At 43.5% G+C, this 144,179-nt stretch overlaps 4 protein-coding genes across 12 annotated transcripts in view; 2 read left to right on the top strand and 2 right to left on the bottom strand.

Moving 5' to 3' along the window:
• Window positions 1-29,238, top strand: part of LOC130267269 (piRNA biogenesis protein EXD1-like) — a 199,274-nt gene extending 170,036 nt beyond the window's left edge. For all 5 annotated transcript variants that reach the window (XM_056516730.1, XM_056516728.1, XM_056516727.1 and 2 more), the window contains 3 exons: window positions 3,498-3,641; window positions 25,765-25,956; window positions 28,505-29,238. In XM_056516730.1, coding sequence (XP_056372705.1) covers window positions 3,498-3,641; window positions 25,765-25,956; window positions 28,505-28,630 — 462 coding nt within the window. In that variant the 3' untranslated portion in view covers window positions 28,631-29,238. The remainder of the gene's footprint in view (window positions 1-3,497; window positions 3,642-25,764; window positions 25,957-28,504) is intronic.
• A 19,040-nt stretch (window positions 29,239-48,278) lies between these two features.
• On the bottom strand, window positions 48,279-74,111 carry IK (IK cytokine). Its single transcript, XM_056516714.1, has 20 exons — window positions 74,022-74,111; window positions 70,625-70,688; window positions 69,478-69,570; window positions 69,315-69,374; window positions 68,740-68,907; window positions 67,871-67,985; window positions 67,664-67,734; window positions 66,543-66,589; window positions 66,290-66,453; window positions 64,991-65,099; window positions 64,273-64,312; window positions 63,895-64,150; window positions 63,004-63,022; window positions 60,589-60,664; window positions 59,913-59,993; window positions 58,973-59,030; window positions 57,559-57,647; window positions 52,001-52,109; window positions 51,048-51,082; window positions 48,279-48,691 (listed from the first exon to the last, which is right to left on the bottom strand). The coding sequence occupies exons 1-20, from the start codon at window positions 74,035-74,037 to the stop codon at window positions 48,664-48,666; spliced, it is 1,698 nt and encodes a 565-aa protein (XP_056372689.1). The 5' UTR covers window positions 74,038-74,111; the 3' UTR covers window positions 48,279-48,663.
• Window positions 74,112-74,211: 100 nt separating this feature from the next.
• Window positions 74,212-83,006, top strand: NDUFA2 (NADH:ubiquinone oxidoreductase subunit A2). Its single transcript, XM_056516726.1, has 3 exons — window positions 74,212-74,370; window positions 79,128-79,234; window positions 82,721-83,006. The coding sequence occupies exons 1-3, from the start codon at window positions 74,267-74,269 to the stop codon at window positions 82,810-82,812; spliced, it is 303 nt and encodes a 100-aa protein (XP_056372701.1). The 5' UTR covers window positions 74,212-74,266; the 3' UTR covers window positions 82,813-83,006.
• TMCO6 (transmembrane and coiled-coil domains 6) lies at window positions 82,938-137,728 on the bottom strand. Of its 5 annotated transcripts, XR_008843120.1 has the most exons (15): window positions 137,483-137,728; window positions 137,092-137,245; window positions 130,454-130,582; window positions 127,391-127,497; window positions 119,928-120,111; window positions 116,053-116,157; window positions 110,865-110,950; window positions 103,484-103,600; window positions 101,980-102,091; window positions 98,157-98,337; window positions 96,807-96,901; window positions 92,481-92,648; window positions 90,841-91,016; window positions 84,936-85,046; window positions 83,050-83,076 (listed from the first exon to the last, which is right to left on the bottom strand). XR_008843120.1 is itself a non-coding variant. In XM_056516715.1 (14 exons), exons 2-14 carry the CDS (start codon window positions 137,164-137,166, stop codon window positions 83,038-83,040), a joined length of 1,509 nt encoding a protein of 502 aa, XP_056372690.1. In that variant the 5' UTR covers window positions 137,167-137,245; window positions 137,483-137,706; the 3' UTR covers window positions 82,938-83,037. The 5 variants fall into 5 exon arrangements, 4 of the variants coding, with proteins under 4 accessions (XP_056372690.1, XP_056372691.1, XP_056372692.1 ...); XM_056516715.1 differs by lacking the exon at window positions 90,841-91,016 and having other exon boundaries at window positions 82,938-83,076; window positions 137,483-137,706; XM_056516716.1 differs by lacking the exons at window positions 90,841-91,016; window positions 137,483-137,728 and adding an exon at window positions 128,776-128,891 and having other exon boundaries at window positions 82,938-83,076; window positions 130,454-130,553; window positions 137,092-137,241.
• Window positions 137,729-144,179: the final 6,451 nt, after the last annotated feature.

Here is a 144,179-nt window from a genome sequence, read left to right as displayed (position 1 = left end):
ATTGCAGCCCCCCCCCCTTGTAGACAGCGCCCCCCTCTTGTCCCCCTTGTAGACAGCGTCTCGTCTCCCCCCCGTGTCCCCCTTTTAGAGAACAGTGCTCTCTTGTCCCCCTTACAGACAGCAGCCCCCCCCCCCCACTTTGTAGACAGCGCTCCCCCTGTGCCCCCCTTGTAGACAACAGGCAGCGCTCGTGGTGTGTGGAGCAGGGTCCTGACTCAAGCCCGCGCCATACAGGGCAGCCCTCAGCTGATTCCTGTAGCTTGGGGCCGCTGCTAATTGCCCGGCATGTGGCGATCGCCGCAGCCGGTTATTAACCCTTTAGATCACCGCTGTCAAAGTTGACAGCGGCATCTAAATGGACCTTTTAACCATCCCTAGTGGTCTTGTGGGTGGAACCCCCCCCCTCCCCAATATCATCCACTATGGAGGTAGTTGGAGGGCTCACCTCTCCTTCCATGGCTGCCGTGGATCTGTATTTGATTGAGCCTGCCTGAAGCAGGCTCAATCAAATTAGCGTACATTAATGGAGTTCAATAGAACTGCTTTGATCTGTATGAGGAGTCTATCGATTCCTTCTAAAAGTCCTCTAAGGGACTAATAAAGTGAAGGAAAAAAAAAAGTTTAAATAGACACACATTTGCCCTCATTTACTAATGTCAACCCGACTTTTTTTCTCGGGTTGTGCGACTAAATTTGTGTCGCATAGCACATGCGACAAAAATTTGGCTGCACAACCGGACAAAAGATATCATTACTCCGAGTGTTTTTTAAACCCGTCAAAATGGGCGTGGTTATCACAAAAAGGGGCGTGTTCCTGACAAAAAAGAAAAAACACTCGGAGTATGATGAAAAACTCACAGGAAAACCTGTGAATTTTTCTTAACTAAAACCCGACAGCTCTGAGCTGTCGGGAGATTACTGAAAACCGAGTGAATGCTACCCCCATCATGGAACAGGGTCTGTTCCATGTTGGGGGTAGTAGTACAGGGGCTAAGGGGTTGATCGCATCGGGTCTCACTTTTGAGACCCGATCAAAAGTTATTAAGCAGGGGAGCGGGCCGCATGGTCCGCTCCCCAGTGATGTACGATATATAGAATCACTGGGGGTTTTGTATATGTCCCCACAGCTTCTATATATCTTGCCCCCTGCTGCGCTATATGTCTTGTCCCCCGCATAGCGCTATCATATGCCCCCCGCAACGCATGTGTACACATATATATGCCCCCCGCATAGCGCTATTATACCCCCCCGCAGCGCATGTGTACATATATATATATACCCCCCGCATAGCGCTATTATATACCCCCCGCAGCGCATGTAGATATATATTAAATATGACCCGCACAGCGCATCTATATACATATGCCTCTGAAGCGCTATTAATGACTAATGCAGTGGTCTCCAACTTGCTTACCTCCAGATGTTTCAAAACTACAACTCCCAGCATGCGAAGTGGGGACCAGACATATAGCGTTATCTGGTCCCCACTTCTCTACAATACATAATCCTCAGCAAATACCAGAGCTGCCCCATCGCCTCCCCCATCCGCGGTGTTATAACCTGTGCGCTGTCACTGACGAGAGACGTCCCCAACGCACGTTGTGACGTCACCGTCAGTGTGCACAGTGACAGCGCACAGCAACAGTGCCGAAGCCAGAATGATTGCAGACCCCGGGCCCCGGCAACAGGTTATAACACCGGGGATGGGGGAGGCAATGGGGCAGCTCTGGTGTTTGCTGAGGATTATGTATTGTAGAGAAGTGGGGACCAGATAACGCTATATGTCTGGTCCCCACTTCGCTTCTATATACATATGCCTCTGAAGCGCAGTGGTCTCCAACCTGCAGACCTCCAGCTGTTGCAAAACTACAACTCCCAGAATGCCCGGACAGCCAACGGCTGTCCGGGCATGCTGGGAGTTGTAGTTTTGAAACATCTGGAGGTCCGCAAGTTGGAGACCACTGCATTAGTCATATGTATATAGATGCGCTGTGCAGGGCATATATAATATATATATACACATTCACTGCGGTGGGTATATGATAGCGCTGTGTGGGGGGCATAGATACAAAATACCTTGCGACACTATTTCCAACCCGTGCGACACTATTTTTTTTCCCCGTGCAACACATTAGTAAATCAGGGAAAAAAATACACAGAGTAAATCAAGAAACACTCAGAGATAAACCCGGCACTCTTAGTAAATGAGGGCCATTAACTTATTAAAAGTTCACCGCCTCCTCCCCTCCCCCCCCCCCCCATTCCTATTTTCCTTACAAAAAACATGTTAACGTAATAAAAATAAACATATTTGGTATGGACGCGTGCACATTATAAATGTTGAATGGTCAATGTCGTTAACGTAAAAAGAATACCAAATCACAGTCAGAAAATGGCCATTAAAAAAAAGAAGAAAAAAGTTCTAAATTCTAAAAGTAAAACATGACGGAAACTAAAAAATGTGATAGTGCTGTAATCAGGGTGACCATAAGTATCAAAATACCATGTAAGTCAGACCACAAAGTGAATGTTTCTTTTTTTGGGGATATATTAGAATATAGGGACTCCACCTCACAAGTCACGAGGAAAAGGTCCTTTTTACGTCACGTATGGTCTCTATTAGATGACTGGAGTCCCTAATAAATGATGGCAAATAGCCTGACCATGGGCTGTAAGAAAAAGTCAATGAATTCACAGGCCTTTTCACAAAGACTCCTGATTCCCGACATTATCGGGCGCCCTGGCGGATCAGTAAGTCGCTTATGGACGTTTGGGAGCATATAGAAAGTGGCAGCGCGGGGATCCCTCACTTGTATGAAATAGTGTTCCTTTTTCGAAATCGTCCCCGCTTCTCAGGCTCCATCCAAAAGGTGCAATAATTTCCATTGAAACTGTTGTCGGGTCCATGGGTAATCTTTGATAGTATTGGCTATTGCTGAGCTGCCGCTCCGCTTCCCTTGTATACTGATCCACAGGCCAGAGGACAAGGTTCCCTCCTTTATCAGCTTCCTTAATCAGGAAATCTTTGTTCCTTTGTAGACTCTGCAAGGCTCGTTGTTCCTCCCTGTAGATCTGTAGATGGAAAAATAGGAGTTATGGCTATTATAGGGCGAGGAGGAAAAGAGAGAGTGCAAAAACTAAGTAAAGAAACTAATAAAGACCATTTTGTACGGACTATTTTGGTTAAAATTATTTTGTGGAACAGGACAAGTGGATCGTCATGTGGAACAAGTAGATTTTGCTCCATTTTAGTCCAATGGAGAAGTACTTATTTATTTAATTATTTATTTTTTATTCAACAAAGCTTTATTGCAAAACACAACATACACATGTGAACTGCCAAAGAAATATTAGATGGGAACTGGAACTGCGGTTTTCTATTAACTTACAATGCAGCTGCCCTAAGTGTCATCTACTGTATTGTAACACATTTAGTTTTTACAATGAAACTTAACAAATTGTACACTGCTCTTTATTTACCTTTTATGTCCTTTAGGTCGCTGATGTCTATTTATTCTCAATGGAAACGGGTGGCTTTCTTCCCAGCCGCACAAGTACAGTACGGGAGTGTTTAACTCGATATCTGAACCTGTCATCTTCACAAGTTTCATTCCTAACGTTCGTGGAAACATTTAACAAGGTTTGTGATCCTGGACAGAAGCAAAACCTGTCATGTTAATATCTGAGCGGCACAGTTAGACCTCTCCCATACACGTTAGCTTGCTTATATACCCCTAACAAGTCCCAGGTGTCATGGCTTGTCCATATGTTAGAAACCTGAAGATCAGCTTCTATCTTCGCTGAATTGCACGCTGGAGGCAGGCCCATCGGCTGAATTTGAAGATTCATAGTCACAAAAAAAAAAAAAAGGAACATTTTTAGCATGCTGGGATAAGGCCACTCTGTCTTCCCATGCCTCAGTGCACAAATTAACAGGCGTCTACCGACAACCAGGTATACTTTTTGCCGCTTTTTTTTCTTCTTTGTGTGTGAATAGGCCTTAAAATGGCTGTGCTGTAATAGTTACCACATGTCGCCATACCTGAACCTTAAAGGAGATGTCCGGTACGGACCATTCCTATTCCATCCTGCCCGGGCTGTGGAGCTCCACAACAGCTGATCGGTCGACTGGGCTGTCTGCTTCCTACTTCCTTTAGCCCGACACATCGCTTCAGTTCCCTCACCAGCCGCAGTGTCCCGCCTCGGCCGGTGATAGGCTGACGTCCCGGGCTAAAGTAAGTAGGAAGCAGACAGCCCTGTCGACCGATCAGCTGTTGGGGAGCTCCGGGGGAACGTAGGAAGGTAAGTGAAAGTTTGTTTTCTCTTTTCTTGCAGCCCAGGCAGGATGGATTAGGAATAGTTTGTACCGGACATCTCCTTTAACAACACTTTATAACTACTTGAATACATTACTAACAGTGTTATACAGGGATTTATAGGTGTTAAGCACTGTTAAATGTGTTTAGGGGCTTATTTCATTGCCGTTTCAAACTGAGCCAAACCGGACTCGAGATTTCCAAAAAGTTTGGTGAGTCCGGCGAACCGAACTTTTCAGAGGTTTGCTCAATTCTACTCATAAACATTCTGTTTTGTCCTCTACACTCCAGATTATAGTGCTGAGGGAACAATTAAAAGACCTTCTTAATAAAAAAAAAACTGGCCAAAGAGGCTTTTGTACTTCCGCTAGAAAATCTATGCCCACGGAAAGAAAGGTGGCAAATTATTGTCGCCAATCATTAAAAAGGAACTTGAGAGATCATCACCCTTTCCAGAGGGCAAGTTTCTCACTCAAAGCAAATTGTCACGATACCCCGTCCCCTGTATTGCCCTGTCATCAGCCACAGAGCAAACATAGCTCCAGGCTGCTGATGTACGGGGGTGCTGCAGGAGAGATTGCGGGGGTCACCAGCGGCCGGACCCTCGTGATCAGACATCTTATCCCCTATCCTTTGGATAGGGAATAAGATGTCTAGGGGTGGAGTACCTCTTTAAGGATTTCTACTCTGCACTTAACCATCTCCCACCCCCCTCTTAGGACAACCCTAGAACAGATCTGATTAAATCTTTTCTAGACGCTCTGCAGCTACCCCAACTCTTACCTGACAATGCTGCTTTCTTGCCTGACTCTGTACATTTCAGGAAGTTAAAGATATAGGTTTAGTGATTCCTCAATTTTCCTTGTCCTGCAACTCTTTGCTATGGTCTCCCGCTTCAGTCTTTGGAATCCCATATTGTGTTCCTTCCAAAATAAGGGAAGGATCCTTTTTCATTATCCAATTATGGACCCATCTCTCTGTTGAATATTGATTTAAAGGTATAGGCCAATCTATGGGCCATGTGACCGAGTGCCTTCCTCCACAGACTCATCCACCTGGATCAGGGTTTGTGAAGGGGAAAGAGGGAAGACACAACACTATCAGTCTTGCATGCCGTTCACTCTTCCCACCCCTTGGACCTACCTTTTCTCTTGCAGGTGCAGAAAAAACATTTGATTTGTGGCATGGGACCTTATGTCTCTCACGTTGCAATTTTATCCCCATACTCTATTTCCCTTTCCTGATCAAGAACGGCACTCAACAAGGATGCCCCCTTTCACCCACACTCTTCATATTCGTAATAGACGCACATTCATGAAATCTTTATGCAATTTTGCTTCCTTTACAATTTTAAAATCAACTACAGTGACCCCCCCCCCCCCCCCCCCCGACCTACGATGGCCCCGACATATGATGAAATCGACATACGATGGCCTCTCAGAGGCCATCGCATGTCGATGTCAGCATCGACATACGATGCTTTTTTATGTCGGGGCCATCGCATTAAGTGCTATCCGGCAGCGCCAAATGCTTAAGCTGCTGCCGGATAGCAGCTTAATGTTCCCCGTGTGGTGCGGTAAGTATTACTTACCCCTCCATGATGCTCTTCCGGTGTCTTCTCGGCCCTCTCCGATGACGTCAATACGCTGCTGCGCACGTCATCCAATAGGAATGGCGTACGCAGCGGCGTAATGACGTCGCTACGCAGGCCCAGTAAGGCCTTGTGGAAGACAGAAGAGGACCGGAGAAGACAGCGGAGAGCCCAGCGGAGGCCGGGGTCACCATCGGGAGCGGCGGGGACACCATCTCGAGCGGCGGGGACAGGTGAGTACAGCTTCCTGTACTTTACATTGCACGAATCCCTCAACATACAATGGATTGGACAAACGATGGCTCGTTTGGAACGAATTACTATCGTATGTTGAGGGACCACTGTACTCAAAATCAGAAATCTTTTAAATATCTCTCTTCTACACTTACAAGTGGCTACACTTAAACAAGACCCACCCTTTTCATGGCCCACTACCTCCATAAAGTACATGGGCATACACAAACCTTTCTCCCTCAATCAGCTATAAACCCCTGTTGTCCAGGGTTAACCACTTGCTTTCCTCGTATAACATTCAGTTCATGTGCTGGATGGGCTGTAAGAATCTCTTACAATCCTATGTTATGCCCATAGTCGTCTTTGTCATGACTGTGTCTCCTATAGATATACCCTTCACTGAACTGAGGAGACTAGAGATGAGCGAACTTTTCAAAAATTCGATTCGGCCGGTTTGCCGAATTTTCCCAAAAAGTTTGTTTCGCGGCGAATCGATATTAAAAAAGGCTATTTCTAGCCTACATACAGCCTCTATAGGGGTATAGAACACTTTGCTGTGTCCTAAAACGCATATGGAGTGTGCTGGGTAGTGAAATAATACTGTTATTCAGAATAGCATGCAGATTACCGGTATCGCTCTTAGAATCACTGCCGCACAGCAGCACAATGACAGAGCCTGGTCGTGGCATCAGTGTCAGGAGACCATAAAGTGACTGAATGACATAGCGTGGAGGTGTTGGCAGCATGAGGACACCGTATAGTGGATGAATGGCACAGCGTGGAGGTGTTGGCAGCATGAGGACACCGTATAGTGGATGAATGGCACAGCGTGGAGGTGTTGGCAGCATGAGGACACCATATAGTGGCAGAATGGCACAGTGTGGAGGTGTTGGGAGCATGAGGACACCATATGCTGGCTGAATGGGACAGCGTGGAGGTGTTGGGAACAAGAGGAGACCATTTAGTGGCTGAATGGCACAGCGTGGAGTTGGCTGATGCACTAGTACACTACAACACCAGGGCTTCACAATCCCCCCAAAAAAACAGTATATGAAATTTTTGACAAAGATTTCTCATAGGTAGCACCCGCTATCCAAAAATTAGAAATGTCCAGACCCAGGCCCCACCTCTGCGGCATCAGGAACCCATATATTGCCTGAAGGACACAGCCTGGAGTTGGCTGATTAACCAGTACACACCCGGGCTTCACAATCCCCTCCAAAAAACAACAACATTTTAGAAACTTTTTAAAGAAATACCTTTGTGTAAGAACAAGCGCATATCCAACAGTTCACAAGACTCTATAATGCAGGACGGTGGACCACCCAAAGACATTCTTCTCAAAAATAATAAACCACACAATGTTTGAAATCTTTTTTACAAAAACTATTTCAATAAGTGTGTAAGTGCATCTGTCTCCAAAAGATCAGATCACCAAAGGACTTTTTTCACCCAAAATTATGAAGCAAAGTTAAAGGTCTACTCCGGTGAAAACCTTTTTTCTTTTAAATAAATTGGTGGCAGAAAGTTAAATATATTTGTAAATTACTTCTATTAAAAAATCTTAATCCTTCCTGTACTTATTAGCTGCTGAATACTACAGAGGAAATTCTTTTCTTTTTGGAATTCTCTCTGATAACATCACAAGCACAGTTCTCTCTCTGCTGACGTTATTATAATAATGCTTTATTTATTGTTGTTCATAGTGGGATTTGAACCCAAGTCCCCAGCACTGCAAGGCAGCAGTGCTAACCACTGAGCCACCATGCTGCCCTTAGCATACATCTGCTATGCATCTGCTATGCATGGTTGCTAAAAATGGACAGAGATGTCAGCAGAGAGCACTGTGCTCGTGATGTCATCAGTGTTCCAAAAAGAAAGGAATTTCCTCTGTAGCATTCAGCAGCTAATAAGTACTGGAAGGATTAAGATTTTGTTAATAGAAGTAATTTAAAAATATGTTTAACTTTCTGCCACCAGTTGATTTAAAAGAAAAAGGTTTTCACCGGAGTACCCCTTTAATCCCTGTCCGTATTTTATTTTATTTTTTTTAATACTCATTAAAAAATAACATGCAACAAGCAATCCGTTGTGTAACGATTAGCATTCTGGAAAATTCAACTTTATTACCGATAAAATTATCAGTAAATTTAAAAAAAAAACAACCCAAGAGTGTTTAATTACCCCATACATTACACCAGGAGCAGTCAGGAGTAGGCCTCAGCAGTACCCAAGTGGCTTTAATAACCCCCTACCTTTGCGAGATCGAGCAATTCCAGGTGTGTTATGCCCTCAGATTTCCGGGGCCGCAGCCGTGCTCCACTGAATGGATTAGTGTGTCTCTATCTTTCAAGGACAGGTGCGTGTTGCACGCTGAAACCAGTTCGTGATAGGGATCTGGGATTGCAATTATTTAACCTTAAAATGGGGAATTAACAGTAAGTGAGGGTCATAAACTGGCGTTTATTAAGTCCCTGCCCTTTGTACACACCGCCCGTCGCTATAAGCGATTGGATTAGTTAGTGAGTTGGTTAGGGAGGTCCTCGGATCGGCCCAGGCGGGGTAGGAGAAGGTCCTGGCAGAACGCCGAGAATTTAACGATCATTGTTGAAATTTGCATTAAGCATGTATTTAGCTACTGCTAAACATCCAAAAATGTAAGTCCCAAGGCCAGAGGCACCAGGGAGGCAAGTAGTTCCTGAAAGACACAGAATGAGTCTGGAGCATGCATTTGCAGTACCCAAGAGGGTTTCATAACCCCTTACATTTCAAGATCAATGTTGACATTTGCATTAAGCATGTATTTAGCTACTGCTAAATTTAAAAAAATTATAGGCCCAAGGCCAGAAGCATCAGTTTTCCCCATATTAGGAGCATAGTTGTCCCCCAGATTATGAAGCATAGATGTCACCCAGATTAGGCAGCATACATGTCCCCCAGATTAGGAGCATATTTGTCCCCCCAGATAAGGAGCATAGTTGTCCCCCAGATTAGGCAGCATAGTTGTCCCCCAGATTAGGAGCATACTTGTCCCCCAGATTAGGCAGCAAAGATGTCCCCCAGAATAGGCAGCATAGATGTCCCCCAGATTAGGCAGCATAGATGTCCCCCAGATTAGGCAGCATAGATGTCCCCCAGAGTAGGCAGCATAGATGTCCCCCAGAGTAGGCAGCATAGATGTCCCCCAGATTAGGCAGCATAGATGTCCCCCAGATTAGGAGCATACTTGTCCCCCAGATTAGGCAGCATAGATGTCCCCCAGATTAGGAGCATACTTGTCCCCCAGATTAGGCAGCATAGATGTCCACCAGATGTCCAACCACAATAGAGAAAATTTTGTTGTAGGAGCATGGTCAATCTACTCAGACCCATCTGTCATTGGTGGCTGGAAATCCTGGCTGATCCATCCCTGATTCATCTTGACAAACGTCAGTCTCTCCACATTTTTAGTGGACAGACGAGTTCGCCTTGGGGTGACTATGGCGCCGGTCGCACTAAACACCCGCTCTGATGGCACACTACTGGCCGGGCAGGACAGCTTTTCCAGGGCAAACTCCGCTAGTTGCGGCCATAAATCGAGTATGGCTGCCCAGAAGTCCAGCGGATCTGCCACGGTTGTTGGCATGGTCATATCGTGGTAAGCTACCACCTGCTGGTTCAGGTCCTGCTCCATGTCCACCTGCTGCTGATGAGTAGCTTCACTATGCGGCTGAAGGAAGCTACTAATCAGCGACTGTAGACTCAGGCTGCTGCTGATTGAGCCGGTACTGCTCCTGCCACCCCTCCCCAGCAGCCGTGGCAGTGGAAGGTGAGCGCAGAGGGCCCCCCGAGTCAGACCTGCGAGTGGATGGACCATGTGGCCGGCATCGGCCAACCGACTACGTAGAAGCTCCCTGAAGTAGGTCAGTTTGTCCTCCCTCTCAGTGGGTGTAAAAAAGGCCCCCATTCTGGGCCGGTAGCGAGGGTCTAATAAGGTGGAGATCCAGAAGTCATCGCGCTGATGAATTTTGACAATTCGGGGGTCACTACGCAAGCAACTCAGCATGCATCGTGCCATTTGTGACAGTGACTTGCTGGGACTACCTGCCTCCATCTCCACTGCATACTGCCACGGTGTGTCTGGGTCCTCTGTCTCGCCTCCCTCGTAATAACCCTCCAGCTCCTCTGGCTGCTCCTCCTCTCCTGTCAAATGACCAGAAACACCGGCCATCTCATCCACCGTAAACTGTGCTCCGCTCTGCCCCTCATCATCCTCCTCCAGTTCATCCCCACAGGACTCATGTAGCCTTCTGATGTAGGCGCAACATCTCCATTGCCGTGACCAGCCATGTTTTCAATAATTTTTTGGAGTAAATGTAGGAGTGGAATAACGTCGTTCATGGCGTAATTCGAGAGACTAACAAAAAATGTGGCTTCCTCAAAGGGCCTCAGCAAACAGCAGGTGTCACGTATGAGCTGCCACTCGTTCACATTGAAGTTACACAGGGGAATACTCCTATCTGCTTGTATCATCAAAAAATCCGTGATGGCTTTTCTTTGTTCGTATAGTCTGTTCAACATATGGAGGGTGAAATTCCAACATGTGGCAACATCACAAATGAGACTATGTTGTGGGATACCGTTCTGACGCTGCAGCTCAAGCAAAGCTTGCCATTGTCAGGACGTCTTGCAAATGGGGTGAAGACTTGATGAACTTCTTGACAACCAGATTCAACACGTGTGCCATGCAGGGCGAATGGTTCACACTTCCTTGTCGCAGCGCGGCCACAATGTTCTTGTCACGATTCGGCTTACGGGTTGTGGATCCGCTGTGTCAGCGAGGGATTGGCGTGGACCGTGCTAGTGGACCGGTTCTAAGAGGCTACTGGTTTTCACCAGAGCCCGCCGCAAAGCGGGATGGTCTTGCTGCGGCAGTAGCAACCAGGTCGTATCCACTAGCAACGGCTCAACCTCGCTGACTGCTGAGAAGGCGTGGGACAGAAGGACTAGGCAGAGGTAAGGTCAGACGTAGCAGAAGGTCGGGGGCAGGCGGCAAGGTTCGTAGTCAGGATGGGTAGCAGAAGTTCAGGTACACAGGCTTTGGACACACTAAACGCTTTCACTGGCACAAGGCAACAAGATCCGGCAAGGGAGTGCATGGGAGGAGATCAGATATAGCCAGGGAACAGGTGGAAGCCAATTAAGCTAATTGGGCCAGGCACCAATCATTGGTGCACTGGCCCTTTAAGTCTCAGAGAGCTGGCGCGCGCGCCCTAGAGAGCGGAGCCGCGCGCGCCAGCACATGACAGCAGGGGACCGGGACGGGTAAGTGACCTGGGATGCGATTCGCGAGCGGGCGCGTCCCGCTGTGCGAATCGCATCCCCGACGGCCATGACAGTGCAGCGCTCCCGGTCAGCGGGACTGACCGGGGAGCTGCAGGGAGAAAGACGCCGTGAGCGCTCCGGGGAGGAGCGGGGACCCGGAGCGCTAGGCGTAACAGTACCCCCCCCCCTTAGGTCTCCCCTTTTTTTTGTCCGGTGACTGCCTCCCCTGGGATGAGGACACCGGGAAAGAATGGAGGGTTTCCTCAACGGCAGGCAGTACAGCAGGAGTTGGAATGGGGAGGGAGGGCAGAGGGTGAAGCTTGGCACGGGGCAGGGAGACACAAGGACGGGAGCCATGAGGAGGCACAGAGGCTTGCCTGACGGGACTGGGAGGGGGGGATAGGCACTTCCTGTGGCAGGCAGAGTAGAGTGAGTCCCAGTTCCTGATCTCCCCGGTAGTCCAATCAAGGGTGGGAGAATGAAGCCGGAGCCATGGCAGACCGAGGAGGACCTCAGAGGTACAATTGGGGAGAACGAAGAGCTCAATCCTTTCGTGGTGGGGTCCAATAGACATCAGGAGGGGTTCTGTGCGGTAACGCACGGTGCAATCCAATCTGACTCCGTTGACTGCGGAGATGTAGAGCGGCTTGACGAGACGGGTCACCGGGATGCTGAATTTATTCACAAAGGACTCCAAAATAAAATTCCCGGAGGCACCAGAGTCCAAGCAGGCCACGGCTGAAAGGGAGGAGTTGGCTGAAGGAGTAATCCGCACGGGCACCGTGAGACGTGAAGAAGCAGACTTAGAACCAAGAGACGCCACACCCACGTGAGCTGGGTGCGTGCGTGCGTTTCCCAGGCGTGGAGGACGGATAGGGCAATCCACCAAGAAATGCTCGGTACTGGCACAGTACAGACAGAGATTTTCTTCTCTACGGCGATTCCTCTCTTCCTGGGTCAGGCGAGACCGATCCACTTGCATGGCCTCCTCGGCGGGAGGCCCAGGCGTAGACTGCAAAGGATGCTGTGGGAGAGGTGCCCAGAGATCTAAGTCTTTTTCCTGGCGGAGCTCTTGGGGTCGCTCAGAAAAACGCATGTCAATGCGGGTAGCCAAATGGATGAGTTCTTGGAGGTTGGCAGGAATCTCTCGTGCGGCCAGCACATCCTTGATGCGACTGGATAGGCCTTTTTTAAAGGTCGCGCAGAGAGCCTCGTTATTCCATGATAACTCGGAAGCAAGAGTACGAAATTGGATGGCGTACTCGCCCACTGAAGAATTACCCTGGACCAGGTTCAGCAGGGCAGTCTCGGCAGAAGTAGCTCGGGCTGGCTCCTCGAAGACACTCCGGACTTCAGCGAAGAAGGACTGGACTGTGGCTGTGGCAGGATCATTGCGGTCCCAGAGCGGTGTGGCCCAAGACAAGGCCTTTCCTGAAAGAAGGCTTACTACGAACGCCACCTTAGACCGTTCTGTAGGAAACAAGTCCGACAACATCTCCATATGCAGGGAACACTGAGACAAAAATCCACGGCAGAGTTTAGAGTCCCCATCAAATTTGTCCGGCAGGGACAAGCGGAGGTTGGGAGCGGCCACTCGCTGCGGAGGAGGTGCAGGAGCTGGCGGAGGAGATGGTTGCTGCTGTAGCAGAGGCAGAAGTTGCTGTAACATGGCGGTCAACTGCGACAGCTGCTGTCCTTGTTGGGCAATCTGCTGCGATTGCTGAGCGACCACCGTGGGAAGATCAGCGAGACTTGGCAGCGGCACCTCAGCGGGATCCATGGCCGGATCTACTGTCACGATTCGGCTTACGGGTTGTGGATCCGCTGTGTCAGCGAGGGATTGGCGTGGACCGTGCTAGTGGACCGGTTCTAAGAGGCTACTGGTTTTCACCAGAGCCCGCCGCAAAGCGGGATGGTCTTGCTGCGGCAGTAGCAACCAGGTCGTATCCACTAGCAACGGCTCAACCTCGCTGACTGCTGAGAAGGCGTGGGACAGAAGGACTAGGCAGAGGCAAGGTCAGACGTAGCAGAAGGTCGGGGGCAGGCGGCAAGGTTCGTAGTCAGGATGGATAGCAGAAGTTCAGGTACACAGGCTTTGGACACACTAAACGCTTTCACTGGCACAAGGCAACAAGATCCGGCAAGGGAGTGCATGGGAGGAGATCAGATATAGCCAGGGAACAGGTGGAAGCCAATTAAGCTAATTGGGCCAGGCACCAATCATTGGTGCACTGGCCCTTTAAGTCTCAGAGAGCTGGCGCGCGCGCGCCCTAGAGAGCGGAGCCGCGCGCGCCAGCACATGACAGCAGGGGACCGGGACGGGTAAGTGACCTGGGATGCGATTCGCGAGCGGGCGCGTCCCGCTGTGCGAATCGCATCCCCGACGGCCATGACAGTGCAGCGCTCCCGGTCAGCGGGACTGACCGGGGAGCTGCAGGGAGAAAGACGCCATGAGCGCTCCGGGGAGGAGCGGGGACCCGGAGCGCTAGGCGTAACAGTTCTTCCCATTGTAGGTCACCATGGTTCCCATTTCCAGATTTCGTGGAGTAAGCCATACTCGGATTTCTTCCCTAATGAACTTTAGCAGTTCCTCCCCTGTGTGACTCCGTTCGCCAAGGCAAACCATGTGAAGGACGGCTTGACACCGCTGTGCCCTACACACATGGTACGATGAAGGGCCACCGAGATTTGGATGTGCAGTGGAGGCCGAGGACACGGGGGAGGAGGAGGCGCACACTGTAAAAGGACCAACTGCCTGGTAGCGAGAGCGTGGAGGAGGAAGCGGTGTGACCTTTCCAAGTTGCTGTTGTGGCTGTGCAGGAACAACATTTACCCAGTGGGCTGTAAAAGACATGTATTGTCCCTGGCCGTAGTTACAGCTCCACACGTCGGCGCTGCCGTGCACTTTTGAACACACCGACAGGCTCAAGGACTGGCCCACCTTCTCTTGTACAAACTTATGCAGGGCTGGTACTGCCTTCTTCTCAAAGAAATTACGGCTTGGGACACCCCACCTCGGCTCGGCACAAGCCATCAATTCCCTGAAAGCTGCAGAGTCCACCAGTTGGAAAGGGAGGGACTGCAACACCAGCAACTTGGACAGGAGCACATTCAACTTCTGCGCCGTTGGATGAGTGGGCGCATACTGTTGTCTCTTGGACATGGCTTCGCTGATCGATTGTTGGCAGAATGGCTGACTACGAGCGGAAGAAGCAGGAGCGCAAGAAGGAGGGTTTGACACAATGCTCCCTTTGGCTGAGGTGGGGGAGCCTTGGCTGGATGACGGAGGGAGCGTATGGCCACTGGGTGATGCGGCAGGCTGGACCACTACATCGGAGCCACGGTTATCCCAGGCCGCTTTATCGTGGCGAATCATGTGTTGACGCAGGGCCGTGGTGCCGAGATTTGGACCCTGGCCACGCTTCACTTTCTGCCGACAGATTTTGCATGTGACTACGCTAAGGTCCTCCGGATTCTTTATGAAGAACAACCCCACCGCAGAGTAGCTGATTTTCCCACCCGCAGTCCGCACTATTTAACTGCTTTTGGCGCCGTCTCCAGGAACCCCTGTTCCACTACCTCCCTGAATGGTAGCTTGCCGCGAAGCAGGTGGTCTACCCTTAGGACCCTGAACAATTGAAACACCGCCTCCTACGTCACTCTCCGCATCACTACTTGGCTGCCTTGCGGAGCAAGCGACGCATGTCTCCTCACATTCTTGGCTGCCCATTAGCTGCTGACGGTCCTCTATTGGATCGTCCTCAGTAAATAGTGGAGCTGAACCCAAAGAATGAGATACTTCTTTGGGAGAGGGAACAGCATAGGACAAAGGCAATGGGACTACGGGGACTGCTCCCGGGCCATGCCAACTGAGGGTTGTGTCTGAGGAACCCACCGACTCTTGACTGGGGTTGTGAGATGTCGCTTGTGATGATGGGGATAAGTGTGCAAACCAATTGACGAGGAAAGATGGGTCGACGACACGACCGCTGGGTGTTAACGGGAGCTCAGGCCTATTGCTGTGACTCCTGCTGCCACTCGCCCCAAGTCTGCTGCCAACTCGGCCTGACGTATGTAGGCCTCTGCCCCTTCTCTGTGCACGTCCTGGCACTGTGCGTTTATGAGGGTATAGAACAGCAGCAGGCGATTACTTACGCTGTCCTTTCAAAGTATATAGGCCCTAGACAGAATAACAGTTACTAAATAGTACACTCCTTGGTTCTATGTATGCCCTTTGCAATGATGAGCGCACTGTTAAGTGTATTTATACGCAGAAAAAAAACTTTTTTTTTGTTGTATACACCAGCCGGTGTATACTAATGTGTGGAATAGCACTGAATTTAGCACAGAGACAGAAATACAGGTACTAAATAGTACACTACTTGGTTGTATGTATGCCCTTTGCAATGATGAGCGCACTGTTAAGCATATTTGTACGCAGGAAAAACTTTTTTCTTTCATACACCGGCAGGTGTATAACATGTGGTATAACACTGAATTTAGCACAGAGACAGAAAAAAAGGTAGTATATGGCACGCTATTTGCTTGTATGTAGGCCCTTTGCAATGATAAGGCCACTGTTAAGCGTATTTGTACGCAGGAAAAACTTTTTTTTTCTTTAATACACCGGCAGGTGCATAACATGTGGTATAACACTGAATTTAGCACAGAGACAGAGTAACAGGTGAAGAATGGTAAAAAGGCACTAAAGTCCACACTAATATGACTTATTTCTGAACAGCAGCAGGACCCAACAGTGCAGCACCATCAAAAAAAAATCCAGGGATTAAACCAGAAATTGCACTCTGTCACACAATTCTGAGCAGCAGAAGATTTGTGGAGCAAATAAAAATAAACTCAATTGGGCTGAAAAATGAGGAGATGAGATGCTTCAGAAAGTTCAGGCAGCTTGGAGATCTGTATGAGGCAGCTGACAGCTATCTGCCCCTCTCTGCTGCAATGCTCAATAACATGAATAGGAGGTTTAGCTATAAATGATCCTTCTCAGTGTAACAGCACAGCACTCTGCACTCCTGTCTTTCCCTAATGCTGATGTGACTAGCAGTTGCAGTGTAACGCTGTGGTATGAGCTATTCACACACACAGTCCCGTCCTCTCCATCTGAGTGCATAGATGAAATGAAGAGAGGCAAGATGGCCGCTGATTATATAGGGGCTGTGACATCACAGGGGTAAGTGAACACTGATAGGCTGCATCTCACATGTGATTCAGGGTCAGCCCGCCTACCTTCATTTCCGCCGCTGTTTCCCGCCCTCCCATAATCCCCTGCCCCTTTTACTCACATGTGGATCCGCCATCTTAGGTCTCCAATAGCCTGGAACGCTGTAAAATGGAATTTAATGAAGCGATTCGCACGATAGAATCGCGGCGATATTTGTATTTGTTGCGAATCGAATTTTTCATGAAATTCGTAATGAATTCGGGTTGGTCAACTTCGATTCGCTCATCTCTAGTGGAGACAATTCCAAACTTTTCTTTGTAATCATAAAAAATAAAATAGACTCCATTATAAAATTCTCATCCAGAGAAACCCCTAAGGCAAACTAGGCCTTCCCAACGTGGAGACATACTATAGGGCAATACACACTTAAAGGGGTACTCCGGTGAAAACCGTTTTTCTTTTAAATCAACTGGTGGCAGAAAGTTAAACATATTTGTAAATTACTTCTATTAAAAAATCTTAATCCTTCCTGTGCTTATTAGCTGCTGAATACTACAGAGGAAATTCTTTTCTTTTTGGAATGCTCTCTGATGACATCACGAGCACAGTTCTCTCTGCTGACATTATTATAATAATAGTAACGCTTTATTTATTGTTGTCCATAGTGGGATTTGAACCCAAGTCCCCAGCACTGCAAGGCAGCAGTGCTAACCACTGAGCCACCATGCTGCCCTTAGCATACATCTGCTATGCATGGTTGCTAAAATGGACAGAGATGTCAGCAGAGAGCACTGTGCTCGTGATGTCATCAGTGTTCCAAAAAGAAAGAAATTTCCTCTGTTCTGTAGCATTCAGCAGCTAATAAGTACTGGAAGGATTAAGATTTTTTTAATAGAAGTAATTTACAAATATGTTTAACTTTCTGCCACCAGTTGATTTAAAAGAAAAAAGGTTTTCACCGGAGTACCCCTTTAATGCTGAGTTGACCTGGTGATAACGAGACCTTCTTCATGACCAACCCATGGAGAGTTCCACTCTAGGCACAGACTGTTTATGCACTCTGTGGCTCCCATCACCTAACCCCTACCCTCTCTCTAGATTAGAGGTAAATTGTCTTTATACCGTATGCCTAATCCACATGCTCTTTCCCTTCTATTACCGGTCTCCCTTTTGCTGTATACACTCCATCCCTCTTTGAAGACACTGCCTGGCATCTTTCTTAAAACACATACTTTGTTATCTCTTTCCCAGATGACTTACTCCTTATGATTCACATCTCCAGTCTCTGCTGACACCTTACCACTTAATTTTTCTCCAGATATGTGTGCCTAGGGGCACTTGCTCGGCTCTCTTGGCTAAATTCCCCCTGCACAAACACCAAATTATGTGTCTCCTGCTATTCTACACTAATCATGAAACTTTCACCCCTCCCACCTACAGTCATGGCTGTAAATGTTGGCACCCCTGCAATTTTTCAAGAAAATTGAATTATTTCTCACAGAAATGGATTGCAGTAACACATGTTTTGCTATACACATGTTTATTCCCTTTATGTGTATTGGAACTAAACCAAAAGGGAGGAAAAAAAGCAAATTGGCCATAATGTCACACCAAACTCCAAAAATTGGCTGGACAAAATAATTGGCACCCTTAACTTAATATTTGGCTGCACGCCCTTTGGAATAACTGAAATCCGTCACTTCCTATAACCATCAATAAGCTTCTTACACCTCTCAGCCGGAATGTTGGACCACTATTCCTTAGCAAACTGCTCCAGGTCTCTCTTATTGGAAGGGCGCCTTTTCCCAACAGCAATTTTAAGATCTCTCCACTGGTGATCAATGGGATTTAGATCTGGACACATTGCCGGCCACTTCAGAACTCTCCAGCGCTTTGTTGCCATCCATTTCTGGGTGCTTTTTGACGTATGTTTGGGGTCATTGTCCTGCTGGAAGACCCAAGATCTCGGACGCAAACACAGCTTTCTGACACTGGACTGTACAGTGCGACCCAAAATCCGTTGGTAATCCTCAGATTTCATTATGCCTTGCACACATTCAAGGCCAGAGGCAGCAAAACAATCCCAAAACATCATTGAACCGCCACCATTTTTTACTGTAGGTACTGTGTTCTTTTCTTTGTAGGTCTCATTCCGTTTTCAGTAAACAGTGGAATGATGCGCTTTACCAAAAAGCTCTATCTTGGTCTCATCTGTCCACAAGACATTTTCCCAGAAGGATTTTGGCTTACTCAAGTTCATTTTGCGCATATGTAGTCTTGCTTTTTTTATATGTCTGTGTCAGCAGTGGGGTCCTCCCGGGTCTCCTGCCATAGCGTTTAATTTCATTTAAATGTCGAAGGATAGTTCGCGCTGACACTGATGCTCCCTGAGCCTGCAGGACAGCTTGCTTATTTTTGGAACTTGTTTGGGGCTGCTTATCCACCATCCGGACTATCCGGCATTGACACCTTTTCATCAATTTTTCTCTTCCGTCCACGCCCAGGGAGATTCGCTACCGGGCCATGGGTTGCAAACTTCTTAATAACGTTGCACACTGTGGGCAAAGTCAAATCTAGATCTCTGGAGATGGACTTGTAACCTTGAGATTGTTATTTTTCCATAATTTTGGTTCTCAAGTCCTCAGACAATTCTCTTTTCCGATTTCTGTTGTCCATGCTTAGTGTGGCACACACACACACAATGCAAATATGAAGTGAACTTCTCTCCTTTGTATCTGCTTTCAGGTCTGATTTTTATATTGTGCACACCTTTTACTTGCCCCAGGTGAGTTTAAAGGAGCATCACATGCTTGAAACAATCTTATTTTCTCGGTCGCTCTTCATTGGGGGACACCTAACTGATGGGATATATGCTCTTGCCACTAGGAGGAGCTGACACTAGGAGAAAAAGTCAGCTCCTCCCTGGCAGGATATATCTGCCCACCTGCAGTGAAGTAATCAGTTTTAGCTAGTGTCAGCTAGGAGGCAGACACAGGTCTGGGTGCTCCCCAGACTTGGTCTTTTTATTATTTTCTAGTAAGGGCTGTTTAGTTAGATTCTTTACTCCCTTTTGTTTCTTTTTTATTTCAGGTGGGGGTCCAGGAGCATGGCGCTACCTGTTCCCCCAAATGCGGCTAAGGGGCACGGGACATAGAAGTATGCACCGTTAACCCCTTCCCGCCAACGGCCAGTGCCTGGAGGTTGTACCCTGGGTCCGAGTCCCCCACTGCCCCAGCTCGCCCTGCTATCTTAGCCTGGTATGATGCAGCGTGGCCTAAAGCTGGTTGAAGACGCCTGGGGTGAGTAAAAGAAGGTGTCTGCAGGTGAGTATGTTGGGTGAGGGGGTCACCCTAACCCCCCTCAAGGGTGACGGACAACCACCTAAAAAGGGCCTCTGTCCTTTATTGGAGTTCTTATGTGTGGGGGCTGTGTTTTATGCATACTGGGACTCACTGCATTCTTCACTGAACTGCGCGCTGGGTGAGGGGATCATTGCGGCACATGGCTCCGCCCTTCTCCCCTGTGCCAGCGCGCGTTCCGGGGGTTAAAATTGTGTCTCATGGCCACCTTCCTACCACCCCATATCCGCTGTACACTATGCATGAGCTGCTTACTGTATCCCTCTGGCATCCCTTTCCCTGCATTGTTGTCGTGGCAGGTTGTTGGCTGGGATGTACAGTCCCTTGGCAACTATAGGGGATATATTCATGCATTCTGTTCTCTCCTACCACTGAGTACCATACCTTGTCAAGCTCCTTGACGTTCCTAACAGACCCTCGGGTCTCTCTGAAGTTCCTCATCTGTCATTTCTGCCAACCACCCATCCTGGGGTGTTCTTGGCATTTCATCCTGTGTGATCCCTTCTCCACAGGCTACGGCATCTAGGGCTCCATCCAGCGCTAGTTCTCCAAGGGGATATCCCTGCATAGGCATGGTTTGGACCTGATATCACTGCCAAACAGTGGTCTCGCCGGTTACTCATCTCACAGCTACCACGGCAGCTGCTGACCCTCTGGCACCCCACTGCTGGTAGTCTCCTCTCTACCGCCTGTCACATTTCACATAACTGCTGTATCTGCGGCTGGAGTTCCGGTCCCTCACAACTGTGTGAGGTGTACGATAGCATGACTCATTGTCTGCTCTGGACTCGTAAGCCAGACGGTGTTCTGCATGGTTTCCTCTGCCGCCTATCACACGTCACACGGCTGATGTACCCATGTCTGCGGTTCCGATACCCCACTGCTGAGTGCGGTATACGAAGAACTGTCCCAGTGTGCTCTATGGGACCCTATGTCTCGTGTTCTACTACAGACCCATACCAGTACGCCAGATAGCGGTCTGCATGGTTTTCTCTGCCACCTGTCACATGGCTGATGTATTCGTGGCTGGAGTTCCTATACCCCACTGCTGGGTGTGGTATATGATGAACTGACCCAATATGTCCTACCTACCCGATGACTCGTTGTCTACTTTGGACCCATACCCGTACGCCAGACAGTGGTCTGCATGGTTTACTACACCGCCTACCGCCTGTCAAACATCACATGTATCTGCTGCTCCAGTTCCGGTACCTCACTGTTGGGTGAGGTGACTGATGGACTGGCTCCTATGGACCCGTACCAGTAGACCAGACAGTGGTCGACACTGTTCCTTCACCGCCTGTCATTCGACAAACGGCTGATGTCTCTGCGGATGAAATTTCGGTTTCCGCTCTTCCTTGCCGACCATATGACTCGTTGTCTACAGGAGGTGGCCTTTTCCTTGGCGTCCTAGTCCGTCTCCTTGGACGGGGGATCTGCCGGGATTTCCATTTCAGGGCCTTGTGTATCTCCGCCTGGGTAGCTCATCCGCAGGCCTTGTGGACACGTGAGTTCAGTCTCTGGACTGATTCCCTTTCTCTGGTGGTTGTTTTTTTTTTTCCACCCTAGGGGACTGCTTTGGTACGTCCCATCAGTTAGGTGTCCCCCAATGAAGAGCGACCGAGAAAAGGAGATATTTTTGTACTCACCCTAAAATCTCTTTCTCGTAGCTTTCATTGGGAAACACTGCACCCACCCATTCTTTTTTCCGGATGATTCTTTCCGGTTCTTGGGTTGTTTATTCGAGATTCCTTTCTAGGGTCCTTCGGACGTATGTCTTTGTTGGCTTCTACTACTGCTTTGTGACAAAACTGATTACTGCAGGTAGGCGGGTATATCCTGCCAGGGAGGAGCTGACTTTTTTTTCCTAGTGTCAGCGCCTCCTAGTGGCAAGAGCATTTGGCTGGAATTGAAGGCCATGTGCTTTTACAAAGCGCCCATGCTGCCAGAACAGTGGACTTCCCGACAAGTGACCCCATTTCGGAAACTGCACCCCTCATGAAATGGAATAAGGGGTGCAGTGAGCATTGACACCCCACAGATGTCTGACAGATTTTTTGAACAGTTGTCCGTAAAAATAAAAAATTTAAATGTTCATTTGCACAGCCCACTGTTCCAAAGGTCTGTCAAACGCCATTGGGGTGTAAATGCTCACTACACCCCTTATTACATTCCTTGAGGAGTGTAGTTTCCGAAATGGGGTCACATGTGGGGGAGGGGTCCAATGTTGTGGCACCATGGGGGCTTTGTAAATGCACATAGCCCCCAACTTCCAGTCCAACCAAATTCTCTCTCCAAAATCTCAATGGCGTTCCTTCTCTTCTAAGCATTGTAGTGTGCCCGCAGAGCACTTTATATCCACATATGGGGTATTTCCATACGGTGTTACAAACTTTTGGGGGCTTTTTCTCCTATTACCCTTTGTGAAAGTGAAAAATTTGGGGTAACACCAGCATTTTTGTGAAAAAAATAAAATTTTTCCTTTTCACGTCCCACTTTAAGGAAAGTTCGTCAAACACCTGTGGGGTGTTAAGGCTCACTGTACCCCTTTTTAAGTTCCTTGAGGAGTGTGGTTTCCCAAATAGTATGCCATTTTTTTTTTTTTGCTTGTCAGGCACCATGGGGGCTTCCTCAATGTTACATGCCCCCCAAAAACCATTTCAGCAATATTCTTTCTCCAAAAGCCCAATGTCACTCCTTCCCTTCTGAGCCCTCTAGTGCGCCCATAGAGCACTTTACATAAACATATGAGGTATTTCCTTACTCAAGAGAAATGGAGGTTACAAATTTTGGGGGGCATTTTCTTCTATTAGACCTTGCAAAAAGGAAAAGTTTGGGGTGACACCAGCATTTAGTTAAAAATCAAATTTTTCATTTTCATATCCCAATTTAATGAAAGTTTGTCAATCACCTGTGGGGTATTAACCCCTTAACGACGCAGTACGTATATTTACGTCCTGCACCGGCTCCCGCGATATGAAGCGGGATCGCGCCGCGATCCCGCATCATATCGCGTCGGTCCCAGCGCTCATCAACGGCCGGGACCCGCGGCTAATACCACACATCGCCGATCGTGGCGATGTGCGGTATTAATCCTTTAGAAGCGGCGGTCAAAGCTGACCGCCGCTTCTAAAGCGAAAGTGACCCGGCAGCTCAGTCGGGCTGTTCGGGACCGCAGCGGTGAAATCGCGGCGTCCCGAACAGCTGGCAGGACACCGGGAGGGCCCTTACCTGCCTCCTCGGTGTCCAATCGGCGTATGACTGCTCCGTGCCTGAGATCCAGGCAGGAGCAGTCAAGCGCCGATAACACTGATCACAGGCGTGCTAATACACGGCAGTGATCAGCATAGGAGATCAGTGTGTGCAGTGTTATAGGTCCCTATAAAATTAAAATAAACATATGTGGTATCGCCGCGTGCGTAAATGTCCGAACTATAAAAATATATCATTAATTAAACCGTACGGTCAATATCGTACGCGCAAAAAAATTCCAAAGTCAAAAAAAGCGCATTTTTGGTCACTTTTTATACCATTAAAAAATGAATAAAAAGTGATCAAAAAGTCCGATCAAAACAAAAATCATACCAATAAAAACTTCAGATCACGGCGCAAAAAATGAGTCCTCATACCACCCTGTACGTGGAAAAATAAAAAAGTTATAGGGGTCAGAAGATGACCTTTTTAAACGTATACATTTTCCTGCATGTAGTTATGATTTTTTCCAGAAGTGCGACAAAATCAAACCTATATAAGTAGGGTATAATTTTAACCGTATGGACCTACAGAATAATGATAAGGTTTCATTTTTACCGAAATATGCACTGCGTAGAAACGGAAGCCCCCAAAAGTTACAAAATGGCATTTTTTCTTCGATTTTGACGCACAATGATTTTTTTTTCGTTTCGCCGTGCATTTTTGGGTAAAATGACTAATGTCACTGCAAAGTAGAATAGGCGACGCAAAAAAATAAGCCATAATATGGATTTTTAGGTGGAAAATTGAAAGGGTTATGATTTTTAAAAGGTAAGGAGGAAAAAACTAAAGTGCAAAAACGGAAAAACATGGAGTCCTTAAGGGGTTAAGGCTCACTTTACCCCTTGTTACATTCCTTGAGGTGTGTAGTTTCCAAAATAGTGTGCCATGTGTTTTTTTTGTTTTTTTTTACTGTTCTGGCACCATGGGGGCTTCCTAAATGCGACATGCCCCCCCCAAAAAACCAAAACTGCTAAATTCACTTTCCAAAATCCTATTGTCGCTCCTTCCCTTCTGAGCCCTGTAGTGCAGGGCATTTAACATACACATTTGAGGTGTTTTTTTCTCGAGAGAAATTGAATTACACATTTTGGGGGGCTTTTTCACCTTACCTCTTGTAAAAATGAAAAAAATGGGGCTGCAATAACATGTAAAAAAATTGAGATTTTGAATTCTCTCCCTCACTTTACTGCTATTCCTGCGAAACACCTAAAGGGTTAACAAACTTTCTGAATGTCATTTTAAATACTTTGAGGGGTGCAGTTTTCATAATGGGGTCCTTTATGGGGTATTTCTAACATAAAGACCCTCAAATTCACTTCAAAACTGAACTGGCCCCTGAAAAATTCTGATTTTGAAATTTTTGTGAAAAATTTGAAAATTGCTGCTGAACTTTGAAGCCCTCTGATGTCTTCCAAAAGTAAAAACATGTCAACTTTATGATGCAAACATAAAGTAGACATATTGTATATGTGAATCAATATATGATTTATTTGGAATGTCCATTTGCCTTACAAGCAGATAGTTTCAAAGTTAGAAAAATGCTAAATTTAAAAATTTTTGCTTACATTTTGGAATTTTTCACCAAGAAATGTAGCAAGTATCGACGAAAATTTACCACTAACATAAAGTAGAATATGTCACAAAAAACAATATTGGAATCAAATTTATAAGTAAAAGCATTCCAGATTTATTAATGCATAAAGTGACAGTGGTCAGATTTGCAAAAAATGCTCCCGTCCTTAGGGTCAAAATGGGCTCCGTCTCCAAGGGGAACTCCGCCCCTAGCCATCTTATACCCCATCCAAAGGACCCCCACAATATCTCCTGCTGTACCCTCGTACATCAGCAGCCTTGAGCTATGTTTGCTCCATGGCTGATGACGGGCGATACAAGGGACAGGGTATCGTGACGGCCCCACCCCCTCAATGCAAGTCTATGGTAGGGGGCGCAGCAGCTGTCACGGCCCTCCGATAGGCTTGCCTTGAGGGGACGGAGCGTGACGTCACCATTCCCCATCCCCTGTATCGCCCATCATCAGCCACGGAGCAAACATAGCTCCAGGCTGCTGATGTATGAGGGTGCAGCAGGAGAGATCCTTTGGATAGGGGATAAGATGTCTAGGGGCTTGCATTGAGGGGCGGAGGCGTGACGTCACATGGGGGCGCAGGCGTGACGTCACACGCCGTCGGCCCTGTGGTCGCCGGTAATCAGACCCAGAGCGAACATGCTTCGGGGACTGGTTTTAACTGGGGTGCCACGTGCAAGATCACGGGGGTCCCCAGTGGCGGGACTCCCGAGATCAGGCATCTTATCCCCTATACTTTGGATAAGGGGATAAGATGTCTAAGCACCCGAGTACCCCTTTAAGGCCCCAAGGCATATACTACTGTGTACCAATCTTGGACCAATTTATGACATGTATAGTTGAAGAAAAAGTTAAACATTTTTATTTAATTTTTTTTAGTTCCCCTACATGATATATATGGTCTTGATTATGTAATCTCCCCCATATCTTTATACAGGACAACCCCAATATCTGGTGTAGTCGCCCATTGCCAACCGACGCACTGAAGCTTCTAGTTGTGGATGTGATTCATCTCTTGGATTTGCGGTCAGCCATGCTGGATGCTATGTTAAAAGACTACACTTTGCTAGTTGATGGTTATCTTAATGGAAATCGTCTAAGAACTTCAGCTGGGTTCTTCAGCTCTGAGGTATTTGACAATTGATTTATCTAAGCTTACAGTATATTGTTCAGAATTCACTCTTCACACTATTATTCACTCTTGGAATAACAAGATGACACTTTAATACCTTTTATAGCCTCTCAGTTCAGAGCCTTGTGAAAAGTATTTCACAAAGTGAATATTTTTCTGTCCGCCTTCAAAATTCCCTAAAAAAAAAAAACGAACAAAAATTATAAAACTTAACCCTCACATTAATTTACCTTCACTCTTATGCTGCCATCATTGTTTTAGTTTCCACTGCCAGATGTGCTGCAGTGATGTCACTTAAATTGTTCACGTGACACTTTTTTCCTCAACACCCCAGTTCCAGCCTGTTGATATAGTTTTTTTATGCTACCAGAAAGTCCTTTTAAGGTTGTCTACATAATTATTTAGTATTTAATAAATAACAGTAAACAGTACTCCAGCGAAATTTTTCATTTTGCTATTATGCCCTTGCTGCAGCAATTAAAATAATAAACCTTATCTTACCTTTTGCCACTTCCCCAGTGCTGCTGGTATGGCTCTTGTGTCCTTTGCTACCTCTGTCCCAGCTGTTAAAAGGACTTAAAGGAAAATTGTCAGCCTGTTCACCCACTCTAAACTAGAGCTGGGCGGTATGACCAAAAATGTGTATCACGGTATTTTTGTAAATAATGGCTGTTCCATGGTATTTAACGGCTGTCCCCCACATCGGGGGACTAATCATATGTGACCCGCGAGCGCTGCTTGTCTCCTCCCCCAATAATTATCAGCCGCTGCGCTGTACTGTACTATCCTGTGCCCGGGCATCAAAAATAAACAAAATAAACTTTAACTCAACTTCCTATGTTCCCCCGTTACCGGCCTCACGGTCCCTCCGCTGCTCTTGCTGCTTCCTGGGGATGGGAACGTCACCGTCACAGAGCCGTCAGCCTATCACCGGCCACAGCGATGTCCCACCTCTGCCGGTGATAGGCTGAGCCCACTGTCATATATCACCGGCCGAGACGGGACATTGCTGTGGCTGGTGATAGGCCGACGGCTCTTTGACGTTCCCATCCCCAGGAAGCAGCAAGAGCAGCACGTGAGGCCGGTAACGGGAGAACGTAGGAAGGTGAGTTAAAGTTTATTTTGTTTATTTCTGAAGCCCGGGCACAGGATAGTACAGTACAGCGCAGCGGCTGATAATTATTTGGGGGGGGAGAGACGCAGCGCTCATGGGTCACATGATTTGTTGGCCGATGTGGGGACAGCGCACTCTGGCTGATAATTCATTAATACGAGGGGGGGGCAACCGGTATTGCGGTATTGGAAAAATTCTTATTATGCAGGAAAAAAAATTTCGGTATTCGGCATGAACTGGTATACCACCCAGCACTACTCTAAACCCAAAACACTGGTCATAGTGTGGGTGAACAGGAGTCCAACAAGGGGTCACTTACTTAAATCCTGAGATATGTGCCCCAGAAGATCCTCTGCTAAATTCAGTCAATCGCACACAGGTGGTGGGGCTCTGCCCACTCAATTTGCATATTCATTGCCTGTGAGTCCACATTCTAGTGAAGTGGAGTTACAGACAATGAACATATAAATTGAATGGGCGGAGCCCCTCCCCCTATATCCTAGTGAAGTGGAGTCACAGACAATGAATCTTCATACAGTTGATAAACATACAACAAACCTTTCTGACTCTTTCTTATACCTAAAATCCTTCCAGTATCAACACACCCAATATATAAGGGTTATTCATATGGGCATATACACCATGTAACTCAAGATGCCAAATAGTTGCTTACACCCCCCACCACACTTTATCTAAGGGTAACCGAGTTGGTTTCCCATAGGCCACCCTACTTAACGTATGGGATTCCAAAGTTATTAGTTGCAGTATATCTCCCTCTAGGTGACTTAACAGCCTACTGATGGGTCAGCTGCAGATTTGAGGCTGTAAATTTTATGCTGCAAATTTCAATTTGAACTAAATGGATTCAGCATCAAATCTGCAGCAGAGATGGTAATGGGATAAATTGCAACCTTCTGCTGCCCTGCTACCATAAATTGTGAACATACTCGAAGGCTATGTTCAGACAGAAGTCTGTGAGATGGCGCATTTCGGTGCGGTCCACCAACAGCAGAGCGCCGACAGAACAGGCCGGTACTAGGACCGCTAGGAAATACAGTGTCTCATAGAGTGCAGTACATTTCCTTGCTGACTCCACAGAAAGAATAGACATGTCTATTCTTTCTTCGGAATCTGGATTTCCGTGGCAGAAACATCTGCTGTGGAAATTCCACCGTATGCACAGTGCAGCACAATTCCGTTGGAATGAATGGGACTATGCTGCAGCAGAATGTCTGTGCGTAATGCTTCCGCACGGAAATGCCATTGTGTGAATATAGCCTAAGTGTCTAGCAAAAATCTATATGTATGTCGCCCTGAAAACATCACTCACTGAATACTTACGTTTACAAACATGCTGTTCTATCTCGTGATGTATTAAGTACGTTTTATTTTAGTAAATTATGCAATATATATTTTCATGTTTTTGTACAGACCACCTCCACTGAACTTCCAGAAGAACTTCAGCAGCTTAGTGTACTGCAGCAAAGAAGAAGAGAGCAGGCCCTGAAAGATTATCAAGTGAACAGTCGAGGGTTCCTAGAAAGGGCTGAAAAGTAATGTAATGGGTCACATTGCACTGCTTGTCATGTAACTGCTGTCATTGTTAGTGTGTTTAATGCTTGTGATGGTTGAGTTGAAGGCTGATTGAAAGAAATAATCAGCAAAATGTTCATAGTGTTTTTTGTTTTTTTATTTACAAGAGAATTTCTATAGACCTCCACAATCATTCTTTTTGTTTATTGTACATTACTCCTACTAAAGAATTGGAAAGGGAGAGGATACCAGTATTGTCCTATAAATGAAGGGCCAGTGATCTGTCTTCAGATGCTAAGCTTTGTATACGAGCACAAATTATGAGACTGGCACTTGTGTACATCTACTAGGGCCCATAGTCCTCCTTCACACTTCTATATTCGTTTAGTTATTTATTATTGAAATATTTATGCACAAGGGTTTTTTTTCAGCATGTTTCAAACGATCTGTATTGGACAAATTTTACCATTAAAAGTCGATGGTTTGAATTAATGCATGTTCTGTTTTTGTACAGTTCACGTGCCCATATTTGTTTCACCTATTAATATTGCTGTATTCCAGCAATGTTACCAAAATCAGGTACAAAAAAAAACTAATAGTCTTGTCTGGTTTTTCATTAAAGGACACCCTTATCCAAGATAATGTTAGCAGTCTGTCCTTGGCCTTCTTTGTACTATGTTGTTAACATTTCTTGTACTCACCCCAAGCTGCTGCTGAGCCAGTGCTCCTGGTCTCTGTTTATCAAATCTATTTTCTGGTTAAGTGTCATCTCCTCAGGATTTGCCCCAGTCATCAAATTTCTTGGGGGTAGGTATTACCACTTTATTATTTTTACACAACCTCAGGCATATTTAAAAAGTTTAATTTCCGGACAACTCCTTTTAGTGTCAAAAGGATACATTTATTGCGCAATCTCAAAGAACAATAAGCAATAAGAATATATGCTTACACAATAGATGCAAAAAGCAGAACAAATAAGGGAACAATAGGAAGGTAACAAAGAACCCAAAAAATAAGGGGGAAGAGGGAAAGGAAGGGGTACACATATGTGGTACAGATATGTGGTAATTTTCCTATCCTAAGTGACGGAAAATTTTGATTTTATTAAAGACAAGACGCGAATATTATGCTTTTTTAACTTCTTTACTGAAACTCAGCAGCTAGTATGTATTGTAAGTATTAACAGAAAAAATACTTTTTTATAACATAACAAAGGGTATATGAACATGCAACCTAGGGTGCAACCTAGCATGAAGTCCCGTGACATTAGCCAATCAGACTGCATCACAGATGATAAAGGTATCCAACACACAGGTATCTCCCTTCTTCTTTGCGGAAATCATCCAACTGGTAAAAAATTGCAGGAAGTTGACCACGAAGATAGTGTAGGAGGAATGGAAGTCGAAGGAATATAGATCCCGTGAAGTGATGTCAAAGTAGAAGACCAACGGTGAATGGATCCTATTGTGGAGCTGTTGAATAGATAGAGATAGAAAGACATAGAAAGACATGTTATAGCGATGGGTTTAGGGAGGGATAATACTAAATTTTCCGTCACTTAGGATAGGAAAATTCTCAATTTTATGGCAAGACAAGACGCTTCGTATTATGCTAGTTCAAAGCTTACTCAAAATAATCATAAAAGTAAATGAAATGAATAAAGAAATAAATAATAATTCTTATTACAATAATAACATAGATACATGAGACTCAGGTCTAAAGTAAAAGGTTTTGAAAGTAGAGTCAGAGGACCAATTGGCCGCTTTTAATAGATCTGAAAGAGAAGCGCCAGATTGGAAAAGTTTGGTGGAGACTGCACTTCTGGTAGAATGAGCCGTAAATTTGGAAATATCAATACCAGCAAGGTGCATGGTTTGTTTAACCCATCTAGCAAGAGTAGGGGAGGAGACTGGAGCATTAGGTTTACAAAAGGAGATTAATAGTTGGGAAAAAGATGGGATTCGAAGAGATTCAGTTCTGGATTCATAGGAACGAAGACCACGGACAACACATAGTTTTTTATTATCCGGTAAGGAAGGATAAAAAACAGAATGGAGATTAGTTTTAGTACGCCGGTAAATTGGAAAAACAACACCCTGAGGTGTAAATTGTCTGCGAGATATATCTAACGATTTAACATCAGAGACCCTTTTGACGGAGATGAGGCACAAAAGGGTGATAAGTTTAAAGGATAGGAATTTTAATGATAAATCATCATTATCATCCCAGGAAATAAACATATCAAGTATGATGTTTACATTCCAAGTAGAATTGTATCTAGGAAGAGGAGGTCTACGAAAACGTATACATTTAAGTAGTTGACAAACTAAAGGATACCTACCCACAGGGATGGAATCTATAGGAAAGTGTTTAGAGGAGATCGCTGAACGATATAGATTAATTGTTCTATTGGCATTACCAGCATCAAATGATTCTGATAAGAAATTTAAGATATGGGATATAGATGTTCGTAAGGGATCCAAGTGTCGTTTATCGCACCAATGAGACCAAAGTCTCCAGGCTGATCCGTAAGCCGATTTGGTACCTGGGGCCCATGCATCTGAAAGGATGTCTTGAGTTGACTTTGAAAATTGGAAACCAGATCCTGGTGACCCGAAATCATCCAAGCCACCAGAGGTAGATGGCCCGACAAAATCAGAGGGTGACAGTTCACTTGAGGATCTAGGAGAAGATTGTGAGTGAAGGAAGGAGACGGGGAAGGTCTATGAGCAGGTGCAAGATCTGGGGAAACCACGATTGAGTTGGCCAGAGTGGAGTTATGAGAACTAGTGTGGCCTTCTGGATCGAGGCTTGAAAGAGAACTCGAGGGATTAGGTTGAATGGAGGAAACGTATATAGGGTTTTCTGAGGCCAGGATTGCAGGAAGGTGTCCACCCCTAGGGCTTCCGGATCTGGACGCCAACTGAAAAACAGGTCATTGGGTATTCAGGCGGGAAGCAAAAAGGTCTATGTGAAGAGGACCCCATAGAGAATTGATTGATTGAAAATCGAAAGAAGAAGTTTCCAATCGCTGGAGTCCGTGAGGTAACGTGAATACCAATCCACTACTGAATTGGAAATCCCTGGTAAGTATTCTGCTTTCAGAATTATATTTCTGTCCAAACGGAAATGCCATGAAACAACTTACATTTGCGTGGTCTGCAATGGCAAGAGATACTCAACCCCAAGTGCAGTTGTGCACCGATACTGGGGTGGAGCTCCTGCACTTGTGGTCCGTTGCTATGGACGATCCCCAGCAGGAAAATATGCATACAATGGAGGATGCCTGCAAATGGTCACAAGTACCACAAAGGCATCCTACACATGATAAACGTGTGGATGCGTGAAATTTAAACATAAGACAAATTCACCGATGTGGTCTAAAATAGCAGATGATCCTCAACCCCAAGTGCAGTTGTGCACTGTAAACTGGGGTAGAGGTCCTGCATTTATGGACCCAAGTTTGAGGATCATCTGCTATTTTAGACCACATCGGTGAATTTGTCAAACAGAAATGCCAAAAATCTCTGACAGTCTGCAAGAACTTTGGAATTCGTACCTCCCAGGTTGTTGATGTATTGGACAGCAGAAATGTCCATATGAAGGAGGACACAACAATGGGAGGAATTTTTTGCAAAACTTTTCAAAGCAAAAAATCCTGCCAGAAGTTCCAGACAATTTGTGTGATTGAGATTCCGTCTGGGACCATTTCCCTCCGGTGGAAAGAGAACCGCAGCGAGCTCCCCATCCGATTCTATAATGATGTCCGGATTCAGGTGAAAATTTGTTTTTCCATTCCAGGACTCTGTGAGTGAGCCACCAGAGAAGTTCTTCTCTGGCTTCTGAAGATAGGGGAATTTCGTCTGAGTGACCGAGACCTTCCCTTAAATGACGAATCTTTAAGCGTTGAAGAGCCCTGTAGTGGAGGGGGGGCTGGGAAAATGGACTGAATTGAGGCTGATAAGAGGCCTACTATCCGGGCAATTGTCCTCAAAGAAATTATATCTTTGCAGAGGATTTGTTTGATCTCCTTCCGAATGGTTTTCAATCTCCTTGGAGGAAGGCTTAGAGTGGTCAACTGAGTGTTGATCATAAAGCCTAGGAATTCTAGGTCTTGAGAAGGGACTAGGATTGATTTCTTGTAGTTTATCAGAAAGCCCAGATGAATCAGAAGAGACTGAGTCCAGTTCAAGTGGAGCAAAAGTAACTCTGAAGATTGTGATGTATGGGAAAAGGAGCCTCTGTGATATTGATTTTGGGAGGAACGGCCGGAAAAGCGACCCGTCCTCTTCCAGCCTTCCCAAATACCTGTTGAGAAAAAACTTTTTTCAATGATACTTGGGCCTTATTCAGGGATGAGAATAGGCCAACATATTTATTTAGTTCTTTAATCAAATCCTCACCAAAGAGCATGCCCTTGGTGGGATTTGGTGGCTCTACCGTGGCCAAATTGGTTAGCTGGGGGTCTATTTTTAATAGAATGGAGCGTTTTCGAGAGGGAAGCGTTAGCATTTCCGAATATACATATGGCCCTTTGGGCCCACCCTTTAAGGGTTTCAGGATCCACAGGAGTATCGGAAGTGGATGCCTCTTCTGATAAATTTAAAATTTTTGTCAGAGGACCCAATAGGTCCATTAACTTGTCCTGACAGGACTTGAAACTTCTATCCACTCCTTTTTTTGGGTTGTTACCAGTTTTAAAGAGAAATTTTGCAATGAGTGGATCTAATTCCGGGGTGTGTGAGGCATTATTTGGCAGTGTTGGTCTAGGACACTCTGCCTTTAATTTATTACATGATGGTTTGTCAAGAGGTTTATTGGCCCATAGTGAAATAAATTCGGCTACCTTTGCTTTTGGCAGCCATTCCCCAGAACGTGGATGACATATCAATGCTGGGTCAAAATATGTGTCACCCGACTCAGTTAACTTTGTTTCCTCCTGACTGCCAAGGTCATCATGATTGGGATCACTGTCCTCCGAGACATATAGTATCTCCTCAATGTCCGAGTCAGCTGACTCTTCAGATGAGGATACTTTGAAGGAGTTTGGTTTAGCTCTGAAGCCAGACTTCTTAACCCTGTTGGATTGAGCCTCCTCACGGGTTGAGGGTAAATCTTGTGGTTTATGTGAACCACTTGTGCTAGAGGATTGAGTAAATTCTATATTTTGAGAATGTGAAGAACCTTGGCGTACTCCTGAGGTATTTTTACCTTGTCTAGCGGAGTAAGGGCCGTCAGTAGAATGCCTTCTCTTGGCCTTTGCCTTACCTGGCCCCTTAAGTCCCTTAGCCAACTGGGACACGGACTCTTCTGGGGACCAGAATTGGTCCGAAGGTGTTAGGGGAGGTATAGAGCCCATATTTGCTGAATTACAGCGGGCTATGGCCAGTGACACTGATTTGTCAATAGAGCCCTGCAAAGCAGAGACTGCGGATTGTACCGCTACATTAATGGATTTAGAAATAGATGCGTCCACAAGAGATTGTAAATTCTCTGGGAGGACATTTTCTGATGAAGTTTTATTTTCCTCAGACATTTTGCAAATGTAAATGGAGAAGGACACAACAAAGATATCTGTAAGAGTATAATTAAGGATTAATACTAATAAATAATTAAATTAAATATAAGAACAATTAATTAAAATTCACTTAATATTATAAGACACTATGAGAGATATATGAATGAAGTAACTGTAATGAGATAAATGAAGAAATATATATTGAAAACAGCCACCGAGTGGCAGTATAAGATAAGAGATGAAATGAATGACTATTTTAAAATGAAATGAATTGTACAATTAATAGGATACAGTGTTTAACGGTGTGAGGAGAAATACACGTATCTGAGGAGAATGACGAGATCCCGAGGACGCTAGACAAAGGACGACATCTCTTGTCAGCAAGTCACGCGAGACTTGCGTGAGCGCCGGAGAAGGACAGGGAGCGCTCGAGCTGCAATAATGGCGCGAAGAGGAAAACGGGAACAAGGTGAGGTAAACTGAAAAAGGGGAATAAAGAGGGATATGAAGCTATAATGGGGACCGGAATAACTGGGGAGAAGTGGGAGAAACGAGCAGAATATGCAGAATGAAGGATAAAGGACTGCAATGAGAATAAAATATCTATACAGAAATAGGTATATAGGAAGAGAATTTTTTAATAATAGGAGAAAGGGAAAAAAATTACAATTTATTAAATAATTAATTAATCAAATATGCAATGGATATAAATAAATAAATGAGTAAATTGAACTGAATATTTTGAGAGAAAAATACTTATCTAATCACTCTGCTGAGCAGCAAAGAAGAAGGGAGATACCTGTGTGTTGGATACCTTTATCATCTGTGATGCAGTCTGATTGGCTAATGTCACGGGACTTCATGCTAGGTTGCACCCTAGGTTGCATGTTCATATACCCTTTGTTATGTTATAAACAAAAGTTTTTTTTTTCTGTTAATACTTACAATACATACTAGCTGCTGAGTTTCAGTAAAGAAGTTTAAAAAGCATAATACGAAGTGTCTTGTCTTGCCATAAAATCAACAATTTCATCCACTATCGACAATATGCAAATAATCAGGTGCTTGGTCACACAATCATGAAAGGGGGCAAAGCCCTTGTCCGAAAGGTAAGGAAAAAACCAACCATCACAGAGATAAATGAATAAGACATCTGAGGGGTTGGGGGAGGATATCCAGGGTTGCCATATTATAGTAAATATGTCTACTGTATCAGCTCTCAGAGCATTGAGTTTCTCAGTGATTAACATATTATTGACCTGGGAGATCACATGGGTATAGAAAGGACTAGGGACCGCCACTTAGAAGCCACATGTATACGGGCAGCTAGTAGACTAAATTGAAACTTGGACAAATCCTTTTAAAGCAGAAGAAATAGTAATGGTTTCCATACCTTGCACCTTTCTCTAATCCTAGAAAATATTTCACACTTTGGAGAATCAGTCTGTGCTAGGACTGCACGGACAATGGCGTCCCCATAGACTGTAATGTCTGTGGAACGGAAAACAAGTGCAATGTTCTGCAGAATATTTTGAGCGGATTTTAACGGTTAGAAAGTCTGCCTCAACAAAAACTCAGCAGTGTGGACTATGCAGTGGAATCCCATTGCCAGCTGCACCCAGGAGAAGGTAGTCGTGTCTTGAGGCGCGGAGAAATGGGACGTCAAACTAGGCGTTTCTCTGCAAAGTTTTATTGGTAAAACATGCAACGCAACAAGAGCATTTCCATCCCGGACTGGAATCCCAACCTGGATTGCCAGGTGCACCAGAATTTCCGACCAAATTTTTTATAAATGGAACTGCACTTGGAAATTCCGTAGTGTGAGCCCGGCCTAAGAGTTGCTTACCAGATCGAGTTATGTAGGACGAGGCACAACTCTAAATTACATGTGTAACATAGTAACCTAGTTCATAAGGTTGAATAAAGACTAGAGTCCATAGAGTTCAACCTATATCCCTACTGAGTAGATCCAGAGGAAGGCAAAAAAACCCTCATACTAGAGGTAAAAATTTCTTCCCGACTTCAAATGTGGCAGTCAGAATAAATCCCTGGATAAACGTTCTGTCCCTATAAGGATATGTTCACACTGAGGAATTGGACAGGAATTTTCCACAAGTAATTCTGCTCGCTTATTCCTCTCCAATTCATTCAGCAGTGCCATACCCCATAGTATTTAGTTAATTTTCCTCTCCTCAGTTCACACTGAGGAAATTCCGTTAGCGGAATTCTGTCACAGAATTCCATTCCGCATGAAGAATGAACATGTTCGTTCTTCATGCGGAAATCGCATCCTAACCCCATTGAAGTGAATGCAAAAAATGTTGCCAGTCTGCCACGCTTCTGCGCGGAATTCGCGCATTACTGTGTGTCCTATCCTCTTTCATTTCCGCGCGGAAATCAGAGCTGCATTCCGCGCGAAAAAAACTGCGTTTTCTGCCACATTTTTTCCTTCCCACAGACTTCCCATTGAGGTGCCTTGATACAGCACTCTGGGAACAACCTGTTTGTTCAGAAATGTCTTTCTGTGTCTTACCCTCTTGCTTGAGGGGTCAATGATGGCCTTCTGGACAGCAGTCAGGTCGGCAGTCTTACCCATGATTGCGGTTTTGAGTAATGAACCAGGCTGGGAGTTTTTAAAACCCTCAGGAATCTTTTGCAGGTGTTTAGAGTTAATTAGTTGATTCAGATGATTAGGTCAATAGCTCGTTTAGAGAGCCTTTTCATGATATGCTAATTTTTTGAGATAGGAATTTTGGGATTTCATAAGTAGTATGCCAAAATCATCAGTATTAAAACAATAAAAGACCTGAAATATTTCAGTTGGTGTGCAATGAATATAAAATATATGAAAGTAAAATTTTTATCTTAACATTATGGAAAATAATGAACTTTAGCACAATATGCTAATTTTTTTTAGAAGAACCTGTTGAGTAGAAAATACTTTCAACCTCTTATCTTGTCTGTGCTGGGTATTCCCTAATGGTTTGGAGAAGCTATTTGCTATCTCTAATCCTGCTTTAATAAGAGCTCTAGTGTACAGCTGGAAGCATAAATACTAATACTGTACACAACAGATATAATACTTATATATAATATACAGTCATGGCCGTAAATGTTGGCACCCCTGAAATTTTTCAAGAAAATGAAGTATTTCTCACAGAAAAGGATTGCAGTAACATGTTTTGCTATACACGTTTATTCCCTTTGTGTGTATTGGAACTAAACCAAAAAGAAAAAAAGCAAATTGGACATAATGTCACATCAAACTCCAAAAATGGGCTGGACACAATTATTGGCACCCTTAAGTTAATATTTGGTTGCACAACCTTTGGTAAAAAAAACTGAAATCAGTGGCTTCCTATAACCATCAATAAGCTTCTTACACCTCTCAGCCGGAATGTTGGACCACTCTTCCTTTGCAAACTGCTCCAGGTCTCTCTTATTGGAAAGGCGCCTTTTCCCAACAGCAATTTTTAACTCCTTGGGGACGGAGGGCGTATGCATATGCCCTCGCGTCCCGTCACTTAAGGACGGAGGGCGTAGCCATACGCCCTCGGCATTTCCGATCAACGCCGCTCGCCGGGCGGTGATCGGACCGGGATGACTGCTGATATCCCAGATATCTGCCGATCTCCCAGAAAATAAGCATGATCCTAAAGGATAGGAGCGAGTTGACAGTGTTGCCACCCACTCCTATCCCCTGCCATTGGTCGGTCAGGCTGACCACCAATGGCAGGAGGGGGGCGGGGGGGTTAGAGTTAATTTCCCCCGCTCTGCCCACCTATCGGAAGCCGGTGCAAAGCAGGGGGAAGCCGGTGCAAAGCAGGGGGAACACGGGCGGCGAGGGGGGAGCATGGTCCAGCTTACCCGTACCGTTGGAGGCATCCTGGACCAGCGACGGCATCAACGGCAGTTGGAGCGGCCGGAAAGTGCGGCGTGCAGAAGGCTGCAGTGAATATCGCGGCAAGTGATCTTCTCTATGGCCTTCTAAAAGCTGCAAAACTACAACTCCCAGCATGCCCACACAGCCAAAGGCTGCCTGGGCACACTGGGAGTTGTAGTTTTGCAACATCTGGAGGGTCACAGCTTGGAGACCACTGTATAGTGATCTCTAAACTGTGGTCCTCCAGATGTTGCAAAACTACAACTTTCAGCATGCCCAGACAGTCAGGGATGCTGGGCGTGTAGTTCTGCAATATCTGGCCCTTCATATGTTGCAGAACTACAACTCCCAGCATGCCTGGACAGTCTGGGCATGCTTGGAGTTGTAGTTTTGCAACATCTGGAGGGCCACAGTTTGGTGACCACTACTTAGCAGTCTCCAAACTGTTCTTCCCCAGTTGTTGCATAACTACAACTTCCAGCATGCCCAGACTGTCCAGGCATGCTGGGAGTTGTAGTTCTGCAACATATGAAGGGCCAGATATTGCAGAACTACACGCCCAGCATCCCTGACTGTCTGGCCATGCTGGGAATTGTAGTTTTGCAACAGCTGTAGGCACACTGGTTGGGAAACACTGAGCTAGAGTCTGTTTCCTAACTCAGTGTTTCCAACCCATGTGCCTCCAGCTGTTGCAAAACTACAACTCCCAGAATGCATTGACAGACCGTACATGCTGGGAGTTGTAGTTTTGCAACAGCTGGAGGCACATTGGTTGGAATCACTGTGCTAGAGTCTGTTTTCTAACTCAGTGGATCCCCACCAGTGTGCCTACAGCTGACCGCCGCTTCTAAAGTGAAACTGAAAGTGACCCGGCTGCTCAGTCGGGCTGTTCGGGACCGCCACAGTGAAATCGCGGCGTCCCGAACAGCTGACCGGACACCGGGAGGGCCCTTACCTGCCTCCTCGGTGTCCGATCGACGAATGACTGCTCCGTGCCTGAGATCCAGGCAGGAGCAGTCAAGCGCCGATAACACTGATCACAGGCGTGTTAATACACGCCAGTGATCTGTGCAAGAGATCAGTGTGTGCAGTGTTATAGGTCCCTATGGGAGCTATAACACTGCAAAAAAAAGTGTTAATAAAGGTCATTTAACCCCTTCCCTAATAAAAGTTTGAATCACCCCCCTTTTCCCATAAAAAAAAAATAAAACAGTGTAAAAAATAAAAATAAACATGTGGTATCGCCACGTGCGTAAATGTCCGAACTATAAAAATATATCATTAATTAAACCGCACGGTCAATGGCGTACGCGCAAAAAAATTCCAAAGTCCAAAAAAAGCGTATTTTGGTCACTTTTTATACCATTAAAAAAATGAATAAAAAGTGATCCAAAAATCCGAGCAAAACAAAAATCATACCGATAAAAACTTCAGATCACGGTGCAAAAAATTAGCCCTCATACCGCCCTGTACGTGGAAAAATAAAAAAGTTATAGGGGTCAGAAAAGGAAATTTTTAAACGTATAAATTTTCCTGCATGTAGTTATGATTTTTTCCAGAAGTGCGACAAAATCAAACCTATATAAGTAGGGTATCATTTTAACCGTATGGACCTACAGAATAATGATAAGGTGTAATTTTTACCGAAATATGCACTGCGTAGAAACGGAAGCCCCCAAAATTTACAAAATGTTTTTTTTTTTTCGATTTTGTCGCACAATGATTTTTTTCGCCGTGCATTTTTGGGTAAAATGACTAATGTCACTGCAAAATAGAATTGGCGACGCAAAAAATAAGCCATAATATGGATTTTTAGGTGGAAAATTGAAAGGGTTATGATTTTTAAAAGGTAAGGAGGAAAAAACGAAAGTGCAAAAACGGAAAAACCCTGAGTCCTTAAGGGGATAATGGGGTCATTTATGGGGTATTTCTAATATGAAGACCCTTCAAATCCACTTCAAACCTGAACTGGTCCCTGAAAAATTCTGATTTTGAAAAATTGGAAAATTGCTGCTGAACTTTGAAGCCCTCTGGTGTCTTCCAAAAGTAAAAACATGTCAACCTCATGATGCAAACATAAAGTGGACATATTGTATATTTGAATCAATATATAATTTATTTGGAATGTCTATTTTCCTTATAAGAATTTTTCACCAAGAAATGATGCAAGTATCAACCAAAATTTTACCACTAAAATGAAGTAGAATATGTCATGAAAAAACTATCTACGAATCAGAATGAAAGGTAAAAGCATCCCAGAGTCATTAATGCTTAAAGTGACAGTGGTCAGAATTGCAAAAAATGCTCCCGTCCGGGCTCCGTCCCCTAGAAGTTAAGATTTCTTCACAGGTGTTCAATGAGCTTTAGATCTGGACTCCTTGCTGAACACTTCAGAACTCTCCAGCTTTTTGTTGCCATCCATTTCTGGGGGAGATTATATATATATATATATATATATATATATATATATATATATGTACATACACATATATATACACACATACATACATTTTCTTTTTTTGGGGGGGGGGGGGGGGTGTTATTTAAAGGGGATATGAAAGCTGAACCACAAGCAGCATAAGACAAGGTCCAGAAACACGGTAAACTTTGATTGACTGTGAAACACTCAGGCATTTCTAAGAAAACATGCTTTAAAAAGCCACCAATTAGTCATGGGGGGTAGTCCGCACTATATTAACTTTTGGGTCATATTTTAGAGTCAAAAGTTTCTTTCAAGTCCGATCTTTTTCAATCTTCTTTTCCTTTTTGGGACATTTTTTGGTTGTAAAATCCAACAGTTTTAAGTTGTTTCTTTTCATTTGTAAAGTACATTTGCAAGAGATATTTATAAATCAGAAAGTTTACAGTTCAAAATATGTCCCAAATTACATGCCAAAGTATGGCTGTATTTTGGCATGTAAATGGCCGTAAACAGGGCCCAGCACAATTTTATGGTGATGACAATTACGGCTGTAAAATGAACATGTCAACTAAGGAACAATTTTACCATTGAAAAGAACTCAGTAGTACAAAAAAAATCATATTTTACATCCTAAAACACAACAAAACAGTGTGCACACTTTATGGTAGCTTTTATTGACCAAAAAAAATGCAGTGTTTTATTTTGTGCTTCAAACTGTTATACTGTTTTGTGAACATATTAGCCCAGATTTATCAATCTGTCTGAAACCTAAAACGGATTTGTCCATAGCAACCAATCACAATTTAAGAAATAAAAGCTGTCCTGTGATTGGTTGCTATGGACAACTATGACCACTGAGATAGTTTTCGTAAATCTAGGCCAGTGCGTTTTAGTAAATGTGTTGCTTTGTTGCCACAAAAAAAAAACAACAAAAAAAAAAAGCAGCACACATTTAGGGCCCATTCAAAATTTCCAAGCTGAATCCGGCAGAAATTCCAGTGCAGTAGTCTCTCATTGTTTTCAGTGGGATTCTGCTGCACCTTGTACACAGCAGATCTGCCGCAAAGATTCAAATTCCTAACTCCTCAGAAAGATTGAAAATTGTTATTCTTTCTGGCGAATCCACTCTGAAATGCATTGCCGCCTATGAAGACGACACATTTAAAAACGGTCCTAGTACCGACTGATTGAGACAGGAAAATAGATTTGCATAAAAGATCAGACAGCCCTTCCTTTACTAGTTCTGTTTCCTGTCCTGGGAGCAGGAGGCAGTGAATGCTGCTTTTGCCCCAATGCATTTCCAAGAAGGTGAAAAATGTGGCTACCTGGTCTGTTGTTGAGGGACCGCAGTGTTATACCACCTCAACCAGTGATTGGGTGGGTGTCCACATGACATATTGACCACAGCATCGGTAGATGGGGTTCAGCAAAAACAGAGGCTGCAAGGGAATGAGGCAGGAAAGTACAGGCTTATTTATATTAGTCATAGCAAATCCCCATAGCAAACCACTCTTGTTTTGGACAGTTCCTGACATGGACATAGGTGTCAACAGAGAGCATTATGGTCAGACTGGCAAGAACTCCAAAAATAAATACAACTTCCTCTGTAATATATAGTAGCTGATAAGTACTGAAAGGATTAAGATTTTTAAACAGAAGTAATTTACAAATCTGTAACTTTCTGGTACCAGTTAATTTAGGGGAATTTTTTTTTCCCCCACTGGAGTACCCCTTTAAACCCTAATGAGCATCTGTAGGGGAACCTCAATTGAAAGGTGGGGGGTGCAAAGTCTAACATTCACCAGCTCTGTGATGTTATCATGAGGAGTGGAAGAGGACTGTGGTGAACTCCATACCCAAGAGGCTTAACCCCTTAAGGACTCAGCCCATTTTGGCCTTAAGGACTCAGACAATTTTATTTTTACGTTTTCATTTTTTCCTCCTCGCCTTCTAAAAATCATAACTCTTTTATATTTTCATCCACAGACTAGTATGAGGGCTTGTTTTTTGCGCGACCAGTTGTCCTTTGTAATGACATCACTCATTATATCATAAAATGTATGGCGCAACAAAAAAACACTATTTTTGTGGGGAAATTAAAAAGAAAAACACAATTTTGCTAATTTTGGAAGGTTTCGTTTTCACGCCGTACAATTTACTTCTTTATTCTGAGGGTCAATATGATTAAAATGATACCCATTATTACATACTTTTATATTATTGTTGTGCTTTAAAAAAATCACAAACTTTTTAACCAAATTAGTACGTTTATAATCCCTTTATTTTGATGACCTCTAACTTTTTTATTTTTCCGTATAAGCGGCGGTATGGGGGCTCATTTTTTGCGCCATCTGTACTTTTTTTTGATACCACATTTGCATATAAAAAACTTTTAATACATTTTTTATAATTTTTTTAAAATAAAATGTATTTAAAAAGTAGCAATTTTGGACTTTTTTTTTTTTCTTCGTTCACGTCGTTCACCGTACGGCATCATTAACATTTTATTTTAATAATTCGGACATTTACGAACGCGGCAATACCAAATAGGTCTATAAAATTTATTTTTTACGCTTTTTGGGGGTAAAATAGGAAAAAACAGACGTTTTACTTTTTTATTGGGGGAGGGGATTTTTCACTTTTTTTTTACTTTTACATTTTTTTTTTACACTTGAATAGTCCCCATAGGGGACTATTCATAGCAATACCATGATTGCTAATATGTATAGGACATAGAACAGATTAGTGTTTTCGGTGATCTTCTGCTCTGGTCTGCTCGATCTCAGACCAGAGCAGGAGACGCCGGGAGCCGGACGGAGGCAGTTGAGGGGACCTCCGTGCGGCGTTCTGAATGATCGGATCCCCGCAGCAGCGCTGCGGGCGATCCGATCATTCATTCAAATCGCGCACTGCCGCAGATGCCGGGATCTGTATTGATCCCGGCACCTGAGGGGTTAATGGCGGACGCCCGCGAGATCGCGGGCGTCGGCCATTGCCGGCGGGTCCCTGGCTGCGATCAGCCGGGATCGGCCGGGCATGACACGGGCATCGCGCCGATGCCCGCGGTTATGCACAGGACGTAAATGTACGTCCTGGTGCGTTAAGTACCACCGCACCAGGACGTACATTTACGTCCTGCGTCCTTAAGGGGTTAAAGGGGAACTCCGGTGGAACAGGTTTGTAGATCACTTTTATTTAAAAATCTTAACCCTTCTAGTACTTATCAGCTTCGATATACTACAGAGAAATTTGTGAAGTTCTTTCCAGCCTGACAAAAGTGCTATCTACTGACACCTCTGTCCGTGTCAGGAACTGTCCAGTAGGAGAGGTTTTCTATGGGGATATGATTCTAATCTGGACAGTTCTGACACGGACAGAGGTGTCAGCAGAGAGCACTGTTGTCAGACTGGAAAGAAATTCACACATTTCTCTTTTTTATACAGCAGCTAATAAGTACTGGAAGGATTAAGATTTTTTAATAGAAGTAATTTACAAATCTATTTAACTTTCAGGCACCAGTGGATTTGAAAACATTTAAGGCAGTGCATGCAAATAATGGTTGACACACAAAAGATCAAGACATTAATGGCTGTGTTGAGTTATTTTAAGAGAACCCAGGGCGATGCACTGTGGAGGTAGCCGGAGTGCTTACCTCTCCTGCTGTGGCTGTCCCGGCTCTGTGATTGATAGAGTCTGGCTGAACCAGGCTTTATCAATCAGGCGCAGAGCTTACAGATCAATACTGTTCTATGGAGTCACATTGATCTGTATGAGGAATCTACTGATTCCTCCTAAAAGTCCCCTAAGGGGACTAAAATTTCCTAAATTCCATATAAAAAACATGTAAACATAATAAAAAAAACTTAGGTGATATTGCCGCGTACATAAATGTCCGAACTATAAAAATATAATGTCAATTTATCCGCACGGTCAATTGCGTACATGTTAAAAAAAAAAAAAAAAAATTCCAAACTCTAAAATTGCGTATTTTTGGTCACTTTGTATACCCTAAACATTTTTTTAATAAAAAGCGATCAAAAAGTCCCAACAAAACAAAAATGGTACCATTAAAAATTTCAGATCAAGGCGCAAAAAAATGATACCGCCCCATATATGGAAAAATAAAAGTTATAGGGTCCAAAGATGACAATTTTACACATACTAATTTTGGTGCATGTAGTTATTTTTTAACCCCTTAACGACGCAGGACGTATATTTACGTCCTGTGCCGACTCCCGCGATATGAAGCGGGGTCGCATGATACCGCGTCGGTCCCGTCGCTCATCAACGGCCGGGACCCGCGGCTAATACCACACATCGCCGATCGTGGAGATGTGCGTTATTAACCCTTTAGAAGCGGCGGTCAAAGCTGACCGCCGCTTCTAAAGTGAAAGTTATACTATCCCGACTAGTCAGTCGGGCTGTTCGGGACCGCCGTGGTGAAATCGCGTTGTTCCGAACAGCTTGCAGGACACCGGGAGGGCCCTTACCTGCCTCCTCGGTGTCCGAAGGCAGGAGCAGTCAAGCACCGATAACACTGATCACAGGCGTGTTAATACACGCCAGTGATCAGCATGAGAGATCAGTGTGTGCAGTGTTATAGGTCCCTATGGGACCTATAACACTGCAAAAAAAAAAAGTGTTAATAAAGGTAATTTAACCCCTTCCCTAATAAAAGTTTGAATCACCCCCTTTTCCCATAAAAAAAATAAAACAGTGTAAATAAAAAAACATATGGTATCGCCGTGTGCGTAAATGTCCGAATTATAAAAATATATCATTAATTAAACCGCACGGTCAATGGTCTACGCGCAAAAAAATTCCTAAGTCCAAAAAAGCTTATTTTTGGTCACTTTTTATACCATTAAAAAATGAATAAAAAGTGATCAAAAAGTCCGATCAAAACAAAAATCGTACCGATAAAAACTTCAGATCACGGCGCAAAAAATGAGTCCTCATACCGCCCTGTATGTGGAAAAATAAGAAAGTTATAGGGGTCAGAAGATGACATTTTTAAACGTATAAATTTTTCTGCATGTAGTTATGATTTTTTCCAGAAGTACGACAAAATCAAACCTATATAAGTAAGGTATCATTTTAATCGTATGGACCTACAGAATAATGATAAGGTGTCATTTTTACCAAAATATGCACTGCGTAGAAACGGAAGCCCCCAAAACTTACAAAATGGCGTTTTTTCTTCGATTTTGTCGCACAATGATTTTTTTTTTCGTTTCGCCGTGAGTTTTTGGGTAAAATGACTAATGTCACTGGAAAGTAGAATTGGTGACGCAAAAAATAAGCCATAATATGGATTTTTAGGTGGAAAATTAAAAGGGTTATGATTTTTAAAAAACGAAAGTGCGGTGTGAACATAGACTCAAATAAATAACATGGGAAAGGCTACATTTACCCTGGAACTTCTATGCACCAGTCTTACAACTCTGTAGGTTCAGATTAAAACCAAGAATAAAAGTTCTGGAAGGCGATCAGCCATATTTGCTGGTTGTTTTTTTGTAAAAAGCTGGGTTATAGGTTTGGTATGCCTTTCATTTTTGCATGAAACCCAACGTTAAATATGCCTTTTCTTTTAAAAGGATTGGGGGGGGGGGGGGGGGGGGGGAGAGATTTATAAAAATCTGTGCTGAGAAAAAAATTTCCACAGCAACCAATCAGATTACTTCTTTTATGTTTCATAGGCCTTATTAAAAATGGAAGAAGCGATCTGATTGGTTGCTATGGGCAACTGGTCAACTTTTCCTCTGTACAGGTTTTGATAAATCTCCCCCACAATCTCCTCTTCCATCTAAACAGCCACAAGACCATTGTGCTGCAAGTCTGTACAATTTAGGGTGGCTAACAGAACCACTGGCCAAGGAATCAATATTTAGTGGCATAAACCCTACCCACTATTCTGATGTACACTCACCCGTGCGTAAAGGAATGCAGTAATGGTTAGGAAGCTTTTCGGCTACATGGAACCTGCGCTCAGAGTAAAGCAAGTCTAACATGGAAAGAGAAGAAGGTTGTTCATCCTGGCAGGAGGTTGTGATATATGCCGTGTAATCTATGGTACCGGCTTGGTTGATAACTCTATAGCTCTACTTTGGTTCTCTTTGCTCTGAACACTAGGAGATATGGCTGTTACTAAGCGTTTTATGGTCGCCACATACTGTACACCTGCAGGAAAACACAGTGTCCTCACGGCTTGGAGACATGCACAGAGAAGTAAAGACGTCCCCGGTAACATCCAATCACAGGCCTCGTGATAGGTAGAAAATGATACTACAGATATTAGCCTTACGGGTCTATTCATGTCCTCTTCCCCGTAAACATCTGTGCAATTATTTACACACAGAAAATATTATATATACATACTACTGTATATACTCCAGTATAAGCCGACCCGAATATAAGCCGAGGCCCCTAATTTTACCCCAAAATCCCTGGAAAAGTTATTGACTCGAGTATAAGCCTAGGGTGGGAAATACATCTTCCCCCATGTCATCATCCAGACCCCCATCATTAACACCCTCATCATCATCATCACCACCTGTCATCATCATCCGCTTCGTCATCATCCCACACCCTCCCTTTATCATCCCCTTGTCATCATCCCACACCCCCCCCATCATCACTACATGTCATCAGCCCCCCCTCCCCCCTTCATCACCGCTTGTCAATGTCTGATACAGTGGTCTTCAACCTGCGTACCTCCAGAGGTTTCAAAACTACAACTCCCAGCAAGCCCGGGCAGCCATCGGCTGTCCGGGCTTGCTGGGAGTTGTAGTTGTGAAACCTCTGGAGGTCCGCAGGTTGAAGACTAGAGATGAGCAAACTTACAGTAAATTTGATTCGTCATGAACTTCTCGGCTCGGCAGTTGATGACTTATCCTGCGTAAATTAGTTCAGCCTTCAGGTGCTCCGGAGGGCTGGAAAAGGTGGATACAGTGCTAGGAAAGAGTCTCCTAGGACTGTATCCACCTTTTCCAGCCCACCGGAGCACCTGAAAGCTGAACTAATTTATGCAGGAAAAGTCATCAACTGCCGAGCCGAGAAGTTTGTGACGAATCGAATTTACTGTAAGTTCGCTCATCTCTATTGAAGACCACTGCGGCCTTTGACATCATCCAGCCCCCTCTCACCCCTCTTTAGTTCTGTACTCACCTCCGCTCGGCGGGAGGTTAGGGTTCGCTGGTCCGGTGCTGCAGGACTGTCCGGTGGGGAGGTCGTCCGGTGGGATATTGGTTCCGGGCTGCCATCTTCACCGGGGGGCCTCTTCTCCGCGCTTCGGGCCCGGAATAGAGGCGTTGCCTTGACGACAACGCAGAGGGACGTTGGTAATGAACGTACCTCTGCGTTGTCGTCAAGGCAACGTGACTATTCAGGGGCCGGGCCCGAAGCGCGGAGAAGAGGCCCCCCGGTGAAGATGGCAGCCCGGAACCACTATCCCACCGGACGGCCTCCCCACCGGACAGTCCTGCAGCACCGGACCATCGCGCACCCTAACGTCCCGCCGAGCGGAGGTGAGTACAGAACTAAAGGGCGTGAGAGGGGGGGAGGGGGGCCTGGATGATGTCGAAGGCCGCAGTGGTCTTCAACCTGCGGACCTCCAGAGGTTTCAAAACTACAACTCCCAGCAAGCCCGGACAGCCGATGGCTGCTTGGGCTTGCTGGAAGTTGTAGTTTTGAAACATCTGGAGGTCCACAGGTTGAAGACCACTGAGGGCGGAGAGTTCACTCGAGTATAAGCCGAGGGGGGGTGTTTTCAGCACGAAAAATCGAGTATATACGGTACATAAAATGTAATAAACACACACATGCACTACACAAAAGTACGCTTACCTGGTAAGGGTGTAATAATATTTAATAGACTCTGTAACACAATACTGGAGGTTAATTCCAGCGACAATGAACAAAATACAACTTTACTTGGAATAACTTGATGAGAATTGAGGGTCTGATGCTCTGTAATCCACAATTGTTAGGTCATTTATAGTAAGATTTACAGCATCATTAAATGTTACATATTTATTACCTAGCATGCAAATTTTACACAAAACCCTTTGACATTGGTTTGTCCCACAAAATGCCTTTCTCCAACGTTTGTGAGAATGAAGAGATGACGCAATGATCTGCTCCCTTCAACAAAACGGCTTCCATTGTAAGATATAAACATTATGCAAATCTGAACTAAAAAAATGACAATTCTAAAACAAATATTGGCCACGTATTCAGTATTTAGGTCTTTTCACTTCAACCCTGAAAATGAAAAAAAGGACAAAATATTGTTAGTTAAACATAATACATGGAACAAAGTAAGGCAAAACAATCACAAAAAGGCACTTAATGTATTTATTATCAATAAAATTACACACAGGGGCAACCCACTGGGAGAAAAAGGACAAGGGGAAAATTCTCCAGTGTCCTTTACCAAAATGAACATTTGATTTAAAAAAGATTTCCCAGGATTAATGTAAATAAATTGTAATTATTCTATATAATGGAATTTTATATGGTCCATATGAGAACATTTGTGCATTTACTTTTTCACCAGGAGTGGATCCAAACAAAAAATTTAAGGAAAAGAATTCTACTTTTTTTTTTGTGTTGAAATGACTCCTCTGTTTGGCTAGAAAACATAAGGGCAGGAAATCTGCACAGTAACTTTACCCAGCTATATCTCGCGATTGATGGAGGTCTCATCACTGCGAGCCCGACCGATCAAAAGTTTTTGTATGAAAAAATAGTAACCATTGCGAATGATCGCAAAAAGTTGTAAGTGTAATGTTTTAATATAAGTGTGAGATCACAAAATATAATCCTACATGTTAAAAAGTTGTACATGTGACATTGGAAAGGAAATTGACCCTTTAATATGTGTACACAATGGGTGAAATTGTTCCTTAAAAGGGGTTTTCCCAATCTTTATACATTGATGGCATTAACCCCTTAACGACCACGGACGTAAATGTACGTCCTGGTTTGGCGGGACTTCCCGCACCAGGACGTACATTTACGTCCTGTGTATGACCGCGAGCATCGGAAGGGTGCTCGTGTCATACACGGCAGGTTCCGGTTGCTCGCAGCAGCCGGGGACCCGCCCGTAATGGCCGACAATCGCGATTCCACGGATGTCCGCCATTAACCCCTCCGATGCCGTGATCAATACAGATCACAGCAATGCGGCACTTTGATTGGATGATCGGATCGCCCGCAGCGCTGCCGCGGGGATCCGATCATCCAGCATGACAGCCGGAGGTCCCCTCACCTGGCTCCGGCCGTCTCCCGGAGTCTTCTGCTCTGGTCTGCGATCGAGCAGACCAGAGCAGAAGATCACCGATAATACTGATCAGTGCTGTGTCCTATACATAGCACTGCACAGTATTAGCAATAAAACGATTGCTATAGATAGTCCCCTATGGGGACATAAAAAGTGTAAAAAAATAGTTGAAAAATGTAAAAATAAAAAGTTTTAAAAAAAGTGAAAAATCCCCTAAGTTTTATAAACATATTTGGTATTGCCACGTGCGTAAATGTCCGAACTATCAAAATATAATGTTAATGATCCCGTACAGTGAATGGCGTAAACGTAAAAAATTTAAAAAGTCCAAAAATGCTGCCACATTTTGTCACATTTTATTAAAAAAAAAAAAAAAAATGATCTAAAAGTTTTATATATGCAAATGTGGTATCTAAAAAAAGTACAGATGACGGCGCAAAAAATTAGCCCTCATACCGCCCTATATGGGGAAAAATGAAATAGTTATAGGTGGTCAAAATAGGGCGATTTTAGATTACTGATTTTGTACAAAAAGTCTTAATTTCTTTTTTAAGCGGTACAAAAATATAAAAGTATCTAGCCATGGTTTTTTATTTTAGCCATTTTAATCGTATTGACCCACAGAATAAAGAACACATATTTTTACCGTAAATTGTACAGTGTGAAAACGAAACCCTCCAAAATGTGCAAAATTTTGGTTTTCTTTTAAATTTCCTCCCTAAAATTATTTTTTTTTGGGTTCGCTGTACATTTTATGGTAAAATGAGAGGTTTCATTACAAAGTACAATTGGTCACACAAAAAACAATCCCTTATATGGGTCTATAGATGGAAAAATAAGAGAGTTATAGATTTTAGAAGGCGAGGAGGAAAAAACGAAAAACGCAAAAATAAAATTGGCCTGGTCCTTAAGGTGAAAATGGGCTTGGTCATTAAGGGGTTAAAGGGGTATTCCAGGAAAAAAAAAATTATATCATACTGGCTCCAGAAAGTTAAACAGATTTGTAAATTACTCTGGAGAGTTCTTGAGACAAGCAGAGGTGTCAGCAGAGAGCACTGTTGTCAGACAGGAAAAAACGACTTAACTTCAGCAGCTGATAACTACTGGAAGGATTACGATTTTTTTTTTAAGAGAAGTCATTTACAAATCTGTAACTTTCTGAAGCCAGTTGATTAAAAAAAAAAAATGTTTTTCCTGGAATACCCCTTTAACTGCATAATGCCCAGAAAACCCCTTTTATTGTGTCTAATTCTAGTTATACAAGACAACAAGTTTTAATGCACTGACAATATATGATAATGTCACTGGTTGACAGAATCCCACAGTTGCACTTACCCATCAGCCTCCAGCTTCTTCCGTTTCTCAATGATCTAGACAAAGCACATTGTAATTAGAATTGAAGAACACATCACCAATAGTGATTTACATATGATTTAGGGCATGTAGTTTTATTTTTACCACTATAACATACTAGGGAGGATACGTGTAGGAACTTTGCCCACAGTTGGCAGGAGTAGTTTCCAATACCAGTAAATTATATTCCTGCTTTAATTTACAGATTTGCCTTAGGCTGGGTTCACACTACGGTTTGTCATTACGGTTCCCGTATACGGCTGGGAGGAGGGGTGGGCGGGGCTTAATCGACCACGTTTTGCCTGCGGTCGGGAAACCGCATACGGCCGAAAAAGCAGCCGACCGGAGGCTGCGGTTCACTCCGGTTGGCTCATAGACATACATTAACTACGGTTCCCTATACAGCTGCGTGCGGGCGCCGCGATTAAGCCCCGCCCACCCCTCCTCCCAGCCGTATACGGGAACCGTAATTACAAACCGTAGTGTGAACCCAGCCTTAGACTGAAATCTATAACATCACTTGTTGCTCCAGTTTTCCTCTGCACTTGATTTTCTCTATCTCCTCCTGATGTACAGAAACGGTACAGAGTAAAGCCCTGCGTAGGACTGTATTCGGAATCCTGCTCCCGCTGCATTTCTGACCAATACTACCCGATTGCGCAAGGTGAGTGTTTCACTATCGCCCGCTCCTGCAAACATTTTGTCACAGCTTTTAGAAATAGTACCCCTGTGCCATTTCATCACCCTCTTGTGCCATTTCATCAGCCCCCTGTGACATTGCGTGGTACCCGCTGTATTTTCTGTGACTGCCCGCAAAAACCTCATTACCGCCTGCGTCCGCAACTTTTTTACTGGATCCCAATCACGATGTAGGGCTCTAGTACCCAGGTTACTATTAGGGTAGTAAAAGTTGACTTTGTTAAATATATTCTTACCGCACTGATCTTTTTCCACTGTCTGTCCAGTTCTGCTTTTTCATTTGTCTCCTTAAAGCGTCTTGTTTTACGTCCCTCTGACATTTTAATACCATATTGAAATGCAGCTCTAAGGAACAAAAAAAATGGAATATGCAACATGTCAAAAGTATAAATTTCACTCAAACAAGTAGATGAACCAGGTAAATAGGAAAGAAACTCTACTTTACTATAACCAGCATTCAAGTCAAGAAAACCAAGCCAGCGCATCAATGGTGTAAACAAACTGGCTGTCAATTTTATTTTTCAACAATAAGAAAGGTTAGTACACATGTAATTCTAAACCATGTCTGAGAATATACGTAGGGCAGACATCTTGTAATGTTAAAATAAGGATAAGTGAACACAAGATGTAATATTCATAACTATCTACAGAAGTTTAAAAATGGGTCAAAACAAACCGAAACTACTCAAAAGTATGGGGGAAAGGGGTTACTAAACACTTTGCTTAATCTGAGATGTATGGTTTTAGAGGAAGTTGTTGGTTCCAGGAAAGGAGGAGTTAAAAAGAAACTATAATTTTGGATTGTAAAAATTGGTTCTTTTCCTCCTGTTGGACTTAGGGAGTCATGCAATCTTTGTGTATTTCTGTAAAGACTACTTGTTATATGCTGCTTTGTTAGTTTGTACTTCTAGACATAAGGCACATATAGATCTTGATGTATATTTTTTTGCACATATATTGTTTGTCTTTTATAAAGTTTACAATGTCAGAAATAGCCTTGGGATACTAGACCTATATAAGTGGTGGTGGGAGAAGGTTCGGGATGCTTTAAACTGGAGGCATGTCTGCAGAAACGTAGCAATGTTCAGCAATTGGTCATTCATGCCATCTCTCTGATCGGTATGGTCAGAAGGGAGTGAAACTAACGAACCGGAGGATAAACAATTGGGTGATGTAGTATCTACTTATAAAAGGATATTTCCTGTGATTATGAGCTGCTCATGTACTGTAAAAAAAACTAAAAGCAAGATTATATTAACCATTCATGTGTTGCCGTGATTCTCTTACACTGAAGGATGTCAAATGTATAAACAGGCTGGACCTAAAAATATGTATTATAAAAGAGTAAGTTAGAAGCATGGCACCCTCCCCTTAAATTATGATGTTATATTTAATTAAAAAGTGGCAAAAAAAAAAAGTAACAGATTAGAAAGCGATTTAAAAAGACATCCAGCATGACATCTAATATGGTAATTTGGAAAATACCCTCTGAAATAAGCAGAGCCACAACTATAGCGGTCACAGCTGGCCAGCATCAGTGTACACAAGGTCCTGAACTAGACAGGGAGGTGTGTGGGGCATGGCTTACAAGGCCCAGATGTTGGCTGGTATCAGGACCTATATGCAAACGGGCTAAAGACAATTAACCGCTTAAGGACCGGGGGGTTTCCGTTTTTGCATTTTCATTTTTCGCTCCTTTTAAAAAAAAAAAAAAATCATAACTCTTTAAATTTTGCACCTAAAAATCCATATGATGGCTTATTTTTTGCGCCACCAATTCTACTTTGTAATGACGTCAGTCATTTTGCCCAAAAATCTACGGTGAAACGGAAAAAAAATTATTGTGAGACAAAATTGAAAAAAAAACGCAGTTTTATCAATTTTGGGGGCTTCCGTTTCTACACAGTACATTTTTCGGTAAAAATGACACCTTTATTTATTCTGTAGGTCCATACGGTTAAAATGATACCCTACTTATATAGGTTGGATATTGTCGGACTTCTGGAAAAAATCATAACTTCATGCAGGAAAATTAATACGTTTAAAATTGTCATCTTCTGATCCCTATAACTTTTTTATTTTTCCGTGCATGGGGCGGTATGAGGGCTTATTTTTTGCGCCGTGATCTGAAATTTTTAACGGTACCATGTTTGCATTGATTGACTTATTGATTAATATAAAAAGTGACCAAATATGCACTATTTTGGACTTTGGAATTTTTTTGCGCGTACGCCATTGACGTGCGCTTTAATTAACAATATATTTTTATAATTCGGACATTTCCGCATGCGGCGATACCATATATGTTTATTTTTATTTACACTGTTTTTTTTTTTTTATGGGAAAAGGGGGGGCGATTCAAACTTTTAATAGGGGAGGGGTTAAATGATCTTTATTCATTTTTTTTTTACTTTTTTTTTTTTTTGCAGTGTTATAGCTCCCATAGGGACCTATAACACTGCACACACTGATCTTTTACATTTATCACTGGTTTCTCATAAGAAACCAGTGATTGATGATTCTGCCGCTTGACTGCTCATGCCTTGATCTCAGGCACTGAGCAGTAATTCGGCAATCGGACAGCAAGGAGGCAGGTAGGGACCCTCCAGCTGTCCTGTAAGCTGTTCGGGATGTCACGATTTCACCGCGGCTATCCCACCGCGACTATACCGAACAGCCCACTGAGCTAACCGGCACATTTTCACTTTAGACGCGGCGTTCAACTTTGAACGCCATGTCTAAAGGGTTAATAGCGTGCGGCACTGCGATCAATGCCGCGCGCTATTAGCCACGGGTCCCGGCCGACGCAGGATGCAAATGTACGTCCTGGTGAGGTGGTACTTAACGCACCAGGACATACATTTACATCCTATACATAACCACGAGCATCGGAGCAGGTCCTTGCTGCTGATAGCCGGATGTCCGCCATTCACCCCTCAGATGCGGCATCTGCAGCATTGCGGTCACTAAAATGGATAATCGGATCGCCTGCAGTGCTGCCGCGGCGATCTGATTATCCAGAACAGCAGACGGAGGTCCCCTCACCTGCCTCTGCTGCCTTCCACGGGTCTTCTACTCCGGTGCGATCGAGCAGACCAGAGCAGAAGATGACCTATAACACTGATCAGTGCTATGCCCTATGCATAGCACTGAACAGCATTAGCAATCGAATGATTGCTATAAATAGTTCCCTATGGGGACTATTAAAGTGTAAAAATAAAAGTAATAAAATAAAATTAAAAACCCCTACAATAAAAATGTAAATTGTCCCATTTTCCCTATTTCACCCCCAGAAAGTGTAAAATAAAAATTATTATAGATATTTGGTATCACCGCGTGCGTAAATATTCGAACTATTAAAATATAATGTTAATGATACCATAGGTTGATCATCTTGAACTTAAAATATATATATTATATATATATATATAATATATATATATATATATATATATATATATATATATATATCCAAAATTGCTGCTTTTTTTTTTTTTATAACATTTTATTCCCCATAAAATTGAGAACAAAATTTATTAAAAGTTTTATATAAGCAAACATGGCATCAATAAAAAGTACAGATCACAGCGCAAAAAATGAGCCCTCATATCACCGCTTATATGGAAAAAATGAAAAAGTTATAGGTCTTCAAACTAGGGGGATTTTAAACGTACTAATTTGGTTAAAAAATTTGCGATTTTTTTTTTTTTTTTTAAGCGCAACAGTAATAGAAAAGTATGTTATCATGGGTATCATTTTAATCGTATTGACCCAAAGAATAAAGAACACATGTAATTTTTACGGTAAATTGTACAGCGTGAAAACGAAACCTTACAAAGTTAGCAAAATTGCTGTTTTCTTTTAAATTTCCCCACACAAATAGTATTTTTTTGGTTGGGCCATACATTTTATGTTAAAGTGAGTGATGGCAATACAACGGACAACTGGTCGCGCAAAAAACAAGCCCTCATACTAGTCTGTGGATGAAAATATAAAAGAGTTATGATTTTTTTGAAGGCGAGGAGGAAAAAATGAAAACGTAAAAATAAAATTGTCTGAGTCCTTAAAGGAGTATTCCGGGCAAAAACATTATCCCCTATAGAAAGGATAGGGGATAAGATGTCCGATCGCAAGGGGCCCGCCGCTGGGACCCTCTGCGATCTCCCTGCAGCAGCCCGCATTCTATGCGTAGCTGCGTCTGAAGTTTCGGAAACCTCCGGGAATCAGAGATGGGGACGTGACGTCAGGCCACTCCCCCTCCATTCATGTCTATGGGAGGGGGCGTAACGGCTGCAACGCCCCCTCCCATAGACATGAATGGAGGGGGCGTGGCGTGACATCACATCCCCGTCTCGGAAGCCCGGAGGTTTCCGAAACTTCAGACGCAGCTATGCATAGAATGCGGGCTGCTGCAGGGAGATCGCGGGGGGTCGGGTCATCTTATAAGACATCTTATCCCCTATCCTTTCGATAGGGGATAGGATGTTTTTGCCCAGAATACCCCTTTAAGGCCCAAATGGGCCGAGTCCTTAAGGGGTTAAATCAACTGATGCCAGAAAGTTAAAACAGATTTGTAAATTACTTCTATTAAAAATTCTTAATCCTTCCAGTACTTATTAGCGGCTGTATACTACAGAGGAAATGCTTTTCTTTTTGAATTTCCTTTCTTTCTGACCACAGTGCTCTCTGCTGACACCTCTGTCCATGTCAGGAACTGTCCAGAGTAGGCGCAAATCCCCATAGAAAACCTCTCCTGCTCTGGACAGTTCCTAAAATGGACAGAGGTGTCAGCAGAGACCACTGTGGTCAGACAGAAAAGAAATGCAAAAAAAAAATAATAATAATAATTAATTTCCTCTGTAGTATACAGTCGCTAATAAGTACTGGAAGGATTAAAACATTTTAATAGAAGTAATTTACAAATCTGTTTAACTTTAACTTTCTGGCACCAGTTAATAAAGAAAAAAAGTTTTCCACTGGAGTACCCCTTTAAAGCCAAACATAAGGAAAGGTAAGTAAACATCTTAGATCTGACTTAGAGTCTTGTCTGATCTGGGGTACCTAGGAATCTCTAGTTATACCCCTTACAATAAGACAACTTCTTAACTAGGGCTGCGACTAACAATTTTTTCCATAATCGATTAGTTGGTAGTTAATTGTTTCTATTCAATCATATAAAAATAACCAGAGTGGATCTTTTGTGAGTTACATTAGAGTTAATAAGGGGGGGGGGGGTGTATTAGGTAAGGGATGTATTGTTGGTAGTGTCTGGTGTCGGCTAGATGCTGAGCTTTGCGGAGGCTGAGAGGAATATTTTTTTTATTATATTTTAAATACATATATTAGTTCTTTTAAATATTAAAAATTCTTTTTTTTCCCTTGTAAGGGCTATATCTTTCTCCCTGTCTCTTACATGTGGCCAGATAGTAGGGGCCGCACATTCCTTGGTTATCCATTCTACGTGCCCCTAGCAGCCCATTAAGTGAGGAGGGGGTCAGCACACAAAATCTTCCAATTCTTGCATCTTCTCTCCAACTATTGAGAATCTGGCCTCCAGCAAACAGCCTGACAACCAAGGACTCCTGACAGCTGCAGGAAGCAGAAGATGGTGTTGCTGGGCCCCTTCTTCACTTAACAGGCTGCTGAGGACCACAGCTGCATATATACATTGTGATAGTTGCTAAGTGTATGTGAACTTGGCTGACCAATTAATCAACCAACAGAATAATTAACAAACATTTTCATACCGATTAATCGATTAGTTGTTTCAGCCCTATACTTAACAACTACTTACTTGGGCAGAGCCTCTTTATTGTTCATATATTCACTGTATTCCTCTTGTGTATCAAAGTCCCATCGACCCAGAGGTCCCTTCTTGTTGCCCTGTGGAAGAAGAAAAAAAAGTTACAAACTACTAATATCACAGGCAGTATAGGCAAATATGTTATATCTTATCCTTAGGACTGTCCATTTCTATAAGTTGGGTGGGGTCAGACTCCCTGCTGATCAGTTAACTTAAAGGGGTTCTCCGCTGCTCAGTGTTTGGAACAAACTATTCAAAACGCTGGAGCTGGGAGCTCGTGATGTCATAGCCCCGCCCCCTCAATGAAAGTCTATGGGAGGGGGCGCGGGGCTATGGCGTCACAAGCTCCCGGCGTCGGCTCCAGTGTTCGGAACAGTTTGTTCCAAACGCTGAGCAGCGAAACCCCTTTAAAGAGGACCTGTGGCCTCCCCAAACATGACTTTTTAATAACCCATGAAAGCTTAGGATGCCCTGAATTTAGAGATGCTCTCATCTTCTGATCAGCGTTTTTGTACCCCATCTGTCAGTGAATCCCTCAGATGGGTGTACCATACATTACGATACTGTATGCTGATGCTGCAGTGGGGGGGACACGCTGGAGTCGGTTATAAGCAGCAGTGTAGGTGGCGAGTGGAGCTTCTGCCACCATCTTGACTCCTCAAACTACCGCAATCGTGCTGCTGGTGGTCTGAAGAGTCTCCCAAAACCCATCCCCATCATGCTTCAGACGCCATGATCAATATTGATCAAGGCATCTGAAGGGTTAATGGAAGGCATCTGCGCTATCAGCAGCCGGGACACTTGGTCTATGAAGCAAGCACAGCTTCTGTGCTAGCTTCATAGTCCCGATGAGACTCAGGACTTAAATGTACGTCTTGCTGTGCCAAGTAGCCAGGGCGTACGAGTACATCCAGTGTCCTCTAGGGGTTAAGTACTGTAAAGATTTTATATTAATGGTTTACCATTTTGAAGATATTTGCATGCTGTCAGTGAATGAGAAAATTCTTGTATCAATTCAAAGACTGTTTCACCAGAAAAATCTGCTCGGAATCTCCGCAAAATATACTGCACATTGAATTAAATGGGGATTCCACTGTCCCATTCATATGATTCGATTTGTCACGAACTTCTCGGCTTGGCGTTTGCTGACTTTAGCCTGCATAAATTAGTTCAGCTTTCAGGTGCTCCGGTGGGCTGGAGACTCTCCTAGGACTGAATCCACCTTTTCCAGACCCCCCCCCCCGGAGCACCTGAAAGCTGAACTAATTTATGCAGGATGAGTCATCAACTGCCGAGCTGAGAAGTTCGTGACGAATCGAATCACTGTAACTTCGCTCATCTCTAAAAACATTAAAAATATCTTTCAAATTTTAACCCCTTTAGGAAGAAGTGGACCAAGACTTACCTGGTCCATTTTACTGTAGTCCACTTCTTCATCGCTGTCTACCGCCATATCATCCATACTGCAATCAAACAGATTAAAATTGTTATAAAATATTATTCATATGCAACCGAAACATTATTGACTTTCATTCAGTGATTTACCACATATTTACAACAAAATGTTTTTTCGCACCCAATGCAGTGTTGGTAAAGCAAGGAGCTTTAATGCACATGTTAAACTGGTTGTCCACAATTGCTTCTAGACAAGTGTTTCCCAACCAGTGTGCCTCCAGCTGTTGCAACACCACCACTCCCAGCATGCCCGGACAGCCAAAGGCTGTCCGTGCATGCTGGCAGTGGTAGTTTTGCAACAGCTGGAGGCATATTGGTTGGGAAACACTGGTCTAGACATATTATAAACTGTTTAGTGTGTGTTGCTACTGTGAAACCTAGGGATCAGCTGGTATCTATGAAAAATCAGGCAGAAATAGTTTATTCCTCTACACCACCAACATTGGTGAATGGTCTGTCCATGTATTTCATGGAAATTCTAAGTCCTAATAGGAAATAAGACACGTATCCAGGTAAATACACCAATTCCCCATACACTAATGTGGCCCCAGTCTACTATATTTGGATTGCCCACTGCTAGGTAAGACACCGCTGTCACACAATAACATGTCACGTTTCCCCTGGCTGTAACGTTTATATAAAAAGACAGTGTCTATTTATCACCGGGGTCCCTGAACAGGAACAGATGGTAAGTTTATACTTAAAGTCTCCTTTGCTAGGTCACCGAAATACATTTTCTTAGAAATAGCATATATACAAAAGATCTAGCTCATTGACTTATTTTCTTTCCTTTATCACCTGAATATTATTTTTCCTTCATGCACAACAGGAAACCATAATTTGTGGAAAGCAAATACAGAATGAGCCGTGCGGCCCTAGACAGAACTTACGTTGCAGGATAACATTCAGCATAACTGTTCCACATGCCAAAGAAATCTCCCAACTGCTTCTTGTCTTCATGTTTCTTCATTGTTTGTAGGAGTTAAGAAATGTAAAAGTAAAACATAGACAAATGCACTTCAAACAATAGCTATAAAAAATTGGACATTAAAATAATTTCCTCATCTTCCGTTTTCAGTTCAGAGCAGAGCTAAGCCTCCTCTCATTCCTCCTTTCAGCAGGAAGGGCTCATGCTCTGTGAGCAACACTTCAGACACACTGGCAAGCTACTAGCACTTTGCATGACTCACTAGCAGTATAGCTTGCACACAAGCAGCAGGCCCATGTATAAAGTATCTATGAATAGGTTTGCATAAGGTTCCTGGCAGATAAACGTCGTCTCCTGCTCTGTGCAGAGTGTTTGATGTCAGCAGCAGCCTGTCCACTACTTTAGAGTAAGTTTAAAAGTTTTAAAATTATATAGATTTACAAGAGTGGATAACGTTACATGCCCTATAATACAGACTAGAATGGTGCTGAGAACAGAAGGGCTGTGCTGACATTTTGGAATTTTTTCAGCTTTGAGGTCAGTTTTCTCATATTACTCTGACAACACATAATGGTAAAGGAAACAATCTTTTCGTTCCTGGTTACACCCCCTCATAGAAATATAGACAAAAAGGATATTCTATTCCCTCCCAACCAGGAGCTCCAGCAAAGTTATCATTGATAGACTTCAGAAGATCCTTAGTTGATCCAGGCCCTAGTAAAGAAAAACATTTCTATTAGCTTCACAGGAAAGAATCAGAAAGGTTCGCTTTTACATATCTTCTTACATTACACAAACCAGAAATACAAAAAAAACATCAAAATTAAAACACTAAACATTAGCAAATAAAAGAAAAAGATATACATAAATAAAATAAAAATAAAAACACACGCAAAACCCTGACCCACCCCAATCTTCCACTTTTTCTTGTGCTATATAGCACTTTTGCTGTATGAAGATCAATATACTAAATGTTTCTGTCTGCGAGACAACTGGCAGCAGCAAACGCCTCCCTCCCCCCGACTCTGTTTGAAGTAGGACTCCAATACTGTTAATCCCTGCCCCATTTGTCAAGTCGCACCCTCTTAAATCATTACCCAAATTAAAATTTAAACAGATCAATAGTGTTTTCTGCATGTTTTTAGAGACAACCCGACTGAATGAGGACGTTTATCTTGTTACTATTATTGTTACCATTCATTTCTAGGTTTAGTGAGTCTTTAAAAACTTTGTGTAGCTGCATCAAATAGAAGCTACACATTATAGTCACCTGAGGCAGCAATCATCTGATCACTGCAGATCGGACGTCTTTAACCCCTTAACGACGCAGGACGTATATTTACGTCCTGCGCCGGCTCCCGCGATATGAAGCGGGATCGCACCGCGATCCCGCATCATATCGCGTCGGTCCCGGCGCTAATCAACGGCCGGGACTCGCGGCTAATACCACACATCGCCGATCGCGGCGATGTGCGGTATTAACCCTTTAGAAGCGGCGGTCAAAGCTGACCGCCGCTTCTAAAGTGAAACTGAAAGTATCCCGGCTGCTCAGTCGGGCTGTTCGGGACCGCCGCGGTGAAATCGCGGCGTCCCGAACAGCTGATCGGACACCGGGAGGGCTCTTACCTGCCTCCTCGGTGTCCGATCGACGAATGACTGCTCCGTGCCTGAGATCCAAGCACGAGCAGTCATGCGCCGATAACACTGATCACAGGCATGTTAATACACGCCAGTGATCAGGATGAGAGATCAGTGTGTGCAGTGTTATAGGTCCCTATGGGACCTATAACACTGCAAAAAAAAAAAAAGTGCTAATAAAGGTCATTTAACCCCTTCCCTAATAAAAGTTTGAATCACCCCCCTTTTCCCATAAAAAAAATAAAACAGTGTAAAAAAAAAAAAAAATTATAAACATATGTGGTATCGCCGCGTGCGTAAATGTCCGAACTATAAAAATATATCATTAATTAAGCCGTACGGTCAATGGCGTACGCGCAAAAAAATTCCAAAGTCCCAAAAAGCGTATTTTGGTCACTTTTTATAACATTAAAAAATGAATAAAAAGTGATCAAAAAGTCCGATCAAAACAAAAATCATACCGATAAAAACTTCAGATTACGGCGCAAAAAATTAGTCCTCATACCGCCCCGTACATGGAAAAATAAAAAAGTTATAGGGGTCAGAAGATGACATTTTTAAACGTATAAATTTTCCTGCATGTTGTTATGATTTTTTCCAGAAGTGCGACAAAATCAAACCTATATAAGTAGGGTATCATTTTAACCGTATGGACCTACAGAATAATGATAAGGTGTCATTTTTACCGAAATATGCACTGCGTAGAAACGGAAGCCCCCAAAAGTTACAAAATGGCATTTTTTTCGATTTTGTCGCACAATGATTTTTTTTTCCATTTCGCCGTGCATTTTTGGGTAAAATGACTAATGCCCCTGCAAAGTAGAATTGGCGACGCAAAAAATAAGCCATAATATGGATTTTTAGGTGGAAAATTGAAAGGGTTATGATTTTTAAAAGGTAAGGAGGAAAAAACGAAAGTGCAAAAACGGAAAAACCCTGAGTCCTTAAGGGGTTAAAGGGGTTGTCTAGCCCCTCTTTCTTGGATGATCTGAGACTGGAACACGGAGATACAAGTGTCCAACTCCAACAAGTATCCAAAATTCGTATCAAAAAGCAATAGGTGAACTAGGCCTCATCTTAATGAATTGTTACTTACAATTGTAAAAGGTTAAACAATTAAAATTAATTTATAATGAAGCATAATATGAATAAATCCCTGCATCAAGTACTATGGCTATTTAAAACAAATACAGTAAGTAGTTACATCAATTTTTCAAGAAAGGCATTTACACTTTGTAAACTGTAAAATGTATAGTTAAGAATATTTAGGGATAAAAAATGTTTGTTGTTTCTACAGCGTAAAAGCTACCTCATTTTATACCTTCTTTTTATCATTTTCATAGCAGGAGCAATCCACTGCACAGCTTTTTTTAAATGCCTGTTTTTACTTAATAATAAAGAATTATGTAACTTACCTATGTCAATATCAATTGGCTAAAAGAAAAAGAAAACAATAATGTTAAAAAGGGCAAATGCTTCATAATAATACACTACTACTACTTAGGTGAATATTAGCCTGGTCGCTACTATAAAATTAAAATAATAATATATATATACATACACACACACACACACACACGTGTGTGTGTGTGTGTGTATATACAAATGTGTGTGTATGTATAAACATGTGTGTGTGTGTATGTATATACAAATGTGTGTGTATGTATAAACATGTGTGTGTGTGTGTGTGTGTGTGTGTGTGTATGTATATACAAATGTGTGTGTATGTATAAACATGTGTGTGTGTGTGTGTGTATATATACAAATGTGTGTGTATGTATAAACGTGTGTGTGTGTGTGTGTATATATACAAATGTGTGTATGTATAAACATGTGTGTGTGTGTGTGTGTGTGTGTGTGTATGTATATATAAATGTGTGTGTATGTATAAACATGTGTGTGTGTGTGTGTGTGTGTATGTATATACAAATGTGTGTGTATGTATAAACATGTGTGTGTGTGTGTGTGTGTGTATATGTATATAGAGCCCTGTGCTCTACTGTGCTGCTTTTCTTGAAGAGCAAATCAGGAAAGAAGGAGCACATGGATCTGTCCCTTTGCTTTAGTATTTGGTGGAGGTCTCAACACCAGAACACCCACCGATTAAAACTAGTCATCCATTCAGTTCATAATTGTTCATAATATATACACATTTAATCCCAGTTATTCAGACTGCTGCCATGTTATAGCTTGGCTACAAGGTTAAAGTACACAGTATAGTGTGTGGGGTCATTCTTGGAATATAGTAATCCGGTAGAGGGAAGGTGTGTATATGTGTATAGACAAGTATAAGGTACATTTATCACCTCATCATCAGCCTTTGGCTTCTCAAAGTAGCTGTGCTTCCTCTTTTCTTCTTCTCGTTCTCGCTCTCTCTCTCGCTCCCGTTCCCGTACTCTTTCCCTGTCTCTCTCTCTTTCACGCTCATGATCCCGGTCTCGGTCCCTCTCCCTTGGACGGTCTCTATCCCTATCGCGTTCCTTATCTCTGTGCTTTTCTCTCTCTTTCTCACGGGGAGGTTTGGTTGTAGTAGGAATGTAGTCTCCAATATCATCAAAGATGCTTCAATAAAAGAAAGGTAATTGTAATCATAATAATACTGCACGTATACAGAAAGTACACCTGAATATTTCTGGAAATGACAGAAGTATAATCAGAAGATGGTAAATTACAACATTTCTTACTTCAAATCAGCCTCTGGAGGTTTCTTTTCATCCAACTTTCCTATAAAGAAATAAAATGTATTAAGTTATTTGTGTTCAAGACATTTCCTACTTTCAACTTCTAACAAAGGAAGTAGCGACCTTCAATTACTTCCCCGAGGTCTAAGCAATGCCCCCATATAAAAAAAAAATTTAAACAGGTAATGAGCTGAGATTAGGAGCACTCTCTTGAAATAGAACAGGATATCATATTATACGCAGAGGGAACGTGATTACAGCCGTAACAGACTAGCTTCCTTCCGGGGAGACTACTTACAGGGCCTGTTGGGGACACTTTAAAACTACATTATATATCCTCACCATCTCTGCAGGCAGGAACATCTCCCAGGGACGGTGAGGAAGAAGATTTTACCATAGATAACACATTGCTACGGGTTGTATATGGTAATATCTGATGACAGGTTCCCTTTAAAGGTACAGCGAGTTGTAGCGCTTCCTCAAGTTCCATGGCCACTTAAAACAGATCATAGGCCGTGGTGCCAGGTGCTGAGATCCAGTTTATATAATATTGATGACCTAACTGGATGACAGTCCCTCAGTTTTGAAAAAGATAGATAACCCTTTTAAAAACACAAAAACAACCACTAAAAATTTTACCATTTTAATGTAAAACCTAAGGTGCAGAAGAACTGTAAACCAAGACAGACACCTGAGAAATACAATAGGAATACACCAATACCTTTGTCTTTTTTCTTCAGCTTCTTATTGCGAGTTCCTTGTCTCAGGTAGGATAAGATTTGAGTCAGCTTGCTGATGACTATGTCATTCGTTGTGAGTGTTGTTTGAGCCTACAAAGTAGAGGTTTATGTGAAAGTGAAGCAGAAGCAATCACAGACGCAGTATTTTAACTAGATGCCACATATACATTTGGCTGAAAGTTTGATAATAATTTATATGGAGCTTATAGCAAGTCAAATACCAACCCTGATATAAAAGGCTTTTGTCATAGGAAAAAAATATTTTAAATATTTCAGTTGCCTTTTTAAGAAAAAAAAAAAATAAGTCTGTAAACTTTATTACCTCATTCCTTAAGCCTGCAACCTACTCCTAGATTCGGAGTCCTTTCATAAAGGCATCCTTTCCAGTAATACATGCTAGATGTGAGGACTGTGTGCAAGTTGCTGCAGCCTTCACTAGCTCTCGTGTATTAGCACGGCTTCATATTTGGACTGAATTTCTTTTCTACTGCCAATAAGAGATCTCTCCTCTTTTGTGCTGTCATGCACTGATACCGAAAATTATGTATGATTTTCCCTTTCTGCATAGTCTCCTGTAGGTGCTCTCCTTTCTCTCTCTCCTCTAAGGCCGCATTCACAGGACGGAAAATCTGTGCGGAATTCTGCATGACTTTTCCATGTTGAATTCCGCCTATGTGTATTCCCTATCAACTTTAATGAGATTCTGCAATTTCATTCACTCAGCAGAATTTCCGCATGTGGAATTCCACTTCTGAAGTTCTGTTTTCCGTGCTCCAGAAAAATATAAGTCTGGCCTTTTATTTGCCAGACTTTTGCTGCAGAATCCCATTGAACTCAATGGGGCCTAATTTCTGCTGAATTCGTATGAAAATCATGTGGAATACATGCGGAATTCCGCAAATGCGGAAAAAGATGCAGAATTCTGCAAAAACAAATGCAGGTGCAGAATTGAAGCGGACTCTCCGTTCTGTGTATGCAGCCTTAAACAGTCCATGTGCTTGCCTTGGGTGTTCTCCTTAGCTATATTCTAATTCAGCACTGCCTGTGTGATCTGCTCTTTCTGAAAACGCAGACCCCCCCCCCACATACTCTATGTTGTACAACCTCCTCCCTTCCGCGGAAGCACATGAACCAACAAAAGAAAGTGTGTAAAGTTGTCCATATCTAAACTGTCATTCAAAGATATATTTAAAAGGACTCAACTTTTTTTTACACAACAAACTACAGGGGTGTGGGATGTATTTTAAAATATTAGATTATAATCCTCCACTATTATTTACCTCCATGGTTGGACAGTCGGCTTTACTCCGTATAAGTGTGGTTGGAATGTCAGTGTCCGCATATTCATCATCTAAATCTACCACATAGGCCATCCGTCCAGGCAGGAAAAGCTCATTGCGCTCATAAGCTTTGCCCTTAAATAGCATACGGTACACATTGCGACCTATTGCAAACAAGAAAAAAAAAATTGGATATTCTAAAAGTTTTTTCACAAAATTCTCCAGAAGAACCATGAGTAATGTAAGAACTTACCAAGGCGAGTCTTAAATTCAATCTTATTTTCTGGATCTTCATCTTTTCTGTACAAAAATATAAATGGAAGTTTAAATTAAAGCCATGTTCACAAGAAGCAATGTACACATCTTTTTGCAGCCAATTTCTTCCATCAAATGAATTTGGAAGCTATATAACCACACACGTGCAGCCTCCCTCTACTGAGAAACGGGACCATGGCTTGCTCTGGCCAGGCCTGTACCGATCTGACATATCACAACATCTACATTAAATGGGCACTGTCAGATACAAAAACTTTTGATATGTTGTAAGGCATGCAAAGCCAATAGGTTTTGCAATTGCTTTCATTAGAAAATTTTCAGTATTTCATACTGAAAAAGCCAGTCAAACAACTGCCCCCCCCCCCCCCTGCCTGCTTGGACACATACTAGTCCTGCTGTGTCCATACATCATCACCTATGTCATGGACACACTTCCTTGATTGACAGCTGTGAGCGCAGGGCTCACAGCTGGAGGAAAAATCCTCCCACTGTCAGCTTGTGTCCCGCTACTGTCAGTGAGGAAAAGCTGGGATTTGTAGTTTTGCTAATGCTAGGGGAGATGTGAGCAGACAACATACTGAGGGAGGGGGCGGAGACCTGCACAGTGAGGCCACGCCCCTCCCTTTGAGAGGAATTCAGACTGAGCTAAATTAAAAGCGTAATAAAAAAAATAAAGGTGCTAGACACATAAAAATTAGATGTACATGGTCAGGATTAAGTACTGAGCGATATTGGATCTGACGGGTACGCTTAACGTTTATGCAAGTTGTGTAATGTTAAATCAGACTTGCACGATTCCACCCTATTTACTATTGGAACACACAGGCCAGAAAAGTTCTGACCAGCTTTTTCTTGGTTAGAATTTCCAGCCATTTAGTCCCAGGCTTTTGTGTGAATACAATAGTAAATAGGTCAAGTTGTGAAAACAAGCAAACAATGCACCAAATTGTGGCACGCTGTGCAACACTTAACAAAAGCAGGGCGGGTTTAACAAGGTGTCACTGTGAGAGGGGTAACCTCCCACTAACATCTAAACATACTCATCTGATCACCAGGGTGGCTTCTGTTTGAGAAGCTCTATCCACATGTGATACTCACTTGGTTTCTTTCTGGGGCTTTTCGATGATATCCTCTTCTTCCTTTTCTTTGCTGGCAATTTCAGCACGGACCTAAAAATACACAGCACAAACCAATGAAAGCTTTGCCATTAGTTAAAATACCTCAGAAAATATGTAACATACAAGTATCATTCAAATTAGATGCCAAATATTCTAATATCAGTCACAAGAGGGATTTTTCTCTTACCTTTTGCAACAGGGCAAAATCAAGACCTTTCACCAAGTGAGTGTGCTCCATGTCACCACCCAAGAACTTGGACTCCTGGATCAACTGACGCCTTTTCTCTGCTGCCGATTTGTCACTGGAAAAAAATCAGATGTATAATGAAATTAGTACAAAAATGGTTAGAAAAATCTTTTAACCTCATATCTTTTAAAAGGAAAGTAATCAGTAAACAATCCTGACGTATAACCAAAAAGCAGTGGGATTACAGCCTTAAATGGGTATTCTCATCTCAGCCTCTTCTCCCCTATTCATAGGATAGGGGATAACAAGATTATAAGTGGCTGTCCAACCGCTGGGACGCCCCCAACAATCCTGAAAAATTGTCCTTGAAATGAGAAGACAAGAACTAAGCACTAAGGGGCTGCTGGATATTTCTGAGTTCCAAGGAAGCCTACTGATCAACAAGCTAAGCTTGAGAATATTCTATTAAGGTGCTCATACAACTTCAACAACAGTCAGCTGAGCAGCTCTCTCTCACAATAACTCCATAGTCATGAATGCTCAGCTCCACCGATTTTTCGTTTATGAGGGGAGGTAAACTGCTGTCAGACAGCTCTACAGCAGTCAATCTCCTTACATATTTGATAGGCAGTAACCTCTTCACGTATGGGTAGGAGCAGTTCTACATCTTGTACAGGGCCTTTAGACTCTCCCCTGATGTCAGTGGAAAGAAAGATCAGGTAGTTGGATTGCAAAATGCCTAATCCATTTATTCTCAGAGAAATAAACACCACAGAGGTCTAAAAGCAGCTTCCTCCCCTCAAAACAACTGAACACAAGTATATGGGGGAGGGAAGAATCAGACCGCTATCTTAGATGAATGCACTTACGCTTCAGCTGTAGGTCCCACTGCTCGGTAATTTGCTGTTGTGCTGATGAGTTCAGTTTCTTCATAGTCCTTGTTGACTCCATCTCTTCTCTCTTTTGCTCGGTCTCTATATTTCTCAGCAAGTTCTCTCTCACGTTCAATTTCTTGCTGTCGTAATTTTGCATAGTAGCTGTGTGTGTGTAAGAAAAAGAAATAAAAGATTGTGAGTAAAGACCTAAAGGGATAATGATTACTATTAGAGATGAGCGAATTTACAGTAAATTCGATTCGTCACCAACTTCTCGGCTCGGCAGTTGATGGCTTATCCTGCATAAATTAGTTCAGCTTTCAGGTGCTCCGGTGGGCTGGAAAAGGTGGATACAGTCCTAGGAAAGAGTCTCCTAGGACTGTATCCACCTTTTCCATCCCACGGGAGCACCTGAAAGCTGAACTAATTTATGCAGGAAAAAGTCATCAACTGCCGAGCCGAGAAGTTCATGACGAATCGAATTTACTGTAAATTCGCTCATCTCTAATTACTATACATTTACCAGTGTTGCCTTAACCTAGACAAGGTGAAGGCAGGGCTTAGGTTACCTCTTTTTCTTCCGTCTTCTGGCTGCTGGATCTTCATCCTCATTATATTCACGTGGCATCCTAGAGGGTACAGTACAAGTTTAAACTGTGTATAAAAAAACAGCATTTTTCTCCCAAATATAACAAGTCGTAATTGATGTAAAAGCTTTCCGTATGTACTTACTCATGATGGCGGGATTTTGTAGGCGGTGCAGAAGAAGGCGTTGCACGCGGGGTCATAAGAAGTTTACGGAAGTCTTCATTTGTTAGCTTTGACCTATAAGCAATGAATGGATTAGATGCGTGTAGTTCGACAAACTAGTATAAAGTCAAAGGCCACTATGTCTCAATGAATATGCAGAACATACTAGATCCATTCCTGGTTGGCAGAGTTTGCATTCATGGTGTACAAGTAAAAAGGACAACATGGTGAAAGCTGTTTTATTGCTATTATCAGTCATTTTTAAAACTATTAACATAAAAAGAAATTATATCAGGAGAAAATAACATTGCGTTGTGGAAACCTGGATAAGAGAATTCAAAATGACTACTACAATGTATTTGAAAGAAAAAAGAAAGCAAGTTTCTATTATTATTTCAATAGATCCCATGGTTAAGTGTAGGCAGCTCTTGTGTAGATTAATGCCAGAGCCTCCAGTGTCCATTTCATTTGCCTGCACTTATTGTTACAGAGGGGGGGCAGAAAAGACACAATACCTCCCAACTCCCATCCCAAGTTTAAACGTGATCTGTGGTCAAATTAGAAAGTTTTTATTTTATTTTTTATTATTATGTACAAATAGGTCTGTGATCAGCCCCCCCACCCCAACCTGTTTCACACGTACAACACTTTATATTTCTATCTGACAGTCTGCAAATACATCAGAGGGGCGAGGCTTCATTACAATATGTGCTGTGGTGACAGTGCAGGCTATGAGGGAGGGGGTGTATATATAATTTGGGGGGCATGGCCAGCGCGTGGCAGTACTAAGTTTACACAAATAGAAACTTCCTCCACTTCTATCATTAGCCTATAATGACTCCATTAACCCCTATTGGCTGCTATCCATAGCATATGCCAGTGTTTCCCAACCGGGGTGCCTCCAGCTGTGGCAAAACTACAACTCCCAGCATGCCCGGACAGCCAGAGGCTGTCCGGGCATGCTGGGAGTTGTAGTTTTGCCACAGCTGGAGGCACCCCGGTTGGGAAACACTGGCATATGCTATCATGTGGGGTGATAAAAAAAAGAAAGGCTATTTTGAATTTGACCACAGTCCTCTAAGAGTTTTCGAATATAGTGTAATGTGATAAAATGCAACATTGGACTTACTGGAGTGAATGCAGATCTTCCACCTCATGGCCATCTGGGGCCAGAGGATTGGAAAACAACTCACCTGGAATAAAAAAATAAAAATAATTACCATAAGATAAACTTTATGAACATGTTAATATAAGACAACATTTTTTTAAGCCTCCTTATTAGCTTCAGAAAGAAAGCCATATTATCTAAACCGATGCAAAAAAATATATTAAAAAAAATGCCCCAAAAGCCAGAAAAATGAAACTTTCAGAAAGCCTTTTCTGGCTTTTAGGGCATCTTTAAGCCTTTTTTTGCATCAGTTTAGATTGCAGCGGGTCTCAGTCCTGTCTTCGTCACTAACAGCCAGACTGCGCTTTTCACTCCCCAGCCGCCTGATCTCAACCTTTGACTAATGCAGTAAGAGGGTCAAATTTGACTGGAAGCTGGAGTGAGACATGTGCTGCCACACACTTTACCCATATTACTCATAATCCCAGCGGATCTCAGTAGTGATACCCAGGAGTAGTGTGGCGAAGTGGTGCGATCTAAGGTTCCGGATCCAGATCGGAAGTTGCATAGAGAACTTCCATGTGCACTGAGCAGCAGAATTCTATTCTGATCACTGGGGTTCTGCTGCTTGCTGATTTAACTTGAAATTAATTCCGAGTGGGATATCTGTGTGCATGGGCCCTTAACCCCTTCCCGACCCATGACATACATGTACGTCATGCAGATACTGGCCGCTACTCACGGCATGCGCCTGGTAAGATGGTGGCTATTAGTGAAAGCCATCATCTTACCGGGCGTGGCGGGATGCAGCGAGTAGCGGCCAGTATCTGCATGACGTACATGTATGTCATGGGTCGGGAAGGGGTTAAGGGCCCATGCCATACATGTACATCATGCAGATGCTCGGGACCTAGGGGGGCATGACTATTTCTCTTACAAGTAGAGAGTTTCATAGAGAAATAAAAAAAATTCCAATTTTTCACAATATTTTAGAGTTTTTCACATAAATCGCTTCATGTATCAACAAAAATACAATATGTCTCGAAAAAAAACTCTCTCAATCACTTTACCAGGTAAAAGCAGTTCAAAGTTAATACCACTTAAAGAGAAACATGTCAGGGATTTGAAAAAAAATATAGCTGGGTCATGAAGGGGTTAAAGTTGCAAAAACAAAGCATAAAAATGACTGTCCATGTGCTTCCTACTTACCTCACTGTTAAGATTATAGGAGTTTTCCCACCTCACCTTGCTATGGCATATTAAATATTTCATACAAGCCTGATCTTTAGGGGTCTTATCATGAAAAACAGTATACCCTATATAGGGGATACATTTAAGATCGCAGGGGGTCCAAGCGCTGGGCCCCTGCGATCTGCTGTTAGGAGCCCCGGCTCTCCATCACAGGGGTGCATCACGACATCGGCCCGAAGCGGGAGCCATCACGCCCCCTCCATATAACCCTATGGGTGACCTGTTATTTTCAGCTCTCACATAAAGCTATATAAAGGGGGCATGGCGGCTCCCGCTTCGGGCAGGGGTCGTGATGCGCCCCTGTGATGGAGAGTAGTGGTTCCAAACAGCAGATCGCGGGGGCCCAGTGCTCGAACCCCTTGCAATCTAAAACTTATCCCCTATCCGAAGGATAGGGGATATGTTTTTTTTTTTTCTTCATGATACTTACCCTTTAATGATGTGTCCCCTGTAATTTGAGAACTGTGGGGGTAATCATGTTAAAGTCAATGGAACATACAGAAAGAGAGGCGTGAACTTCGAACCACCGCCACAGGGTGAAATTTGCGCTGATGATAATGATGGCGTTATACAGATGGCTTATTCATGTAGTGATCATTACAGTTCCTGTCAGAAGGATAATCATTGGTTCAGGACTATTCAGGACTTGCAGTACATACTCAGGTCATGACAGGACTTTAAAGGGTACCTCTCATCAAATAAACTTTTGATATATTTTAGATTAATGAATGTTGAATAACTTTCCAATAGCATGTTAATGAAAAATATGCTTCTTTCTATTGTATTTTTCCCGATCAGTCCTGTCAGCAAGCATTTGTGACTCATGCTGGAGTCCTTAACACTCAGAGCTGCCAGCCTGCTTTGTTCACAGCCAAACAGGCTGTGAACAAAGCAGGCTGGCAGCTCTGAGTGTTCTCCTTTGTGAACAAAGCAGGCTGGCACCTCTGAGTGTTCTCCTTTGTGAACAAAGCAGACTGGCAGCTCGTAGTGTTTAGGACTCCAGCATGAGTCTGAAATGCTTGCTGCCAGGACTGGTAGGGAGACCCCTAGTGGTCATTTCTTCAAAGTGGAAAATTAAATAGAAAGAAGCATATTTTTTAATAACATGCAATTGTAAAGTTATTCTGCATACATTAATCTATAATATATCAAAAGTTTTTTTGATGAGAGGTACCCTTTAAGGGATTTGCAGTTCCACATGTAAACATCACAATACCAGACCCAATGGAAGGAGATTTATTGAAAATTGGCTAAAAGCGTGTTCACATTGACAAGAGTGATTTTTGACACTTTTTTTCTGTTTAAAAGAAACAGCAACAGAGGTAACTAGAGATGAGCGAACTTACAGTTAATTCGATTCTTCACGAACTTCTCGGCTCGGCAGTTGATGACTTATCCTGCATAAGTTAGTTCAGCTTTCAGGTGCTCCGGTGGGCTGGAAAAGGTGGATACAGTCCTAGGAGACTCTTTCCTAGGACTGCACCCACCTTTTCCAGCCCACCGGAGCACCGGAAAGCTGAACTCATTTATGCAGGATAAGTCATCAACTGCCGAGGCGAGAAGTTCGTGACGAATCGAATTTACTGTAAGTTCGCTCATCTCTAGAGGTAACTACAAACAAAAAAAAAACTCAAAAATTCTGCAGATTCTACACCAGTGTGCCTCCAGCTGTTGCAAAACTACAACTCCCAGCATGCCCGGACAGCCAAGGGCTGTTCTGCACATGTTGGGAGTTGTAGTGTTGCAACAGCTGGAGGCACTCTGGTTGGGAAACACTGTTCTACACCAATCTGCTGTGCCAGAACTAAAACTGAGCTGTGATTGGTTGCTATGGGAAACACATTCTATTTTATTGTTAGATAGTTCTGATAACCTTCCTTATAATGTGGTGTTTTGTAGTTGGACCGAGCAGAACAACAGTGTTTCCCAACCAGGGTGTTTGCAGCTGTTGCAAAACTACAACTCCCAGCATGCCCGGACAGCCAAAGGCTGTCCGGGCATGCTGGGAGTTGTAGTTTTGCAACAGCTGGAGGCACCCTGGCAGGGAAACCATGCACCATAATAACCAGATGAGATGAAGCAGAGCGCACTCTGTACGGCGCACCGACCACCAGCACCCGCGGTATAGACGACATTATCTTAATTCCACATAATATTTACGACTTACTTTCCCTCTCAGGCATCTTCACGGCCACATATACACCAACCGGAAACCGGAAGTACTTTAGATTTACCCACAGGGCCCCTGTACACTAACAATACCCGCCCTCTGGACACGTGACTTGGAATCAAGCTTTCATTGGATGAGAGTCCGGCAGATGCGGGTGAGCGCTGATTGGTTAGGGCAGCTGTCAGTTATTAGCTTTTGGCTAGCTGTGATTGGCTGCAGGGGTCAGCGTTAATCTAAGGAAGATGGCGGCGAACGTAGTGAGAAACATCGGGTCAAATCTGAGCAGGAACGTGAGGGAGATCAGGATTCACCTGTGCCAGAAGTCTGCGGGCAGCCGGGGGGTCAGGTGAGGGGGAAGGCTGCGGGAGACACGGGAGCGTGTTCTACTTCTAAGTGCCTGACTGCAGGGGTCACCTTCCTGCCAATGTCATTATGAGGCTTGCTGGGGCTTGTGGTTCTACAATGCTTTTGTCGGCCCCTGACTGCTGCCCTCCACCATTAACCCCTTCAGCAGCCAGTATTGTGCAGCAGTATGTGGATTTTGTATTGTAGTAGTGTTTGGCTGCTGCAGTGAGGGGGATTCTGACGTAAGGCTGGGTTCACATAACGATTTTGCCATACTGTCTTCACTCCGTTTTCTAAAGAAAACCATATGGCAACAAAAAACAACAAAAAAACGGATGGAACAGTATGGGGAAAATGTAAGGGTGCATTCACACTACGTTTTTGCAATACAGTTCCCGTATCAGGTGTTTGATGAAAAACGGATTCCTCAAAACCTGACTAAGGCTGGGTCCACACTACGTTTTGTCCCATACGGGAGCGCATACGGCAGGAGGGAGCTAAAAGCTCGCGCTCCCGTATGTGACCGTATGCGCTCCCGTATGTCATTCACTTCAATGAGCCGACCGGAGTGAAACGTTCGGTCCGGTCGGCTCATTTTTGCGCCGTATGCGCTTTTACAACCGGACCTAAAACTGTGGTCAACCACGGTTTTAGGTCCGGTTGTAAAAGCGCATACGGCGCAAAAATGAGCCGACCGGACCGAACGTTTCACTCCGGTCGGCTCATTGAAATGAATGACATACGGGAACGCATACGGTCACATACGGAAGCGCGAGGTTTTAGCTCCCTCCTGCCGTATGCGCTCCCGTATGGGACAAAACGTAGTGTGGACCCAGCCTAAGGTTCACATTACATTTTCTCATATACAGGAGCGCATACGGCAGGGGGGAGTTGAAAACTTTCGCTCCCGTATGCCTTCGTATGCGCTCCCGTATGTAATTCATTTCAATGACCCGGCCGGAGTGAAACGTCCGGTCGGCTCATTTCTGCGCCGTATGCGCTTTTACAACCGGACCTAAAACCGTGGTTGACCACAGTTTTAGGTCCGGGGGAAAAAGCGCATACAGCGCTAAAATGAGCCGACCGAATGTTTCACTCCGGCCGGCTCATTAAAATGAATTACATACGGGAGAAAACATGATGTGAACCCAACCTAAACTGTATCAAAACATGTGTACAAATTTCAACCCGTATACAGTTTGAAAAATGATGTCCGGTTGCATCCGTTTTTTAAGAAAAAACTTAAGTTTTTAACTTTTTACTCCATTTTGAATAAAGTTTCACTTGTTTTGATTGAAATTCCAAGAAAAAAAAAACTGCAAAGTCAAAAACGGTATGGTAAAAACCGGAGGGAACCGTACGCACATACAGTTCTGTACGGTTCCCATTGACTCCCATGTTGAAGAAAAAAAAAATGTATACAGTTTTTCACCCGGACCAAAAACCGTGGTAGACTACAGTTTTGGGTACAGGGGAAAAAAAACTGCCAAAACGGATACAACCTGATGCATTGTTCGGCATACGGTTTTCAATGGGAGTCAATGCATATGGTTTCACATTGAAACGTATACGGGAACTGTATTACAAAAATGTGGTGTGAATGCACCCTAAACCGTATGTTGTTGTTTTTTTTTTTTTTTTAAACCGTATACTGTTTTTAAAAGTAGGGATGTCCCGATACCATTTTTTTTATGACCGAGTACCGATACTTTAATTCTAGTACTCGCTGATACCACGTACGAGTACTTATATTTTAAAGGGAATCTGACACCAGGGTGACCCGGTTTCTGGCGCTGTTTACCGTATATGTGGGTCCTTGTTGTGTACAATGGAGGAAGCTGCTGTAGTATGAGCCAAGATTTCTCTCTTCTTCATTGGACAGAACAGGGAATCTGCATTGTCGGTGAGACTGATGATCACATGGTGAGCAGCGGTAGAAACCGGGTCACCTGCACTATCTACATATAAGTTCTAGTTAGTGCAGGTGACTTCTGTAAGATTGTCTTTAATAGTAGGTAGTATCCCCTTGCAGACGTTAGCAGCAGCCCCCCCCTGTAGACAGCAGGCCCCCATTTAAAGAGCATCAGCGCCCCCCCCCCCCCATTTAGACAGCATCGTGTCGTCCTATGGAGGAGCATGTGATATACAAGTCACTCTGCTTCCTGCGTAGCGTTACGCCGGGCGTAGGGGAGGAGGCGGAGTGACGTGTGTGGCCATGGAACACTATGATGCGGACCGGAGGACGGGGCAGCAGAGCAGCATCAGGCATGGTGTCGGGGACATTAAGAGTCCCCGATACCATGCAAATGGCTTGTATCGGCCCCGATACCAGTATCGGTATCGGGACATCCCTATTTAAAGGTGCATACAGTTCCGTCTGTTTTTCTTAAAAAAATAAATAAATCGTTTTTGAAAATGTTGTCCATTTTTAATGGGAGGGGTGTTGGGTGGGGTCTTTAGGATGCAAATGTGCATGTGCAAAGTAAAAACCGTATACGGTTTCCAATATGGAACCATTTACATGTGCGTTTCCCATTGATGTCCATGTTAAAAAAAAAATAAAATAAATAAAAAATGTGGTCCCGTATGTAATTCATTTCAATGAGCCGACCAGAGTGAACCGGTCAGCTCATTTTCCCCCGTATGCAGTTTTCTACCTGACCTAAAACTGTGGTTGACTACGGTTTTAGGTCCGGCAGAAAACCGCATACGGGGAAAAATTAGCCGCCCGGTTCACTCCGGTCGGCTCATTGAAATGAACTACATACCGGCGGCATATGGGAGCACAACTTTTTTGCTCCCCCCAGCCGTACGCGCTCCCATATGGGGAAAAATGTGATGTGAACCCAGCCTAATACGGTAGACTGAAGCTGTTGTGTATGATCCCTCAGGAAATATGTGTTCTAGAAAATCCACGGGGAAATCTGCATTGAACAATACGTAGCACGGCTGGGTTCACACCACGTTTTTGCAATACAGTTCCTGTATATGTTTTCAATTAAAAAAAAACCTGTACGGAACCGTATTGAACACCATATGCATTGACTCCTCCATTGAAAACCATGTGCCAAAAGATGCATCAGGTCGTGTCCATTTTGAATCCTGTATGGTTTTGCACCCCGATCTGTCTGAGCTTTTCTGCAGCAACAATAATGGACTTGTGGATTTTGATTTCCCCGTCCTTAGCTGCACAGATTTTAGCTTTTTTTTTTTCTTTTTTTTTTTTATTATTATATATCTGGAATTTCCGTTGTCCCATTCACACAGCAAATTTTCCACTGCAGACTTTCAGCTGTGGAAATTCTGCATTCTAGACTCTACAAAAACATCAAACCTGTCAATAGTTTTTGCAGAATTCCTCAGTTGAGTCCATTGAAGTCAATGAAACTCTGAATTCCATCAGGAATCTGTGCGTCGAGGGCAAAAGATTCAGATTAAACTTTTAATTCTACTTTCATTCCGCAAGGAATCTGCAAAACTGCAAAAAAAATCTGCTGCCAGCTTGGCAGAAAAGAATAATAGCGTAAGCACAGAAAGTCCACTGTGTGAACACTTGTCACTTACAGTAAGAAACCAAATTAGAGGCGCCATAAGCAGCTCACTACCCCGGCACATGAGCTCCGGCGTTCTACCACTGCAGCCTTTTTGACGCTCCTCCATCTACCTCTTTCCATGGATGGGACTTGTAGTCCCTAGGAGTCTGTAATATTGCCTCCTGAGACCTCCACCCTTGCCTAGACGTTCCATGGGGTAAATACTTTAGAATGGGACTATGGGGGAGAACTATCAAAACCTGTCCAGAGGAAAAGTTGCTGAGTTGCCCATAGCAACCAATCAGATCACTTCTTTCATTTTTGAAAATGTCTCAGAAAAATTAAAGCGATCTGATTGGTTGCTATGGGCAACTCGGCAACTTTTCCTCTGGACAGGTTTTGCTAAATCTCCCCCTATGTGTTTTAGTATTTTGTGCCTGGTTTCCTAACATAGATCAAGGTGTCGTCTGGTTGGCACTTCTATGCTGCAGCCAACCATAGCAGGCTTGAGAAATGGAGCGCCGATAACACTGATCAAAGCTTTTCTATGGAGCACTGTGGGGTAAGATGTTCACCCCCATTTTCCTCCCTTAGATCATGGCATTTAAATGGGCACTGTCAAATACAAAAACTTTTCATATGTTGTAAAGCATGTATAACCAATAGGTTTTGCAATTGCTTTCATTAGAAAATTTGCAGTATTTCATACTGAAAAAGCCAGTCAAACTGCCCCCCCTGCCTGCTTGGACACATACTAGTCCTGCTGTGTCCATGCGTCATCACCTATGTCATGGACACACTTGATTGACAGCTGTGAGCGCAGGGCTCACACCTGGAGGAATAATCCTCCCACTGTCAGCTTGTGTCCCGCTACTGTCAGTGAGGACAAGCTGGGAGTTGTAATTTTACTAATGCTAGGGGAGATGTGAGCAGACAACATACTGAGGGAGGGGGCGGAGACCTGCACAGTGAGGCCACACCCCTCCCTTTGAGAGGAATTCAGACTAGTGAGCGAAATTAAGTGTAATAAAAAAATAAAGGAGCTAGACACATAAAAATGAGATGTACATGGACAGGATTAGGTACTGAGTGATATGTTTTGTTGGATCTGACGGGTACACTTGCAGACATCAGCATAAACAACACACGCTAATTTTAAATAACTAATAATAATACCTTCCATGTGGGAACAAGATGGAATTTTTTTTTTTTTTTTTATCCCCAGGGATTTCATTGAGCAGAACTATGTTACACTGAAAAAGGCTAATCCAGAATTCCCTATACTGATCCGAGAATGTTCTGAAGTCCAACCCAAACTTTGGGCAAGATATGGTGAGTACATGGAGAGTGCAAAGCCTCCAGCATGGAGTTCATGGGGGAAAGCTAGTAACAGTCAGTATGAGCCATCTTGACTGCTTTAATAAAGGGCATGGACATTTTGTTTGCTGACTTCCAGCTATAAGCCTCTTGCTGGAATGCTGGCACAGCCATGGAATAGCCATGGAATTGTCCCCACTATTTATTGAATGACTACAAAAGGAGTCAGGAAGGAATTTTTACCTCTAGTATGAGGCTTTTTTACCTTCCTCTGGATCTACTCAGTAGGGACTCATTCGGGTTATAGGTTGAACTTGATTGACTGGTCTTTTTTTCAACCTTATAAACTATGTTACTAAAGGAAATCCTATGGTTTCTAGTAGTTTCATTAAAGGGGTATTCCTGGTGCAGTGATTATCATATCTAGGGGAGGTCCTAGAGGTCAGGCTCAATACTCCAACAACCCCTTTAGGCCACAAGACCATGGTAAAGAGGAGTTTGCATGGAGTAGAATTGTGCAGATGCTCTGTGGCACTGAAATCTAAACAGCATGTTTATCTAGTACCATAGACTTTAAATACATTGGCAAGTGAGGTAAAACTTGTAGTTTCTGAAGAAAGGCAACTTTTTTTTTATTTCTGGATAACCCCTTTAACCCCTTAAGGACTGTGTTTTAGCATTTTCATTTTTTTCCTCATCACCTTCTAAAAATCATAACCGTTTACATTTTGTACATAAAATTCCATATGATGGCTTATTTTTTGCGCCACCAATTCTACTTTGCAGTGAAATTAATCATTTTAACAAAAAATCCATGGCGAAACGGAAAAAAATTGAAGAAAAAATTACATTTTGTAAATTTTGGGGGCTTCCGTTTCTATGCAGTGCATATTTCGGTAAAAATGACACCTTATCTTTATTCTGTAGGTCCATACGGTTAAAATGATACCCTACTTATATAGGTTGGATTATGTCGTACTTCTGAAAAAAAATCATAACTACATGCAGGAAAATTTATACGTTAAATTCTCATTTTCTGACCCCTATAACTTTTTTATTTTTCCGCGTTCGGAACGGTTTAGGGCTCATTTTTATCAGGTTTTTATCAGTACCATGTTTGTATTGATTGGACTTTTTGATCGCTTTTTATTCATTTTTTCATGAGATAAAAAATGACAAAATATGCTATTTTGGACTTTTTTTTTTGCGCGTATGCCATTGACCGTGCGGTTTAATCAATCATATATTTTTATAGTTCGGACAATTCTGCACACGGCGATATTACATGTTTTTATTTACAGTTGTTTTTTTTGTATGGGAAGAGGGTTAAATGACCTTAACTTTTTTTATTTATTTTTTTGCAGTGTTATAGCTCCCATAGGGGGCTATAACACTGCACACAATGATCTTTTACACAGATCACTGCAAGCCATTGCTTTGCATGGATCAGCGTTATGGGGGTTGATTTACTCAAGCCTGTAGCTCAGACTTGGAGCAATGAAACGCCAATTGGACACGATGGAGCAAGGTAAGGGGACATCGCGATAGTCCCAATCAGCCCGACTGAGCTGCCGGGAAGCTTTTACTTTCGTTTTAGACACGGCGATCAACTTTGATCGCCGTGTCTAAAGGGTTTTTAGTGCGCGGCACAATGATCGGTGCCGCGCGCTATTAGTCCAGGGTCCCGGCTATCATAAGCCGCCGGGAACAACCAGGTATGACTTCGTGACCCAGTTTTAAATACCGGGCGCAGGGCGTACAGGTATGCCCTACGTCCTTAAGTGGTTAAAAATGGTCTTGCATAGGCCACTTTCACACTACAAAATTACTCCGTTTTAAAGATCCGTACAAAGTTCCGCCTGAAAATCAGCTGAAAACGGCAGTTACAAAATCCTATACGGCCGCTAGAAAATCCCATTCTAGTATATGGGTTTTCCTTATAGCCGTTTTATCCTGTTATAGCCCGTTATTAACTGCCATTATTGTGTGAGGGAAGATAGTAACTGGAGAAATAGTGCATGCAAAAAAAATTCCAAAATTGCTTCTTTATCACATTTTATAAAAAAAAAAAAAAAAAGTTAATAAAAATTATGTACACAAATGTGGCATCAATAAAGTACAGATCACAGTGCAAAAACTGATCCCTCACACCGCTGCTTAAACGGAAAAATGAAAGTTATAGGTCAAAATAGAGGGATTTTTAACGTACTAATACATTAAGCATACTAAGTTTGCGATTTATTAATTTTTTTTTTTGCACAACACTAATAGAAAAGTATGTAATCATTGGTATCATTTTATTCCTATTGACCCACAGAATAAAGAACACGTCATTTTTACCGTAAATTGTATGGTGTGAAAACTAATTCTTCCAAAATTTGCTAAATTGCGGTTTTCTTTTCCATTTCCCCACACACATAGTATTTTTTGGGTTGCACCATACATTTTATGGTAAAATGAGTGATGTCATTACAAAGGAAAACATGGTCGCGCAAAAAAACAAGCCCGCATACTAGTCTGTGGATGAAAATATAAGAGTTACGATTTTTAGGTGAGGAGGAAAAACAAAAATGCTAAATTGGCCTGGTCCTTAAATGGGCACTGTCAGATACAAAAACTTTGGTTTTGCATGCTTTGCAACATATCAAATCTGTTTTGCAATTGCTTTTATTAGAACATTTTCAGTAATTCATACCAGAAAAGCCAGTCAAACAACTGCCTCCCCTGCCTGCTTGCACACATACTAGTCCTGCTGTGTCCAGGCATCATCACCTATGTCATGGACACACTTCCTTGATTGACAGTTGTGAGCACAGGGCTCACAGCTGGAGGAAAAATCCTCTGTCAGCTTGTGTCCCGCTACTGTCAGTGAGGACAAGCTGGGAGTTGTAGTTTTGCTAATGCTAGGGGAGGTGTGAGCAGACAGTATACTGAGGGAGGGGCGGAGACCTGCACACTGAGGCCACGCCCCCTCCCTTTGAGAGGAATTCAGAATAGTGAGCTAAATTAAAAGTGTAAAAAAAAAAAAAATAATAAAGGTGCTAGACACATAAAAATTAGATGTACATGGTCAGGATTAGGTACTTAGTGATTTTATATATAAAATTGGATCTGACAGGTACACGTTGCTATTATGTTTTTTGCTCCGTAACTGCACTGGAGGCAGCTGATGCTGTATGTGATCTATTCAGCCCACAATGGCCTGATAACGCTGCCTTCTTTGGCTGATAACTCTGTCCCTTCACTGACATGCTGAGGAGGAGTCAATGAATATTTATGATGGGGTTATCGTCCTGAGTGGGAGAGATAAAACTTTGCACATCCAGCATTTACCTTCCAGTGCAGTTTAAGAGGTCCAGTAGCCATTTCATAAAATGAAATGTAGTGGTATAGGTAGGTATTATATATAGATATAATTTTCTTTTTTTTTGTCATAGAATTCTCTAAACTAATGCTGATTCTACTATATATATAATTATTATTTTTTTTTTTTTTTTTTAGATTTTGGGAAGGAAGTGAGCATCCCCCTTCATAATCAATCATCTGACCAAGTAGCCAAAGCCCTGGAGTCTGTGGTAAACAGCAAGCCATGACATTAAAGTACTGGACACATCAGTAGGAAATATGAGGGTGTCAGCCTTGGTGGGAACTAAGGCAAAAGTGAAAATCATCACCTATGGGACTGTGCTTCATTTAAGAGAAATCCAGTCATCTTTGCATTTGAACATAAGTTTATTATAAAAATATAAACCATTATTATTGTGACCTAAATAAAGTATGAAAAATGCTTTGTGCCAGGATTCTTCCAAGTCCGCTGTCTATCCCATGGATGAAGTCCCTGCGTTGTCATCGTTTATCTAAAAGTAGTTGAACAAAAAATTATCATCTACCACATATCTGGTACTTCAACAATCCATTCTGCTATGAGAATTAGCAAAGGACAAAAAGCATATAAGTTATACAATATTCCAATGATTACCACAAAGGTTAAAGGGGTAATCCACCAGCCAGTGTTCCGGTGAACGTTGTGTGTGTGATGCGGGAGTCGGCCACGCCCCTCAATGCAAGTCTATGGGAGGGGGTGTGGCGGCCCCGCATCGCACACACGGCCGGAACACTAGCCAATGGAGTAACCCTTTAAGAACTAATGCCAGGTACCCTACATGTATCAAACATATGTCTTGCGATAAGCCACGCCCCTGTGTTATCATCACATGACCAAAAAAGGTATTTCATTGGAAGTAAACAAAGGCTGCTATTGAAAGCAAGCAGAGCTCTAAAACTTGTCACAATAAATGTATTAGAAAATGTTATAGCATTTAATTACACACAGAATAACATTTATTGAATAAGTAAACCTATTCACCTGCATGATTAATTCTGCGCACGGACTTCGGGATCTATTGTTTAGACTGTATTTAAATTTGCTCCAGCATGGTCTGACATTTCAGCATACTTTCGCCCGATGCTAATTTTTTGCAAAAAAGTCGCTATTGATAAATTCAGCGCCAATTCATTTTTCTGTCTAATAGCCTAGAATGCATAATGGACTAAAAATCCTCCTAAAGCAAAAGTCCCGAAAAAGTTGCACATATTTAGACTGCGACCATTCTAAATTCTTTGATAAATCTCCCCATTGTCTTTATGCCAGATCTTGACTACTTACACTTTAGAAGGCTTTATGGCCTTTATTCCGGAAACTGACACTTGTGAGGTCAGGGACATACACTTTGTTTTGTCCTTACACTATCACGCCAAATTGTTTTAAAGAAGCAATCCGAGCATCTTTTTTTCTTGCTCATATCATGCAGCATAAACTACCATTAAATAATAACGTAGATAAAATCCTTTATTTTATTTTTTCATGTGACATGCACAGGTGGTTTGTCATCTTGATTTCTTCTTCCATTCTAATGTGGGTCTCCTAATGCAGCCTACATTTCCCACGATGCCTCTTTGCAGAGACAGATGGGGTGAAGTTTACTCGCTACCTCGAGTCCTAACGCCCTTTGACACGCCTCACCTCATTACTACACACTTTAACAAACCCCTTCCTTGTGTAATCTCCTTACTTCTGGGGTACAGATTTCTTCACACACCACATTACAGTGACTGCAGGAAACATGTGACCTCCATCCCGGCTCAGCCCCACCTCCTCCACAGCACCACCAAAGGTTCTTCAACCACCATTTCTCCTATCATGCACTACTGAACATGTAATTGGTCACTGAATGGTGACATTATCAAAGGTCCTTATCACCATCCAGAAGGCCTGTATAGGGATGAGGCAGAGAGAGGGGTAAATATATTTCTAGGGTCCTGCATGACTCAATCCTTGGATAATTGTGATCGTGCTCTTGAGGAACGTGCAGCAATGGGGCTGCGCTCATCTATCTGCCGGCCATCAGGAGCGCAGCACTGTCACATCACATATACAGGAGTAATTTCTGTGTATGTGACATGACCTCCTGATGGCTGGTAGATAGCAGTGCAGCACTGTCTGTTTTACTTACAATCACAGGCGGCGCCCTCATCAAGAGTGTGCTCTATGCAGTCACCTACTCTGCCTATGGCTACAGCCGTCCCTGCCTTGTGATCTCCCTGTAACTAGCTGGAGATCTGTATCCGTAGCCCATCGTGAAGCAGATAAATATCTTTAGGAAGATTCCTTTTTTAGAACAATGACAATAAATGGTAATGCAGAATAAATTCTTACCATTAGGGTACAGTAATGTTGGATTGCTTCCATACGCTGTTGTATCTCGGGGTGATGCTTATGGATTTCTGGAATTTGTAATATAGAATGCACAAGGATGTCTTTTTCAGTCTAAAGAAGAAAAAAAAGATGTGTTTGACATTTTAAGAGAAATTCCAGCCAAAAATGAAAATTTACTGTGTACCTGATTTCTTAATGCACTCAAGTCCCACTTGAGCTTTAGCGTTGGGGAGACGCTGGGCACTCTAGGCGGTACAGTTGCGGAGGCAACAGTAGCACGCTCAGCGATTGAGCCCTTTTCTGTTGAATAAGACTCGTGCACAGAACTTCACTGAGCATGGTATGGCTGCTCAGTAACTGTACCGCTTAGCATGGTCTGCGCTTCCCCATGCTAGAGCTGAAGATCATGCAGGCTTGAAACTGGTCCAAAGAGTATTGTGGCAGTACTATTTAATGGAAGCTGAGCTGCAGTTAGGCTGGGTCCACACTACGTTTTGTCCCATACGGGAGCGCATACGGCAGGAGGGAGCTAAAACCTCGCGCTCCCGTATGTGACCGTATGCGCTCCCGTATGCCATTCACTTCAATGAGCCGACCGGAGTGAAACGTTCGGTCCGGTCGGCTCATTTTTGCGCCGTATGCGCTTTTACAACCGGACCTAAAACAGTGGTTGACCACAATTTTAGGTCCGGTTGTAAAAGCGCATACGGCGCAAAAATGAGCCGACCGGACCGAACGTTTTGCTCCGGTCGGCTCATTGAAGTGAATGGCATACGGGAGCGCATACGGTCACATACGGGAGCGCGAGGTTTTAGCTCCCTCCTGCCGTATGCGCTCCCGTATGGGACAAAACGTAGTGTGGACCCAACCTTACTTGGTACCATCACAATACAATGAATCACGAAGGGCTCTCCCCAGTGCAGAACACCAAACAGCTGATCAGCAGAAGTGCCAGATGTTGGCACCCTGCTAATCAACGATTGAGGACCTATCCTGTGGATAAGCCATTAACCATACAGTCCTGGAATACCCCTTTTTAAGGATCATGTGGATCCTAAACCAAAAACGTTTTGATGTCTTGGTATAAATCACCACATGTTATTTGTTCTATTTATATGTAGTTTTTCTTTTTCATAGAGCAATTAATAGTAACAACACCATACGGCTGGGCGGTATGGTCAAATATGTGTATTGCGGTATTTTTGTAACTTATAGCGGTTCCACGGTATAGAACGGTGTCATGTAAGAAGCCTTGAATAAGGAAGAAAAAGGAGGCCCTTGTGTCCAGCGCTGCTCGGTCCAGAAATGGTTCAGGCAGGACGTAGGTTTAAAATTATTTATTTATACATAATAACTTTTTTTAAATGCATGCAGGCAATAACGTGTTTCGGGATCAGCATATCCCTTCTTCAGATTGCAGATATAAAGATGATGGAAATGAACATTAGACTGCAGATGGGCGCCAAACCAATATTCCAGGTCAGGGGGTGTGTATCTGACCCGGATCTGGATCGAAAAACCAGTGTAATGTCTTAAAACTTTACCATTGTGGAGACACATTAGAAAAACATAATACACAGGGCATATATTGTAAGAATAAAGCAGATATAGATATATATATATATATATATATATATATATGAGAACAAAGTATCACGGTGAGTTAGCTTTTGTGTAAAGTGTATATGAGGAGGTATCTGAGGCGCTGAAAGCGCATCCCAAAAGGAGGCTTGGAGCGCATCAGCCAGGTGACATAACCTGGTATAGATAAAGCGTAATTTGCTGAACAGGGGAGAAATGAGGGAACTCGGTGTGTACTAGTATTGGATAATATTACCGGGGAATCAAAGGATATTGCCTGCATGCATTTAAAAAAAATAGTTTTATTATGTATAAATAAATCATTTTAAACCTACGTCCTGCCTGAACCATTTCTGGACCGAGCAGCGCTGGACACAAGGGCCTCCTTTTTCCTCCTCATTCAAGTACTCTACAGGTTCCTGCCTAGGATACCGGTCTAGGCACCTTCGGCTGCAGCACGGATTTCATCAATTACCCCTCAAACGGGGAGACACGCATAACCCCCAAGAGGGTCACCAGGTGAGAGCACACCCTGCTGGGGGATCCACCTGGGTTTACTTGATTTTACGGTATCACACGAGGCGCTGTCCTCTTCTCTTTTGTTCCCTCAATCTCTTTTTAGCTATATCTGGGCACCACAGTGCACGTGTCCCAGCACCAGGTTCTGTTTGAACCAGGAGTTTGAGCGACTCATCGTGATACAACCCTTGAAGTTATGGAGAGGAAAGAAATTCGTCTGACCCAACGTGATCATTTTCCCAAGGATATTCTCCTAAATAAAGACAACCCTGAGATCCCTGTACCACCTCGATCTAAACCCAGAGGTAACTCCCTCGATTTTATTAAAATGAGGGATCTTTTTATTGACCTTGAAAATTTTTCTATATCTGAGATTCAACACCACATTGACTATTCTTTCCTGAAAATCTACCTCGCAGAAAATATCCTCCCAAGAGGTCTCCATTTACGTATTGCACCTTCCTTCCCGGAGGATCTAGACTTTTGTAACAAATGGGAAGGTGCACTCCACATTTCATCCCGCTTGCTTATTGATGTGTTAATTGAAAAAAGATGTGCACTTGTGGATAGTATTTCTGACAAAATTGATGATTGCCTGTCACATCTAACACCTTTGCAATACACCTCTGAATACCAAAAAACCAACCAAACAGTCCAACACAAGATTAGCAAATATGAAAAAGAGCTAATAAATACCAAATTACACAAATTGAATAGAGATAGAACTGATTACAAAACTAACATAAAATTTTTGAGAAACACAAATTTGTCCCTAACAGACCAGTACAAAATAAAACCACATCAATTAACTCTGTATCCCGTCCTAAAACAATCTCCAAACCTGTCCCATGCCCCAAACCGATACCCAAACCAAGATTGCATCAACCCGTACCAAACCATTTTTGCAATAACCTTATCTCCACTATACCCATGCCAAATCATCATCTGTCCCCCCCAATCCATGTCACCTGTGTTTCAACCCGTCGACCCCACCACAGTCCCAGAAGATTTACTTCAACTGCTTAATAATACTAACAATAAACCAAATCTCCCATCCGGCAGATTCGAACAATTGTCCATCTCTGATATATCCACCTTATCCCTCAGCGATTCTATACTCACAGTTCACCCTACCTGCAATCCGGCTTCTCCATCACCCAACAATAACCCTCATAACACGTTATTACACACCGTGTACCGAATCTGTACCAGTTATTCAGTACAATTCTACCACCCCGGAATCGTCACCGACTCTAAACAACTCTGGAGCCAATCTGTCTTTTTTTAGGGCTCCCTTCCATCATGAACTGTACCCCGCCGATATCACTACCGATTCAAGGGCTCCTCCAATCCTCAGAGACAGTCCATCTAGCACCCTTCTTATCGTCCAAAAGAAAAGAAAGAGAGGATGTTGAGGAGGACAGAAACAAAGACAGAGAAAAGAGAAATAAACCAAACCATCTGATACCCCAGCCGGACCATCAGAACTAAACACAATTCGCATTTTCAACCTTTCTAAACATGTTCTGACCGAGATTGAGGAAAGTGTACTTAAAAAAGGTCTATCATTCTGCCCTACAGCAAAATCTAAAGATTTCGATCTGTTTCTCGATCTAAATAACTATATTAGAAAATTAACTCAAACGGCATTTTAACATAATTGCCAAAAACGATACTCCATCCACTATGTCAAAAGATCCCTATGTTAATATCCTTGATCCGGCTCCTATACCTACAGGCTTAAAACCCCCATCCACTTTTCATCCGATTCATCATAGAGGCTCTTTTTTGGATACCTTTTCAGCAGCAGTCATTTCTGAATTCAAACAAATGTGTTCTAAAGTCACAAGCAGGTACAAATCCAATCACTCTAAGAAACAACGAGAGGCTCTAACCATTCTATCTAAAGACGACTCAATTATAATAAAAGCGGCGGATAAAGGAGGCGGCATTGTACTACTGGATCGATCAGACTATCTCCTCGAAGCTAACCGTTTGTCTGATACCACCTTTTACATACAGTTCTCATAATCCTACTTTGTACTGTAGCAAGCTTAACAATTTTCTTCTACAAGGTTACAATTCTGGCGTGCTAAACAAAAAAGAATTTGAGTTTATTACCATCACTCAACCTGACACTCCCTTATTCGATTATTTGCCAAAAGTCCATAAGGATGCTGCAAACCCTCCTGGACGCCCTATCATTTCCGGCATAAATTCTCTCATATCCAATCTCTCCCAGTATATAGACATCTTGTTACAGCAATTTGTCATCACTACACCTGCCTACCTCCATGATACTGCAGATTTCATAAACTCTTATCAATATCCCATGGAAAGATTCATACTGTTTTCTAACTGGATATAACATCTCTTTACACAATTATAGACCATGACCAAGGCATACAAGCCGTATCTTTTTTCCTGGACTCAGACCCTAAGATGCCTACTGCTCAAAAAACTTTTATTCTAGATGGGATCAAATTCATACTACATCATAATTATTTTTCATTCAATAATCGTATCTATAAACAGGAACAAGGCACGGCGATGGGCACGCGCTTCGCACCAAGTCTGGCAAATCTCTGAGTTATTTTGAACATCAATTTGTCTACACACATCCCTTATTTCATCACTGCATAATTTACAGAAGATATATCGATGATATATTCATTATCTGGGATACTGACCTCATTGCTCTCAATAAATTCATTACGGATCTGAACAACAATACCCAGAATCTCCATTTCACTCATAACATCTATCCCAATAATGCAGAATTTTTGGACGTCATTGTGTTTCACACTCCAGCTAAATATATCAACACTAAAACATATTTCAAATCCGTTGACAGTAATAGTTATTTGGATTACAGCAGTTCCCACTTTCACAAGTGGTTAAATAATATCCCTTTTGGTCAATTTAAACGGTTAAGAAGAAACTGTACACAACTTTCTGATTACACCATGCAAAGTAAAATCCTGACCCAAGTCTAAGGGCTACCCAACATCTCTGATTCAAAACAGTTTCCAAAAAGCAAAAGCCCTAGATCAACAGATATGTCTACTTCCATCATCAACCAAAAAAGAAGACAGAAATACCAGTTTCTCCTGCAATTTTATCACCAATTTTACAAGTGACCATAAAAACATCAAAAAGATTCTAAAGAAACATTGGGATACCCTCAAATTGGATCCGTACCTGAAAGACGTTATTCCCTCTAATCCTCATGTCACTTATCGGAAAAATCAATCACTTAAAAATATTCTAGCTCCCAGCCGCTTAAAGAATCTGAAAGCCACCATCCCTATATTCTCATCTATGCCACCTGTAATAGGAAGTTATAGATGTAATACTGCAAGATGCAAATGTTGTCAATCAATCAATCATGCTAAGAAAACATTCAAATCCAACATAACACAAGAAGTATTTAATATCAAAACTTTTATGAACTGCAACATGTCATATACTATTTATCTTCTGGAGTGTTCCTGTTCTCTCTAATATATAGGACGTACCATTCAATCTCTGCGCTGCCGACTTAATAAACATCGATCAAATGTGACCAACGGATACACTTTACATAGTGTGTGATGGCATGCTGCGGCGGCGCATGACTGCAAATTTTCTGAATTCCAGATTACGCCAATTGAACATATCCTGGAAGACACTAATCAAAGATTCACCAGCCTCCGTCGACGGGAAAACTATTGGATTTTACGTCTACAAACTTTACAACCATCAGGTCCCAACGAGTACATTGAGCATGTAATCTAACCATCATCCTTATATACCCTCTACCTACCTTGATATGATAGTCTTTCCGCTCTTCCTTTCCTTCATCGAGAACATGGTTGTCCTCCGTACTGCTTATATTCACCACCATATACATTTCACATCCCGACCAGCCGCCAGTGCCTCCATCTACCTTCGGATTGGTTGCCCCTGTTTTTTCTAATTGGTTTTCTATAAACTCCATCCCTGTACCGACACCGGATTGGTTGTTGCTCTTCCAGTCACGCCCCCCCCCCCCCAAATTCCCATTGGCTGTATATGTTTCTCAGCTTCTCCAGTTCGTTCAAATGTATCCCGGGAACATTTGATTCCCCGGTAATATTATCCAATACTAGTACACACCGAGTTCCCTCATTTCTCCCCTATTCAGCAAATTAGGCTTTATCTATACCAGGTTATGTCGCCTGGCTGATGCGCTCCAAGCCTCCTTTTGGGATGTGCTTTCAGCGCCTCAGATACCTCCTCATATACACTTTACACAAAAGCTAACTCACCGTGATACTTTGTTCTCATATATATATATATCTGCTTTATTCTTACAATATATGCCCTGTGTATTATGTTTTTCTAATGTGTCTCCACAATGGTAAAGTTTTAAGACATTACACTGGTTTTTCGATCCAGATCCGGGTCAGATACATGCCCCCTGACCTGGAATATTGGTTTGGCGCCCATCTGCTGTCTATTTAAATGTTAATTTCCATCATCTTTATATCTGCAATCTGAAGAAGGGATATGCTGATCCCGAAACGCGTTATTGCCTGCATGCATTTAAAAAAAATTGTTTTATTTATTATGTATAAATAAATCATTTTAAACCTACGTCCTGCCTGAACCATTTCTGGACCGAGCAGCGCTGGACACAAGGGCCTCCTTTTTCTTACTTATTCAAGTACTCTACGGGTTCCTGCCCAGGATACCGGTCTAGGCACCTTCGGCTGCAGCACGGATTTCATCAATTACCCCTCAAACGGGGAGACACGCATAACCCCCAAGAGGGTCACCAGGTGAGAGCACACCCTGCTGGGGGATCCACCTGGGTTTACTTGATTTTACGGTATCACACGAGGCGCTGTCCTTTTCTCTTTAGTTCCCTCAATCTCTTTTTATGTAAGAAGCCGGCTTCTTACATGACAGTGGGCTCAACCCATCACCGGCGGAGGCAGAACATCGCTGCGGTCGGTGATGGGCTGACAGCTGTCCGACGTTCCCGTCTCCAGGAAGCAGGTCCGGACCGACGGGGAAGGCGAGTTAAAGTTTAATTTTGTTTACCTTTTGCAGCCCGGGCATAGGGATACAGTATAGAGCAGTGGTCTTCAACCTGCGCACCTCCAGATGTTGCAAAACTACAACTCCCAGCATGCCTGGACAGCCAACGGCTGTCCCCGATGGGGACAGCGCAGCGCTGGGATGATAATTAATTGAGGGGGGCATAACAGCGCTCGTGGGTCACATATGATTAGTTCCCCGATGTAGGGACAACGCAGTGCTGGGATGATAATTCATTCCCGAGGGGGAGGGGCCAAACCGGTATTGCTGTATGGGTTAAAATTCATATCGTGCATCACAAAAATTTCGGTATTCGGTATGAACTGGTATACCGCCCAGCCCTACAACACCATACATCATGAATAAACATATGCTTTGTACCTCTGGACAGTAACGCAAGAAGATGTTCATCAGATCTAAGCAGCGAATTGTCACCAACACATCTTCGCTGCCAAGTAGGAGAGTCAGACTGGACAGAAGATCTTTTTCTTGAAGACGCTGACAATAAGCAGGCCCAAAGTTTGCTATGTTACATAACACTGTGAGAACCTGCACAAGACATTAGAATAGAATATGTTTAAATAAAAATAAATCCATTTTTGTCTGCTTCAAAGGTGACAGATTATGCTGACTTTACGAATAATCACCCAGATTTTTACAGACCCAGAATGGTAAAGGAATCTGTGTTTTCATGTAGGGTTCTACACTCTCTTTCCTACTGTGCTATGGTGCGGATTCACTAAGATTCTACTCATATCTCAGAAAGCACAGGAGGAACAGTGCTATAACTTCTGCTCAGCATGGTAAGATGAATGGCAAATTGGTAACATTTCTGCATTGTAGAGAAAGCTGAGTGTCAGTGGATATGGTTAGCATTACAGATCTCATAGATCATCTTAGATGATGACATTCTAGAGCTTTAAAGAAGAAGTCATATTTCATCAAGTGATGGCATTTCACTCAAATATGATTGGTGGCATCTGACCTCTGGAACCTCCACCGATTTTAAGAAAGCAGAGTTTCTCTTCATAGTGCTGTGCAAGGAACCTACTCCATTTTCACCTTGTCCTTTCATCTGATTTCAGTGATGTTGCAACCATGCAGGAACTGGTTGGCTGAGCCACATAAAAAAGAAATACTTTTATTCTCGGTTCAAAGTGTTTCCAAGTGTCAACAAGGCATTGCCAAGCCCCTGAAAAGCTAAGGACTGGAATGCCTCCCCACTCCTCCTTTCATCCCTGTCCCTGCTTGATTGACAGTCAGCTGAAAGTAGAGCCCTGTTTCTAGATCTTGCACCTATGCACAATTTGTATACAAAGCGCAGGAATTACATTTTAACAGGGGTTGTCTTCCAAAAGGCTGCCAGTCATTCAGGAACAGGGATGGGAGGCAAAGCAAGGAGGCGATCAAACCCTAATCACTTCAGGGGCTTGGGAAAGCCTCTTTGCACCAGAGAATAAAAGCATTTTCCTATGTTATTAAAACCCACACAGATACAGTGGGGTAAAAAAGTATTCAGTCAGCCACCAATTGTGCAAGTTCTCCCACTTAAAAAGAGGAGAGAGGCCTGTAATTTTCATCATAGGTATACTTGAGAGAAAAAAATCCATAAAATCACATTGTCTGATTTTCAAAGAATTTATTTGTAAATTATGGTAAAAAAAATCAGTATTTAGTCACCCACAAACAAGCAAGATTTCTGGCTCTCACAGACCTGTAACTCTTTCTTTAAGAGACTCCTCTGTCCTCCACTTGTTACCTGTATTAATGGCACCTGTTTGAACTTGTTATCAGTATAAAAGACACCTGTCCACAACCTCAAGCAGTCACACTCCAAACTCCACTATGGCCAAGACCAAATTGCTGTTGAAGGACACCAGAAACAAAATTATGGACCTGCATCAGGCTGGGAAGACTGAATCTGCAAAAGGCAAGCAGCTTTGTGTGAAGAAATCAACTGTGGGAGTAATTATTATAAAATGGAAGACATAAAAGACCACTAATAATCTCCCTTGATCTGGGGCTCCACACAAGATCTCACCCCATGGTGTCAAAAGTAACCCCATGGTGACCAAAGTAACAAAGGCTACCATCAGTAACACACTACGCTGTCAGGGACTCAAATCATGCAGTGCCAGACGTGTCCCCCTGCTTAAGCCAGTACATGTCTGGGCCCGTCTGAAGTTTGCTAGAGAGCATTTGGATGATCCAGAAGAGGATTGGGAGAATGTCATATGGTCAGATGAAACCAAAGTAGAACTTTTTAGTAAAAACTCAGCTCGTCATGTTTGGAGGAGAAAGAATGCTGAGTTGCATCCAAAGAACACCATACCTACTGTGAAGCATGGGGGTGGAAAAATCATGCTTTGGGGCTGTTTTTCTGCAAAGGGACAGGGACGACTGATCCGTGTAAAGCAAAGAATGAATGGGGCCATGTATTGTGAGATTTTGAGTGAAAACCTCCTATCAGCAAGGGCATTGAAGATGAAACATGGCTGGGTCTTTCAGTATGACAATAATCCCAAATACACCGCCCATGCAACGAAGGCGTGGCTTCGTAAGAAGCATTTCAAGGTCCTGGAGTGGCCTAGCCAGTCTCCAGATCTCAACCCCATAGAAAACCTTTGGAGGGAGTTGAAAGTCCGTGTTGCCCAGCGACAGCCCCAAAATATCACTGCTCTAGAGGAGATCTGCATGGAGGAATGGGCCAAAATACCAGCAACAGTGTGTGAAAACCTTGTGAAGACTTACAGAAAACTTTGACCTCTGTCATTGCCAACAAAAGGTATATAACAAAGTATTGAGATGAACTTTTGTTATTGACCAAATACTTATTTTCCACCACAATTTGCAAATAAATTCTTTAAAAATCAGACATTGTGATTTTATGGATTTTTTTTTTCTCATTAGGTCTCTCATAGTTGAGGTATACCTATGATGAAAATTACAGGCCTCTCTCATCCTTTGAACTGGGAGAACATGCACTATTGGTGGCTGACTAAATACTTTTTTTGCCCCACTGTATATGAAATGTGTCTCCTTGCAGTAATGGCTACCAGTGTCTTGCTGGTGGATTCCCTTTAAGGTTGCATTCACATGTGATACATATCAGTCACTATTTGGCACTCCATTTAGCTTTCATTTTGGTTAATATTTTAGCCAAAACCAAAGTAGGTCCAGAACACAGAAAAATATGCAAATCTTTCCATTATAGCTTTAGTCTGTCTCAGTTTAACTCCTGGTTTTGGCTACAAATTCCAACTAAAATACTGATCAAAATGAGGGTCAAATACTGACCGAAATAGTGTGTGTCAACCCAGCCTCAGACATATGAAAGGTGTATGAAATAACTTAAAAGGGGTGTTCCGATCTCAGTAAAAGATGGTACACAGTTTGCACACCTCCCAATAATGTTAATGCAAATTGCGTAAGACAGTCAACTTGACTGTATTAGGCTTCTTGACCATCTCCGCCAGCCGCAAACTGGCACGAGATGGCCATCTTTTTGGAAGTAGAGAAGTTTAAAAAAATTTAAATGTGTATTTTTTTTTTTTACAAGCCAAGTGATTCATTCATCATGTGACTCAAGGATTTCTAATGAAGACTTGGGGAAAAAACATCACATATATACATATTTTTTTTCTGGCATTGTTTTCAACCTATAGAGGTCTACAGGAGAAACAATGCCACAAAATCAACAAAAAAAGGCCAGAGTACAGTGACCCCCCGCTCTAAGATGGCCCTGACATACGATCATTTCAACATACGATGGCCTCTCAGAGGCCATCGCATGTTGACGGCAACATCAACATACGATGCTTTTGTATGTCGGGGCCATCGCATAAACGGCTATCCGGCAGCACAGACTGCTTCAGCTGCCACCGGATAGCCGTTTAAGGTGCCCCGTGTGGTCCAGGGAGTCTCAATCACCTGTCCCCGACGCTCCAGACCGTCCTCTTCAGGATCCCCTGAATAGCCGTCGCTCTCCTTCGTCGTCATCACGTCTCCGCGCACGCCGTCCTGTCATCCAATAGGAGCGACGTGCGCAGCAACGATCCCAGGCAGCAGAGATGGTCCGGAGCGGCGGGGACATGGCGACAGCGATGGAGGGCAACATCCAGGGCAGCGGTGATGGTCTGGAGCGGCGGGGACAGGTGAGTATAACATCCTATACTTTACATTGCACGGATCCCTCAACATACGATGGTTTCAACTAACGATGGTTCATTTGGAACGAATTACCATCGTATGTTGAGGGACCACTGTATGCTGTGATTTTGAAAAACAGCCACTGAGCCCAAAACCGCCATTAAGAGTATGGTCACATGGCAGAATTTCCTGGCAGAAATCCTGCTACATGAAGTTAACATTGTGGTGAATGGAATTTTTGCTGTCCAATTCACATAGATTTTTCACAGTGGAAATTCTGCATTCCGGATTCTGCAAAAAAAAAATGAACGTCAAATTTTTTTTGTGGAATTCCACTAAATTCTGTCCGAAATCTATTGTTTAATTCAAGAAATTCCACAAATTCACCACACAAGTTCCATGCATTCTGTGCGGAATCTGCTGCCAGCTTGGCAGAACGGAATCATAGAAATATATATGCGACAAATATGTAATTTTTAGAAAAAAACCAGCATGTCTGTTTCTAGCCTGAATGTCTTTATAAATCTTCTCCATAGAGTTAGTCTGTGGAAGACTTACCAGCACAATAATATCTGTAAAATGACCAAAGAACTGCAACAGAACAGGAATCAGGTTTAAGTGCAGCAATGCAGAGGACACAACAGGGTCATCCACTATAAAGATAAGAAGAAAAAGCTAAACATAGGGGGGTATTTATCAATTTTGCCTGTTGACAGTTTCTTTTTAGCCTTTTTTTTTTTCACTTTGTTTTTCGTGGACATGAACCAAATTTATCATTTGGTGCAAGTTGTTAGTAATTTTGGCTCAAATGTTGAAATCAGCTGTTCACAGCGCCTTTTACACAGAACTTACCGCCACAGAGGACGCGTATTTTACCCTGTAGAGCAGCCATTTCGGAGTCCCTCCTGCAGTATATCAGCAAGCGACGTGAGTTATTTTGTGTTTTATAGCCACCATGTGAAATGGATTTTATTTTCAACTTGAGTAGTTTTTTTTTTGGTTACTTTAGTGCAGTGGTCTTCAACCTGCAGACCTCCAGATGTTGCAAAACTACAATTCCCAGCATGCCCGGACAGCCAACGGCTGTCCGGGCATGCTGGGAATTGTAGTTTTGCAACATCTGGAGGTCCGCAGGTTGGACACCACTGCTTTAGTGCTTACCTTTCCTGAACCTGTGTGGCCATGTCCAATGCTGGCTCAATGGAGGGTGAAGGTTCCTCAGAGACAACTATGTCGCAGGATAGTATTGAGCAGCCCTTTTTAATGCATTTTGACACCTTTACATTTTCTGACATTGCCAAGTGTGTTTTCCATGTGCAAAATTTCTTGGCTGTGATTTGCGCCCAAAAAAAACCCCCTAAAGGCGCAAAATTGTACCAAAGATCGATTGGCGCAAATGATGAATTACTGACTAAAGTTAAAATCACACACAGGACCGTGTGATTTTGAGAAAGTTGTAAAAATGACAGTGGAGAAGATGCGCCAAACTTTGGCGCAAAAAGACACTACGCCAAAGTATTGCGCCAAAGTTACATGAAAAAAAAACACATAAATCCTTTGATAAATACCCCCCATTATGTTTATATTACATTTTCCAAAATTATCTTTTTTAAATGACATAGTTTTACATTCTCATTAGATATAGGGCATTACTTCATAAAGGTTCTATATGGGGATCATTTAAATAACTAATGGGTCTCCCTGCATAGCAATAGGATGCGTATGTACAAGCACCTATGTAAGCAGCTATGGAGGCAAATGTATAGGACAGAGCCCTGCATCTCCAACCAGAAGACTGGTTACAGATGAAACAACATGTAGGATCATTTTGCGAAATAAAGAGAAATATGTAAATATTGTATAGTTTCACTTATATGTCATTTCATTCTTGCCGCCTTTCTATTTTACCTGTGAGGTTATTAAGGGTCCACAGACACTCCTTCACCATGAATGTATGTTCCTTCTGAAATTGTTGCATGAGAACAAACAAGGCCACAAGGAGTCGGCCATCTTGAATCTGAATCTTGTTGCCTGAAGAATCAACTTCAGTTAGAAAATTTCCCACGCAACGTACTACTGGGCAAAGCAGCTGTATTGTAGGAAGAACATATCATATTTAATATACATATTCATGAAAATAAAACATATTACACTTTAAAGGAGTATTTCAATTTATGAAAACGTATCCCCTGTCCATAGGGTAGGGTATAAGTGTCGGATCGCCTGGGGGATCTGACCATAATAGATTTTCTTTGCTTGACTATTAAGATTCACCCACTTTTTCTCACCCCAGATTTAGGGCAGACTGAGTAAAGGTATGTCCTATTGACAAATGATTGGTAATGCCAGGAGTAGTGCAGAAGAATGGCACAATGCAGATGTCTAAGAAAAGCTGCCCTAAGGTTCTTATTTTATTGGGAATACAAGGATTTACTAAAAGGGACACATTGGATTTAATAATAAAGTACTGTAGACATTGTGACCACAGATAGTACCAGCAACTGAGACAGTGAGTGCTTGTATACTTAGTGAGCAGTGAGTGCTTATATACTTCGTGAGCAGTGAGAGCTTGTATACTTAGTGAGCAGTGAGTGCTTGTTTACTTAGTGAGCAGTGAGTGCTTGTTTACTTAGTGAGCAGTGAGAGCTTGTATACTTAGTGAGCAGTGAGTGCTTGTATACTTAGTGAGCAGTGAGTGCTTGTATACTTAGTGAGCAGTGAGTGCTTGTATACTTAGTGAGCAGTGAGTGCTTGTATACTTAGTGAGCAGTGAGTGCTTGTATACTTAGCGAGCAGTGAGAGCTTGTATACTTAGCGAGCAGTGAGTGCTTGTATACTTAGTGAGCAGTGAGTGCTTGTATACTTAGTGAGCAGTGAGTGCTTGTATACTTAGTGAGCAGTGAGTGCTTGTATACTTAGTGAGCAGTGAGTGCTTGTATACTTAGTGAGCAGTGAGTGCTTGTATACTTAGTGAGCAGTGAGTGCTTGTATACTTAGTGAGCAGTGAGTGCTTGTATACTTAGTGAGCAGTGAGAGCTTGTATACTTAGCGAGCAGTGAGAGCTTGTATACTTAGCGAGCAGTGAGTGCTTGTATACTTAGCGAGCAGTGAGTGCTTGTATACTTAGTGAGCAGTGAGTGCTTGTATACTTAGTGAGCAGTGAGTGCTTGTATACTTAGTGAGCAGTGAGTGCTTGTATACTTAGTGAGCAGTGAGTGCTTGTATACTTAGTGAGCAGTGAGTGCTTGTATACTTAGTGAGCAGTGAGTGCTTGTATACTTAGTGAGCAGTGAGTGCTTGTATACTTAGCGAGCAGTGAGAGCTTGTATACTTAGCGAGCAGTGAGTGCTTGTATACTTAGCGAGCAGTGAGTGCTTGTATACTTAGCGAGCAGTGAGTGCTTGTATACTTAGTGAGCAGTGAGTGCTTGTATACTTAGTGAGCAGTGAGTGCTTGTATACTTAGTGAGCAGTGAGTGCTTGTATACTTAGTGAGCAGTGAGTGCTTGTATACTTAGTGAGCAGTGAGTGCTTGTATACTTAGTGAGCAGTGAGTGCTTGTATACTTAGTGAGCAGTGAGAGCTTGTATACTTAGTGAGCAGTGAGAGCTTGTATACTTAGTGAGCAGTGAGAGCTTGTATACTTAGTGAGCAGTGAGAGCTTGTATACTTAGTGAGCAGTGAGTGCTTGTATACTTAGTGAGCAGTGAGTGCTTGTATACTTAGTGAGCAGTGAGTGCTTGTATACTTAGTGAGCAGTGAGTGCTTGTATACTTAGTGAGCAGTGAGTGCTTGTATACTTAGTGAGCAGTGAGTGCTTGTATACTTAGTGAGCAGTGAGTGCTTGTATACTTAGTGAGCAGTGAGTGCTTGTATACTTAGTGAGCAGTGAGTGCTTGTATACTTAGTGAGCAGTGAGTGCTTGTATACTTAGTGAGCAGTGAGTGCTTGTATACTTAGTGAGCAGTGAGTGCTTGTATACTTAGTGAGCAGTGAGTGCTTGTATACTTAGTGAGCAGTGAGTGCTTGTATACTTAGTGAGCAGTGAGTGCTTGTATACTTAGTGAGCAGTGAGTGCTTGTATACTTAGTGAGCAGTGAGTGCTTGTATACTTAGTGAGCAGTGAGTGCTTGTATACTTAGTGAGCAGTGAGTGCTTGTATACTTAGCGAGCAGTGAGAGCTTGTATACTTAGCGAGCAGTGAGTGCTTGTATACTTAGTGAGCAGTGAGTGCTTGTATACTTAGTGAGCAGTGAGTACTTGTATACTTAGTGAGCAGTGAGTACTTGTATACTTAGTGAGCAGTAAGTACTTGTATACTTAGTGAGCAGTGAGTACTTTTCAATGCAGCTATAAAAGGGACAGATCTGCTTACATTGGAAGAGAGCAGAAAAATATCTGTGAACTATCAGTCTTCATATCCCTAAAGCAGCTGTATTAAGGGGTTGTCTTATGAAGATAAGCCTGTTATGGAAACTAAATAGTTAATAGTAACTGGATGATTAAATACCAGAAAAATAAGGGTTCTATGAGCAAGACCATGAGATGGTTGTATGTGGAGGGGCAGAAGGGAAACCTTGAGAGGAGACAATTAGTTTCTTTTGAATCTGGGATGGTCTCCAATAGAGGGATGTTCTCTTGTTTTTGTGGGAGAAAATGCTGTGTATGTATCCAAAACAATATAATCTATGACGTATATCTAGTGTATAAAAGGTAGGTAGCCATTTTTAATAAACAGATCAGCACATTATTGACATTGTATCAACTTGTCTGTGTATTCATTAATGTAGCTTCTCATTTTGCCAAATTATACCTCTAAGACTTATTTGGACCCACACAGGTGACCTGGATGTTTATCCAGACCAAGCCCAATCCAAGGACCTCCTGCCATAACCCAGACCACAGAGCTCCTCTACACAATTCATTTGACTGTCCCTAAAGAGGGAATGGGCAGCAAAAAGAAGCCAGATCTGGGACATTCAGGGGATCAATCCAGTGACCTCCATTTGAAAATAAGCTGTCTTTATGATACTTAAAGGGGTACTCCGACAGAAAACTTTTTTTTTTTAAATGAACTGGTGCCAGAAAGTTAAAACAGATTTGTAAATTACTTTTATTATTATTTTTTTTACCTTTTAGTACTTTTTAGCAGCTGTATGCTGCAGAGGAAATTCTTTACTTTTTGAATTTATTTTCTGTCTTGTCCACAGTGCTCTCTGCTGACACCTTTGTCCGTGTCAGGAACTGTCCAGAGCAGCATAGGGATTTTCTCTTGCTCTGGACAGTTCCTGATCAGGTGTCAGCTGAGAGCACTGTGGACAACACAAAAAAGAAATTCCAAAAATAAAGATTTTCCTTTGTAGCAAACAGCTGTTAAAAAGTACTGAAAAGATTAAGATGTTTTTAATGGAAGTAATTTACAAATCTGTTTAACTTTCTGGCCCCAGTTCATAAAAAAAAAAAAAAAAAAAAAAAAAAAAAAAAGGTTTTCCACCGGAGTACCCCTTTAACCTTTAAATACCCCTATATTTAATATTTGAAAGAAAAAGGCTCCTCCAAGTTATTTAAAAAGTGTTAAATATAACAATGAAGACACTCTCGAAGAGCATAGGAGAACAGCATCAGAAAGCGGTTCTCCTTACCTCGTAGGTCCTGGGGCTTGTGTGTGAGGAACCTTTAAGACAGGTTCTTTTTAAACTACTGTATATTATAAAACTGTTTGATAAACTTACCAGTTCAATGCCTGGAAATGACGTTTTCGTAACAAGGTCAGCTAGTTTAATAAGCAAAGTCATCAGATTGGATAAAACACCTTGAGAGATCAGCAACATGTTATTCACCTGGCTGAAAAACACAAAATGAGCATTTGGGTCACAAAATTCTATTCAAAGATCACAGTGTGTTGGGGATGAGCATAGCAAATAATAAGGAATACAAACAAAGCATAAAGTGGTATGAAGTGACAATCTATATTAACTCGGAGCATTGGGTATGCAAATTAAAGTTTTTGATGTTATTTATACAACAATTTTGGTGGACTTTCAAAATATGGAAGGAAAGTAAAGTTTAAATGTTCACCCAAACACAGAATATATTGCGTCATTTAGTCAATAGGAGCCATAGTATACGTTTAGTTAGGAATTCATAGAAATGGGAAGTAGTTTTTGCTTTTTCCTGGAAAAACTGGAAAAAAAAGGAGTTTAAAATATGTTCTTTTATAATGATAAATAACATGTTTATAACATGATATTCAAACTATATAACATTTAGACCTTCATGAAAGACATCTAAGAATCTACAGTCTCACCCGAGGTTCTACAGTCTTACCCGAAGAGAAGCAAATTCTGAAATGCAATTCAAATACTAAAAATGCATTTATAATTTATTTTTAGAAAGAAGAACAAATGCATTTCTGTATCTAGGGGCGCTGCATGAAAAAGGTTTCAGTTTAGTTTGGTTGTGGTTGGGTTCCATCTTGTTGGTATACATTTAAGGGGTACTAAAGTGGGGGGAAAAAAATTCAAATCAACTGGTTCCAGTAAGGTAAACAGATTTGTAAATTACGTCTATTAAAAAATATGAATCTTTCCAGTACTTATCAGCTGCTGCATGCTCCAGAAGAAGTTGAGTTGTTCTTTTCAGTCTGACCACAGTGCTCTCTGCTGACACCTCTGTCCATGTCAGGAACTGACCGGAGCAGGAACAAATCCCGACAGCAAACCTCTCCTGCTCCAGACAGTTCCTGGCATGGACAGAGGTGTCAGCAGAGAGCACTGTGGTCTGAAAGATTAATAAAGCCTAGGATTAATAAAGCCTAGCCCTTAGATTAATCTTTGCTTTGCCCTTCTGTGCATGCAGCTAGGCTGGAAGCAAATTGAGGAAGCCCAAAAATCATATCACGATTATGGATTTCTGAGGAGCACACTCAGGAATTGACATGTCATACAGTTTCTTGGTTGGTGGTATTGGATACACTCCCTTTATTGGGGTTCTCTAGCTGTGCACCTTTATTTGCAGTATTATGGATTTTATATATTTTTAACTAGATCTATGGTTGGTGCATTGACCTCGGAAGATACAGCTAGGCACTTCTCTTCAGCCCAGAAGGGGAACTGCATGCAAAAAAAGATTTGGTTACATTTGTTATTACTAAAACACCATCAGTCTCTTCACCAACTCAAGTCTGTTTTTTTTTTTAACATGTTTCTAGTAAGAAAGCTTTTGAACCGCCCATACCTGCTAACAATGTAATGGAGACACCAAGCAAATTCAATCATCATTCCAAAACCGTCTTCTGAACTACAAAGCAACAGCCTAAGAATATCCTGTATGAGTCCAGACTGTAGGACAATCCTGTGGAAAGAAAGCGAAGGACACTGGTGTGACTTTCTATAGAAGCAGTAACATTACCTGTTCTTTATTCTTATCAGCAGATGTGTCAGAATGGTTCTTTACAACCAAGTAATTCCAAAGATAATAGCTTTTAAAGGCATTTTGGGAGATACAGTGGCTCAAGCGGCAGGGTATTTGCTTAATGGAGTAGTCCAGTATTGGAAAACTTATCCCCTATCCTAAGGATAGGGGATGAGTTTCAGATCGCCGGGGGTCCAACCGCTGAGACCCCCGCAATCTCCCGTAATGGGCCCCGGCAGTCCGCAGGAAGGGAGCGTGTCAACCACCTCAATACAACTCTATGGGAGAGCCGGAGCACTCTGCCATAGCGCTGTATTGGTCGTCACACGCTATCTGGCACAAGAGCCGGGGCCCCGGTACAGGAGATTGCGGGGGGTCCCAGCGGTCAGACCCCCCCCCGCGATCTGAAAGTTATCCCCTTTCCTTGGGATAGGGGATACGTTTTCCAATACTGGACTACTCCTTTAAAATATCGTACCCAAGTCCCAGACTATAGCTGTTCAATCTACAGACTTTGTGAAAGTCACATGCAAGTCTATGGCATTGCAGCCAAATATGTAAACTGAAACTGTATGACATGTAATGGAATCCATGTATGAGGTTGCTCTGTCTGGTGGCAGCTCCGTAGCTACACTGCCAGAGCAAAGGTGACAACGGACACGCTTGTCTTGTGACCATGACCAGGGCGAATTTGGCTTACACTGTTCCATTGGCTCAAATACGAGCAGGAGTGGAGAGATATAAGAGATGATGAACTAAATTGGTAAAAGGGTTCCCCAACCATAATCTGTCCAGGATGCCCACTGGTATCCCCATTCTATACAAATGCTTTAGCAGACTCCAAAGAAAGAATAGCCTTGTCTTGGAGATCCACTGGTGACACCAGGCTTTTCCGGATCTTTCCCTGATTTGACAGTACTACAATCACAGCCTTATATATGGAACTGAGCACAAAAAGGAGATTTTTTAACACTTACCGTAAAATCTCTTTCTCGAAGGATCCATTGGGGAACACAGACAGTGGGTGTATCTTGCTGTCTCTAGGAGGTGTGACACTATGGTGATAAAAAAAAGTCAGTTCCTCCCAGCAGGATACACCAGCCTTCAGGCTCTGAGCTAGTCAGTTTAAGTTCCAGAGCAATAGGAGGAGACCAATAGGTCAAGGAAAAACCCAAAACTGTCCGAGAACCAGAAGAAAAAACATAACTGAACACACCCTCGGACAGAGAACCAAGGAAAAACCCAAAAAGGGCGGGAGCTGTGTCCCCCAATGGATCCTTTGAGAAAGAGATTTTACGGTAAGTGTTAAAAAATCTCCTTTTCTCTATCGGCTCCACTGGGGGACACAGACAGTGGGACGTATTAAAGCCGTCCCTTGGGTGGGCAGATAAGTAATCAGGCAGACGGCCGATCCACTGCCGCCTACAACACCTTACGCCCCAGGTTAGCATCAGCCGATGCGAAAGTATGAACCCGGTAAATCCTTGAGAAAGTGTGCAAAGATGACCAGGTAGCCGCCTTGCAAATCTGTGAGGCCGAGGCTCTATTCTGGAGAGCCCAGGATGCCCCAACAGAACGTGTGGAATGAGCCACAACCCTGAAAGGAGGAATCTTCCCCTTACAGCGATAGGCTTCTGAAATGGCGGACCGAATCCACCTGGAAATGGTGGCCTTGGAAGCAGGTTGTCCCTTGCGACGACCTTCCGTAAGGACGAAAAAGGAATCACACTGACGAAACGAAGAAGTGATGGAGAGATAAGACCGAACAGCCCGAACCACGTCCAGCTTGTGCAGTAAGCGCTCCCTAGGATGAGAAGGAGTCGGGCAAAATGACGGGAGGACAATATCCTCATTGAGATGAAAGACCGAGACCACCTTAGGTAAAAAAGGTGTGTAAAGGGTCTGGCCGGAAAACAACCTTGTCCTGGTGGATCACCAGAAACGGGGAACGGCAGGAAAGGGCTGCCAATTCAGACACCCTCCGGATGGAGGTGATAGCCACCAGAAACGCCACTTTCCAAGAAAGGAGGCGGAGAGACACCTCTCTAAGGGGCTCACAGGGTGCAACCTGGAGGGCACCCAGAGCCAAATTCAAGTCCCAAAGAGGAGAGGGTGACCGATAAGGAGGAACAGCGTGCGCCACTCCTTGCAGGAAGGTCCGGACATGAGGATTAGAAGCCAGGGGCCGCTGAAAAAAGAACAGTAAGGGAGGAAACCTGACAACCCCAGTTCCAACCCCGACTGCAAAAAGGAGAGAAGAAGGGGAACAGAGAAGGTCACCGGGGAGAAGTCCTGTGCTTCACACCAACGAAAATAAGACCTCCAAGTACGGTGGTAAATCCGTGAGGAGGAGGGCTTACGAGCCTTGAGCATGGTGCGAATGACTTGGGAAGAGAACCCGCGGGCCCTCAAAACCGCGGTCTCAACCGCCACGCCATCAAATGCAGCGACTGTAAATTGGGGTGGCAAAGAGGACCCTGAGAGAGCAGGTCCGGACGGAGCGGAAGGCGCAGTGGAGTGTCGTCCAGAAGCCTGACTACGTCGGTGTACCACGACATTCGGTGCCAATCTGGAGCTCCCAGAATGGCGGGAACGTCCTCTGCCTTGAGCTTCCTCAACACCCGGGGAAGGAGCGAAAGAGGAGGGAACAGATAGGGTAGGGCTAACGCCGGCCAAGGAATCACTAGGGCGTCCACGGCCAGAGCCTGAGGGTCCCGGGACTTGGACACAAACGGAAGGATCTTCCGATTGTGCCGGGACGCGAAGAGGTCCACGTCCGGAATGCCCCAGAGGTCGCAGAGTTGCGCAAAGACCTCTGGATGTAGAGACCACTCGCCGGGGTCGGGTGAGGACCGACTGAGGAAGTCCGCTTCCCAGTTGAGCACCCCCGGGATGTGAATCGCCGAAATGGCCGGAACCTTGCTCTCCGCCCAGGAGAGAATCTTGGTCACCTCGGCCATGGCTGCCGAGCTGCGAGTGCCGCCCTGACGATTTATGTACGCCACGGCCGTGGCATTGTCCGACTGAACGCGGACAGGACGGGACTGAAGATGGGACTCCCAATGAAGAAGACAAAGAAGAATCGCCCGTAATTCCAATATGTTTATCGGAAGAAGGGTCTCCTGGGGAGACCAGAGTCCCTGAACCGTCCAATCCCTGAACACGCCGCCCCAGCCCGACAGGCTGGCATCCGTCGTAACAACCTGCCAGTGAAGGGGAAGAAACGACCGCCCTAGGAGAAGAAGGGGGGAGCGGAGCCACCAGAGAAGAGACTGGTGGACCCTGCGAGGGAGAACAATCTGACGATCGAGGGACAGGGGAGACCTGTTCCATCGGGAGAGAATCGCCAGACCGGAGCGCCAGACGTTTGTCCGGCGGAAGATGAATTCGGGCAGAGGCAGTGTCAAAGTGAAGTCCCAGGAAGGTTAGAGACTTGGTAGGGCGGAGGACTGACTTGTCCTGGTTGACCATCCACCCAAAGCGAGTCAGAGTGTGGAGAATGAAGTCCAGATTCCCCTCGACCGTAACAGGCCCATCACCGGTGCAAGGACCTTTGTAAAGACCCGAGGAGCCGTGGCTAGACCGAAGGGGAGGGCTCCAAATTGAAAGTGCCCCTCCGGAACCTCAAAGCTTAGGTACCGATGATGGCCCGGAAATATTGGCACATGGAGGTAGGCATCCTTGATGTCCACCGATGAAAGGAACTCCCCTTGTTCCAGGGACGCCACCACCGAACGGAGAGATTCCATTCGGAAGTGGCAGATGAGAAGATGATGGTTGAGACGCTTGAGGTCCAAAATTAAGCGCACAGAACCGTCCCTCTTGGGGACCACAAAAAGATTTGAATAGAAACCCCGAAACCATTCCCCTGGAGGAACAGGAACAATAACCCCCTGGAGAAGCAGAGACTGGAGAGCCGCTCGAAACTGCTTTGCCAGAGGAGGAGACCGGGGGGCCTGAGAGCGAAAAAAGCGATCCCTCGGAAGGGATGCAAATTCCATCCGGTAACCGTTGGACACCACGTCCCTGACCCAAGAGTCTTGAATGTGAGAAGTCCAAATTTCTCAAAGAAGCAAGAGACGACCTCCCACCCGAGAAGAAACCGCGGGTGGGGGCCTCACTTCATGCAGAAGTGGGCTTGCGGTTGCCTGATTTGGGCACAAAACAGCCGGATCGGTTGGTGTCAGACTTCCAAGACGGGCGAGCCCGGAACGAGGGAGCCTTCTTGTCCCGTGAGGGCGCCTGCCCGGACCCCTTGTTGGAGCCAGAGGTCCGAAAGGAAAAGGACTTCCTTTGGGAAGTAGGGCGAGCCTTATTTTGAGGTAACAAGGAACTCTTACCTTCCGTTGCCTCGGAGAAGATGGCCACCCGTAAAGGGAAGCTAGGTCAGAGACCTTTTGGAAGCGGCATCCGCATTCCAAGCTTTAAGTCACATAGAGCGGCGGAGAGCTGCTAGGTGACCCACAGCAAATGCAGAACAACGGGCTGCCTGCATGGAAGCTGCGCACAGAAAATCCCCAGCTTTAGCGCATTGGAGAGCCAGAGCGGATAGATCCTCCGGGGGGGTTCCGCTAAGATATCCTGATGGAGCTTTTGGCACCACTCCGACAGGCCCTTGGACACCTATGTCGAGGTGAAGATGGGAAGAAGAGAAGAGCCAGCAGCTTCAGTGGCAAACTTCGCTAAGGATTCTACCTTCTTGTCCGTGGGATCCTTGAAGGCAGCGACATCTGCCAGAGGCAGTGTAGTCGCCTTAGAGATCCGGGAAATTGATGGATCCACTGAGGGAGGGGAAACCACCTTAGTGACAAAGACCTTGTCAAATGGATAACGTTCTTGAATTGTCTTGATTCCTGAGAACCTCTTGTCTGGATGTTTCCATGCGGTTTTCAGAATGTCGTCAAAGTCAGCGTGAGAGCTGAACTTCTGAGGTGCTGGCTTAGCACGATGAAAGGATACTCCTGGATTGACATCCGAAGATCCTGGGTCCTCTGAGTGAAAGATGTCTCTTAGGGCTGTCACCAAAGAGTTCACCGTTGCAACTGAGTCTGGGCGGTCCTCTGAGTCAGATGCCGGCTCGGAAGCCTCATCCACCAGTTCACCAGGGGAATGAGAATGAGTAGAGGCAGTCCTGGAGGGGGGCGACCCTGACCGAGTACGCGGCTCTGGCGTGGCAGAGCGGCGACTCCTAGAACGTCCTCTGGAGGAACGATGTTTGTGTCCAGATGACAGGGGAACGCTCACGTCTATCTGAAGACTCATTGGAAGAGTCGGACGAGGCACTCCTAGGACACTTGTGAGAGCGTGAAGTATGTGGAGACGAGGAGCATGCCCTTCCAGAGGTCCTGCGCAGGGAACACCCCTTCAAGGCGGACACCACTTCCCGGGAGGCCTCAGCCACCAAGCGGGAGACTTGGGTCAAGTCAGCCATATACTGGGACAGGGAAGAAACCCAGGCTGGTGGAGCGGCTGAATCCACTGGGACCGAAGGGGCATCAGGGGGTACCAGGGGGTCTGGGGGAGCAGTGGAGCAGGCAGGGCAAGTGGGCTCAGCAGAGCCAGACATCTTGGTATTACAGTGCTTACAGAGATAGTAAGTCACTGAAGTTCCAGGTCTCTGTTTAGAGGGAGGGACAGCTCTGGGTACGGACATAATGTGGGAAAAAAGGGAGATAGGAACTTTCTCACCTTAGTCTGTGTCCCCTGTCAGCTGCAGTGAGGAAACTCGCTCTGTACAGCTAGAGAGAGTGAAACAGGCCAGCCAATAGGAAGAGAGGGGCGTGCCTGAAGCAAGGCACTAAGTAACTGACCCCTTCCTACTGAAAATCGCACCCATGGCGCTGATTGGAGGCTGCTTCGCGCCTCTGAGCGCTCACAGCCTTGTGGTCGGAGCTACAGACCGGCTGAAGAGAACTGTCATGGCCCCCGCTCCCTGTCCCGAGCGCACCTGTCGGCCGATTGTGCGCTCGGGGGAAAAGAGCGGGTGGCCAAACGCCGGCAGAGACTGCCGGAGAAAAGAAGTAAGCCGGCGCAGAAGTGCCCGGCTCATAGCAGCGCTGTCAGCCGTGTATAAGGCGCTGCCGGCAAAGTGAAAGTAAGCCGGAACAGCGCCGCGGCTCACAGCCGCATATAAGGCGCTGTGGACGAAGTAACACCACGTACACACACACACAAGTGAAGTGCCGGGAATAAGGCGCTGTGGACGTAGTCGCACCAAGCACACATACACACATAAGTGAAGTGCCCCATATAAGATGTCCCTTCAGGTGCCACTGCTCCCCCAAAAATAAAGTGCAGCCCCTGTAAGCCAGCCCCAAAACCTGAAGGTGGGCCAAAACAGGGGGTCTCCAAAGGCTGCGAGTCCGTACCTATGGAGAAAAAAGGGGAAAGTACTTACCTCAGTCAGAAGAACTTACCTAGTGAAGTCTTCAGTCAGCTTTTGTTACCTGCATCACGCCTGGCTGCTATGCGCGAGCGAGGCAAGCAGGGAAATAGGGGGACCCGGACCCATGAGGTACCAACCCAAGCACTGACCGTTGGCGAGGGGGGGGGGTTAACAGCGCATATACGCAATGTTTGTGCCCCCTTACTCGCAATGGGGAAACAGGGAACCGCAGTCCCTGAGTCCCCACCTGAAAACAGAAAAGAAAAGGAATAAAAAAGGAACACGTCCCTAACTAAGAAAACAAAAAATCAGAAGACCTGGTCTGGAGCAATTCAGACCACGTCCACCTCCTTCAAACACTAAGCTTAAACTGACTAGCTCAGAGCCTGAAGGCGGGTGTATCCTGCTGGGAGGAGCTGACTTTTTTTTATCACCATAGTGTCACACCTCCTAGAGACAGCAAGATACACCCACAATCTGTGTCCCCCAATGGAGCCGATAGAGAAACTCAAACACCTGCAATAAATGTGGAAGAAGCTCCTCCCCATAAACCCTGTACACTTCCAAGGGAATATCATCTTTTCTCATTGCTTTCTTATTAGCTGTGCCCCCACTGTACCCTGCAATTTATGGTGAGAAAATGTAAACCAATATCCTGCCGCCCGAGCCATTACTGAATGTACGCTTTAACCATTCACGAGGTGTGCCATTCTTTCTCTCAGCGCTTTGTGCTAGTAAACATGGCACGGACTAAAAATTCTGAAGTCTTAACCACTTTCCTCAAAAGCTTTCTGCTTTAATGAATAACATTATACTCACGGAACTATTTTCTCTGGGGCTTCTTTTGCTTGCAGTAACTGAGAAAGTGCATAGCCAGTGGCTTCTAATACAGCCACGTGAGGGGACTGTGAGGTGAGAAAGAATATAGTTGTGCTGCAAATACAGTATAGTTAGAATATACAGTGGTCCCTCAACATACGATGGTAATCCGTTCCAAATGGACCATCGTTTGTTGAAACCATCGTATGTTGAGGGATCCGTGCAATGTAAAGTATAGGACAGTGGTCTACAACCTGCGGACCTCCAGATGTTGCAAAACTACAACACCCAGCATGCCCGGACAGCCAACGGCTGTCCGGGCATGCTGGGAGTTGTAGTTTTGTACATTTGGAGCTCCGCAGGTTGAAGACCACTGGTATTGGAAGTTATACTCACGTGTCCGCACTGCTCCGGACCGTCACCGCTCGTCACCGCTGCCCTGGATGTTGCCTTCCATCGCTGTCGCCGCGTCCCCGGGGTGTCCCCGACGCTCCGGCAAGGCCTCTACTTCCCCGGCATCTTCGCTCTCAGTCGCCGCCATCACGTCGCTACACACGCCGTTCCTATTGGATGACGGGACGGCGTGCGCAGCGACGTGATGACGACGATGGAGAGAGCCGACGATGCAGGGATCCCGAAGAGGACGCGCCGGAGCCCCGAGGACAGGTAAGTGATCGTCAGCGGACCACACGGGGCACCGTAAACGGCTATCCAGTGGCAGCTGAAGCAGTCTGCGCTGTCGGACAGCCGTTTATGCGATGGCCCCGACATACAAAAGCATCATATGTTGATGCTGCCTCTGAGAGGCCATCGTATGTTGAAATGATCGTATGTCGGGGCCATCGTAGGTCGGGGGGGGGGGGGGGTCACTGTACACTGAATGACCACTATATTAGAGATAGCTACCTTTTCATGATTGGAGCTTCAATGTATGAATATTAGACATGTGACCCCAGAGCGCAGCATAAAATCAATTAACAAGTTTTCAGTTTCAGTTTAAATCCATTATTATATTGAATGAGTGAATGGGGTATCAGTACCTCCATTGAATGTATGGCCACTACAAGAACCAATCCGGTTCGCATCGGTCAATATTTCTGTAGAACAATTTTCTTACCTGGTAAATCGATACTATGGTAAATTGCTGCGGTACTAAAGGCCAAAGCAGGTACAAGAAATGGGTCAAATAAAGTGGCCATTGTATATTATGTAACATGGCTAAAGAGTAATGTCTATTGTGTACACTGCTTAGGGCTTGGTATGATGGACTGTGATTACCTGACGCATGCTTCTATGTTATGGACCTAATGTGAATTAAAGGAGTACTCTGGTGAAAAGCATATATATTAGTATATATATATATATATATTTTTTTTTTTAAATCAACTGGTGCCAGAAAGTTAAACAGATTTGTAAATTACTTTAAAAATCTTAATCCTTCCAGTACTTATCAGCTGCTGTTCTGATCCACAGGAAATGCTTTTCTATTTGAATTTCCTTTCTGTCTCTCCACAGTGCTCTCTGCTGACACCTCTGTCCATGTCAGGAACTGTCCAGAGCAGGATAGATTTGTTGTGGGGATTTGCTCCTACTCTGGACAATTCCTGACATGGACAGAGGTGTGGTAAGACAGAAAAGAAATTCAAAAAGAAAAGACCTTCCTCTGTAGTATACAACAGCTGATAAGTACTGGTAGGATCAAGATTTTTAAATAGAAGTAATTCACAAATCTGTTTAACTTTCTGGCACCAGTTGATTTAAAAAAAAAAAAAATTCCCACTGGAGTACCCCTTTAAACCCTAAGTCACTTCTTTATAGCAGCAATACAAAGAACATTACCAAGCATTGAGTTAACAGTACAAATTATGTTAACCCCTTCATGACCCAGCCCATTTTCACCTTCAAGACCTGGGCATTTTTTGAAAATCTGACCACTGTCACTTTAAACATTAATAACTCTGGAATGCTTTTACTTATCATTCTGATTCCGAGATTGTTTTTTCGTGACATATTCTACTTTATGTTATTGGTAAAATTTCACTGATATTTGCATCCTTTCTTGGTAAAAAATCTAAAAATTTCAATGAAAATTTTAAAAATGTTGCATTTTTCTAACTTTGAAAGTCTCTGCTTGTAAGGAAAATGGATATTCCAAATAAATTGCATATTGATTCACATATACAATATGTCTACTTTGTGTTTGCATAAAAAAATTGACGTGTTTTTACTTTTGGAAGACACCAGAGGGCTTCAAAGTTCCACAGCAATTTTCCAATTTTTCTCAAGATTTTCAAAATCGTACTTTTTCAGGGACCAGTTCATGTTGGAAGTGGATTTTAAGGGTCTTCATATTAGAAATACCCCATAAATGACCCCATTATAAAAATTGCACCCCCCAAAGTATTCAAAATGACATTCAGTAAGTGTTTTAACCCTTTAGGTGTTTCACAGGAATAGCAGCAAAGTGAAGGAGAAAATTCTAAATCTTCATTTTTTACACTCGCATGTTCTTGTAGACCCAATTTTTGAATTTTTACAAGGGGTAAAAGGAGAGAAATCACCCTAAAATTTGTAACCCAATTTCTCTCAAGTAAGTAAACACCTCGTATGTGTATGTCAAGTGTTCGGCGGGCGCAGTAGAGGGCTCAGAAGGGAAGGAGCGACAATGGGATTTTGGAGAGTGAGTTTTTCTGAAAGGGTTTTTGGGGGGCATGTCCCATTTAGGAAGCCCCTATGGTGCCAGAACAGTGGACCCTCCCCCACATGTGACCCCATTTTGGAAACTACACCCCTCATGGAATTTAATAAGGGGTGCAGTGAGCATTTACACCCCACTGGCGTTTGACAGATATTTGAAACAGTGGACTGTGCAAATGAAAAATTTTATTTTTCATTTTCACAGACCACTGTTCCAAAAATCTGTCATACACCAGTGGGGTGTAAATTCTCACTGCACCCCTTATTAAATTCCATGAGGGGTGAAGTTTCCAAAATGGGGTCACATATGGATATTTATTGTTTTGCGTTTGTCAGAACTGCTGTAACAATCAGCCACCCCTGTGCAAATCGCCTCAAATGTACATGGTGAGCTCTCCCTTCTGGGCCTTGTTGTGCGCCCCCAGAGCACTTTGCGCCCACATATGGGGCATCTCCGTAGTCGGGAGAAATTGCGTTACAAATTTTGAGGGTCTTTTTTTCCTTTTACCTCTTGTGAAAAGTATAGGGCAACACCAGCATGTCAGTGTAAAAAATTTACAACTTCACCTTTTCATAAGGGGTTAAAGAAGAAAAAGCCCCCCAAAATTTGTAAGGCAATTTCTCCCGAGTACGGAGATACCCCATACGTATCCCAAAACTGTTGCCCTGAAATACGACAGGGCTCCAAAGTGAGAGAGCGCAATGCGCATTTGAGGCCTAAATTAGGGTTTTGCATAGGGGTGGACATAGGGGTATTCTATGCCAATGATTCCCAAACAGGGTGCCTCCAGCTGTTGCAAAACTCCCAGCATGCCTGGATAGTCAATGGCTGTCCGGCAATACTGGGAGTTGTTATTTTGCAACAGCTGGAGGCTCCGTTTTGGAAACCGTAGCGTACCAGACGTTTTTCATTTTTTGGGGGGAGGGGGGCTGTGTATGGGTATGTGTATATGTAGTGTTTTTTACTTTTTATTTTAGGTTAGTGTAAGTGTAGTGTAGTGTTTTTAGGGTACAGTCACATGGGTAGAGGTTCACAGCAAGTTTGCCGCTGGGAGTTTGAGCTGCAGCGCAAAATTTGCGCCATCTCAAACTTGCAGCACTCACTGTAAACCTCCGCCCATGTGAGTGTACCCTGTACATTCACATTGGGGGGAGGGGGCAAACATCCAGCTGTTGCAAACTCCGAGCATGCCCTTTGGCTGTCCGTGCATGCTGGGAGTTGTAGTTTTGCAACAGCTGGAGGCTGGTTTGGAAACACTAAGTTAAGTAATAAACTTTCAAGTGTTTTGCAACCAAACTTAGTGTTTCCAAACCAGTGTGCCTCCAGCTGTTGCAAAACTACAACTCCCAGCATGCATGGTCTGTCAGTGCATGCTGGGATTTATAGTTTTGCAACAATTGCAACAGCTGGAGGCACTGAGGTAGGAAACGGACAATGTTTCCCAACTATTGTGCCTCCAGTTGTTGCAAAACTACAACTCCCAGCATGCCCAGACTGCCCAGGCATGCTGGAAGTTGTAGTTCGACAATATCTGAAGTATCAGATGTTGCCGAACTCCAACTTTTAGCATGCTTGGGCAGTCTGGTATGCTGGGAGTTGTAGTTTTGCAACATCTGGAGGTCCACAGTTTGGAGACCACTGTATAATGGTCTCCAATCTGTGCTCTTCCAGATGTTACAGAACTACAACTCCCAGCATGCCTGGACAGACTGAGCATGCTGAGATTTGTAGTTTTGATACATCTGGAAGAGCACAGATTGGACACCATTATACAGACGTCTCCAAACTGTGGACCTCCAGATGTTGCAAAACTACAACTCCCAGCATGCCCAGAAAGCCAAAGGCTGTCTGGGCATGCTGGGAGTTGCAGTTTTGAAACTCCCAGAGGCAGCGGTGAGATCGCTTTACGGCGATCTCACTGCTGCCAATGAAGATGCTGCCCTGCTGCTGCAAACTCACCGCAGGGACGCACCACCCCCGGGACCGCCTGGAGGACGCCGCTCGCGGCGGGACCGCTCGGGACACCGCATGGCCGGGTAAGTGACGCCGGGGAACGGGTAAGGGACTCACACACCGCGCTGCTAAGTATTCTGATAGCAAAACGCTGCTATCAGCTAGTCAGATTTGACTAGCTGATAGCAGCGATCGCTGGGGGGGTTGGGGGATGAAACCCCCCGTGGTCGCATGGTAAGAGGGCTGGCTATCAGTGATAGCCACCATCTTACCGGGCGCTGCGGGATGCCGCGAGTATCGGCAAAAATGTTCATGACGTACCTGTATGTCATGGGTCGGGAACACCTTGCCACTCATGACGTACAGGTATGTCATAGGTCGGGAAGGGGTTAAAGTGGAATTACCTCTATAATACTACAGGAACATATTTATGGAGATTGTGGCAATGGTTAGGTTTATATACAATTAAGATGGACTTTTGTACATGGAATTCCTGATTAAAGCTTGTGTATAAAGACGGTCAAGCTTCATGCTTACCTGTGTACACAACATAAAGGAAGGAATGATCCCTTGCAGAAGTAATTGGTTTCTCGCGGTCTCACTTTCCACAATCAGGTTGCCCAATGTATACAGGCATAGCTCCTACAGAAAACATAAAAGCTTTGAACATAGTCAGGCTTCAGGTATGGTCTATACAGGTAGTTCACTAGCAGAGAAAAATGGTTAAATGGTCTTTATCTAACCTAAAAGGGATTGGGAGGATCTGCAGAAAAGAATGGCAGAAAATCCCCAAATTCAGGTGTACAAACCTTGTGGCATCATACCCAAGAAGAATGGGGGAAGAATACTTACCGTATTTTTCGTCCAATAGGACGCATCGGCGTATAAGACGCACCCAATTTTTAGGGGCAAAATCTAAAAAAAAAAAAGATTTTGAACCCAATAGTGGTCTTCAACCTGCGGACCTCCAGATGTTGCAAAACTACAACTCCCAGCATGCCCGGACAGCCAACGGCTGGGAGTTGTAGTTTTGCAACATCGGGAGGTCCGCAGATTGAAGACCACTGGTATAGGAGGTAATACTCACGTGTCCCCGCCGCTCCGGACCCGTCACCGCTGCCCTGGATGTCGCTCCATCGCTGTCGCCGTGTCCCCGTTGCTCCGGAACGTCTCTGCTGCCGGCCGGGTATCCTCGCTCTCCGTCGCCGCCATCACGTCGTTACACACGCCGACGCACGTACGCGACGACGTGATGACGAGGAAGGAGAGCGCCGGCCATACAGGGGATCCCTGAACGGAGAAGACACCGAGGAGGAAGGTAAGGTCCCCCCCGGTGTCCTGTAAGCACTAACCTGGCTATTCAGTCGGGCTGTTCGGGACCGCCGCGGTGAGATCGCAGCGGTCCCGAACAGCCCGACTGAACAGCCGGGTTAGTGTCACTTTCCCTTCAGAGGCGGGGATCAGCTTTGATCGCCGCGTCTGAAGGGTTAATACAGGGCATCACCGCGATCGGTGATGTCCTGTATTAGACGCGGGTCCCGGCCGTTGATGGCCGCAGGGACCGCCGCGATAGGGGTGTATTCGCCATATAAGATGCACCGACTTTTCCCCCCCAGTTTTGGGGAAGAAAAAGTGCGTCTTATACGGCGAAAAATACGGTATGTCAAAGTAATATTTTACTTTTTCTTTTCAATAAATTAGCAAAGATTTCTAACATTCTGTTATCACTTTGTCATCATGGCGTACTGATTGCCAAATGATGGGGATTTCTTTTTATTTATTTATATCTTAAATATATTGATTATTTATATATTAAAAAAGCGAAAGGATCAAAAAACTTTCCAAATGCACTGAGCTGTACAGTATGTATGCTGCCTACATTGAAACATTATAGCAAGCAATTTGGATATTTAATAGGAGAGATTTGTGTTCCTGAAAAGCCTGTCTATTTGAGCTGATGTGGTTATGTCAAAAAGACATAAAATTATTTAATTTCCATTATTGTTTTTATTGCGAAATGATCCTGCTCTGACCTGGTAAATTTACATGAATATCTGGAACGTTATCTTTAATGCTATGTGTCAGTTGAATATATGAAGACGAAACATCATATGGACTGTTGCTCACTGACCCCTGTCCGTTTTCCATGAGCTTTTTCCCTCCCCCCCTTTTTTTTTTTACTTCATTTACCTGAAGATATGATACTTTTCTCTTTATTTTTCTTCTTTTATTTGTATTTGTTTCGCTTTGTTTTGGAAAATTTAAAACTTTTGATAAATAAACAGTTATTAAAAAAAAGACAAAAAATAGGGATAGTGCCTAAAACTTAGCTTTTAATAATACGGCTAAAATTCACCAAATACCGTGGGTCCCTTTTTTGATTAAAATTATTTATTATAAGCAAAAGTATTTTTGTCCATCAGGGGACAGCGACTCTGCTCACTAAGGTGGACACCTGAGCGACTATAGTACACCTCAGGATCAAACAAATCATTCTTTATTATCAACATCGCCCTTGATGTTGATAATAAAGGGCGATGTTGATAATAAACAATGATTTGTTTGATCTCTTGTAAATCCTGAGGTGTACTATAGTCGCTCAGGTGTCCACCTTAGTGAGCAGAGTGGCTGTCCCCTAATGGACAAATATACTTTTGCTTATAATCAAAAAAAATTATGGAAAAAGGGACTCACGGTGAATTTTATCCGTATTATTCAAAGCAAAGTTTTAGGCACTATCCCTATTTTTTTTCTTTTTGATTTAAAGGGGTACTCCGCCCCTGGCATCTTATCCCCTATTTAAAAGGATAGGGGATAAGATGTCAGATCGCCGTGGTGCCGCTGCTGGGGACCCCGGGGATCGCTGCTGCAGCACCCCGCTATCATTACTGTACAGAGCAAGTTCGCTCTGTGCGTAATGACGGGCAATACAGGGGCCGGAGCAGCTTGACGTCAATGCTCCGCCCCTCATGACATCACGGCCCGTCCCCTTAATGCAAGTCTATGGCAGGGGGCGTGACGACCGCCACGCCCCCTCCCATAGACTTGTATTGACGGGGGCGGGCCGTGACATCACGAGGGGCGGAGCCGTGACGTAACAATGCTATGGCCCCTGTATTGCCCATCATTACGAGCAGAGCGATCTCGCTCTGCGTAGTACTGATAGCGGGGTGCTGCAGCAGCGATCCCCGGGGTCCCCAGCAGCAGGACCCCGGCGATCTGACATCTTATCCCCTATCCTTTGGATAGGGGATAAGATGTCTAGGGGCGGAGTACCCCTTTAAGTGCTGGATAGATTACACTTAGTGTGGCAGATGGGGCCAGAACAAAACCCATAACCCTACTATCCTACATTTTTTACATGCAGGGTTTAGATCCAAAAGCATTTTCTAATATCATTCCTTTGACAAACTTTTTGAAGGGGTTATCCTACAAAAGCATTTATCACCTATCTACAAAATATGTGATAGATTTATAATTACTGAGGGTCCCAAAGAAAGGACCCCCAAGAGCACTAGAACAAGGGTTCTAGATGAGTTTGAATGAAGGTGTACTGCTACTCCATGGAACTGAAGAATTTAATTTTTTTCTGGGATAACCTTAAAAGAAATAAATAAATCTTAATATAATATAATATTTTTTCTTTTTATTTTCTTTGTTTTGCCAAGACAAAATGTGAACATAGACAAAGGGGGAGATTCTCAAAAACTACTGTAATTTCTGGTCCAGCGATATTATTCAAATTTTTTTTTTCCTCACATTTTCAAAGTTCTCTTGGGCTGCTTTGAAAATATGTGAAAATAAATTTGCGCACCACTTTATTTTTTTGTGCCCCCAAATTTTTTTGTTGCAGCCATATTGGATTTTTTGATCCAAAATCGGCAACTTTTGCACCAAAATTGCAGATTTGTGCGCCAAATTTTAAATCATAGAAAATTGCACCGCCATCATATTACTGTGGGACGTGCTGCTCTACCTTTTCTTGTGCTATATATATTTTTTTTTTAATAACATTTTTCAACAATAATTATTTATTTATTTAATAATTACTTAAATAACACCTTTGCCCGAAAAAAAAAAAAATTAAACTACAACCATTTCTGTGATTTCTACATCAAAAAGCTGTTGTGAAATTTTTGATGTAAACTGGACTCTCACCCCTTTGAAAATATAATGTACAGCAGACAATATATGTGGACACCCCCTGCTTTTACAAAACTGACGTGAACAGTGTAAACCGCGGCACAAATCTCTTTGAAAATGTGGTCGATACTTTTCGTAATAACATTTTTAGAATCCCCCCCCATAGTGTCCATGTGCTCCATGCCAATATTCTATTTACATATATATTTGGTAACAAATATGAATATAAACTGTAAATATACTGTAAAAGTAAATAGCGTATGCCTTACCAGGAACTCTGGACTGCTCCCTGATAAATATGTCAGAAGGTATGGGGTTGCAGGAAGGCATGCTTTCCAGACGGCTGGATCATTGGTGTTGGAGAGCTCATGCAGGCATCTCAGTGCTTCCATCTGAATATTGGAAAACTGACATGTGAATAACCCGATCAGAACCCGCATGCTGCCCTCTGCCCTGGGGAGATGCAGATGAATGCACATTATTACCAACAATGACTAAATATAGAGAAATGATCAGAATAAAAGCAAATGACATACATAGTACAGTATACAGTAGACATATGATGCCACCCACTATGAGTGGTTGGCATCGGCAGGACTCTCGCTGTCGCTCCTAGGAGTCAGGTCAGGATTTACTCTGCCTTTTACTTAGATGAAAAATGTTCCAAATCACATAAAACTATATATCACAGAGATCAGCTTTTCTCCCTCTATCATATTCTGCTCTTCGATAGGACAACATGAATCCTCTGACAGGTTTCCTATCTATGTCTATGTAGGGGATATGGAGCTCCGTATGAGAAAAATATAAGGAAATAAGTTGTAGACATACAACATTTTGACTTAATTTCAACCTTTTATAGAGAGTTGTTGTTTTTAACTGTAAGCCTGAATATTTTAATGTGATCAAATATAATCTCTTATGATCAGGGAAAATTTTGGACCCGGACCTGGCCCTCCTACACATCACACACATCAACAGCCCCAACCACTGCTGTCTAAATGTTTTACGACAGCTTACTGGGGAAAAAAGTAATCATAATGTAGAGGAGAGAAGCTCAGCACAAACAGCACAGCACTACAGACAGTCACACAGCTTTCTGCTGTACTGTGATTCCCTCCTCTCTGTCCTTCTATAAACTGATGCTGTACAGGACTGTGGAAGATGTGCAGCGTACAAATGTAATGTGCATGCATCATCCAGTCTAAGGTCAGAAGGCTAAAACATCTGATTTTTAGGCTGTGCCTGTCGCTAGATACTCTTCTGAGCTCAGCTATTTGGTCCCTGACCGGCCCTCCTGGCCACTGGGCCCAATAGCAAGTGCATGGTTTACCTCTATGGTAGGTACGCCACTGTTTATGATCAAATATCTGAGATCCTGCCCTCCTTCATGCTGTTTAAAGGAGCATTCCCATCTCTAAAAGTATTCCCCTATCCTGTGAATCCCCTATCCTGCACTAAGCTTGGCAATGCTTATAAACCCTAAAGACAATGAATAGAGCACTGTTCTCGTGATCATGGGGGCCCCAGTAGTTGGACCACCACCAATCAGCTTGTTACCCCATATCCTGTGGATAGAGGATAACTTTCCAAGATGGAAATACCCCTTTAATGTTAACTCAGGCTCTGTTAACATTTAAATTGCGGATTCCTTTTATAAGAGAAGTCACAACAATGTCACTGACTTGTCACAAGGCAGACACCAGTGGCAGCCAACAGGGACTTAAAAAAATAACATATGGGGTGCTTCCTAGTGTAAAACCACCTTACACATATTCAATTAGGAAAAGTGAAATCTGTTCACCTTTGGGCGTTGAGCACAGGGCACAACACCTTTGACTGCATAAAATAAATGATGATGTTGTCCACTACTGCTGCCTTTACCCCAAACCAATGTCGTATGGTAAGGTCGGTAACACATGACAAAGGTCACGGGGATACCTGGGAATAATGGGTATTGTTGGGCAAACTCCTGTTTGGAAAAGGATTGTAGTTGGAAATAACAAAAACATTTATCAGGGTACATAAAAAAATGTGTTTCACTGGAACTTTTCTTCACCAGGTCCAATGATCAGCACAGTATACAAATTTTTATATTATATATATATATATATATATATATATATATATATACACACACACACATATATACATACAAATACATACATAAACATACACATACTTACAGTGGGGCAAAAAAGTATTTAGTCAGCCACCAATTGTGCAAGTTCTTCCACTTAAAAAGATGAGAGAGGCCTGTAATAAAATAAAAAATCTATAAAATCACATTGTCTGATTTTTAAAGAATTTATTTGCAAATTATGGTGGAAAATAAGTATTTGGTCAATAACAAAAGTTCATCTCAATACTTTGTTATATACCCTTTGTTGGCAAACGTTTTCTGTAAGTCTTCACAAGGTTTTAACACACTGTTGCTGGTATTTTTGCCCATTCCTCCATATAGATCTCCTCTAGAGCAGTGATGTTTTGGGGCTGTTGCTGGGCAACATAGACTTTCAACTCCCTCCAAAGGTGTTCTATGGGGTCGAGATCTGGAGACTGGCTAAGCCACTCCAGGACCTTGAAATGCTTCTTAAGAAAGCCACTCCTTTGTTGCCCAGGTGGTGTGTTTGTGATCATTGTCAAGCTGAAAGACCCAGCCACATTTCATCTTCAATGCCTTTGCTGACAGAAGGAGGTTTTCACTCAAAATCTCACAATACATGGCCCTATTCATTCTTTCCTTTACACGGCTCAGTCGTCCTAGTCCCATTGCAGGAAAAGGCCCCAAAGCATGATGTTTCCACCCCCATGCTTCACAGTAGGTATTGTGTTCTTTGGATACAACTCAGCATTCTTTCTCCTCCAAACATGACAAGTTGAGTTTTTACCAAAAAGTTCTACTTTGGTTTCATCTGACCATATAACATATAGGCTGTATAAACAAATAGAGAGGGCCGCCCGGGCAGGTACAGTGGTAATAATGGGAGATTTTAACTATCCAGATATAGATTGGGGCCGGGGGTTGGCTAAAACTACAAAGGGGAAAAAATTCCTAAATTTATTGCAGGATAATTTTATGGGCCAGTTTGTGGAGGACCCAACAAGAAGTGATGCTTTGTTGGATCTGATCATTTCCAACAACGCAGAGCTGGTTGGTAATGTAACTGTGAGGGAAAACCTTGGTAATAGCGACCACAATATAGTTACTTTTGACTTAAAATGTAGAAAACAAAGACAGACGGGGAAAGCAAAAACATATAACTTTAAAAAGGCAAACTTCCCTGGGTTGAGGGCTGCACTACAGGACATAGACTGGGGGGAGGTGTTCTCAAATGCTGATGCAGAAGGTAAATGGGACATCTTTAAAATCAACTCTTAATAACTATACAGCTAAATATATACCAAAGGGGAACAAATATAAACGATTAAAACTAAATCCTACATGGCTGACAAATGAGGTTAAAAGAGCAATAAACAACAAAAAAATAGCCTTCAAAAAATACAAATCTGATGGGTCAGCTATAACATTTAAACAGTACAAGGAGCTTAATAAAATCTGTAAAAATTTAATAAAAACAGCAAAAATTCAAAATGAGAGACAGGTGGCCGAAGAAAGCAAAACTAATCCTAAATATTTTTTTAGATATATAAATACAAAAAAACCAAGGACAGAGCATGTAGGACCCCTTAATAATGATAATGGGGAGGTTGTCACGGGCGATCAAGAGAAGGCGGAGCTACTGAATGGGTTCTTTAGTTCTGTATATACTATGGAAGAAGGAGCTGACATTGGTCAGGTCAGTGCTGGTAACACATCATATAATGTATTGAACTGGCTTAATGTAGAGATGGTACAAGGTAAGTTAAGTAAAGTAAATGTAAGCAAATCTTCAGGGCCGGATGGACTACACCCAAGAGTTCTTAGAGAGGTAAGTTCAGTAATATCTGTACCCTTGTTCATGATATTTAGAGATTCTCTGGTGTCTGGTATTGTGCCAAGGGACTGGCGCAAGGCTAATGTGGTACCAATCTTCAAGAAGGGCTCTAGGTCTTCGCCAGGCAATTATAGACCGGTAAGTCTAACGTGCATTGTGGGTAAATTGTTTGAAGGACTTATAAGGGATTACATACAGGAATACATAGGGGATAATAGTATTATAAGTGATAGCCAGCATGGGTTTACTAAGGATAGAAGTTGTCAAACCAATCTAATTTGCTTTTATGAAGAGGTGAGTAGAAGCCTTGACAGAGGAATGGCTGTGGATATAGTGTTTCTGGATTTTGCCAAAGCGTTTGATACTGTCCCTCATAGACGTCTGATAGGTAAGTTAAGGTCCTTGGGCTTGGAAACTTTAGTTTGTAACTGGATTGAACACTGGCTCATGGATCGTACCCAGAGAGTGGTGGTAAATGATTCGTACTCTGATTGGTCCCCGGTTATTAGTGGTGTACCCCAAGGTTCAGTACTGGGCCGCTGCTGTTTAATTTATTTATCAATGATATAGAGGATGGTATTAACAGCTCTGTTTCTATCTTTGCAGATGACACCAAGCTTTGTAGCACGGTACAGTCTATAGAGGATGTGCATAAGTTACAAGATGACTTGGATAGACTAAGTGTCTGGGCATCCACTTGGCAAATGAGGTTCAATGTGGATAAATGTAAAGTTATGCATCTGGGTACTAATAACCTGCATGCGTCGTATGTCTTAGGGGGGATTAAACTGGCAGAGTCACTGGTAGAGAAGGATCTGGGTGTACTTGTAGATCACAGACTACAAAATAGCATGCAATGTCAGGCTGCTGCTTCCAAAGCCGGCAGGATATTGTCATGTATAAAAAGAGGCATGGACTCGAGGGGCAGGGACATAATACTCCCCCTTTATAAAGCATTGGTACGGCCTCACCTGGAATATGCTGTTCAGTTTTGGTCGCCTGTTCATAAAAGGGACACTGCGGAGTTGGAAAGGGTGCAGAGACGCGCGACTAAACTAATATGGGGCATGGAACATCTTAGCTATGAGGAGCGATTAAAGGAGTTACAATTGTTTAGTCTTGAGAAGAGACGTTTAAGGGGGGATATGATAAACGTATATAAGTAAATAAATGGCCCATACAAAAAATATGGAGAAAAACTGTTCCAGGTTAAACCCCCCCCAAAGGACGAGGGGGCACTCCCTCCGTCTGGAGAAGAAAAGGTTTAGTCTAAAGGGGCGGCAAGCCTTCTTTACCGTGAGGACTGTGAATTTATGGAACGGTCTACCTCAGGAACTGGTCACAGCAGGAACAATTAACAGCTTTAAAGCAGGGTTAGATACATTCCTGGAACAAAATAACATTAATGCTTATGCAGAATTATAAAACTACATCCCTTTCCCTTATCCCCTTACATCCTTCCCTTCAATCCCCTGGTTGGACTTGATGGACGTATGTCTTTTTTCAACCATACTAACTATGTAACTATGTAACATTCTCCCAATCCTCTTCTGGATCATCCAAATGCTCTCTAGCAAACTTCAGACGTGCCCAGACATGTGCTGGCTTAAGCAGGGGGACACATCTGGCACTGCATGATTTGAGTCCCTTGCAGCGTAGTGTGTTACTGATGGTAGCCTTTGTTACTTTGGTTCCAGCTCTCTGCAGGTCATTCACTAGGTCCCCCCGTGTGGTTCTGGGATTTTTGATCACCGTTCTTGTGATCATTTTGACACCACGGGGTGAGATCTTGCGTGGAGCCCCAGATCGAGGGAGATTATCAGTGGTCTTGTATGTCTTCCATTTTCTAATAATTGCTCCCACAGTTGATTTCTTTACACCAAGCTGCTTGCCTATTGCAGATTCAGTCTTCCCAGCCTGGTGCAGGTCTACAATATTGTTTGTGGTGTACTTCGACAGCTCTTTGGTCTTGGCCATAGTGGAGTTTGGAGTGTGACTGTTTGAGGTTGTGGATAGGTGTCTTTTATACTGATAACAAGTTCAAACAGGTTCCATTAATACAGGTAATGAGTGGAGGACAGAGGAGACAGAGGTGACCAAATACTTATGTTCCACCATAATTTGCAAATAAATTCTTTAAAAATTAGACAATGTGATTTTATGTTTTTTTTTTTTCTCATTATGTCTCTCATAGTTGAGGTAACAAAGGCTACTATCAGTAACACACTACGCCGCTAGAGAGCATTTGGATGATCCAGAAGAGGATTGGGAAAATGCCCTATGGTCAGATGAAACCAAAGTAGAACTTTTTGGTAAAAACTCAACTCGTCGTGTTTGGAGGAGAAAGACTGCTGAGTTGCATCCAAAGAACACCATGCCTACTGTGAAGCATGGGGGTGGAAACATCATGCTTTTGGGCTGTTTTTCAGCAAAAGGACCAGGATGACTGATCCATGTAAAGGAAAGAATGAATGGGGCCATGTATCATGAGATTTTGAGTTAAAACATCCTTCCATCAGCAAGGGCACTGAAGATGAAACGTGGCTGGGTCTTCCAGCAAGACAATGATCCCAAACACACACCGCCCGGGCAAAGAAGGAGTGGCTTGGTAAGAAGCATTTCAAGGTCATGGAGTGGCCTAGCCAGTCTCCAGATCTCAACCCCATAGAACACCTTTGGAGGGAGTTGAAAGTCTGTGTTGCCCCAAAAACATCACTGCCCTAGAGGAGATCTGCATGGAGGAATGGGCCAAAATACGAGCCACAGTGTGTGAAAACCTTGTGAAGACTTACAGAAAACTTTGACCTCTGTCATTGCCAACAAAGGGTATATAACAAAGTATTGAGATGAACTTTTGTTATTGACCAAATACTTATTTTCCACCATAATTTACAAATAAATTCTTAAAAAATCAGACTGTGATTTTATGGATTTTTTTCCTCATTATGTCTCTCATAGTTGAGGTATACCTATGATATAAATTACAGGCCTCTCTCATCTTTTTAAGTGGGAGAACTTGCACAATTGGTGGCTGACTAAATACATTTTTGGCCCACTGTTTATGTGTGTGTGTGTGTGTGTATGTGTATATATATATATATATATATACACACACATTTATGTTTTGATTTCTTCTTTATGCTCATTTTTATACCGTGTTTATCATTGGACCTGACAAAGAAAAGGGGATCCCTTTCGAAACGCGTTGTTTGTGTACCCTAATAAACATTATTATTATTTTCAACGGGGTCCAAGTTCGGTCCTTTTCCAAACTTGCGTGCACCCTGTATTACCTGTTATTTCTAGGTTTCCTCGTGACCTTCTTTGTTATAACTTGGTCTGCCAGGTAATGCCAAGTTGTGTGCCATGTTGACATGAAAAACATCATTGCATGTGTGAACAAAGCAGAAAAGCATTATCCAGCTTCTAAGAATGCATCGCTAATACACAAATAATACATTGATGGAACGGCAAGCGCAAGTAACCACTAAAGAGGCTTTTGCGCTCGAAGAAAAACCACAGTCCCTTCACATGATGATCGGTGGGGCTGCTTGAAGTCGGACATCTGCCGATCCAATATTGATGGCCTATCCAGAGTTTTTCTAGACTGGATAACCCCTTTAAGAAGCTTTCTACTACTTTCATCATTTCATTCTTCAGTCCTCCAGTTTAATTTCAGGCTGTAACATGGGTTTGTCCAGCCTTTGCTTGGCCACTCTTGTCACCCTTCAACAAAAATTACAGTTTTTAGTAGTGTTTGAAATATACAGGCCAAAAATAAACCCTTCCAATACCTGATGAACATCAGCTGCACATCTTTATTTCGGAGACTTTGACGGAGAGAAATAAGTGACTTTAACTTGTCAGCTGATCCGTGAATGTCTTTAACAAGCTGTGCAACCTTAAAAAACGAAAAAGGATAGAGCTGAACTAAAGGTAAATGTATTGCGAACATTAAAGTACCGTATATCATATCATATCTCAATGACATGCACAGGGTAAAAGCACAGATGGCAAACAGTGTGCAATTAAATTTATGTGTTTTTCCAATAAATATAACACAATGACATACCCTAGGATAGGAGGGCTTCTAATAGTCAGGACACCTATCAATCCTCAGAAAGAAGCATTGCTTCTCTTTTTTATTTTATTATTTTTATTTTCTTTGGTATTTTCACCCCAAAGAAGAATAAAAGAAAGTGGAACAATATTGGGAATACCAATACCCCTTGTGTAGATGTATGACAGCCGTTCTCCTTTCTCGATGTCACCATATAGTGCCGTTATCCAATATGTTCCTTTATGTGGCTGGACTGTAGCAAATGGAGTTCTGTACAGCCCAGGTGCTACTTCAAAGACTTTGCAGCTGGATCCAATAATGTATTGTCTTAACCCGAGTATGATTTATGAATCAGCAGCATCTTGGATGTAGCGCCTATGTTGTACTTTCGCAACATAGCAGTCTTGCCACATCATGGAACTTTTAGAAGAAGGCCTTTTTCCTGGCCTGGTTCTGATTTCAGATAAACATGAGTTATGTTTTCCTCTAACACTATATCAGTGGAAAAAATGGCAGATGTAAAATTGGATCCTTAGTCCGGCGCAGGGCAGTAGAAGAAGAGTCCGTAATGCAGGGGTTAACTTCATATGGCTTATTCAAAACACAATCGCAACGCGTTTCTTGCCCGTACAGGGCACTTCCTCAGGCAATGTGTATCACATTGCCTGAGGAAGTGCCCTGTACGGGCAAGAAACGCGTTGCGATTGTGTTTTGAATAAACCATATGAAGTTAACCCCTGCATTACGGACTCTTCTTCTACTGCCCTGCGCCGGACTAAGGATCCAATTTTACATCTGCCATTTTTTCCACTGAATCTCCACCGGTGAGCAAGTCTTCAACCGGAGGATCCTGGCTGCATGCAGATTTATCTATTATGCTCTTCATGGTGTTGTGCTCACAGCGCAACACATTCTGGTAAGCGCAATTCAAATACTCTCACGGTACCGCACTAAGGGCGCGTGTGTGTTTTTTTTCTCTTCTTTCTTATCTAACACTATATCAGGTATGCATCGCTGGCACTGTTAGGTTTTGTTGCATCATAGTTAGGTATAATAAGGCAAGTTCAGGAACTATACTCTCTTCTGCACATTTCTTTAAGTGTGAACATTGTTAAAAACCTGCTGTTCGGAGAAAGGAGACGGCACGTCATCTTCCAGGATCTCGTCCTCATTTGTGAGATCTCGGAGAAGCCTCTTGCTGACAAGTTGCTGATCTCTTCTTGCTTTCCTTAGAGCTAAACAAACATATTCATCACATACTCCTTAATACCATGACTAACATTTTTACGCCCTAAGGATAGGGTCACACGTGCCGTATTTGCGGTTGCATATTTTCCTACCCATTGAAGTCAATGGGCAGCAAAATATGCAGCCGACTTTGCTACCCATTGACTTCAATGGGTAGTAAAATATGCAGCAGCAAATACACAGCGAAATAGGTCATGTGTGACCCCCACCCTAAGGCAGTGTTTCCAAACAGTGTGCCTCCAGCTGTTGCAAAACTACAACTCCCAGCATGCCTGGACAGCCAAAGGCTGTCCAGGCATGCTGGAAGTTGTAGTTTAGCAACAGCTGGAGGCACACTGTTTGGAAAACTCTGCTCTAAGGTGTAATCTAAGAGCAGCATATTACCGCGACAGGTCCATAAGTCTATTGGCCAAAACAGCAATACAGACTATACAGTAGACTAATATAATATATAATTAAAACACCTGGGGACTCATAACTATGATTCTATGTTCTTCTTTTACTGCTTCTATCAGCCTAACAGCCAAAATGTAGTACAAGTTTGTCAGGAAAAAGATATTTCACTGATTAAAACTTTTCAATCATATGGTAGAAATGCAATTCACCATTCATCAGTTTTAATTAGTAAAGTGTTTTTATTTATTCTCCTGATGTATTACTTACATTGTGTAATGCAGCCATTCTTCTAATAACATAAAGGAAAACTTTCAGCTTGCTCCCCCTGCACTAACCAGTGATACTGGCTGGTAGTGTGGGGGACGCTGATCAATCTGATGCCTACTGTGCACAGATCCGCCCCGCCGTTCGGCCGAAATCTCAATTTTTCTGTATATGCTAATTAGGTGCTATCTGGCACAGGCGGGGATACTGGCACTATGACGTCAGCGGCCGCTGGTCCGCAGCGCCGTCCAGCTCATCAATATTCCTCCCCTCCCTCCACCTCTCCCTCTTCTCCACGCTCTTTAATGAAGAGGGAGAGGTGGAGGGAGGGGAGGAATATTGATGAGCTGGGCGGCGCTGCAGACGAGCGGCCATTGACGTCAGAGTGCCAGTTACCCCGCCTGTGCCAGTTAGCACCTAATTAGCATATACAGAAAAACGAAGATTTTGGCCGAACGGATCTGGGCACGGTAGGCATCAAACTGATCAGCGTTCCCTGCACTACCAGTCAGTACCGCTGGTTAGTGCGGGGGGAGCAAGTTTTCCTTTAATAGTCCTTGATATTCATGGAGAACTACTACCTCCACCCACTGGCAGTTGATTGACAGCTTTCTGCCTACAGGGCATGTGTAGACAGCTGTCAATCAGCACCTGGTGGGCAGGGAGAGTGGCATAACACTGTACTTCAGATGCCATATATCAGCTACATTACATGCTAGAAGTAATATATCCTTGTAACCAGCTTCTCTGCCACTAGTTTATGTCCTGTTTAGATAAGGCAACCCAAACCTAGGGACAGATTCCCTCTGCAACAATCAGATCTGCAATGCTAGTAAAAAAAAACAAAAAAAAAAAACTTGTAGAAATAGGACACCCATGCCAAAATTACCTGTCTCTCGTTCTCTGTGCTGTATCCGTAATTCTTCCAATCCTGGCTGTAGTTTCTTATCAAACTTCTGTCTACGCCACATTCTTTCTGGTTGGTGTCACTGGACAATTTATATGAGAGATAATTTAGCTAAACCCCGGATATAAGAGATTAGACACAACAGTAAAATGATTGAATCACCCCAAAAAATACACTAGAATTACTACAATCCTTTTTGAGGGGATCTTAAAAGGAACATCTGCTAAGACTTCGTACTTGTTTCTGTTTTGTGAGATTATTTTACAGATTAGTGGTAGAAACAACCAGCAGATCATGGTATAAGAAGTGATGTCATTGCAAAGTACAATTGGTGACGCAACAAACAAGCCCTTATATGAGTCTAGTCCAATAGTGAAGAGAAAAAAGGCACTCACCCTGTGCTGTAAAAACTTCCTTATTTCTTTAAATCACATATCAAAGCAGGAAAGCGGCGTCTTGCCGCAGTGAGTTCAGAACGCCAGTGTGCAAAATTGCTGGTGACAGCTGTTTCCTTCAACGGACCATTTCCCCTGACCTGTGCACTCCTCTTTTAAGTACACTCCCCTTCTAGTGACGTGGAACACAGGTGAGTGGAAATTAGTTACAAGTAGAAAAAGTAAAGTGCAAGTATTTAAATGCAAATACAATTACAAAGTCTGTCACATATCTAGACATATATAGAAAAACTTCTACTTGAAAACAATTCTTACTTCACGCAATGTTACAGGAAGACTCCCATGTCTATTCTATCATTTAGACCTGCTTTTTCCTGCGCTTGCGTGCGCAGGATCCACCTGGCTTCTAGTTCATGTAGTTGATGTTATCATATCCTTCTATTAAAGGGGTACTCCGGCACTTAGACATCTTATCCCCTATCCTAAGAATAGGGGATAAGATGCCTGATCGCGGGGGTCCCGCCGCTGGGGACCCCCGTGATCTTGCACGCCGTACCCAGTTAAAATCAGTCCCAGGAGCGTGTTCGCTCCGGGTCTGATTACTGTCAATCACGGAGGCCGGAGCATTGTGATGTCACGGCTCCGCCCCCGCGTGACGTCACGCTCCACCCCCTCAATGCAAGCCTATAGGAGGGGGCGTGACGGCTGTCACGCCCCCTCCTATAGGCTTGCATTGAGGGGGTGGAGCGTGGCGACACACGGGGACAGAGCCGTGACATCACAATGCTCCGGGCCCCGTGATCGACAGTAATCAGACCCGGAGCGAACACGCTCCAGGGAATGATTTTAACGGGGTGCGGCGTGCAAGATCACGGGGGTCCCCAGCGGTCAGGCATCTTATCCCCTATTCTTTTGATAGGGGATAAGATGTCTCAGCGCCGGAGTAAATCTAGTTTCTGTAAGCCCATAAACATATGTTTTTTGGTATTTCCACCATGTACAGTATTAATATGTTCTATTAGTCGCGGCGACCCTTTTCCTGTGCTGACAGATTTGACATGTACCTTATATTGACTGGCCTAATAATGCTCCCTATGTGAAATCTTTTACATTCACAAATAATAGCATATACAATGTATTTCCTTCTACAACACATGATTCTTTTAGTTCTCTTATGGTACCTCCTATGTTCACCTGCTTGCCTGTAAGGTAGTGTGCACAGGAATTACAATGACCGCACTAGCGGTTCCCTTTTATTTGCATTTTTCCAGCCAGTTTTCTGACTTTTCAGTACCGTCAGAAAAGCGAATTCTCACTAGTACATCTTTTAGATTTTTTGGGCGTTTAAACGCGACCATCGGTTTTTGTAACCTAGCAATCCCTATTGTGGGGTCTCTTTCTATTAACCCCCAATGGGAGAAAATAGATTTTTTAATAACTTCTGCCAGAGGGCTAAACTTAAACGAAAAGGAGAAGCGGCCAATATCGGTTTCTGAATTTTGTTTATATCTGGTATGTTTTTGGTGACTTTTTTCAGGAGTGTTTTTCGATCTGTATTTCTTGCTTTTTCTAGGGCCTTCTCTAAAACTTCTTTGGGGTACCCTCTGTCCAATAAGCGCAGAGTCAGAGCATTAGCCTGGAACTCAAAAGTTGTCTACTGAGCTGTTTATGCGCCTCAGGCGCAGAAACTGTTCATATGGTATTGCGGTTCTGGTGTGAATGGGGTGATAACTATTATAGTGCAATACGGTATTGATTGCTGTGGGCTTGCGATATCCTAGTGTGTTCAGTTGACCTGGCGAAATTTTTACCTGTACATCAAGAAATTCTATCTCATCATGACTCCATTTAGATGTAAACCACATGTTCATATCGTTTATATTAAGAAAAGAAACAAAAAGATGGAACTCGTCCGGGGACCCATCCCACAGCATGAAGATGTCATCCACAAAGCGCAGATAGCATCTCACATGCCTTAGGTATGGGTTCCTGGACGAGAAAAACATAGCGCTCTTCATAAAAATGCTAAAAATAAATTAGCTAGGGTACATGCAGTGGGTGTCCCCATCGCAGTGCCGCCCTTTTGAACGTACCTATCTTCCCCAAACTGGAAAACATTGTTTTACAGTATAAATCTAAGGGCCTCACTAACGAACGAAATGAAGTTGCTACTTTTATCTGCACTACCCAGGATAGTTTCTATGCAGCCAATGGCACACTCCTGGGGGATATGAGTATAAAGCGACTCCACATCGATCGTGGTGAGGAGGCAACACTCTGGCAAGGGAGTTCCCTCTAGTTCTGCAAGAAATTCATTCGTATCCTTGTCCAGTGCTGGCACTGTATCATGGAGTGGTCTCAAAAGCCAGTCGATATATCGTGACAGGGGTTCGGTTAAACAAAAAACGTATGTTTATGGGCTTACAGAAACTAGATTTAATAGAAGGATATGATAACATCAAGAGACTACGTGAACTAGAAGCCAGGTGGATCCTGCGCACGCAAGCGCAGGAAAAAGCAGGTCTAAATGATAGAATAGACATGGGAGTCTTCCTGTAACATTGCGTGAATAATTGTTTTCAAGTAGAAGTTTTTCTATATATGTCTAGATATGTGACAGTCTTTGTAATTGAATTTGCATTTAAATACTTGCACTTTACTTTTTCTACTTGTAACTAATTTTCACTCACCTGTGTTCCACGTCACTAGAAGGGGAGAGTACTTAAAAGAGGAGTGCACAGGTCAGGGGAAATGGTCCATTGAAGGAAACAGCTGTCACCAGCAATTTTGCACACTGGCGTTCTGAACTCACTGCGGCAAGATGCCGCTTTCCTGCTTTGATATGTGATTTAAAGAAATGAATACGTTTTTACAGCAAAGGGTGAGTGCCTTTGTTCTCTTCACTATTAGACTGTATTCACATGCTACCTTTTCCACAAATGAGCACCACCCGCTAGTTGCTATCTCTGCCCTTTACCACTGGCTTCCATTTAAAAGACTGTTAGTATTGAATAGCATGCAGTGCCTGCACCGATTCTTTTCTACTCCATTATATGGCCTCATATGAGTCTGTAGGTGGAAAAATAAGTTATGTCTATTAGAAGGCGAAGAGGAAAAAACAAAACAACAAAAAATGAAAGGGTTAAGGCTATAAGCAGCAATAGCATTGAGGTAGGGATCGACCGATTATTGGTATGGCCGATATTATCGGCCGATAATCACGATTTTGGGCATTATCGGTATCGGCAATTACCTTGCCGATAAGGCGATAATGCCCCGCCCCCCGCACCGCCCCCACCGCACCGCGTCGCAACCCCCACCGTAGTGCTGGGCAGTATACCGGTATGAACCGGATACCGTTTTTTTTTCCTCCCATCGTATGGATTTTTGCCCATACCGCTATAACGATCGGGCCCCTCCCCCACCCTCCGAGTCAATAAAAAAAATTAAACTTACCCGTAATGGGGGTGGTCCGGGCCATCCATCCTTCCTGTAGCGTCCGGCGACTTTCCGGGTGGAGGGTGAACCGGTCCGGGCTGTCCTTCTCCAGGGGTCCTCTTCTCCACGGCGTCTATGCAGCGTTACTAGGCCGGAGCCTGCCCGGAGTGGAGAAGAGGACCCCTGGAGAAGAAGGACAGCCCGGACCGGTTCACCCTCCACCCGGAATGCCGCCGGACACTACAGGAAGGATGGATGGCCTGGACCACCCTCCCCGGACGGTCCCTGCAGCAACTGGGAAGGTGAGTCAGGGTTCTGGGATGGACAGGGGTCTGTATAATATACTATACCTACAGTAGGCCCTCCAGCTGTTGAGGCCCTCCAGCTGTTGCAAAACTACAACTCCCAGCATGCCCGGACAGCCAACGGCTGTCCGGGCATGCTGGGAGTAGAAGTTTTGCAACAGCTGGAGGCACCCCTAGGCGTGGTGCAGCGTGGCGGGGGGAGCGGTGGCGGTGATAGGTCTCAGGACCCCCAGACAGGCAGGGGGAGAGAAGCGGGTGGCAGCGGCGGCCTATGGCACCGCAAAAGCCACTGCAGTGCATTGATTTAAAGCGCCCGCTTTAAATCAATGATCTGCAGCGGTGTCGCGGGGGGATAAATAGCCGATAACTTATACCGATATTCCTGGATAAGTTATCGGCTATCGGGCCTAACCTCTACTGATTATCGGTATCGGCCCTAAAAAAAACGATATCGGTCGATCCCTACATTGAGGAGCATGAAAAAGCTTGGTGCCAATTTTTCACCTGGCTTTTCCATGCTCCTGAATGGCATATCTGCTCATAATAGATCTGTTATAAGACAGATGTGCCTATAAGCAGATATGCAATTCAGGAACACAGAAAAGCTTGGTGACATTTTCTCACAATTTCTAGCTTTTTCATGCTCCTCAATGGCTTATATGCTCATATCAGCTCACCTAGTATAAACAGATATGCCATTCAGGAGCATGAAAAAGCTAGGTGTAAAGAGATTTTCCTTGTTTCTGAATGACATATCTTCTTTTAGCTGTACTACTTTATGCGGTGCTGGGTAATTGATGCGCCTAAAATGTTTCCCTACCAATTCTGCAGAAACTATATACGTCTGGAAGGAATCGTCACAGCGGTCCGAGCTAGACGGGAAATTTAAAGAGGACGACGCTACTGAGAGAAGATATTGCCTGTGAGTCCCATAAAGAAATTGCATTACCATTTGGGCACTATATATAGGCGGGGTTCACACTTACGAAAAATGTAAGTTGTTTAAAGTGCATCTGTCATAAGTTAGTTTCACACTGCTGTCGTGGCACGCCCTTAAATGGCCGTTAGGCTTTTTTTTTTTTCAGCCTTTAACGGCAGTTTTTTGGGACGGGGCACAATGGCCAATAACTGGTCCCATTCACTATAATGGGGTTCGTTGGGCGCCGTTATTTTGTAATGGGACGAGCAGGAGAAAATTACGCGCAAGCTGTCATTTTTCTTCTGCTATTCCCCCAGGCTCCCCCGACAGCCGTTACACCACCGTGTCCTAACGGCAGTGTGAAAGAAACCTTATGCATATGAAATTGCTAGCATAGCCAAAAAAGATGTAGATGTATGGATACTTTGCATATCTTCATAGATGTTGTCTGTTTCTTTATTTTGCTAAACAAAAATAAAAAAAATTTTAGGGGTGCATTTAGTGTCAAAGAGGTGTAGCTAGGGTGCGCTGTGCTACAGGGTCCAATCAAAATGAAAGATGGCCCTGTTTCCCAGGGTGTCTCCAGCTGTTATAAAACTGCAATTGGGCATGCTGGGATGCAATTGGGGTGCAGAGCTGTCGGCACTGTGGTGCTCTTGTATACCACGAGTGTGCTGACAAATTTCTTGCGCAGGCCAGAGCAGCGCCCCCATTAAGAGGGCACCATAGGCAGCTGCCTATCTTGCCTTTAGGTGGCGCTGGCCCTGCCTGCATCCTGACTCCTAAATGCTGATTGAGAAGGGTGCAATGAGGTAATTGTGGTGGTCTGTATCCATATTAAAGAAACAAGATGTAAGGCTGGGAGCTAGATCTCTTCTTCCACAGCATATATGTGATGCACATGCACCCAGACATCTGTTGCACATAGCCAAGGCCATCTATGCCTCTCAGTCTTTTCACCAAAGCATTTTTTAGAGCTAATTCACTTATGGGAGTGCTTGTGCTGCTCCCATGGAAAAACATTTTTCACTTTCTTTTATGTATGTAGAAAACTATGATTTCCTACATACAAGTTAAAAAACCATATATACATATAAGATGAAAACCATAGAGAATCATAAAGATGAGTAAAATATGTCAATAGCTGAAAACACAATAAATGGACATAAAATCCTGATGACATCTACTTTTTCTTATGAATACAGTGAAAAAAAGACCCAATTTTTTATGAAATGTAAAGGGGTATCCTAACTTTTTCACTTTCCATCTATCTGCAGGATAGGTGATGTGTTTGATATGTCTGTTGGGACCCCCATGAATTTATGAGAATGGAGGTGTATGCATATCACTCATGTATGCATGCACAAGTGTAGGCATGCATGTGCTGGTATATGTGTATATATATATATATATATATATATATATATATATATATACACACACACATGCATACATATATGTATCTGTTACACAATATTCTAGTTCACTTTCTTTTACCAGTTAAGAAAACAATTTCATGTGATCATATAATCACGATCTATAAGGAAATTGAATGATACAAACCTTCTTTACGTCCAAGCCTTTCCTTTCAGCAAACCGTAGACACGAGTTCCAGTTACAATAATAAACTGTCTCCATCGCAGGGTGCAAAACTCAATCTAAACGGCCATTTTGGTGAAGACCAATTTTCATAGTCTTGAGTGTAATCTAGCGACACCTATAGGAGAGATAATATATTACCACACATACGCACTCAAACGAATGCTGGAAGGTGTCCCTTTTAAATGACATCATCGAAAAGGCTTTCATTTTGGTTACTGGAAAACAAAATGTATTTTGCCAGTAGTCTTTTCTACTGTATACCACTGTCTCAGTCCTGCAGGTAAAGACATTATTGGTTATTACACAGCTGATAGCAGCCATCATGATAACTTCTGAAACTGTTGCTACTTACTATGTCCTGTCTGTTTGCTTTTTTGTATAAAAGTCAGTGGGTCTCATTAATTAAAATGGCCTAATAGTAAAATTGGCCTTGTTGCCAATAGCAACCATCCAAAACTCGGCTTTTATTTCTCAATCTGCACTGTGGTTTCTATGGGCCAGTGTTATGAGATTTATCCAGCCATCCTATAGTTAGATTATCTTTGTTGCCCATAGCAACCAGCTCAGCTTTTATTTTACCAGAACAATATAAGAAATGAAAGCAGAGGTCTGGTTGCTATGGGTAACAAGGGGAATATATCTCCTAGCAGGACCCCCCTATTGTTTCCAACAAGCTGTTCATTTCACACATCTGAAGTTCGACAACTGAACTTCTGACAAGCACTTGGGTTGGACATGCTTAATTTTCTGACGGAAACAGCCAAAAATGTAGTGTTTGTCTTTAGGATTACTTATATCCACAGTAAATTGCAGACACAAGGGCTGATTCCGAGACATTTTGAATGGAGCAAATCCATTAAGGAAATTTAGCAAGGAAATTTCTCAGTGTATTTGTTCCTTTTAAATTATCAGGAATCAACACAGCTTTATTTATCTCCCCATTGTATTTACACTGCTCAAAAAAATAAAGGGAACACTAAGATAACACATCCTAGATTTGAATGAACTAATCGTATGAAATACTTCTGTCCTTACATAGATGAATGTGCTGACAACAAAATCACACAAACATTATCAATGGAAATCAAATTTATCAACCCATGGAGGTCTGGATATGGAGTCACACTCAAAATCAAAGTGGAAAACCACACTACAGGCTGATCCAACTTAGGCTGGGTTCACACTACGTTTTCTCCCATACGGGAGCGCATACGGCAGGGGGGAGCTAAAACCTCGCGCTCCCGTATACCTTTCTATGCGCTCCCGTATGTCATTCATTTCAATGAGCCGGCCGGAGTGAAACGTTCGGTCCGGTCGGGTCGGCTTATTTTTGCGCCGTATGCGCTTTTACAACCGGACCTCAAACCATGGTTGACCACAGTTTTAGGTCCGGTTGTAAAAGCGCATACGGCGCAAAAATGAGCCGACCGGACCGAACGTTTCACTCCGGTCGGCTCATTGAAATTAATGACATACGGGAGCGCATACGAAGGCATACGGGAGCGCGAGGTTTTAGCTCCCCCCTGCCGTATGCGCTCCCGTATGGGAGAAAACGTAGTGTGAACCCACCCTCAGATGTAATGTCCTTAACCCCTTAAAGGAGAACTCCAGAATAGGAAAATTATCGTTTAAACTGCCGGCAGTAAAAAAAATAAATAAACAGGTACATTCCTTCGCTCCCCCGGTGCCTCCAGTAACTTGCTCCGGCCTCCGCCGCGATCCTCTTCCTGGTTGTCTGTGGTCGGCAAGTCATACTGCACTCAGCCAATCACCGGCCGCAGCGAAGTCCTGACTCGGCCGGCGATAGGCTGAGTGGCAGTGTGACGTTTTCGGCCCCGGCAGCAGGTGCCGGTGTAGTGAAGAATTGTGTGTCTTGAAGCGTTCTCACTCTGCCGCTCAGCCTATCACCGGCCGAGTCGGGACTTCACTGCGGCTGGTGATTGGCTGAGTGCAGTATGACTCGCCGACCACCGGCAACCAGAAAGAGGATCGCGGCGGAGGCCGGAGCCGGTTACCGGAGGCACCGGGGGAGCAAAGGAAGGTATGTACCTGTTTATTTATTTTTTTTACTGCCGGCAGTTTGGACGATAATTTTCCTATTCTGGAGTTCTCCTTTAAGGGGTTAAGAACATTACATCAAAGTTGGATCCACTCAGCGTTTTTTAGTTTTTGCACTTTCGTTTTTTCCTCCTTACCTTTTAAAAATCATAACCCTTTCAATTTTCCACCTAAAAATCCATATTATGGCTTAGTTTTTGCACCACCAATTCTACTTTGCAGTGACATCAGTCATTTTACCCAAAAATCCACAGTGAAACTGAAAAACATTTTTTTAATGGTATAAAAAGTGAGCAAAATACGCTATTTTGGACTTTGGAATTTTTCTACGTGTACGCCATTGACCGTGCGGTTTCATTAATGATATATTTTTGTAGTTTGGACATTTCCCCACGTGGCAATACCACATATGTTTATATTTATTTTTATTTACATCGGTTTTTTTTTATGGGAAAAGGGGGGTGATTTTGACTTTAATTAGGGAAGGGGTTTAAACACATTTATTAACACATTTTTTTTTTCACTTTTTTTTTGCAATGTTATAGCCCCCATAGGGGGCTATAACATTGCACACACTGATCTCTTACACTGTTCACTGACATGCAATAGCCTGCAAGCTGTGTCCTGCAAGCTGTTCGGGACACTGCGATTTCACCACGGCGGTCCCGAACAGCCCGACTGAGCTGCCGGGATACTTTCGGTTTCACTTTAGACACTGCGGTCAACTTTGATCACCGTGTCTGAAGGGTTAATACCGGGCATCACTGCGATTGGTGATGTCCGGTATTAGCCGCGGGTCCCGTCGTTGATAGCCGCCGGGGCCAACCCGATAGGATGCGGGGTTACTGCGTGACCCTGCGTTATATCACGGGAGCCGGCGCAGGATGTAAATATACGTCCTGCATCGTAAGTCAGAATGAGGCCCAGTAGTGTGTGTGTCCTCTACGTGCCCATATGTCTTCCCTACAACGCCTGGGCATGCTCCTGATGAGGTGGCGGTCTCCTGAGGTATGTCCTCCCAGACCTGGACTAAAGCATCCAACTCCTGGACAGTCTGTTGTGCAACATGGCGTTGGTGGATGGAGCAAAACATGATGTCCCAGATGTGCTCAATCGGATTCAAGTCTGGGGAACAGGTGGGACAGTCCATATTATCAATGTCTTCCTCTTGCAGCAACTGCTGACACACTCCAGCCGCATGAGGTCTAGCATTTGTCTTGCATTAGGAGAAACCCAGGGCCAACTGCACCAGCATATGGTCTCACAAGGGGTCTGAGGATCTCATCTCGGTACCTAATGGCAGTCAGGCTACCTCTGGCAAGCACATGGAGGGCTTTGCGGTCCCCCCAAAGAAATGCCACCCCACACCATTACTGACCCACCGCCAAACCGGTCACGCTGGAGGATGTTGCAGGCAGCAGAACGTTCTCCAGTGTCTCCAGACTCTGTCACAAGTGCTCAGTGTGAACCTGCATTCATCTGTGAAGAGCACAGGGCGCCAGTGTCGAATTTGTCAATCTTGGTGTTCTCTGGCAAATGCTAAAATTTCTGCACGGTTTTGGGCTGTAAGCACAACCCCCACCTGCGGACGTCGGGCCCTCATACCACCCCATGGAGTCTGTTTCTGACCGTTTGAGTGGACACATGCACATTTGTGGTCTGCTGGAGGTCATTTTGCAGGGCTCTGGCAATGCTCCTCCTCCTCCTTGCACAAAGGCAGAGGTAGCGGTCCTTCTGCTGGGTTGTTGCCCTCCTACGGCCTCCTCCACGTCTCCTGATGTACTGGCCTGTCTCCTGTAGCGCCTCTATGCTCTGGACACTATGCTGACAGACACAGCAAACCTTTTTGCCACAGCTCGCATTGATGTGCCATCCTGGATCTGAGCCACTTGTGTGGGTTGTAGACTTCGTCTCATGCTACCACGAGAGTGGAAGGACCGCCAACATTCTAAAGTGACCAAAACATCAGCCAGGAAGCATAGGAACTGAGAAGTGGTCTGTGGTCACCACCTGCAGAACCACTCCTTTATTGGGGGTCTTGCTAATTGCCTATAATTTCCACCTGTTGTCTGTTCCATTTGCACAGCAGCATGTGAAATTGATTGTCAATCAGTGTTGCTTCCTGAGTGGACAGTGTGATTTCACAGAAGTGTGATTGACTTGGAGTTACATTGTGTTGTTTAAGTGTTCCCTTTAGTTTTTTGAGCAGTGTATATTCAATAGACTTTCACACAAGTGAACGAATTATATACATCGCCATAGGCTGCTATTGTCGCCATAGGCTCCTATTATCTAGCGGAAGACCCATTCACACTGATGGTAACGTTCACTGCGTGGAATTCCACTCACGGGAATTCCGCAGTGTGAACATACCCTTACATGGCTCTGTTAACTATGAACTAACAGAAGTATTGCATATAGAAGAGGAAATACAAAAGCATAAAAATTAATTTTTTGGGGATCTTTTTATACCTAGGTCGGTAACCAAGGAGCATTCTCTACGTCTAGACTTTCTTTAAAGGGGTTATCCACCATAGGGTGATATTAGTACTTACCTGTTAGACAGTGGACATGCTTAGAAATGACTATGTTGTGAGTCCATCATAAGGCTGCCGCTGCAATGTCCTGCCTCAGCATGTAATTGGCTGACATGTGGCCTCACGTCCCTGAACCTGGAGCTGCTTAAAGGGGTACTCCGGCGCTTAGACATCTTATCCCCTATCCAAAGAATAGGGGATAAGATGCCTGATCGCTGGGGTCCTGCACACAGCACCCCAGTTAAAATCAGTCCCTTGAGCATGTTCGCTCCGGGTCTGATTACCGGCGACCACGGGGCTGGCGGCGTGTGACGTCACACCTCCGCCCCCATGTGGGGACCCCCGTGATCTTGCACACAGCACCCCAGTTAAAATCAGTCCCCGAAGCATGTTCGCTCCGGGTCTGATTACCAGCGACCACGGGGCCGGCGGCATGTGACGTCACGCCTCCGCCCCCGTGTGACATCACGCTCCACCCCTCAATGCAAGCCTATGGGAGGGGGCGTAGCGTGACGTCACACGGGGGCAGAGGCGTGACGTCACATGCCGCCGTCCCCATGGTCGCCCGGTAATTAGACCTGGAGCGAACATGCTCCGGGGACTGATTTTAACTGGGGTGCTGCGTGCAAGATCACGGGGGTCCCCAGCGGCGGATAGGGGATAAGATGTCTAAGCGCTGGAGTACCCCTTTAACAAGCATCCGGCTATGTGCTTCACTTCCCAGTTCAATAATGCCTTATCTGTAATATTTCAGTAATATTTAGGCAGTTATGTGGTGGTAATATGTGGTAATTTTGTGGCTGTATTATTTGGCCTTTGTTTAATGTGGGGTTGATTCAGTAACGATATGACAGCAAAATGTATGTGATAATATTTGGCTGGTACAGTTATACACTGCAGATTTTCTGCACGCCATTGTAGACATTCCAGAGTCATGACAGAATTCTAGCAGTCATTATATAGTTGTGTTATTTGTTGACTTTATAGCAGCATTGTTTATTTGTATAGTATGGCAGCATTGCTCATGTGCACTGTATGGTAGTATTAGCTATGTGTACAGCATGGCAGCATTGGCTATATATACAGCATAATGAATTTATCATTTACTTTATAATGAGGACACTGACTGTTTAAATCAGATGGTTGTGTCTCTATTTACTTGTGTATGTGTTCTCTATACTGTACATTTATATAAAGTGACTATAAGCAGTCTATTAAATCTCTAAATTGGAATACTTAACACAGATAGGGTCTTCTAATATTGAAAGCAATGCTGAATATTTCACCAGTGTTATCAATCTCTGGAAATAATTTCATAATTTTGGCAAGTGTACTATGATCACTGAATCTGCATAGTGAGATTCCCAGGATGTTATTGTGAGGCTTCACATTACCTATCTACAGTACAGTGTGCGCTGCAGAGGGGCATATGAGGAAAGGCATTGGAGGTTTGATGGTGATTGAACAGGTTTGCACCATTGCACTGGTATGTCATCGGACCTCCAATATCTGTGCAGCCTTGCAGAAAGAAACTTTATCAAAACCTGTGCAAAGGAAAAGTTGCCCAGGTGCCCATAGCAACCAATCAGATCGCTTCTTTCATTTTGCAGAGGCCTTGTTAAAAATGAAAGAAGTAAGAGGATTTTGATATGACATTGACACTTCCACAATGGCATGAATGCTGTACCCAACTAAGTAAAGCTAGTTGGCAAACTTCTCTGACTGAGACGGCTCTAAAAATATTACACAGAACCTATTATGTCCCCTCCAGGTTGCACGTTATGTTCCCCTCAGTTTCTCAGTTGTGTTTTAGAGGTTGCCAAGAGACAGGAGACATGAAACACATTTGGTGGACGTGCCGGCAGGTTGTAGGTCTCTGGAGTGAGGTGGTGGATCTCCTCTCTTCCATATTACAGGTTTCCTGTCCTCTAGACCCTGCCTTCTGCCTCCTTGGCCATAGACCCCCTTGCCTTTCTTATCCTAAATTCCGTCTTGCTCAATTTATACTTTTGGCAACAAGAATACACATAGCAGCTAAGTGGCGATCTGACACATTATCACTGGACGTGGTGATTATGAAAATTAATGATGTAATGTTATCTGAACGATTGAATGCTGTGCGTGGGGATACGATGCCACATTTTGATAAAGTTTGGGCACCCTGGGTTGACTCATCGTATGGAAGAGATGTTTCCTATTATCTTTCTCTATGACATAGATCTGTCTTTGTTGGCCTCCTCTACTGATATGTGTATTGACCTATCCAATTCCATCTGCATGGTGCTATTATATCTGTTTGAAGGATCTGTTCCTGTGGAGCTCCGTAGATAGCATTGTTCCCTGGGTGCTTTAGAGCATCCCCTTCTTCCCTACTCCCCCCCCCCTCCTCCTTTTACCCTATTTTTACCCTGTGTTTATCGTACATTGATTATTATGTATCAGCTTGGGCTTAGG

Source organism: Hyla sarda, chromosome 4 (genome assembly GCF_029499605.1).
Source record: "Hyla sarda isolate aHylSar1 chromosome 4, aHylSar1.hap1, whole genome shotgun sequence".
NCBI lineage: Eukaryota > Metazoa > Chordata > Amphibia > Anura > Hylidae > Hyla > Hyla sarda.
This window is presented reverse-complemented; position numbering and strand designations above follow the sequence as displayed.

Bases quoted from the DNA above. Each gene is read 5' to 3' on its own strand.
- IK (XM_056516714.1), bottom strand. The intron at 66,454-66,542 runs GTAAGTTCTTAC...TGTTTGCAATAG, and splicing joins TGAATTTAAGACTCGCCTTG to GTCGCAATGTGTACCGTATG. The intron at 59,031-59,912 runs GTAAGTTCTGTC...GTTTGATTGCAG, and splicing joins GCTGAATGTTATCCTGCAAC to TATGGATGATATGGCGGTAG.
- NDUFA2 (XM_056516726.1), top strand. From the start codon at position 74,267: ATGGCGGCGAACGTAGTGAGAAACATCGGGTCAAATCTGAGCAGGAAC. The intron at 74,371-79,127 runs GTGAGGGGGAAG...TTTTATCCCCAG, and splicing joins GCGGGCAGCCGGGGGGTCAG to GGATTTCATTGAGCAGAACT. The intron at 79,235-82,720 runs GTGAGTACATGG...TTTTTTTTTTAG, and splicing joins CAAACTTTGGGCAAGATATG to ATTTTGGGAAGGAAGTGAGC.
- TMCO6 (XM_056516715.1), bottom strand. From the start codon at position 137,166: ATGGAGACAGTTTATTATTGTAACTGGAACTCGTGTCTACGGTTTGCT. The intron at 127,498-130,453 runs GTAATTTTGGCA...TCGTTTTTTAAG, and splicing joins GCACAGAGAACGAGAGACAG to GTTGCACAGCTTGTTAAAGA. The intron at 102,092-103,483 runs GTATGGGCGGTT...TGTGTTTTTCAG, and splicing joins CTCCATTACATTGTTAGCAG to CCAGGTGAATAACATGTTGC.